Source organism: Anabrus simplex, chromosome 1, assembly GCF_040414725.1.
Source record: "Anabrus simplex isolate iqAnaSimp1 chromosome 1, ASM4041472v1, whole genome shotgun sequence".
Lineage (NCBI taxonomy): Eukaryota > Metazoa > Arthropoda > Insecta > Orthoptera > Tettigoniidae > Anabrus > Anabrus simplex.
The window spans coordinates 253,933,928-254,078,106 of NC_090265.1; the positions used below are offsets into that span (position 1 = coordinate 253,933,928).

Here is a 144,179-nt window from a genome sequence, read left to right on the forward strand (position 1 = left end):
TGCTTATCTCTCGGGAAGCGAAACACTCTAATTCCGTCAGAGGCCTCATTTTGACAATTTAGTGCGGCGCAGTATCCTATTTTCCTTCAAAATACAAGTAATAACACACATCATTACATCGGGCACGCCCACATAACAACGATATTTGAGACCCAATATGGCCGCCACCGCAAAGGATTGTGGTAGCGTGACCAGACCTCCCTAGACAGACCTTGAGTGCGAACAGCGACGGTCGTGACATCTAGCGTATTGGTGTGAACTACATACTCGTCTATGCTGCAGTTGAGAGGAATGCATCTACACTCATCGGAAATATATATATTTTTTAATTGAACAATCATAATAATTAAGGATGAAATTTTAAAATATGAAATGCCTCCTTCATACAGCACCAAACGAGCATTATGTTAGCCGTGCCTTTCGCTATGTCTTAAAAATTAAAACCAGAATTTGTTCGTGAATTCACCCAGTCTCTGGGAGGAATATTTAACAACTACTCTCTTCTTTCAAGCCTTTTCCCAATTAGCCTACGTGGTGCAGGACTTTTTATGAATTTAGCCTAGTTTTGCTGCCGGATGCCTTTCCTAACACTAATCATATGTGAAGGGATATGACACTATTGCGTGTTTCTGTGGTTGTTTTTCGTGTAATGTGTTGTATATAAGTTATTTGAAGATGCATATGAATACGAACACAAACCCGTAACCCCCGATCTACAGGAATTAGCAGACGCGATTAAAATCTACGACTCAGTCGGGAATTGTACTAGGTCCCTCTGAACCGAAGGCCGTACGCTGACCATTCCGTGGTGGTGATTATTGTTCTAAGAGGAAGTAAAACTGGCCAACCATCTTCTATTAACAGTAATCAGAAGGGAAATGGAAGTGGTCCAACACTTCGTAGAATGAAGGTATCATCAAACGAAAGAGATGGACCACGAAGCGCTAACTATTCAGCCAAAGCACCAGATTGGGCAGATAATTTAAACAACATCGATGAGTTATTAAGATTTCTGGGAAGAGAAGCTCTAAGTAAAGAACAGGAGTTTTGGCCCATTATTTTGACTTCTTATTCTTATTCTCCTTCGGTACGGCCGATCTTCCCAAACTCTACAGAGGAACTCACCTCACGCTGCTATCTCGCATTTGCTGCACTTCGAATTTTTTGTTTTACCTCTGAAGACAGAAATGAAATGAAATGAAATGAAATGAAATGAAATGAAATGGCGTACGGCTTTTATTGCCGGGAGTGTCCGAGGACAAGTTCGGCTCGCCAGATGCTGGTCTTTTGATTTGACACCCGTAGGCGACCTGCGCGTCGTGATGAGAAGGCGACCTGCGCGTCGTGATGAGAATGAAGACGACACCCAGTCCCCGTGCCAGCGAAATTAACCAATTATGGTTATAATTCCCGACACTGCCGGGAATCGAACCTGGGACCCCTGGAAGGCCTACACGCTAACCATTTAGCCATGGAGCCGGACTCTGAAGACAGAAATATATATATATATATATATATATATATTTACTGGGGTTACGCGAATGAACTACGATGTTCCTGACAAGGAGGAAGTATTCAGAATTTCTTGAAGTCTCTTTCAGAAATTTATGCATGAAGAAATATCATACATACGTATTGAATTAGTTGGACTGGTGCTCAAGCCTATGCCAATAATACACTGAAATAGTTTTCTCACGCCGGGCTGAGTGGCTCAGACCGTTGAGGCGACGGCCTTCTGATACGAATTTGGCAGGTTCGACCCTGGCTCAGTCCGGTGGTAGTTGAAAGTGCTCAAATACGTCAGTTTCGTGTAGGTAGATTTACTGGCACGTAAAAGAATTCCTGCGGGACTAAATTCCGGCACCTCTGCGTCTCCGGAAACGGTAAAAGTAGTTAGTGGAACGTAAAGAATATTATTATTATTATTATTATTATTATTATTATTATTATTATTATTATTATTATTATTATTATTTTCTTACAGTAAAAAAGCTGACCGGATTCGAAACTCATGATTTTCAATTTCAAGACTACCGCGATAACCATTACGCTACAGCCCACAAGTTTTCAATTGTGAAATTTATGGTGCTATTTAACAACATGGACCCTTAAGTTTGAGTGTACTAGAGTTTCATATTTGTTAATGTTATTAGTTTTACGTCCCACTAACATTTCAGTAGACTATTTGATTGATTTCTTAATATAAGGGGCACAGAATGTAACCTCGCGAGGTCATTACTTTTTTTTAAATACTTGCGGTCCTTATCAGTTCCCATGCCATTATCTTGCTGGGTAACTTGTTCAGCGCATAATGCTTTTCTTGGAATATAACTGCAATCTAAGATTATTTAGTGACAAATACTTATAGAGCCTACATTATAAACAACACGCCAGTGCGCTAAGAATCATACAGATGGCAATATGTTATTGAAGAGTTGGTCACACCAAGTCATGCAGATAGCAGCACTATCGACTTTCTCACTGAAAACCGCGAGCTGTCCGGTATTGGTGTATTTGTCTGTACTCTGGTTAACATTACGGAGAATGTTCATGTTTTAAGGTTTCATTACCTGATCGCCTTCAGTTGTTTTTGTGTTATTTTGGAGTTGTCACAATTGTCTTAAACTTTGATCAACCAATGGAAATTCTGACTGACAACGTAATTTTACACCAAACAGATAGGTGAATTACGTCATTGTTCTAGAACTGTCGGTCAGAGTCCTTATAAACTGTGTGAGTTTTGGACCTGGTGTGACAATCTCTAATACTGTTATTTGCTTTACGTCCCATTAAATACTTGTTTACGGTTTTCGTAAGGTGCCGGAATTTATTCCCGCAGGAGTTCTTTTAAGTGCCAGTAAATCTTCCGGTACGAGGCTGACGTGTTTGAGCACCTTCAAATACCACGGGACTGACCTAGGATCGAACCTGTCAATCTTAATCGGGACTGTAAGAGTGCTACGTTAACAGAGAAGGCCTTCTTCGGGAGCCGTTGCAGAGGCAGAGGTAAATCAGGACTGTAATCTAACGATGTAAACATTATCTACGCGTGTTAAAGGGAAGATCGTCAGCGTTACCCTTTAACATGTTTTGTTCGATTGACCTGCGTTTACTTTAAATCTAACGTAGGCTTTCTTTTCGGTTAAAACTTCAATTATAGGTTTTCTAGACGACCTACAGACTTAGTGTTAATAGCTCTCATGGGGATGTAATGACGCACGAGTGTATGCCCTCGTTTCCCTTATTCACCGTGTTTTCTGGTGACTTCAATTTCTAAATTTTCTCCCTGATTTTACACTTTAAATTCGTTTTCTTAGTCACCACGTAGTGTGGCTTTTCCAGTGTGTCATTGGGTCCTATGCCCTAGCAGGTCTCCAACTAGGAGTGCTTGAGTGGATTCAGACTCCATTACAATTTTCTTCTCGGTCTTTCTACTTAACCTTTGCTTTCTTTTAGGGCCGTATACTAGGGGCTTCGGCTCCTGTAAATTTCAGGCTCCTTTGATACACCTTTCGAATGTTGCTCCCCTGTGATATAAAGGTAGCGACAATAAAAGCTGTTTAAGCCTTTAAAAGCAGAAAGTACATTCTGCTCCTAGTAATTAGAGGTGTTCTGTCACAAAAACATTAATATAAATTTCCTGGCACATAAAGGGCATTTGGCAAGTGTAATATGTAAATTCATTTTAGGGTTCAAGACCCTTTTGATGTAAAGGTAAATTTGGAATTGAGGGGTCGGTTTCCCTCAATATAACTTTGTTCTAGAAGCTACGGCTTCTTCCTTGAACTGCGAAATATTCTATTTTCCATCTGCTACGAGACGTAATTTGTAAAGGCTAGTATATGTCACTCGATGGATGGATGGCTGTCCGTCCGTCATTTAAATTTTCTGAAGGAATTTTCTGCGCATATACCGAGAATTATAATTTATATTCACTCTAGCTGCATACTTGAGCTGTATAAAAACAATTCCCCATGAGTAAAATATTACATAAAATTCTATATTTACCTTCTATTTCGAATTGCGTCTTTCGTAACAATATTGACAAATTATAGACAATATTATTTTTCTATTTTCCACAGTGAATTTAACTTTAAAGTTAAAAATTCTAGTGACCACTTTGAACAATACAAAGTTATTCTAACTTTCTAAATAAAAGTACTTCCACAATATTTTAACGATGCTTACCCCATGGAGATTAGTTTCTAAACAAAATAAGCAACGATTAAATGCATGAATATATCTGTATTATAGGTTAACATAATTATTTATTATATATTAACTACTTACTACTTTTTACTTAACTTCTCTGCAGCACCTCTTAACTCTGTTAATACTATTATTACACAACCAATAATTCACAAATAACAGACTTACTAAAAAAATAAAAATATATCCATTAACTGCACAACTCAGTTACAAGAAAAGACTATTCTTTTATATCCCTTCGCATTTCTGCTTGAATATGAATTTCTTCCTTGAACGTATGAATAATTAGGCTTCATACCTAATTTTTGAGCCAGAATATTCAGGAAGGAAAATTTAGCACAGCAAATAAAATAAAATAAAATAAAATAAAATAAAATAAAATAAAATAAAATAAAATAAAATAAAATAAAATAAAATAAAATAAAGGGATGTTACTGGTAAATAGCAGCATGTAGGAACAGACTTGAAATTCTCTATACTGTCTTAATTTTTTTAAATCGCTCTCAACTCTTTCTCACTTTTTATGTATGAGGGCCAGTCAAATTGGGTCACCTGCAGAAAGGTATACCATAGTAGAGCATTTCTTACCTGCCGTACACGTCGTCATCTGATGCGAACCGATCTTCACAGATGTCTTTCTTCAGCTCGAGCATGGGGCTACAATGAGTACAGTGCTATGAAGACACGTTGCAAAAACTGAGGCATGCCATAAAGTCAAATCACCCAGGTAAGCTATCAAACGGCTTTACACTTTTTCATGACGACGCCCGTCCCTATACTGCCAACTCTGTGAGGAATACCCTTCAGGGATTTGGGCGAGAAACTCTTCAAAGTCTCCTTACAACCAAGATCTCTCCTCAGCGATTGTTACATCTTTGGGGAGCTGAAGAAAGACGTTCTTCGATGTCGGTTTGCATGGATGCGTGTGGCTGGGTACAGATGTGGTTGCATCGGCAGCTCGCCAATTTTGTCAAAAATAGGATTGAATTTTTTCAATCAGTGGGATTAATAGTTCTCGTAATTACTTTTGAGGTATGAAATGTTTTACTATACCTTTTGTCAGGTGGTCCGTTTTCACTGTCCCTCATGTGTATGTTTTGTTGGGTTCCTTTGCTTTTGTTAACATATAGTGTTTGCTTTCCTATAGTTTCTTTATCCTCAGTTTATCTTCCTCTTGGAATCACGATTTTACCACTGAGTGTTTAATTCTAATATTAATCAACTAATCAATTAATCGATCAAAATATTCTCCATTTTCTAGATGTTGCATACTTGATGTTACAACAACTCGTGCAGATTTTCATTATTGATGGCATAGGCTGTGACTCTATTTAAGGATTTAAGTTAATTAATACGATTCCTCTATTCATTTTCCTCTCTCAGGAAACAGAATGTGATACCTACTGCTAACACTTGATACGGACAAACATTTTCTTGCCAAATGTTGAGTATTTCACTTGGACGAAAGAATAATTCAAATGCCTGTCCATTCAGATAGTGCCTTAATAATAGCCTACTATTTACTATGTCAGTACAGTACATATTATCCGCACACTTTATCTTGGTGCATTTACACCCTAGTGCTGAATCGGTCGACCTCGGCGATCTTCGAGATTCGTACTGGCAACCTTTGGAACACAAACTATGAATCGCTTAAGCATCGTTGTGCGACATCTGGCGTACACTTTACGTACTAGTACTGTTGTTGTTTACACAACAAAGCCAAAGTATAGAATTCATGCTAGGAACAAGATTCGCATCGAGAAATGTTTTATAATGTTATATAATGTGTATGTGACATAGTTGTTGGCTTAAGATAACGGTTTAGAAATTTCATATCGATCGATCATATTCTCGATTCAATTCAGATTTCATTTTCATTCAGTTGGCAGCACTATCGGAACCGGGACAGTTCCCTCCTTACTCCTCAGCTCCGTACACAAATGCACCAAGATAAAGTGTGTGGATAATACGTATATTTATACTTTAGACCAAAAACCACATGTAACAATTTAATTTGGTTAATCATTCACGAGGAGAGAAGCATATAGAGAGAAATCACAAGGACTACCATCATAATTTTAAAACAATTCAGTACTGATGTTCTGTGTAATTTTCCTCCTTATCCTGGAAAGAAACTCAGCAACTCATTAGAAGACTTAGAAGACAAAATACTATGTAATCGACATACTTTGTCCTTGTGGCAGCCTCCTCTTGGGGGAAGTTGTAATAATAATAATAATAATAATAATAATAATAATAATAATAATAATAATAATAATAATAATAATAATAATAATAATAATAATAATAATAATAATAATAATAATAATAATAATAATATGTTGAATATCGATAATTATTCCTTACTTATTCTGTGCTTACATTATATTTTCAGGAATAATTTATTTCAAAATGTAATTGGTAAAATATCTGAACGTCTCCTGTTATGGCCTTGGTATAGCTTGGACCCAAAATTCACCAGGAGTTTCGATAAGTCCAGGTATCTGGTTATTTATATCAGGGAGTGCCTTCCCATCAGGCATTTGAAAATTAAAATTCTGCATTATAGCGGCAAAGAAGAGGAATAAGTTATTGCGCGCAAAAGTTTCTCCTGCACAGAGTCGTTTGCCTTAAACAGATACCAAATTGTAGTCAGTAATATTATATTGTAATGATTATACACTGCATACAAATACAAGGAAGCGTATCATGATGCACTCTTCAACAGAAGTTGACCCCAGACAACGATAGCAACAGGAAAAATAGTACCAAGTCATCCATTTATGTCAGAAAGATCAGATTGTAGATGCTGGGTTGTTTTATGGAGTACGAAAGAGCTCTAGCAATGTTGTTTTATGCCTCTTAAGTTACAATTTATTTTAAAATGAATATGGAAGTAGTTTTCTGGCTTGTAGGCTGTGGTCTAAATGGTTTTCTGGCTCCCAACGTTTCACCGGAAACTGTGCCCGGCATTTTCAAGGGGTCGGCTCTCTCCGAAGGTCTGTAGTGGACGGAAGCAGTATTCTCTCAATATACTTCCGTGCTATGAAAATGAAAACCTTCAACCTGTTTTTCAGTCAATGACCAGGTCAGGGATGTAATGAATGAAGCATATATAGGCTGTTAGTACGATGGGGTCGCCACTCCCAAAGTGATGACTGATATATGCAATGAAATGAGAATGGAGAGTGTTGTTGGAATGAATGATGACAGGGAAAACCGGAGTACCCGGTGAAAAACCTGTCCCGCCTCCGCTTTGTCCAGCACAAATCTCACATGGAGTGACCGGGATTTGAACCACGGTATCCAGCGGTGAGAGGCCGACGCGCTGCCGTCTGAGCCACGGAGGCTCTTTCCGTGCTATATGTTATTTATTTTTAAGAGATTATCAGGTTTTGTACCACAGGATCTCTTTAACATGCCAGAAGCCAACTCATTTGAAGGGGCAAAGGCATGAGATTATCAGTTTGAAAGGCTTAATATTAGTACAAAGTCATATTACTTGCTGTATTGAGATATTCAGCAATATATCAGATATTATTGTACAAAACAATGAATACACTCCTCTGGAATATTCTGTAGTTGTCACTCCAGATCTCAAAGATAGCCAAAGCTGTCGTCCCAACTGATTTTACACATAATTAATGACTGATAAAAGTGTCCAGGTCCATGGCTAAATGATTAGCCTGCTGGCCTTTGGTAACAGGGCCCGGGTTCGATTCCCGGCAGGGTCGGTAATTTTAACCATAATTGGTTAATTTCGCTGGCACGGGGACTGGGTGTATGTGTCGTCTTCATCATAATTTCATCCTCATCACGACGCGCAGGTCGCCTACGGGAGTTAAATCAAAAGACCTGCATCTGGCGAGCCGAACTTGTGCTCTGAACACTCCCGGCACTAAAAGCCATACGCCATTTCATTTTTTACTGGTAAGAGTGGTGATTGAGCCGACATGGAAGCATGTTAACAGTAATATGTTGGTTTTTTTTGGAATTTGCTTTACGTCACACCGACACAGATATATCTTTTGGTGACGATGGGATAGGAAAGGACTAGGAGTGGAAAGAAAGCGGCGTAGCCTTAATTAAGATACAGCACCAGCATTTGCCTGGTGTGAAAATAGGAAATCACGGAAAATCATATTCAGGGCTGTCGACAGTGGGGTTCGAATCCACTATCTCCCGGATGCAAGCTCACGGCTGCGCGCCCCTAACCGCACGGCCAACTCGTCCGGTATATGGTAATTCAGGGAAATTCGAGTTGTTAGTGGATGGGGGTTTTCGTGCTTGAAAATTGACCACTGTATCTAGGCCATGACCGTATGCACACAAGGATACAATATGTACATCCTATACTGCATACAATGTTCTCAAGATGACAACCGATGGTGAGTGGAAATCATAGGGAATACCAGTCTCAGATCTGTTATCCGGTGTGTTGTCTAGGGGCCCTCCATAAAAAGATATTACAGTCATCTGTGTCCAAACAAATCATGGATTAATCGCTAAACATCATACATTACCTTTCATCACCTGTTCATGACATCACCACGTGCTACCACTACTACTTACAACAACAACAACTACTACTACTGTTACTCATGGGCGCCCGCAGGATATATTCCAGGGGGCACATTAACAATTTTCTTGAATATAAAAACCAATATAACGTCAGCAACATTAAATTATTTACAGAAATTTCTAGTTATAACAGATGCTAGATAACTGTCAGTAAGTTCAGTTTATGAAATAATCTGGTATGATATTAAACCAATTGAACATCAACCTTTTTAAAATTCCAGGGGGGAGGGGGAAGCGCCCCCCACCCTTGCTCCCCCTTGCGGGCGCCCATGTACTACTACTACTACTACTACTACTACTACTACAACAGAAAATGGCACAAGGAGAATCGTTAATGCAAGTATTACTTGCAAGACTCCTTGCGACTGTGTCTAACGATGCAACTCCATGTCTTTCGATATAGGACAGAAATGCCCTTGGGTTCATCCTTACCCACCGAATGCCGACGTGATTTCATTTGTTAATGATGACGGGCCCCTCAAAGTCTTCCAAGGATATGTAAGTTCCCTTCCACTCCCATTGGATCCAACATCGTTACTATGATATCAGAATAGTGAAGATAGATGTTCAAACTCTCCCAGTTGTTCATAGCTGTGTTGAATGCATTGTCAAAGTACATAGTGAATCACACTGCATTATGTGTCAGGGCCAATATGTAACGCTGAATTAATATTACTTACGGACACCGACGTATCAAAACTCGAAAAGGCCGCGAACGCTCAGGATAGCAGTATGGTTGGCCAGCCACGACGCGCACGGGTGTGGTTTGCGTACTAGAGAGAAACGAGGCTTGTGGCAGAGACAGAGGTTAGAGGAATTACCTAACTCAATCCCGCCAGCGGAAGAGCGAGGGATATTATGAGTGTTTGGATGTGCAGATTAAGCCAGTCAACTGTTGTTTGCGAGTGTAAAACAAAGAAGTGTTGTAATGTTTTCCAAATGTCTTTAGCTGAAAATATCTCATACTGGTGCTCTGACTAATTAATATTTACATTTTTATGGAGCGTGGGAACTGAAGCTTACTTGGCACAAAGGAGAAGGGAATGTTTGTTAGGGATCTCCCTCGTAGCGCGTCCCTCTTGGAACTTATAAAAAGGGTGTGAGTTGTGAAGATGGACACCGTTGAACTCTGAATGTACCGTATTGCTGTGCGTGTCGTCGGAACATATAAGAGAAGTGCCCGTGGACATTCGAGAGAGAATTTATTAGGCTCATCTTGCTTCAAACTAAGAATACGTATGGATGTAATAATGTTAAGTAGGTTATTTTGATCGAATAAATAAAAAGTGAGTGAACGGAATCGATCAGGGAACTGCAGTCGACAGTACCTCGTAATCAGGCCTCGGAGTGACTAAGTGTTTATATAGATGGACTGAGCTTCAACTAGCTTCACTGAAACATACCAGTATTTTCAACTGATATGTTTCAGTATTGGAAGTTATTCATTAAATTATCAACGTGCACTGATTCCAGTAATCGGTAACCCGACTTCACGACGATTAGATCGCCATATTGAAGTTGATCCTCCTACGATAGAAGATTCTCCAACAGAACGAGTCTAGCAAGCAGCGGACAACAACCATGGACCCCCGCCGAGAGTCGACCCGAGGGCCTGTGTCGACGGACGTCGCTAGTGTGGCAATGGCCTGTTAAGCATGCCAGGCGGTCTGGAAGGATGAGCGATGGTTTCATCACGACAGATCAGTTTTGAACACCATTTCTATCATGAATTAGAACAATATAGGATTCGAATTTTTTGAATGTTAGTTTAATCATGCCTTCAGGCAAGTCATTGAATACAGGTAAATAGGCTTAGGGTCATGCATGCATTAGTTCAGGGATATTAGCTTTGTACTAGGTAGGGTAACAGTTTAGCGAGTCGGATGTCTTGTCAGATAAAGTTATTCCTTTCTGTTTTATTTGAGAGAGTCTGAGGTGATATGGTCATCCAGAAAGTAAGGTCAGTTGAGCCTGATATGGTATCGAACTGGGAGGTCAGTACAGTGAGAGACAAACAACCTAAGAATAGGTGTGGATATCGCGATAAAATAAGGCATACAATTTTTCAGTTGCGCAGAATAAACTGTGGACGTTCAGTCCCCACCGTTGAATTAGAAAGGTTCTTCTGGGAAAATCTCGGCAGGTAACGCATGGCAAAAGACATGAATCGAACTTGGGTCTGCAAGGTAAGACATGTGATTTATTGAGTAATAGTTCCGGATAGCCCGAAGACAAGATCCTGCAGATAGTCCTATCCGATATTGAATTACGAGTCTGGGGAGAAATTGTACCAAATCAATGAGAGGTTTTGTTACGAGATATATGAGCGCCGTGGCCATTCGCACTATTGAGATGTTTCCCCGAGTGGGGAGATAAGAATGTAGCCAGCTGAGGGTGTGTTCCCATATGATCGGCTGGGCGAAGGCTCGTTTAAATCATGTGTTACATTACAGCTATGCAGCGACCTTCCCCGAGTAAAGAGGATTCAGCAGCGAAAAGGAATGTTTTGTTTGGGATGTAGAAAGACGGACGACCATGTGAACCGCCCATCTCTGCAGCAGGTTAATGAACATCAGGTAAGCTATTTTTTTTTTGCTAGGGGCTTTACGTCGCACCGACACAGATAGGTCTTATGGCGACGATGGGATAGGAAAGGCCTAGGAGTTGGAAGGAAGCGGTCGTGGCCTTAATTAAGGTACAGCCCCAGCATTTGCCTGGTGTGAAAATGGGAAACCACGGAAAACCATCTTCAGGGCTGCCGATAGTGGGCATCAGGTAAGCAGCCGACTGGAATGACGAGTATGTATTTTATCTCAATAAGACAAATGGTTATTTATATTTTTATTTCAGGTATATGTGTGTGCCATATTGTGTTGCCCATGTATCTTGCATTGTTATTTGTCGTTCGTTGTAATTTTTGCAAGGGGAGAGCTCGGAGGCTTGTTTTGGGATGTGAGGGCTCAGTCCCCATTCTTGATTATGAGAGCGGGCTCATATTTAACTTCAGTGTTTATTTTGGGGGTAGTATAGTGGTCCGAAGCCAGTGTGTGGTGTTTTAGTTTCCCTAACGATTGGGAGTTATATTAGTGAAAATAATGTGCGAATCTTATATTCCTAATCTCATGTAGTTGAACGTTTTAAAATGACGACATCTACAGCGTTCAAACTTATTCGTTCAATAAAATCATGCCATGTTAATTATTCACGGTTCCAAGAATGTTAACGACTTTCACATGATTCGGGCAGAGACCCGCAACTTTAAAGGCTATTTTGTTAAAAATTTGTGTTTCTGATTTTGATTATTGTTTTTGATATTTTTTGGGAAAATTTTACATTTATTTTATGTTTTTGAAAGATTAAACTTTTCCATCCCTCATCTCTGGATTCTCATTCACGTATAGTTGTTAGTATCCGTCCTACTTCAACTTTAGGTATTTGTTAGACCCATTTTACGGACAGATCGTCGCTCTACGTCTACAGACTGACCAGCCAGGCGAAAGAGAGGACGTCAGGTAAGGTACAATAGAGCGCTCAACTGATCTCTACTCCGCAATATTACTTATAAACTGTTATTACTCGGCCATTCTCTTTTCTCGTTTCAAGGCTGTTTGGTCTGGTGGTGTACCTCATGAAGATATCACAGTCCAACATCAATAACTGAGATGTACATTTATGATGATGCGGTATGCGAACAGTGAGAGTGACTACGTAATTCATTGCGGTTGCACAAATATTTATTTTAAAAAGAACTCTTAAGTTGCAGCACATGGAGGAGAAGCATATTTCCGTAATTATCAATAGGTACGATGAGTACAGATTTCCTAAAATTAGGGGGATATTTGTATGGTTGAAAAGTTTTAATGTGGCTATTTAGCTCATGGCTCCAATGGCCAATCCAGTATAAGCATTTCGGGAACTTCAACCAATCAACATCCGTCTTTTGACACTATTTTATCGCACCTACCCACGCTTGTTTTTATATAAATTCATCAAAAACACTGAAACATCTTTGAAACATCTTCAGTAATGTGTCTGACCAATAACCGCTCAATCAGCACGACGTAACTGTATTATTCTGATAGAGCCGGCATGTTGGAAGACTGCGGCCGAAAGTGTATAAATGCAGAAATAAAACATCACATTTCCGTGATGAAAGTTTTTTTCTCTCTATAGGTTAGGAATATTTATGTACTTGATTTGTTTTTATATTTATGCTCCTTCTTTATCATTACTTTTTAAATTTTCTTGTTATTCGCTCGAAATAAATACAGTTCGAACACAAGATTCTCTCTAGGTAACATCTGGAAGTTTCGTTACATTACTACAGAGAAGTTCGGCTCCATGGCTAAATGGTTAGCGTGCTGTCCTTTGGTCACAGGGGTCCCGAGTTCGATTACCGGCAGGGTCGGGAATTTTAACCATAATTGGTTAATTTCTCTGGCACGGGGGCTGGATGTATTGTCTTCATCATCATTTCATCCTCATCACGACACGCAGATCGCCTACGGGCGTCAAATGGAAAGACCCGCACCTGGTGAACCGAACATGTCCTCGGACACTCCCGGCAATAAAAGCCGTACGCCATTTAATTTCACTACAGAGAAGATATTTGGAGATTTGCCAATGTCCTTGTTATTTAAGGCTATGCATTACATTGATAAAATGTGTTATTGTTTAGACTGTTCATGCTTCAAATGACGTTATAAAATGAAAAAAGTTCCTTTAGTGAAGAACTCTATTAAAGACTCATTCAAGACGGTGACTTTAACCTGGTAATAAAGGCAGGGTGAAAGAACTCTTTATACAGTAGAATAATAAATATAAATGCATCGCATACCAGCTCCAAATGGCAGGGTTAAGTCCTTCTTCTTCAGGAAACCATTTTCATCCAGAAACCTTTCCGGACGAAAAGCCTCAGGGTCGCCCCAGAACTCTTTACTCATGTGCATGCTCCATAAGTGTGTTATCATTACGGTATTCTGTCAACAGATAATTGAACATTATTTCCTGTGCTATGCATTATAATATAGGGGAAAATCTGGAATTTTCTTAATTCGAAGGCATCGAAGTTAAGATGGGTCCAAGAGGGTGAGAAATATCTGCGAAAGACAGGCATTCCGGAAGATAAGCTCAATGTCCAGAATAGTTTCAAGAGTGGCTTTATGGTGGAACCAGAATCTAGAAGACGGAGAGGACCTTTACCAGAAAAGCGAAAAAGGCACTGATTGATGGGCTCAAGAGATACTGGCAGGACTTCAAAGCCGGCAAACGAACAATATCTTCTACACACTGCAGATGAGATTGGTTGTTAACACTTAGTCCATAGAAGCTTAATTCGAATGTTATAATAAAATGGTGTTAAACAAGGTAGAGTTATCTTATTCTTAAGGAAATATAACCGACAAAGGTATAACAGAATTTGTAGCACCAAGAAGATAATAATTACTGAGTTTTATTCTATTGTATATAAATTGTGTTCAATGCAAAATAACAAATTCAAATCCTTCTGAGTTTATATTAATAAAAATTAACTAGTACCAAACTTGGAGACATTTCTGAATTCTTTGTGGCATGATGTAAAGTGAGACCTGTGGAATTTCATTTAATGGCGGTATTTCTTCTTCCATCTGGCTCCTTAGATGGATAGTCAGTATATTGGCCTTCCGTTCAGAGGGCCTCGGTTTCGATTCCCGGCCCGATCGGGGACTTTAACTGCGTATGGTTAATTCCCTCATCTCGGAAACTGTGTGTTTGTATTCGTCTTAATACATATCTACCGCAACACACCACATAAATACGCAATAGTGAATACCAGTGGCGGTTTCTGGTATAGCGCAATGGAGCAATGAACCTCCAGTTTATAACAAATTTTATTCAAATACTTAATATTCATAACTCCCTTGTCAATCTCGACACTCTTGCTTAGCCCACCTATCCGTAGTATACTCATACTGGCTTTCAATTCATGTGAACTGCGCACGTTCCGTGGCTGGATACTTGTCTGGAATGAACCCCCTTGGAAGGAAATCTCTCCGTCCCTACCTGGGCGAAGGGAGTAGCGAAGTGCGGGCGGACATCGGTCGGCACATAGACAAGACCAGGATATCGCAGAAACAAATATCCGTGGTTTACGCATGCGCAATATGCCACTCTTAGTCGTGTTGTCGGGGGGGGGGGGGGGGGTGTGTTGGGGCAAGGTCTGTCTAGACTGACCTTGTGTTGGGGTAAGTATGTGCCTGCCATCTGTTGCCCCTACAGGAATTCAACTACGTAGCAGAAAATAGTGCACATAATTAGCGCTAGTGTTGAAGAGCATCATTACTGCCAGCAGTCACATTAAACTGCCAAATTCCAATTGATGTCTTTTCCCAAATACATCAATATTTACTAAACATCTGTTCATTTGCCTTCTTTGGAATAATTACTTTTTTGAGAGAAAATTAACTTAAAAATCACCGAGGCAAAGAGTAGCGGGAATGTAATACCAAAGAAAACGCTAATTGCCTAGCCACAGGAGTTCTTAAAATTAAGGTACCAACATTGCGAACATACATCCCTAAAGTTTACTCTGTTTTTCAAGTGTGATGCTAGTGTTTACAACAGTTGCAATAGTTATCATAATTCGTAATATTATTGTACGCTGTGCAAGCGTGTGAGTGTTTTTCTGCACAGTTGCGCCGTTCAGAAACTTAATTTTTAGGACATAAAGAAGTTACAATATTTTCTCCGTGTGTGTATTTTTGTGCACTGTAGCTACGCCCGTAATTTTTGTTCCCGGGAAAGGTAAGGAGCTACATAATGAGTTTGAACAGTGATATGATACTTAAGAAGACAAACTTTTCTTCTCTCTCTCTCTCTCTCTCTTGAGCGTAAACTTAAGATTAAGATTAAGGATGTCGGACGCCCAATGTCTGATCTTGATATAACGAGGCATCCTAAAAATAAAAGTAATGAAATCGTGCGTAAATTCAGAATGGATTTATACCGTATAAAAGAATCGAGTGGATCTGTGGGTGCGAAATTACTAACATGTTGATTTGTTTTCCTTTTTTATGATTCATGAGTGATGAAAGCAAAGGGACTTGGACCAAAGTCGGAGTGATAGATATAGGATATTTTTTCAAAAAAAAAAAAAAAAAAAAAAAAAAAAAAAAAAAAAAAAAAACAGAAGTTCTAAATCTCTTATGCTTGCCCAGTTACAATTCGATCTCCTGGGAAGACACGATAACCGTCAGTAATTTGACTGTGCTTACAAGCAGTCTGTGGAAAGAGACAACGACCAAATACGGAAAATTCGTTATGTGCTGTGTAAAGATCTGTGGCGCGTTTGGGATGGCATTGCGTGGGCATGACGAAACAAGTGAATAATCGAATCCTGGCATATTTCGAGGCCTCGTCAATTTTAGTTCTGAAATTGACGTTGCATTAAGAGACCATCTGTCCAAATCTACTGTTTTCAAAGGCACCTCGAAAGCCATTCAGAATGATTTGCTTTCGTGCATGTATGAAACCTGTCGTGAGAAAAAAGATCACCACAGCGCACTTCATTTCGGTAATCGCAGATGAGACCACCGATATATCAACTACAGCACAATTTGTTATCATTCTTCCCAACGGTAAGCCAGTTGAAAGATTCTGGGGTTTCCTCTACCCTCTAGTCATGATGCTAAGACAATAGCAGTGTGTTTAAAATTTTCTTTGAGCGAAGTTGTGGATAATAGAGATAAGTTGATTTCACAAGGTTACGATGGAGCAAATGTAATGAGTGGTCACCATTCAGGGTGCAAGTTCTCATCAGGGAAGATTTTAGGCATGCACATTATGTGCACCGTTATGCCCATTCTCTGAACTTAGTCATGGCACAGGTGACAGGGGGGAGGGGAGATATTGAGGGGGGATTTTTCCTTCTGTTGAACCCCCAGTGACGAAAGTCACGCGCCGCCACTGGTGAATACATCTCTTCACGTAGTGTTGTAGTCAGGTAGGGTATCCACCCATAAAACTGGCCAAATCAACTCAAAGTGTTGACCTAAAATAACTGGGAGAAAAGAGAGGCCGAAGAAGAAGGTGATCATTCTTCCTCCGCGTTTCATGAATGCTCAATCAGCCGTTTAGGGATTTTTAGTCTTAAAATAACTCAAGCAATGAATAACAGTTTTTTTTTTAAATTTATAGAATCATGAAAGCCCTGGAAAGAACTGTGTCATAAGGACGGAAATCCTTCTGCTGTATGCATCATCTTCGTCCTTTACATATACTACAAGATGTAGCTTCTATCGGACATTGTACAGGGCATTGTCTCTGCTCAACCTACAGCTATATTAAAAGGCCACAAAGCAGTTACGGAACGTTAATAGTCAGTGAGGTTATAAAAATCAAGCTTTTATACGATATCCGAAATAAAATTGCAGAGGAATTCGAATGATATTGATATTCAGGGGTTGAAACGTATTTGTCCTCACATGTAGACATACAAAATAAACCGACGTTCTGCTTTCTAAAGAAGAAATTAATGGAAATAATAATAATAATAATAATAATAATAATAATAATAATAATAATAATAATAATAATAATAATAATAATAATAATAATAATAATAATAATGTTAACTTTTAAGCAAGTCCCACTAACTACTTTCACAGATTTTAGGAGACCAACGTGCCTGAAATTTGTCCTACGGGAGTTCTTCCACGTACCATGAGGCTGACGTATCTGAGCACCTTCAAATACCACCGGATGAGCCAGGATCGAACTCACCAACTTGAATTCAGAAGGCCAACGCTCTATTGTTTGAGCTATTCAGACCAGCTAATAATAATAATAATAATAATATAATAATAATAATAATAATAATAATAATAATAATAATAATAATAATAACTGCACTATTTCCTCGTTTTAGTTTCATATTTTCAAGTTCATATACCAGACAGACTTTCATTGAGTTCCCTTCAGTTACTGAAGCTGTCAAGCTCCATGGCTAAATGGTTAGCATGCTGGCCTTTGGTTAATGTGTCCTGAGTCGATTCGGCGCCGTCTCGGGGATTTAAACATTCATAGGTTAATTCCTCTAGCTTGGGGTCTGGGTGTTTGTGCCATCTTCAACATAAGATTTCATCTTAGATAGTTCCATTCTCACACAAGCGCAAGTCGCATATAGGACATCAGCTCGAAAGACTTATACCAGACCTCTAAGGAGGACATACATCATCTTCATTATTATTATTATTATTATTATTATTATTATTATTATTATTATTATTATTATTATCATCGAGCAAGTAGCCGCGCGGTTTGAGTCACGTAGCTATCAGCTTGTGTTCGGGCATAGTGGTTCGAATCCCACTGTCGGCAGCTCTGAAGATGGTTTTCCGTGGTTTCTCATTTTCACACCAGGCAAATACTGGGGCTGTACCTTAATTAAGCCCTCGGTCGCTGCCTTCTCACTCTTTAGCCCTTTCCTATCTTATCGTCGCCATAAGATCTATGTGTGTCGGTGCGACGTAAAGCAGATTGTAAAACATATATTCATTTTATTATTATTATTATTATTATTTTTTGCTAGACTCTACTCAGTTGACCTCCCGAGGCTGAGTGGACCCCGTTCCAGCCCTCGTACCACCTTTCAAATTTCGTGGCAGAGCCGGGAATCGAACCCGGGCCTCCGGGGGTGGCAGCTAATCACGCTAACCACTACACCACAGAGGCGGTAGTGTAATAGTATCACATTTAATATATTTAATTAAAAATATTGTCAATGGCTCTGGAGTTACAGCTCTCCATCTTTGAAATCATACATGATATTAGTCAATTAGAACAGAGTTCCGAAGTTGCGTACAGACTTTGACACATTATCATATGTATTCGCATTCCAAGGCATTGAGGATTATCATAGAGCTTGCATTGTGTAGGATTACTTACGTGATCGTCCGACTCGTTGGCTGAATGGTCAGCGTACTGACCTTCGGTTCAGAGGGTCCCGGGTTCGATTCCAGGCCGGGTCGGGAATTTTAACCTTCATTGGTTAATTTCAATGGCCCGGGGATGGGTGTTTTGTGCTGTCCCCAACATCCCTGCAACTCATACACCACACATAACACTATTCTTCACCACATTACCACGCAGTTACCTATACATGGAAGATGCCAACCACCCTCATCGGAGGGTCTGCCTTACAAGGGCTGCACTCGGCTAGAAATAGCCACACGAAATTAAATTAAACTTTTGATTCAAACTTTTGAAAACCATCGTATAAATGTAATCGCATTTCTCACAGAAGACGGTGTAGGAAAATTAGAATATTTTTTCTCAGAACTTGCTATTTTCTTAATAGATTACTCACCTTAGGAACGAAGTAGCCTTTGAGATAGGTATCCTTTATTGCTCTGTGTGGGACAGAGATTGGAGTGAGCGTTGTTCTTCTCATAGCTTCCCTCAGTGTGGCTTCAGTGTAGGGCAAACTACAACGAAACAAATAATGGTAATTTTATTAAACGGAATACAGAAAGAAACAAAGAGGATAATAAAGTACACGATGGCTATGGGAGTAGTGACTCTGTTATACAAGATGCCAGGTAATTGAGTTTAACTCTGTAATGGTGGAAAAAGGGAAGGAAAGTCTGATCAGTGACTCATGATTATGGGTCAGTGATTTTAAGCATTCATTAATAAGGAAGTAAACAAGAAGGATCAGACAGAAGGAAAGAATGGAAGAGAAACAACATAATAGCACAGACCAATACTAGAGTTTCGATAAAGTGCAATATTTAATTTGAAAAAGTGATACCGGGACTTCCGGGAGAATGCATCATTATTGTGTAATAATATGAGGACTGTCCCGGCCCCACCGTATAGAGGTAGCGTGCCTGCCTCTTACGCGCAAGACCCGGGTTCGATCCCCGCCAGGCGAGGGATTTTTACCTGGATCTGAGGGCTGGCTCAAGGTCTACTCAGCCTACGTGATTACAATTGAGGTTCTCTCTGACAGTGAGATAGGTGCCCCGATATAGAAATCCAAGAATAACGGCCGAGAGGCTCGTCGTGTTGACCACGCAACACCTCGTAATCTGCAGGCCTTCGGGTTGAGCAGCGGTCGCTTGGTAGGCTATGGCCCTTCGGGGCTGTTGCACTATTGGAATGGGGCGGGGGTTACATGAGGACTGTCAAGGGAATAATGCGCCTTGTTACTCATCTCACATAAAACCAATTTCATTCAAATTTCGAATATATCACATTATTATCGTACCATATCACTTGAATAACTTACCTAACTTGAACTGGATTCTTATCTAGTCACCCAGGGTCTGAATCTCAACCAATGCATCGGGATTCTTGAAATGAATAGTCACGTCATTGTGTTTCGGTTTCCACGTTAAATTGGAGGTCTGCTGCTATGCTCACGATATCAACAGCCATGTAAAACCAAACACGTGTTTACTTAACTTGAGTTAAATTTTGAAAAACTGTGCTTAATATCTATATTACACGCTCTATGCACAACGTCACCTTTCATAGCCATGTTTCAGTTCAGCTGCAGCTACTTCAGCATTTTGGACATGGGGACCGTTCTGTTCAGTGACCTTATAATACAAAGTGCTTTAATGGAATTCATGTTAATTTCATTTCTTCATAATATATACTGTATTAGCATTTGTTTTAACAGATTATGCGCCCAGAAAGACACAGTATTCAAGCGTCAAATAATTTCCTTTGTATGATAGGAACCGTGAGTCTAACCTCTTTGATTTTACGAATGAATATACTTGCTTTTTAATGCTGGTTCGAACGTGATACTCGATGGTTGACGAACCTACCTTCGAAATAAATTGCAAAATTCATTATATAACACTTCCAACCATGGATATTTCAGACATGTGCTATGTTAAATGTTAATGGAATTTATGATGTGATTACTGCCGTGCGTGTGATACCTGAGGATGCCAATGGCGCATGGGGAAACGATGGGTGAGAGACAATGTTTAAGACATTATTTTGATGTAATCATCTATAAAATATTCACAACTCGAATCTTTCAATACATGCTTAGCAGTAAATATACGGGATTCAGATGAAGTTCATTTCGGTTCACGAACACACGTCAACTAAGAATAAATTGTTATGTAGCGCAGCGCCTGTATAGGAATAGTTCAGGTGTATTGTATATCTTATTTACACAAGAACATCATTTGTCCGGCCCTCATTAATCCGGATCTCCGGTTTATCCGGATCGAAAATAATAAACATTTATTTTTACTTGAACAGTACTTCTTTTACGGCGTCGACTCTTCTTGAATGTCTTTTCCGCCAAGGATAGTTAAGGACAGGAATTGCACGTAATTCGGCCACGGTCTATCAAAGCTACCGTCCCGGTGTTCGCCTGGAACTGAGAATGGGAAACCGTCGAAAACCATTCCCAGGACGGCCGAGGTGGGATTCGAACCCACGCTCTTCTGAATGCAACGCACTATTAATTCACAGCTAATTCGAAAATGAAACCAGCGCTCCATCAGAAGAAACAACGAGTCATGAAGAGGCAACAATGCAGCCAGACAAACTGATAGCCTATTTAGAATCCTTGACTGAAACCACACCGGGAGAACTGTTGTTAGTAAAACGTCTTCGTGATCGTGTTGGGCGCAAACACTATACAAATGTAAAACAGAAGAACTCACATTATTTTAGTGCAGAAAACAGACTCTTAAATGTACAAAGTGTTCTGATATTCTTTTGTAGAATTGAAAACAGGTATTACTGTACAACTTATGTTAATAGATTATATAACATGTACTGTATTTGTTTCTTAGTTTTTTGCAGATTATCCGGATTTTCGAGAATTCCGATCAGTTCCGGTCCCACTTAATCCGGATAAACAAGGTTCTTGTGTACTTCCTGGCCATGTACTTGATACTCGTAAGATCGTGGAGATTCCCACTTAATCAGAGTTGGTTAAGTATTATGTCAACACTTCGCTGTTTTTTCTTCTTTTTTTCTCTCGGGCATTCTGCATTCTCGCCCCAATCAACTGGCTTTATCAACTGTTGTACTTGGTACCCATCACACTATGAACTGGTCTTTGTAACTCGGGTGAAAATGAAGGGATGGTAGTGCGATTGACAATAGGTAATCAATACCGTGTTCTAGGTAGCAGGTACTACTTTCTCCGTTACACACGGTTGGCTATCAAGGGAGAACGGAGCAGCAGACGAGCTTCATATATACACTGACGATACACGGAAATAATGCTAACATAAGAAAATCGTTTGTCCACATTATTATTATTATTATTATTATTATTATTATTATCATTTGAAGTATGGATCAAGCGGAACGAACAAGATAGAGATTATAGAGTATAACACGGCAAGGGAAAAAGGAAAACATAGCATTAGACAATATTTCCTACACACATTTATTTTCAGTATGTTTACAGACAGAGGTTTTGGAACATTTGTCATATTTATGTCAGGACAATACCGTTTATATAACTTGTTTACTTATTCTTCTGAAAGGAAAATACATTTCATACTTTTTTCTTTTGGCGTGCTGAACTACAGTATCTTCCATGGTGAATAAAATCTTGTGTACCGACTGGGCTTGAACGTGGTGTGACGATATCTGTTGTTGACTATGACTGACTGACAAAATCAATTTACTGCAACTTTGACAAGGCCGTCAATGACAATACCCCCTATCCTCCTGCCGTTGCGTAGCAACCCAATAGAACCTTAGCCTACGAAGGCGATTGCTGCCCATCCAGATGTGTGTGGCACCATGCTATACACTTGAGTGATACCGAGGTGTGCTAATTGCCTCGTTGCTCTTCTGGGCATGTAGCTTGCAATATCATGCAGTTTCATTGTTATCTACACAGTTAAGTCTAGATTGGAATACGTCTGAACTCAGTATAGGATAGCTGTGCCCAGTCAAGATAAGTACAGGGCTAATATTTTTAGGATTATTATATTTTTGAGAACAGATGAGATTTCAGTGCGGTATAATCTGATTTCATCCTACCAGATTATATATTATGATCCCCAAAACGTGATAATAAATGCATAGACTAGTATAAAATCTTAGTCACAATCAAAAGTAACATATTCATTTCATTTTTAATGAAAGAAAGGCATCAAATTTCTCTCACACTTTTAACCACGCGTGGTTTTCACTGGTGAGTACAAGTTTTGCACGAATTAAATCGTATTCTTCTAGCGTCTATTTAAATACCTTTGTTATCAGTTTGGAATTCGTAGTCGATATTTTTTGATGCCTGACTCCCTGATTATTAATAGTGCATGTCAGTCTTCTTCCTCATGATAATTTACAACACATCAAATATATTTTCTGACTTTAGTGGAATTAAATGGGAACGTAGAGCAGGAGAAAATGAAATTGAAATTACAGCAAGGTAAAAAAACAAACCTAGGTCTGTCATCCAACGTTGGTAACTTGTTCCTTCCAACAACTGAGTCCAGTTCCATTTGCACCTTTCTACATACCTCAGGATAGTGCATCATGTATATAATTACTTGTGTAATAGTTGTCGAGAGAGCTGTAGCCGCAGGAAAAAAGAAGTCTATTGCTATTAAAAGGAGCTGATCATCTGAAACAATAATAATAAAAATACACAATGCATGACAAACAAAACAGCAATCAAATGGATGACAGTTGAGAGAGAAAGGATTCAGAAAGTGGAGAAATTCAAATATACTATTTGAGGGAGTGGATAGACAATAACATGTCAGAAAGAGAGACACTGTTATCGAGAATTAACAAGATGAACTTGGCATATAAATTAACTATGAACACTTACAACAAGAAGAATACCTCGATCAATGCAAAACTCTGACACTACCAGACAGCGATCCGCCCGAAGGTTTTGTATGCAGCTGAAAGTTTGAACCTGATAAAAAAACAAAAAAAAAAACAAAAACAGGATTGGTCAAGAAGTTGGAACAAGTGGAGAGAAAGATTCTGAGAAAGATATTGGAAACCCAAGGAACAGAGGATGCATCATACGGAAAGAAAGGAAACTAAGAATTATATCTCAAGATGGAAAATATCTCAAGATACTATCCGGAAGAGGAGAGCCATGTTATTCGGACATACCTACAGAATGAACCCGGGAAGGGAGATGAAGAAGGACCTGGAAGAAATGAGAATACAGGGAACGGAAATCAGCAACAGGGATGCTTACAAGTCGAGGATTAAGGCCACGAAAGGGTTTCAAAGAAAGATAAATCCCGTAACCAAGCGCCATGTACAAAAGAAAGGAGGAGATTGCAGAGTGAAAGGATGAAGGATTACTGGACGAGGATTAAAGCCCAGAAATAGATGAAGCTTTAATTCGAATTAACGTGGTCCATAGGCGGCCAAAACGAAAGAATAATAATAATATTGATAATAATAATAATAACACAAGGTACTCTCAAAAGCCCTTCAGACCAGACTTGTGGAGCAAATAAATCACCGACTTGGTGAATACGAAGGTGGTTTCATGAAGGGAAGATCATACACTGAGCAGATATGGAGTTTGAAAAGAGTCATGGACAGGAAAGGCGTCTTCGTAGATTTACAGAAAGCGTATGATTCAGTCGGCCGCCAAGTGTTAATTGACATCTTGAGTGAATTTGGAGTGGATGACTAAATGACAGAAATTATAAAACAGACCTTAACCCAACCCGTTCTAAATCATAATTCATGGGTGAATTCTCCAAGGAGTTTGATATTAAAACACAGGCAAGGCGATGGACTATCACCGACTCTCTTTAATTGTGTGTTGAAGAAGGTTATCTGTGCATGGGAAAAATAACTTAACAAGAAGAGTTTACTGAACCAAGTACACACTGGAGGTTGTCCGCTAAATGGTTGGCGTGCTGGTCTTTGGCCCATGGGGTCCCGGGTTCGATTTCCATTGATCGAACATTCATTGGTTAATACCGATGGCTCGGCGGCTGAATGTGTGTGCCGTCTTTATCATTAGAATTCATCATACATAGGGTCCCATCCTCATAGACGTGCAGGTCATCTATACTGCGTCAACTGCATCAGGTCTTTTCGGAGGCCGCACGCCATTAAAATATAAAATAAAAATGGATGGTCAAAGAACGGTGTCAAGATCAACTGTCTAGATTTTGCTGATGATTTAACGATCCTTTCTAGAATCAACAGATGCAGGTGTAGAAGAGATAAATCGTTTGAAACAAGTAGCAGACTAGACTGGATTTAAGATTTCCTTTGAAAAAAAAAGTACTTGACTAACATCCCCGAAGTTCCACAACAACTAAAGACAAGGTATGGTAAGATTGAAAGAGTTAACAGCTTCGAATATCTCGGTGAGATTTTGCACGTGGGATCCAATGAAAGGAAAGCTAACAACAGTAGGAGAGATAGGATGACCGCAGCGTTCCGCAGTACTCACAACCTGTACAAGAAGAAAGCAATTTCAATGCAAGCTACACTCAGACATTACAATACGGTGATCACACCTGAATGTATCTATAGAAGTGAATGCCTCCGAGTTAATGGAAAGGCTGGTCTGAGAGAAGAAGGAAGATCCTTCGAAAGATAATGGGCCCAAAGATCGTGGCTGGACAATACAGGTTGCGAGGAAGAGAGGAACTCTCAGAAAACTGAACGGCTGATGGAATCCATCAAGAAGCGACGACTCAAGTTGTATGGCCACCTATTTAGAATGGATGACAAGCGGTTGACTAAGAACATTTTTACCACACCCGATAATAGACCTAATACCTGTAATAAGTGGTTCAGGGAGGTCAGGAAGGATCTGGAAAAAAGAGGACTAAATCGTAAAGACATTGCTAACAGAACCAAGTACCGACACCAGATCAATAACTTCGAGGGCTTTCGTAAAGAATACCAGCAGAACAGAGGGTGGGTAGAGGAAAGGAGACAGGCTGCCAGACAAAGACGAAGAATGCAACGATACTGGACTTCAAAGAAGGCTTCTGAAAATATGTATCAGTTGCTTATTGTGGTCTCTAACAGCCGTGAACGTATAAAATACTCGTAATAATAATAATAATAATAATAATAATAATAATAATAAAACAAGGATCTGTATGTAACTTATTGGTGACTAGTAAACCTACATCCGAAACTGTCTAAAATTCATCTTTGTCTGAAATTGTTTATTTCAGAAGTCTGATAAATGCTTACTACTTGACATTACTTAGTTCAAACAGACAAAGTAGAAAGAAGAAATGTTGATTCGAAACATCAACAAATCTGCATTCAACTCTAGAAATTCACGTGCAGACATATTCATTTCTTAACTTTCCATTAAGGTATTTGGAGGGGTTGAAATGAAAAATTTAGAGAACAGAAACGATTATTGCCTCACTGTATTTGAAAACATCATGCAGAATAATATAAACGCATGTACTCGTATATGAAGAGATTGGAAGATCCTCAACTGTAGAAATACGTTAAATAGCATGCTTGTATTATTCTGATATTCACCTCCCGTTATCCTAGTACTGTACTCTTATTTTGTGTTAAGTAATCTCAGCATGGATTCGATAATCGATAACCTGCGTACATTCATTAGCAAATTGGAGACACATAACAGATAATAGCAATTAGTACCGTACTGATAAATGTCTGTTTTTCTTGTGTTTTCTTTTTACTAGCGGTTAAAAATCGTACTCGTATAGGTTTTCGGTGACGGTGGGATAAGAAAGGGCTTGGAAACAGGGAAGCGACCGTCGTCTTAATTAATTTTCATATCTGTTTTATTACATCTTATCTTATAACATTTCTTTGTCAAAGCGATTATTTGTTGCTTCGTTAACTGTTAGCAAGTTCATTTTTAATATTGAACGATGATACAGTAACATGTTTCACGAAACAGAACGGCTATGATCATTTTTCACGAAATGAAACGATGCCACCTACTTAAAAAAAAAAAAAAAAAAAATAGACCGAATGAAGAAGTACACACGTGATGATTTGAAACAACTGATTCGGTTCAACCCCTAGATATTGTCCTTAGTTACAATGTTAAGTTTTCCTTTGTCTTCTTTCCCGTGTTATCTCAGTTTAAGGGTCGGCAACAGCGATGTGTCCTCTCCTTCTGCCTGTCCTTTGAATTCTCCTCCCGTAGTCTCTTCACCTTCAGATCATCAGAGATTCTGTCACTCTATTTCAGCTTGTCTTCCTCTTGATCCTTGATGATTTTCATTCCCTCTCACAAAGGAACAGTTTTTACTGAAAAATCAACCTAGCGAAAACGAAAATGAGTCTGGATGGCTCCAGTGGCCACAGAAATACCCGGGATAAGCTGAGGAATGTTAGTTTTATTTGACGTACAAAGGGATCTCCGGAATTACCCCACAAGGGGACTTAAAATTTAGGTCCAAAATAGTACCTATATATTCGGGACCCGACTGTGCATTTTGAAGGCAACTTGACCCAATCGAAGGAAAACGACTACGACTGGGAGACCGTAACCAGCTGACGGTGCACAATTGTAGCCAGAAATTATATTCATACTCTAGTGTAGAACGGTTTGAGTTGACGGCTGGCGCTCGTGAAACAATTTGACGTTTCTTCGTGACCATGTGCTTGCAATCATTCGTATGGTAATTCAACGTAGCCTTTGATTAAGAGCTGTTTTTTACAACTTCATGTCTACGTCTCAATTCTTCTGAGATATCATTTTTTCGAAACATATCACTGTCTGTCTTACTGTATTTTATAAACACTTTCTCACTTTTTGTTTTTACTCTAGTTCAGCTCTATATATTTACTGAGAAAACCAACTACTTTCCAGACATTCTGGATTGCCACAAGGACAAACTTTAACTACGTCAAAAAATTACATTAAATTTTAATAATTAATAACACAATATACAATCTATAGCATTAAATATTGGGAAATACAAAACAAAATTAAAGAACATTACGTTTAGGGCATTAAAGAGAATTACTGTGAATGAAAATGAGAATCCACGGTCTGTTTCCAGCCATTCGACCGGGTCAGGAATGGAATGATTGAAGCCCCATCTAGCGGCGAGGATAGGAAATGTGCCGACTGCCGAAGCCTGTCGCACTCCTCTGGGGCAATGATAAATGACTGACAGATGGCACGAAATGTTAACGGAGAATATTTCTGGAATGAAAGATGACAGGGAAAACCGGGGTACCCGGAGAAAACCTGTCCCGCCTCCGCTTTGTCCAGCACAAACCTCACATGGAATGACCAGGATTTGAACCACGGTATCCAGCGGTGAGAGGTCGGCGCGTTGCCGCCTGAGCCACGGAGGCTTCTAACTACTGTGAATACAGATGTGATTTTAAAATTGATAAAAATCCTCGTAACGTGGCGATTACCGAGAGATTGATTCTGGACTTCTGTAAGTCGAATCTGTTCCAGAAATTCATACAATTCCTACTTATAGCGCCATGTGCCCCTACCATTAAACCCAGCACTTCGACTGAACATCGGTACGAGAGTACTCCGAATAAGGAGATAAAGGTTAAGTTAAGAAAAAATTCGGTATATGAATCTATACGTGTAAATCTCTTCTAGTGCTGGGGTCATATGAAGTGAATGGAGGAGGACAGGTCACTTCTGAGAACACTAGACTGGGCCGTGGAGGACAAATGAAGTAGAGGGAGACCACGGCGACTCAGCGTATAATGATTTAATGATAAGAGGTGTGGAACTAAACGAGGACACAGAGCTAGTAGCAATTTATGGAGGATTATTGAGGCGTGTAGTTACTTCACAAAGGATTGCAGACTGAACGTAAAAAAGTTTAGCAGTCAATAATGAAGATGTATGTATGTAAAATGAAGAAAGAAAATACAGTCTAACTTCTACAGCTGGAACGTATATAACTCGAATTTTCGATATCCCGAAGGAACTGTCGTTTCCCAACGGAATCTTGTACCAGTTGGCCCTCCAGTCCAGTACTTTCTACTTACAAATTTCCTGCGTGCAATAATGATGCATGAGATGTCTAATCACTTGGTTTCAAAGAATCGCTACAACGTACTCTTATTTCGGATGTTATGAAACAAATAACAGTCATCTTACTACACAATTTCTGTAATGTCCGGCTCCATGGCTAAGTGGTTAGCGTGTTGGCCTTTGGATACGGGGGTCCCGGGTTCGATTCCCGGCAGGGTCGGAAATTTTAACCATAATTGGTTAATTTCGCTGGCACGGGGGCTGGGTGCATGTGTCGTCTTCATCATCATTTCATCCTCATCATGACGCGCAGGTCGCCTACGGGAGTCAAATCAAAAGACCTGCACCTGGCGAGCCGAACATGTCCTCGGACACTCCCGGCACTAAAAGCCATACGCCATTTTCATTTCATTTCTGTAATAGGGGCGTTTTTAAATACACCAAAGGTGCAAAAAAGAAAATGTAATAACGTATCAATTTATGCACGTACAAACATTCCTCTCTATAAAAGAGCTGTTTGTATGAAACAAAAACTAATACATATTATTATAGCTTTAAAGTTCAGGAAATTAAATTGTCACATTTGGATCTACTAGAACGTTTCCTTCTGCAACTACTCATAATAGATATGCTTAAAAATATGTCCCTGATGGTGCAGGCAGTATCTACAATTACACGTCTCAACATTTCAAGTGTCACTGCGGCACAGGCCTCACGAATTCGTTGTTGTAATTGCTCAGCAGTTTCTGGCTGTTGTACCTTATTGGCTTATACCAGCCCAGTACTATGCGGTCGAAAACGAGGCTTACTAGTGCAAGGGGGCGCATTAGACGGGTAGCGCTGAGGAACATGCATCGAGCGGCCGTCCGGTTGTCATTTGTTCGTGACGTAACCTACATCCTGGCCGTAGTGCCCCTGTAAAAATCAGTTAGTAGACATCCCATTCATCATTGTGCATGCGGGACACTTATAAGTAGAAAGTTGAGCGCTGGTGGGCCACCTGCTATGTTTTACATGTTATGCATTATATACATCGAACGTCTATAACTTGAATTATTCGATATCTTGAAGGATATTCCAAGCCCAGGTAGAAGATATTTTTGTCCATCATTCGAAGTTATACAGAAAACTACGCTGATACGTACTTGATTATCCCCTCATAAGACTAATTCCTTTAGAATAATCTGAATTTAAATCGTGTCCTTGTAGAAGAATAAGCATTCTCTGAATTTTAGAGTGTGCTGTTTGGCTGCTAGGCGGATGCCATACCAGCTTAAAAGTCTAGGCTACTACACGACTCTTAGCACAGTGTTACAAAGAGAATGGGCATACGAAAAGAACGAACTTAAGGTATGGTTTTGTTAGTATCCTAAAATGAGAATGTTCCCTATTAAGGCATAATAAAGCTGATTTTAAAAACACTGACTGTTAATACGACAGGCCTATCTAAAAATATTAAAATTGTAGATGTAGAGAAATACAATAGCATTAGTGGCAATAATTTAGGAAATAAATTACGGTAAAGCTGAAATTTTTGGTGGGTGGAGAGCTGAAGTAGTATACACGTTTTCTGTACCTCAAATTTTCGATAAATCGAAGTATTTTCAGCTTCAGTAAGCACTTCGAGATATTGAAGTTCAACTGTAAATAAAATGTTCGTGAACATAAAATGAACAAGTACCGGTATATACGAATTCTTCTGCTACGTAAGTTCTTTCTTACACAACTGCCAGTAATTAATTACCTAGACAATACATAACAAATAATAAGATAGAACTAATTTCTTACCAGAGAAATTGGTTTGTCCCCCAGAGGCCTGTCGAAGTTTTAGTTCTCTTATAAACGTGTCACAGAAGTCTCTCATGTATTCTTCTGTGTAAGAAGACTTGTGCTCTTCAATAAGTTCCTGAAAAGAAGCAGAATTGTGATTTGAATGTACTGTATACCCAGGTGGAAGCCAACCTTGTAGGATATATTGTGGTGTATCACTCTCATTCTGTTTTAGGCTAACATGAAGAGTGTCGAAGTGATGAAAGAATGTAAGAATGAGGTAAAGTCCTATTAATATCGTAGTTATTCTATCCACAGCAGATTCTACTACAATGCTCATCTAACCATACAACTTCTTAATGTACCTTGGATCAAAGAAAAAAAGTCTATGATATTAAAATACAAGGTTGAACTACAGAAGCCAGTTCTTCCTTGCGCGTTCCATAGCGTATACTAGTGATGAGTGCGAGTGATGTCTGGAATCGAGAGCATCAACTCCTTCGATTCTGGACCCGGATTCACTTACGCGTGACGTCACACTCTCATGTGTTACAACAAGCCGAGTGGTAGCTCTTACTGGCGACGATGGGATAGGAAAGGGCTAGACGTCGGCGGATGAAGAGTGGGCTTCGGCCTACGGGTGGCCATGGCTGGCCCGTGGTTAGACGGCTCTGCACTCCGACCGACCAACCGAGCAGAGGAGGGGTGGCCGCGGCACTGCCGTGGCTCTACGCCTCTGCATTCGGGAGACGGTAAGGGGCTGGTCCTCACCGTTGGCTGTAATGATAATGGTTTTCCGTGGTTTTCCACTCTCCTGCACTAAGGCGAATGTCGGACAGTTCCTAGTATAGGCCACGGCTGCCAACCCCGTCACCTTCTCCGAACATCTCACTGGCCTGAGAGACGGCGTTATCGTCCGGTAGGTCCGCCTTCCCCTTTAGGGAAGCAATGAAACACGACCATCAACAGGTTTACTATTATAATAAAAGGAAGTCGAACTGCGGTGATGAGATGAATTAATGAGGTACTCCCAGGCACTCTAGAAACTTAAAACTAGGTGCCAGAGAACCTAACATCTGATACCCCCAAAACCTTTAGAAATGCCAACAATTCGAAACTTTATTGAAGAGAGCCAGAGGGTGCGATGGGCCTCCTAGATGTTTAGAATAGGCCAGCAGCAAAATGTCATTAATCTTGATTTGGGGGTCATTGCGGTCCGGATCAATAAATGCCAGGATTAGCTAAAACAACATAGGTGCATGGTGCAAAGTACATTGAAAGGAATATATATTGACATTTAAAGTAATATGAATGTTAAATAACTTCAAAGGAAGGAAGTAGATAGCTAGCCTTCAACATCTTACAGAGTTTATCTGCTAGTCTTTCTTAACCCTCATATGCGTAATTGTCTTCCTTTCATTCCAAACTTACTGAATTATAAAGTAGTTGTTTACTGAAAGTCAAAATATGAGTTTCGAATAGTTTGTATAGTTTATACTCTATATGTAAAGATGTGTATTTAGCTTCAAGAGCTACTACCACACTTCTTTCATAGGGAATGTTCACAATAGTACATGTTCTGAGGTTTTACGTCATACTAAGTACTTTTGCGGTTTTCGGAAATGCCAAAGTGGCGAAATTTAGTCCCAAGGAGATCTTTTACGTGCCAGTAAATCTCAGTGGCGGCTCGTGGGTTGTAAGTTTGGTGCAGCACAGCACTCGCATCTGCAGTAAACGTGTACATTTTGAATAGGTGTGTTGGATAATCTAGCTAGGAGGAAATAAAGGATCGGGGTGATCTTTTGGTAAGGTCTACAAATATCCGCTGTATAATTTTCATGCAATTACTTTAAAAAGCACAATGTAACTATAACATTAACTAAATATAAATATTACATTCGGTAACGTCTATTGCTTGTACGTAAAATCTATTCTTCGGTCCTTTGAAGCAGCGAACTTGTCAATGATGTCATCGTAAAAGGGCATTGTATCCATCAAGTCACTGGGCAGTTACTTCTCCAGGAATATGGTTGCCAGCGCAGTCAACCTCTCCTGCGATGTTTAATTCCTTAAGTAGGTTTTTATCCGCTTAAGGCACGAAAAGCTTCTTTCTACTGAGGAGCTGGTAGACGGTATGGTAAGTATTAAACAAAATCATTTATACGCTTCTTTCAAAACGTCCGTGAGTTCATTTTTATTGAGCGACAGAATTATTTCCTCCAAACTGGTATTTTTGATGGTGGAATCAGAATAGATAAACTGAAGTTCATTTTTTTAACCTATGTGTGTCAAATGTCGTGGGATAAGAGATTTTTAAGTTCTCTAGTGCATCAAGAGGGAGGATTTTAGAAAATTCTTCAAACTTAGAGCTATCCCCTAAGCAAAGAAATTGGAGCTTCTGCATATCTTGAAATCTTGTATCAGTCTCTGCGGAGACTAAATCCAGTATCTGAAAACAAAGCATTACACTTTCTGTTTTTAAACCAGAATGTCTTTTTAGTTCAATTTTGGTTTTCTTCTCAGCCGTACGAAAATAGGTTTTAAATGTTTCTTCATTCCTTTTACCTAGTATCAGTTGCCGTGTGGTGCTTATTTTTGAGAGGCAGAAGTAAACATCCAGAGACTTCTTTTGGAGCACATTAAATAACATATTAGCATGCTCAAAAATGTCATTGAATACTATTGACAAAAATGTGAACTGGAAGCTACAACCCCTCTGATTGGCGAATGGTTTTTTCGTCTGACTGAGGATCGTACACGAGTCTTTCAAAAATTTATTTCAATACCTCCCACTCCTCGATAACCACGCTCAAAAGTTTCCCATGTGACGACCAACGTGTATCCACTCCAGATGGTATTCGCTTCGCAATTACTGAATCAGCGACGAAAGTTCTTTTGGCTGATGAATGAATAAATGAAGGAATACCACCAAGACTCGCAAAAAATACGGCACTCTGATATGTTGGTAATACTTTGCTTTACCACTAGATTTAATCGGTGTGCCAAACAATGTACAAATAATGCTTGAGGGGCATCTTCCTTTACCTTAGTTTGAAGACCATTTAGATGACCTGCCATGACACTAGCTCCGCCATAACACTGGGCAATCAATTTAGTTTTGTAGGAAATTTCACTCAATACAGTCTGCAGCAAGCTGAATAAAGTAATCGCCGTACGGTCCGAACTAACGTCATAAAAACCAAGAAAGCGTTCAACTAGCGCACCTTTGTGGGTAATATACCGAAGTATCACCGAACACTGCGATTTCTTTGTGATATCAGTTCTCAGTTGTATCGTCGACCTGAACTGAAAAGAAAGAGGTTTCTAAAATCCCTAATGAAGGTATAGATGCAGTGTATTAACTCACATTTTATAGTTTTATATTCTGCGCTAAAAACTTTCTTTATAGAAGCATAATGCTGCTGCATTTCTAATGAGCTGTTGGAAACTAGAAGTTTCAACAGTTCTTTGAAATTCCCTCTATTTAAGGAGGAGTCGCTCTCATCATGGCCTCTAAATGCCATTTCCTGCTTAGAAAGAAGTAAAACTGCATCGATTGGTAATCGCATGAAAAGTCTGTTAAGCCTCACATTCTCATTAATTTTTGTGATGTATAGACGAGCATTTTCTCTTAAAGCGTCAGCAATTTGATTCTGATTCTTCTTAAGTCCTTTAAATCCCACTGCATTTTTATATGTTCCGAGGAACCTTCGTGCTTTTGGAAAGACCTAGTAGCACAGAACATATTTTCAAATGATGTGTGATTCCAGACTCCCTGTTTCATTCCAACAATAAGACAAGGCCAACAAGAGTGTTTCTGCAAATAATGACTACCGCATAACCACGGATAACTACTATACCAAGATACTTGGAAAGTTCGTGTGTGCATCTTTCCGGAGGCAGTACCTCTTATTTTCTGATAAGTCAAAACTGGCTGGGGACGATCGATTGATAAAATTTCTCTTTTATCCTCCTCCTTCCATTTCGAAAACGGAGTTTCCTTTAAAATACAAAGTAAATCCACGGAGGGTTCCATGTTAAAGCACGCTTTGGAGGGAACACTATTATTTCACACTATAAGAAAAGATTTAAATACTATAATACTACATATTTATATCCCTAATGAATTTCAAACACTTCCTCTCCAAACATCCATACGACAATAATTATTCTATGCTTCACATAGTAACTATGAAAACGCCAAAAGCTCACCGTGTGAGCTGTGCTACTAAATGCTCTTCAAATGCGCTTATGTTATTTACAATTCACTCACAATTAATCCGCCACACGGCCACGATTCACATTATAATAACGGTTATTTATTTTCACTATGAAAGAATACTCCGTGCACCACACGTTCAAATTTATAAGAAGCTTCTTGTTACAGCTGTTGTAACAGTAGCCACAACTCTCGCGACAAAATATACTAGTAAATGTGTCTTTGTTTGCTTGTGTTTCAGCGTGAGATTGAGATGCTAATATTGGCAGCAATGATGTAGGAGCCCGCATGTGTTCAACCTAAGCAGAGAGGGCGGGTTACACGTTCGGGTGGGTTCGGATAATATCGTCCCAGCTCGAGCCAAGCAGCCGAATATCCCAGAGACTCGCTGGGCTGCACCACGCCAAATACAACTGTATGCGTACTCAAGACAGTCTTGAGCGTTGTCATGGCAACCGTTGTGTTACACGTCACAAGTCAGCCCGCACTGCTGTGAGCATTGAGAGGGCTGCACTCAGTCCGCAGCACTCGTAAAGGAAGCGAACAGCGGTGCTTACTTAACTATGAGCGCTACGCATGTTGAGAAATCACAACATATAGAGCGCACTCTTCGGATTTTTCAACGAATATGTTTTAAACAGAAAATGTAAGGATGCAGAAAATGATAGACAATTGTTTTGAGAAATGTTAGTGCAGCCGGACTGTACCTGATGCACCTGAAAAGCCGCTACTGGTAAATCTACCGACAAGAAGCCGACGTGTTTCAGGAAGGACATTCCAGGGATCATTAATGGACAAGGTGAGTGTATATGTGAGGATTTACAAAAGGCAGAAATATTCTGTCAGAATATGTAAACATAGCTGGGTATAAGGATAACATCCAGGTTGAGCAGCTGGGATTAATAAGAGTTTTGGGGATATACTAAAGGCAATGGGTTGGGATATAGTGTCATATATCGTAAATGTAAGTACTTTTGCGGTTTTCGGAAATGCCAAAGTGGCGAAATTTAGTCCCACAGGAGATCTTTTACGTGCCAGTAAATCTACCGACAAGAAGCCGACGTGTTTCAGGAAGGACATTCCAGGGATCATTCATGGACAAGGCGAGTGTATATGTGAGGATTTACAAAAGGCAGAAATATTCTGTCAGAATATGTAAACATAGCTGGGTATAAGGATAACATCCAGGTTGAGCAGCTGGGATTAATAAGAGTTTTGGGGATATACTAAAGGCAATGGGTTGGGATATAGTGTCATATATCGTAAATATTTATTTGATCACTGTTTGCGTGAAGTAGCAATGCCAAATGAATGGAGAGTTGCAATAGTAGTCTCTATGTACAAAGGAAAGAATGATGAACACAACGCCGATAATTACAGGTCAGTCAGGTTGATACGTGTTGTTTCTAAGCTCTGGGAAATAAATATTCCTTATTATATCAGACACGTTTGCGAAATTACTATCTAGTTTGATATAAGACAGTTCCGGTTTAGTAAACGTTATGCCAATCAGGCTGAACTTGTAGGATTCCAGCCAGGTCCAAGGCTTTTGACAGGGTAGATCATGGGTGACTGCTGATGAAAATGAGGGTTATTGGACTAGACCAGAAAGTGGTTGAAAGGTTGGCTAAATGTCTAGAAAATAGAACTCAGAGAATTAGAGTAGGTGAAGTGTTATGTGATCCCGTAATGATTAAGTTGGGGGGAGGGGGGGGGGGGCGTTCCTGCTAGACGGTACTATTGGTGGACCTTTATTTTTTCTTGTACATATAGATGATATGAGTAAAGGACTGGAATTACAAGTAAGGCCGTTTGCGGATAATGTTATTCTGTATAGAGTAATAAGTAAGTTACAGAATTCTGAGCGACTACAAAAAGACCTCGACATTGTTGTGAGATGGGCAGTACACAATGCTATGATGGTAATCAATATGATCAAGTCAGGTTGTAAGTTGCACCAAGAAGACAAGTTATCACTACTACGTTGTTGGAGAGGAACTCTCTCACGGGGACTACTGTTAAGTACTTAGGTGTTAAGGAGATGATTTCGTTAGAGTAATTGCATTAACGAGGTTTTGAATACAGGTAAGGGGAACATGGCTCAAGGACAGTGGCTGTTTGCTCAGACGCGTGACGTGTGAGGAGGAAGTGAATAGACGAGTTTTGCTGACACAAAAGGATGGGGGTAAGTCATGTACCTCCACATAGTGCCGGTGTGTTTCATTTATTTCATTGTCTTGTATGGCCGAAGGCATTTATTTCTCTTATACAGTGTTGCAGCTTTGTCAAGGTTTCCAAATAGGAGCTTAAATTTTGTCTTGTTTCATTAATTTTATTTAAATTTGCTCACTTCAAACATTGATCTCGGAATTAGAAAGATGTTTTTGAAGACTTTCGTGTGGAGCGTGGCATTGTATGGAAGTGAAACATGGACGATAACTGGCTCAGAAAGAAAGAGAATAGAAGCTTTTGAAATGTGGTGTTACAGAAGAATGCTGAAGGTGAGATGGATAGATCGAATCACGAATGAAGAGATACTGAATCGAATTGGTGAGAGGAGATCGATTTGGCTAAATTTGACGAGAAGAAGAGATAGAATGATAGGACACATCTTAAGACACCCAGGACTTGTTCAGTTGGTTTTTGAAGGAAGTGTAGGAGGTAAGAACGGTAGGGGTAGACCAAGATATGAATATGACAAGCAGATTAGAGCAGATGTAGGATGCAGTAGTTACGTAGAAATGAAAAGGTTAGCACAGGATAGGGTGGCATGGAGAGCTGCATCAACCAGTCTATGGACTGATGACTCAAACAACAACAACAACAACAACATATTGCTTGGGGTACTATGTAAGAGATGTACGGATCTATGGGTTTAATTACTGTAAGATCTGGGAAATAAATAAATAAATAAATAAATAAATAAATAAATAAATAAATAAATAAATAAATAAATAAATAAATAAATGTAAACAGATCTCTTTATATGATTATAAATTAGGGGTTGGAGTATGTAAAGGAGAGGGCGTGTAAGTTTCTGGTAAGGCCCCAATTAGAATATGGTTCCACCGCATGGGGCCCACACCAGGATTATTTAATACGTGAACTGAAAAATATCCAAAGGAAATCAGCACGACGTTTTGCTGGGTGATTTCCGACAAAAGAATAATGTACGAAAATGATGCAAACTTTGTGCTGGGAAGACTCGGGAGTAAGGAGACGAGCTGCTCTACTAGGCGGTATGTTTCAGTGAAAAGATAGTGTGAAATGACAGTATTAGAGGAATAAGCTTGAATGGAGCTTTTAAAGGTAGGAATAACACTAACCGTTACTCTACAGAGGCGAACAACCCTGCAGATGAATTCTGTTAAATGCCGATTATGAAGTCATCTGGAGTGCTTTAAAATTGTACATGGTAAAATATACACTTTGGTTTTGATTAAAGCACCTTCAAATACCATAAGACTAAGCCAGGATCGAACCCGCAAACTTGAACTCAAAAGACCAGCCCTCTACCATCTGAGCCACTCAGCAAGGCCGCTCTCAGATAATCAGCATTTTAATGCTAATCTTTTAAACTTCACTGCCTAAGTACATTAATACACAGTTTTGTCAACGCAGAAGTTTTAAATATCGAATAAATCTTATTCCTTAAACATAAGCATATATTTGACCATGTAGGCTACAATTTTAGAGCACTCCAGATAACTTCATTATCCGTATCTAGCAGAATTCATCTTCGGGGTTGTCCGCCTCTGTGGAGTAACGGTTAGCGTTATTAGCTGACGTCCTTGGGAGCCCGGGTTTGATTCCCGAAACTGATACCAACTTTAGAATGGGAGGAGTGTTTGTATGTGGTTGATATGGTACGTGCGGCTCACCTCCACTGGGGGTGTGCCTGAAAAAGTCTGTATCACCATGGGATTAGGACACGAGTTCGTCCACCTCTGCAGCGTAACGATTAGCATTATTAGCTGCCGTCATCAGAGCCCTGGGTTCGTTTTTCGGTACTAACAGAGATTTAAGATTGGCAGGAGGGCTGGCATGTGGTTAGAAAATGGCACACGCAACTCATCTCCATTGGGGTTATGACTCAAAATAAACTGCACCATGTCGGAAAGAGGACACGAATTTACTTATTTACAGGGTAAAAGTAAATGGAAGCCTCCGTGGCTCAGGCGGCAGCGCGCCGGCCTCTCACCGCTGGGTTCCGTGGTACAAATCCCAGGTCACTCCATGTGATATTTGTGCTGGACAAAGCGGAGGCGGGACAGGTTTTTCTCCGGGTACTCCGATTTTCCGTGTCACTTTTCATTCCAGCAACACTCTCCATTATCAATTCATTTCATCTGTCAGTCATTAATCATTGCCCCAGAGGAGTGCGACAGGCCTCGGAAGCCGGCACATTCCCAACCTCGCCGCAAGATCCCTGACACGGTCAATGACTGAAAAAAGGGTTGTAGGTTTTCATTCACAGGGTAAAAGTAAATGCACATTATTTCATACTTGTAAAGTAGAAATAAGACTATTCAGCCTTAATTAAGTTACAGCCCAAGTATTTGCCTGGTGTAAAACTGGGAAACTAGGGCTGCCGACGGTGGGATTCGAGCCCACCATCTCCTGAATGCAAGCTCAGAGCTACGCGACACCAACCGCACGGTCAACTCACTCGGTAGAAACATACTTCGTAAAGAACATATTATAACCTTCCAATGAATGTTGGATCAGAGTCAAAGGAAGCATTGGAAGTTTATGGTAACATAAGAATTAATGCAATCGTACGCCCAGTTATTATACGTCCAAGTACGACAGTAATTCAAATAAATCGCTTAACCAAACAAATAGCAGACAACGGATTGAAGGTACCGGCAAAATAATAAGCTCAGAACCCCGTGGTATCACATTAAATTACGGTTGACGATAGGATGTCGTAGCACGAGATACAGAATTAAATAAACATCGCAGTTTCTTCAGGCAGAAGATAAATACATGTAAAGAAATGGCGAGGAACATCAACGGCAGAAATGTGTATCGGAGGCTATGGAATGAGTTGGATCAAATGGGCCAAGTTCAGTCTACATACGTTATCTATCTAGTCCGATATAATTCGAGAATCGAGACTCGTGATGAAATAGTCGACTGGCACACCAAATATCAGGTGACAGATTGTTAAATGAATTACTTTGCCGATGTCAATGATTTCTAGGAGCACTCTGTATCAAAGAGGTTACGTTTTTAACGTCAAAAACATGTGGAAAGCTACGGAACTTGGAAGTCTTCAAATGCAAACCAACTTTTATTATTGCTGTCTAGCCTTATTTTGTTAAATAAAAGAACAATACTGTTTTGTTGAAAGGATTCTGTAAGCATTAGAAGGGTTGCACACGATCTAGAAGGAAATCGTATAGAAGCTGAATTTAATTGCGAGATTGTCATTAGTAATAAGAATAATTCATTGTAAAGAGGAAAGATAAAAGTCAGTCATCTCCGTTCAGGCCATGAAGGCCCTTGGAGGGGTGGAAGGTAAAGGCTTCCACTATCCGTAACCTCGGCACTTGATGGGGTAGAGTGGTTAGCTCTACGCTCGGCCGCCTTTGCTCCCAGGAATTAAGCTGGTACTCATTTTTGGTGTAGGCTGAGTGAACCTCAGGGCCATGTGCACCTCCGGAAGTGAAAAAAGAGGAAAGATATATATTTAATTCTCTCTAAAATACTAAGGCAAGTGTTGGCTGATAATATTGTAAATGAATTCATGTGTGTAGCATTATACTAATAGTATGTTACAAGTTTCAAGTATCACGATGTCGAATAACACTGAGGAAATTCATGATGTGTTCGTAAATCCCAACATGTGGAGCTAAATCAGAATGTGGTCTTGAAAGATTTAAGGAGTGTTGGGATGGATACCAATAAATAAAAACCAAGACCGGAGAATGAGAGGTGTCTTCTTCCTGAGGTCAACGGCCGATAAGTACTCAAATTAAATGTCTTATTTATCCTGCTATATAGTTGCTTAAAGTAGAGTAGTATAATTTCATGATGTCAAAAATGTGACATCCCTAGATATACAACTTGAATGCAACCGTTTAGTCGTCAATCATTACCTTACGATGGATAGGAATATCGTGAGTTTTAATGTGAATGATCCTGAAATTTACGATCTGCTGTACGCTGTATTATGAGAATTTGAGCTGCCACTAGTAAGTTTTATGCAGGTGAAATTTAGGCATGGATGATGCATGTGTTAAGGTAGTGTCATTATGAGTGCATTTCAGTTTAATTTATGGTTCGGATATGTGTTTTAAAGGAATCGTGAAGTGATTATATGTGCGTGATTAAGAGTCATCTAAATCATATTTTATATTAGGCGTAGTATTCGCGAATGTGATAGTGATGTTATTGCGATGATATTAAGTTGATAGTTGTGGATGAATAGTTTTCGTAAGATAATGTGCTTGAGTATGTTTAAAATGAAATGAAAATTCGTTGAGCATGACATGTGTATAAAATGATAAGAGGTTTATTGTGATAGGGTCGTCGAATAATGATGATTAATGTTGTGTGTTTCGTTTAAAATGTTTTCATTGGGGTTAAGAATTTAATGGAGTAATGCAATGTTAGAAGTCCCGATGATATTTGTTGTAGTGAAGATTAATTTCGTCTTGCATATGGATTTGATTGCAGTAATGAGTAATGGCTACTTTAGGCATAAATGTGACATTTGCGATAATGTTTTCGAGGTGTGTTGAAGACGCTTATGTGACGATCGTCAATGATACCTTAATTTAAGATACAATATAAGTAATTGCGCACAATATCGGAGGATGATATAAGATCTTCATTAGTTGATGACACCATGCAGATGCGAGCCATGTCACAGATGGAACGGGTAACCTTTACTTATGAGTAGTGTGTAGATTGGTTTTCTTGCTAGTTAATGTCTTCTTAAAGATTATAAAGTTGGTGCTTAGAGCTGAAGTAGATTTTTCAGGTTTCTCTCACGGAGGATACCAAGGCTGCAGAGTCATCGTAAATCTTTAGTCATTATTGTTGGTGATGATTTTATTTTCAGATACTTGTTATTTAGGCGCAGCTGCTGATGGAGCTCAGAGGAGATTGATTTCATTTTTATTGCCCAACTTTAATGTTTTGAAAGATCATAACCTTGTCTTATGTTTCTTTGATCATTGATTGACTTGAACGATAATGATATGAATAGGTCATTGGTGCGTTCAAGTTGTTTAGCTAGATTTTCAATGAATTAAAATGACAATTTCAAAGTAATAACGGGATATTAAGACATGCATTTTGAAGTCAGTGAATAGGTGTGCCAAGCAAACAAGATTCCATAATTTTAACTATTAACCAGAAGACAGATGTGATGAATGATGGACTTATCTGTTAAATTAAGCCTTCAGCAATGCGAATGTTGGTTTTTCTTTTGGTTTTTGTGAATTTTAAAGATTATTATTATTGCGACCAACATGTTGTTATAGGAACATGATGACGTAAAACAGCATACCAACAAGAGTCAGCGATTAGAATTGTTTCTATTAATTAATTTAATGTTCAGTCACTGTTAACGTCCATTGGTGTTGCTTTTCTTTCATTAATATTGTAATTTTTATCCCAAATAAGATAATTATTAAACGGTAAATCTTCCCACGAAAAGAAATATTTTCGGATTTCTCGTTTGATAGAATAAGGTAATATTATAATGGTTTAGGCTAAGTTATTAATTCACCTACGTCTCCATACGTCAGTCAGATCTGAATAAAGTAAACGGCGCGATACTCTGACCCGACTCAATGAACCTTCACGTCCTTTGATTGGAATCTTTTGCATCTCCGCGTGACACCAGCCGAGGCAAAACCAGAACACAGAATTCAGGGATGCGCGAAAGGTCACAATATGTAATTACTGAAAGGTACATTCAGGGAAGATTTACGTGATACGTACTAGTTGCTGGTCATTGGTGACTGAGAGTATATTTCATTCATTCATTCATATAGACCGTACAAGTTGTTACTGAAAGAATTGTTCATGAAATTCTGTAGATGATAACTGCTAATCTGGTTAGAATAATGACCGGACAGCTTAGGAGCAAGAAATCTTATCCATGGTATTATATTAAGAAATCCGCCAGTGGTATCACCTGATCGTTGGAACAGCATAATTTTGTTTCCTAAAATACGCAGCTTCTCATCTTGGTCTCGGGAAAACCTCATACCCATGAGCACAGCCAATATAGTGTTCATGAAACCAGGGTACAGAATATCAGGAAGATACGTCAATCCATTCTTGTGGACTTTCTGAGAAAGAATATAGAATAAAATTATGACCCTAGGGGTTAAATCAATATAAACATATAATATGTTAATAATTTGATCCAAAATTTAGTACATTACTACTTAAATAATTTATTGAATGTTTTGTCAGTTAAACTTATGTAATCGCTGTTTGGCTTTTACTGATAACATTAAACTTGAACATCTTGAACATTAAACTTGAACATCTTGAACATCGTTTACTTGAATACAGAGTAGGCTAGTTACGTTGGATTTTTAAAAGTAATTCACTAATTAAAGAAATTTTAGGTAGAAAGTCTCAAGGTAAGTAACATTTTAATACTCTTGACCATATGACAAGTCTCGTGTCATTCTTGGAACAACAAATACAGGACGCCAGTAGATCGATAGAGATACATATCTTAAGAACGTTAATATTAAAGACCAGTACACAAGAAGAAAATATTGTACTATGAGTTTATTGCCGATAAAACACCACCTCGTTGGAATACGTACAAAACTAAGCGAAGAAGATTGTAGCCAGGACAAAATCCTCACGATTTTCAGATATCTACACAAACTTAACATCCGTGAAGGAGAGCTAGACAATCTACCGACTCTCTAAATAAAAACATCGCGAAACGGAAGACATCCATCGATTCTACAGGACAGTGATTAAAATGGTAACTTGCTGGTTGATTAGAGAAAAGCGAGAGAAGGCTGGCGAAACTACTTCCAGAAGATACCAACTGAAGAATTTCCCCATCCATCAATCCCAACCGCTTCCACTGTCTAAGGGCCTGAGATAGAAATTGAGATTGAAGAGATCAGGGCTGCTCTGAAAAAAAAAAAAAAAAAAAGAAGCCAGGAAAGGACACCGGTCCAGATGATCCAGCAGCGCGATGTGTGAGATACGCATGCAGTTTAAGAAAATATGATCATTTGTCGACATCTTTCCTAGATTTAGAGTGGTCGAGACTCCATCTTCGTCGAAACCAACATACATCGTCTCTCCTCCACCGAGTTCTTACTACATCTTCCCTGCATTAACTTTCTTCGCGTTTCCATTAATTTTCGAATGACAGTGATACAAGGGCTCAGAGATTAACATCTGCTCGCCATTCCTCACCATCGAACTGCTACATGTAACAACCTCATTTTCTGTGTCTGCAGCGCGAGAATGGAATCGCTTGTCAGACGTCAGAGGAATGCCAGCCGCAGTGTCGTTTAAAAGAGCGTTAAGAGGTACAGCAGAACGCGAATGAACTGTATAGTTTTAATTTTTCATTGATCGTGTTATTACAGTATTATTATTATTATTATTATTATTATTATTATTATTATTATTATTATTAATTTTATCGTCATGTAAACTATATATACCTCACTGGGTTGGAATTATATTACATTTTCATATTTTATTTATATGGATATTCATTAATAGAAACCCGGACATTTTGTGCCACAAGAGTTCATGGCCCACCCAGTAGATAGATATATTTATATAAATAAAGTTGTAGGGGGTCTACTGTCTATAATTTCGTATGTTTTGCCAATTTTTCAGATATTTATCCGTTTTAGGTCAACTCAAGTCCGGATCAGTTTTAGACTTCGTGCCTGTTTGTTTGTTTGTTTGTTTGTTTGTTTGTTTGTTTGTTTGTTCCACCAACACGGCGAAACTGTTGGATAGATCTCAACCCAACTTTATATTTAGATTTAAAAAAAAAAGACTGCGGTTTATAGGAAGATCAAGCGAATTATTTGATATTTTCTCATACACTATTGATTTTCTGTAAAATCTGTAGACTATGTCTGAAACGTCCGTTCATTTACTACGGATTTCATGAAGAGCCTCCGTGGCTCAGGCGGCAGCGGACCGGCCTCTCAAACCCCGGTCACTCCATGTGAGATTTGTGCTGGGCAAAGCGGAGGCAGTCAGGTTTTTCTCCGGGTACTCCGGTTTTCCCTGTCATATTTCATACCAGCAACACTCTTCAATATCATTTCATTTCTTCTGTCATTCATTAATCATTGCCCCAGAGGAGTGCGATAGACTTCGGCAGCCGGCAAAATTCCTATCCTCGCCGCCAAATTGGGGCTTCATTCATTCCATTTCTGACCCGGTCGAATGACTGGAAACGGGCTGTGGATTTTTATTTACGGATTTCATGCTCTACGTCGAGTAACAGGCACCCTCACAGACAGACAACGAATCTACCAGTTACCATTGCAACATGTCTGGCTGCTTTCCAGCAGAGATGTAAAAGTAACGTAATGCCATTTTCGTCATCATTCCTGTAAATCGTGGTTGTTCGATGGGTAGGAGGTGAGAGAGACGTCAAGCCGCCATTCTGCGGGATATTTTCGGAATACTGTTGGAGATTACAGTCGTCTTCGAATACTACTGAGGGTGGCTGTTAATATTTCAACAGCACCGTGGAGCGTAACTCATTTTTTTTCACACCGTAATGTGTTTTCTGGAATTTGTTATTATAATTCTCTTCTACTTCCGTTTTCTGCTTTAATTTCTTGCCTCTGCCTTGCCTCTAAAGGCTTAAGTAATAACACTATAAGTCGTCATATTATCTGATTACCTAAGAATCCCTGCTCCTAAATTTCTCCTTCTTTACCACTTTCTTAAATCCGTAACACATATCATCACAATTTAGTGAGGGAGATTTCATTTTTCCAATACATCCACATGGTATTTACATATTTGTCCTATCCAGCTGTCCTCAGTTATTATCCTATCTTCAATTAATGTCAACTTTTAAAATTGTATTACTTTATTCCTTAATTTCTCCTTATGTATGCAAGTGTTAATTCCGCAAACTGGACTCTCTTCCCTTTGAGTGATACAATGCACTATTTCTCTCGTGCATTTTTTCCTTTGCAGTCTATGATTTCGCCGATTAAGTCGCATAAGTACCGTTAACTGAAACTTATTTAGTCAGTAGGTAGCTTGAGGCACTTTTCAGAGTTGGTGCCTCTGTCTATGGCAACTGAACTCCCCTCATCGACAGTGACTGCTAGTAGGAAATTTGGCTTGCCAACATATCGGAAACTCCCCGTCTCCACTGCAACTGATATTAGTAAATGGAACCTGCCAATGTAATGAAAACTTCCCTTCTCGATTTGACTGGCAATAGGCAAGAGAGCTTGCATTTTTGCTCAAAGCTCCCCTACCCGATTGTATCCATGAATAGGCAAGGGTGCCTGCCATTATGAGCTAAATTCCCCAAGTAGATTGTGACGGTAGTAGGTAAAGTGGCCTGCAATTATAATCGAAACTCCACTACTCGACTGTGACTGGCAGTAGGAAAGATGACTTGCCATTATAATGAATACTTCCCACTTCGACTGTGACTAGCAATAGAAAAGTGTGCCTCTCATTATAATGAATACACCCCAATTATATTGTAACTGGTAGTACGCAAGGGTGACTGCTATTATAATGAAGGCACCCCAACTCGATTATAACTGGCAGTATGCAAGGAGGCTTGCAATTATAATCAAAACTCCCAATCTCGATTTTGAGCGGCCGTAGGCAAGTATGCCTGCCATTATAATCGAAACCCTCCAAATCGATTTGACTGGCATTAGGAAAAGGGGCCTGTCAGTATAATGAAAACTCCCCAAATCGTTTAATGTCAGTAGGCAAGTAAGCCTGCCTTTACGGTAGGAACTCCCGAACTCGATTGTGAATGTAAGTAGGGAACGTGGACTGCCATTATCATCAAAATATCCCAACGCGCACCTTATATAGGGAACAACTTACGGGGATCTCCCCGTGGCTTTCCTAGGCTGCTCTAACAGATATCTTACTGCGTGTACAGTAATTATGTAGAAAACCGTATACAATATAGAATACAGTAGCAAAGTATGGGTACATTTGCTAGTCATTAATAATCATTCTAAAGTACAACAATTGATTTAGTTAAAGAGAAGGCCTAATGACCTTAACTACGCCAATAAAGACGTAATTATATATATCTGCGATTTTCTATGTAGCATAGCTACAGTATTCTCATTGTTGGGTTACACCAGGATTGTTAGCACAACTCTTCAACCAGGTACTCAGAGACGGTCCTACCCCGACAGATTGGCAATGGAGCATCATAATATCTATGCATAATACTGACATTCTACGAGTCGGAGTGTGGAATGTTATACGTTTGAATCGTTGTGGTACGTTAGAGAATCTGAAAAGGGAAATGGATAGACTACACTTAGATGTAGTTTGTATAAATGAAGTACGTTGGGAGGAAGAGCAGGATTTTTGGTGAGATGACTACAGAATTATCAACATAAAATGCAGGGGAATGCAAGAGTTGGTTTAATAATGAATAAGGAAAAAAGGCAGCGGGTAAGCTACTACGACCAGCATACTGAAAGGATTACTGTTATCAAGAAAGACATCATGTCAATGCCATAATAGTACAGGTCTATATGTCTACTAGTACAGCGGATGATGAAGAGATTGAACGAGTGCATGAAGAGTTAATACAATATGTAAAAGGTGACGAGAATTTAATTGTGATGGCAGACTAGAATGCAGTGGTAGGGCAAGGATGAGAGGGTAATGCAATAGGAGAATTCGGATTGGGCCAAAGCAATGAAAGAGGAGGTCGGCTGATCGAATTCTGCACCGATCATAATTTAGTCTTAGCTAATACTTTGTTCAAACACCTCAAACTACAGCCTTATACGAGAACGAGACCTGGAGATACTGGAAGGAAACAAAAGACTGCATTATGATTAGGCAGAGTTTCAGAAACCAGGTGTTGGTTTTTGCAAGACTTTTCCAGGAGCAGACGTGAATTCTGACCACAACTTGTTGGTCATAAAATGCCATCTGAAGCTGAATAACTTGAAGGAAGGAAGGAAGGAAGGAAGGAAGGAAGGAAGGAAGGAAGGAAGGAAGGAAGGAAGGAAGGAGTGCAAGGAGATGTATATAAGTAAAAAAAAATAGTAGCACGAGGACTAAATGAAAAGACTGAAGGAAACACTATAGAGGAAGAGTGGAGAGTCATCAAAAATGAAGTCAGTAGGCTTGCTGAAGGAATGTTAGGAAGGAAGAAAAGATCAACTAAGAATCAGTGGATAACTCAGGAGATACTGAACCTGATTGATGAACGACGAAAATACAAGAATGCTAGAAATGAAGAGGGCAGAAAAGAATACAGGCGATTAAAAAATCAAGTGGATAGAAAGTGCAAGGTAGCTAAGGAAGAATGGCTGAAGGAGAAGTGCAAGGATGTCGAAGGCTGTATGGTCCTAGGGAAGGTAGATGTTGTATACAGTAAAATCAAGGAAACCTTTGGAGAAATGAAAAGTAGGTTATGAATATTAAGAGTTCAGATGGAAAACCACTTCTAGGGAAAGAAGACAAGGCAGAAAGATGAAAGGAATATATCAACAGTTGTATAAAGGTAAAGAAGTAGATAATGTGATTCTGGAACAAGAAGAGGCTGTTGATGCTAATGAAATTGGAGACCCAATTTTGAGCTCAAAATTTAACAGATCATTGAAAGGCGTAAATAGGAACAAGGCACCTGGAGTTGATGACATACCCTCAGAATTACTGACTGCCTTAGAAGAAACCAGCATGGTGAGGTTATTCTATTTAGTATGTAAGATGTATGATACAAGAGAAATGCCATCCAATTCAAGGCAAAATGTTGTTATAACTATTGCCAAGAAGGGAGGTGAAAAGTGTGAAAACTAGAGCACCACTAGTTTTATCTTACGCAGGCAAAATTTTAGCATGTATTATTAACAGAAGAGTGGAAAGACAAGTTGTAACTGAGTTAGGATAAGATCAATTTGGGTTTAGAATAAATGTAGGCACGTGAGGCTATTCTGACTTTACGTCTGATCTTCGAGGACCGAATTAAGAAGGACCGGCCTACCCACGTACATGGCGTTCGTAGATCTAAAAAGGGCATTCGGTGAAGTTGATAGGACCAAGCTATTTGAGTTTTTGAAGGCGATATGGATCAGATACTAAGAAAGAAGAATTAGAAGAATTATTAGAAAAATCAGTCTGCAGTAATAAGAATCGAGGGCTTTGAAAAAGAAGCAGCAATTCAGGAAGGAGTTAGGGAAAGCTGCAGTTTGATCCCCTCCTTTTCAGAGCATATATAGAAAAGGTGGTGAAGGAAATCAAAGAGAAATTTGGAAAGAGAATCACAATCCAAGGAAAGGAAATCAAACCACTGAGATATGCCGATGATATTGTTATTTTATCTGAGTCTGCAGAAGATCTGGATAAATTGCTGAATAGTATGGACATCGTATTGGTGAAGGACTACAAGATGAAATTAATAAGTCCAAAGCAAAAGTAATGTAGTGCTGTCGAACAAAGTGAGGTGTTGCAGGAAATTTTAGATCAGGAAATGAAGTCGTAAAGGAAGTAGATGAATACTGATGCTTGGGTAGTAAAATAACTAACGATGGCAGAAGTAAGGATGGAATGAAAACAAACTATCACACGCAAGGAAGGCCTTTCTTAAGAAAAGAAATCTGCTCACTTCGAACATTGATATAGGAATTAGAAAGATATTTTTTGAAGACTTGCGTCTGGAGCGTAGCATTGTATGGAAGTGAAACATGGACGATAACGAACTCAGCAAGAAAGAGAATAGAAGCTTTTGAATAGGGTGTTAGAGAAGAATGCTAAAGGTGGGATTGGTAGATCGAATTACGAATAAAGGGATACTGAACCGAACTGGCGAGAGGAGGAGGAGATCGATTTGGCTAAATTCGACGAGAAGAAGATATAGAATGATAGGACACATGTTAAGATATCCAGGTTTTGTTTCAGTTGGTTTTTGAGGAAACTTTAGGCGGTGAGAATGATAGGGTAGACTAAGGTATGAATATGGCAAGCAGATGAAGGATGTAGTATTTACGTAGAAATGGAAACCTTCGCACAGGAGAGGGTGGCATGGAGACCAGCGACAAACCATTCTATTGACTGATGATTCAGACAAGTCTCGCCAAATACAGTATGCTAATTATCACCCAATCCGACTGCTTGTTGTATCACGCTATAAAGGTATTTGAAGGTGATCTACATTAGGTAAAACTATTCATGAGACCATTAAGCTTACCAGTGACCAAAATGGATTTGTGAAAATCTCAGTACGACTGATGCATTGTATATTGCACTGTGTTAAAGACAAGATGTCTCGTCTCGAATTATTGTACCCCGAGAAGGCCCTTGATTGGGTACCACACAATCTCTTCTCCCTAGCTCTTTGAAAACATGGCGTGCCAAGATACAGTATATCAACTACATGCAGCTGCTTTATGCAGAACCGAGAAGCTATGTCCAAATTACTGCATGACCATTCAAATACTTTCCCATCATATTCAGCGTACACCTAGGTTCCGTTCTATCACCGCTCCTATTCAACTTAACGTGGCAACTGACCTTCGCTGGCCATTGCCATGGAACCTTCTCTATGCTGATGTCATGTTTGCTGTAGAAACTAGCTGGATCTACAACGCCAGACTAAATAATGGAGGGACTGACTAGCGCAATACGTCCGGCGCCTCAACAAGAAGAAATATGAGTACATGACGTCAGAAGCACAAGAAATGAGAACTACGAAAGGAGAAAGCGACGACCTGTTGCGAGTGAGAAAGTTTAAATATCTTGATTGCACGTTAGCTGACAACGGGCGACTCGTTGAAGAGGTCAACACGAGAATTAATGCAGCCTGAATGTAGTGGCAAACAACAATCGGAATCTCTCGAGACTGCAGAACGAAAGATCGGAAAAAAAAATTGGCGTATTGTCATCCGTTTATCATATTCTATAGCTTCGAATGTTGGCCGACTACATCTGAGACAGAACGCCGTCTTAGCGTAATGAAGACATAGATGCTGAGGTGTACAACGAGCATCAGTAAATTAGATCGCGTTTCCCACAACAGCATCAGGAAACGATTTGGCGCTGCACTAAACCACGAGAAAATGCAGGAGAGCTATCTCCAATGGTTTGGACAAGTTTTACGAACAGGATAAGACGCTATTACCAAAATGGGTTACATCCTAGCCTCTTCAGTCACCATGTGTCATATATGATACATAAGGTTAGATTTTTTTCTCGCTGCCCTGGCTCTGTAACTCCAAGCAGCCTGTTGTGTCATGTTCGAAAAGAGTACCGCTATGTGATGCGCGTTTGTTTTCGTTTCTCGGAACGTCCAGTAGGGCTCAGCATTGATTTGAAAACCGCCGTTTGTGTATGTTTACATCAGGGCACATCGAAGTACAGGTAAGTAAGCTGCATTTTAATATTTATTGTTTTATCTGTTGTTTTAACACATCACTGTGTATTTAGATCATGTCAAATTCATAAACAGAATAAATATGTTGATCGCAGAGGGCAGATTTATAACATGTATCGTATATGATACAATCGGCATTTACCACTCTACTTTGTGATAACCCTTCAAATCTATGTGACTGGTTTTATGATTCCAATACTGGAACTATACAACGTGTGACTATTTGGATTATTTGACAATAGCTAAATGGTCATTTCAAAATAGCCTAACTCCTGATGGGGATTGTTTTAAAATCCAAATCAAATTTTAGGGTTAGGTGACGCTGAAATTCAAGATATCCTCATAGACCCTGATGTATAAGATCTTGAAATGGAATTCGAGGATGAGGAAGATGACCTAGCAGTTCCTGATGACATAGGTTCAACATCTGCCCGTATCATCACCCAGAGGATCACGACCACTTTGGCGGCACATAAATGAGTAAGTATGCTGTTGGAAGCCAAACAATACGAATGTTAGAATTAATTAGCGGAAGAAAACTTCACGCATTCCTGGGTTTTGTAGAGAATTATCTACTTACACAAAATTCATTTCTCTTCAGGTTTCATCCACTAAATCAGGTAGCCAATCAACCCAGTCAACCTGTGACAGATTTCATGGAGGTGAAAAATCCTTTGTATGCTTCACCAGATATCTAGACTCCACATTATTTGAAGAGATGGCCTTGTACACAAATAGGAAATCTGTGTTAGACACAGGGAAATCATCAGACACTAATGCTGAGGAAATAGCCACGTTTTGGGGCTGTAGCATTGTAGCTGGATTGCTTTCATTGCTTATGCATGTGTTGGGAATCAAGAACCCGTTTTCCACTAATAGCAGATAACATCTCTCGTGATAGATTTTATCTCATACGCAAGTCTCTAAAAGTTGTTGATGACAACGTGGTAACAAATGAAATGAATGAACACAGTTCCTTCTGGAAAGTTCAAGTGCCTTGAAATCCCTCGTCCTAATGCTATATCGGTGGATGAACAAATGATCCCTTTCCATGGACATGTTAGGATGAAGCAGTAAGTGAAAGGAAAGCCGCATCCTGTTGGCCTGAAGAATTTTGTTTCAACCAGTACATTTGGCTTACCACTTGATTGATTATTTCGGAAAAAGTGCCTCTACCTGAAAAACTGGATATTGGAGGGAGAGTAGTCCTTAAACTTTCAGATACGTTGCCTGCTGGTTGTTGTATGTTTATGGACAGATATTTTACATCAGTCGCCCTTCTTTAACTACTTTCACATAGATCTATATTAGCTAGTGGTACCATTATGTCAAGTCGACTGCCAAAGTGTGTAAGATTCAAGAGTGACAACGAGATGAAAAAGCAAAGAGGCTCATTTGACCAGATTGTTAGACGTGATGATAAACTAGGATTAGTCAAGTGGTATGACAACAGGCTGATTTTCTTGGCTTCCACAGAATATGGTGTTGAAACCTGTGGAAGACTGCAGGAGGTGGTCTAAAACAGATCACGCCCGCATACAAATACATAGACCAAACCTTGTCAAACAGTACAACTCGAAGATGGGAGGAGTTGATCTGCTAAACAAAATTACAGGTAAATATCCAATGAGAGGTCGAACTAAGAAGTGGACCATAAGGGTTATGCATCATCTTTTTTTTGTTTTGTTACTGCAGCATGCTGGATTGAGTATCGTACAGCAGCGAAAGAACGAAGAATGAAGAAGAAAGATATCGTGCCATAATTTCAGTTCAAGATGGATGTGGCAGAGAATCTGATATATCCCAAGTTTTTCGGAAGAGATGATGATGATCTGGAGGAAGATGAAAACATTGATGAAGAACCTCGTTCTTCAACGCCAAAGAGACATGCACCTACACCTCTTCCACCTGTGGCAAATAGAAGTAGACATGCCATGCATCTTCCACAGATGATGACCAAATGCCTGACTTCTCGTTCAAGATGCAGAGCCAGTGGATGTTTTAAACTGACCTTTGTGCGTTGTTCAGATTGTAGTTCCAATGTTTCCATGTGGAAAGGAACTGCTTTATGGAATTCCACCAAACCTAAGGACAGTAATGAAGAAAATTCACAAAAACTGCAATTTTTCAATATTATTATTGACATTTTTGAAAATGGCAGGAATACATTTAATTTAGAGTTTTGTGATTTATATCCTTATATACATTTGTAATATGTAAATAAAGTGTCTGTGGATTATTTGTATGCTTAATATTTACAGTGGGATGGGAAGCAATTTTTTTCATGAGCGTATGGTTTTACTATGTTCAGTCCCAATGTATCATATATGATACATGCTGTATCCGGTTTCGATTTTGAGAATTTTTTTTACTGAAACGGCGTTTCTTTCAGTCTAAGTTGTCTTTACCATAAAAAATATCTATGCTCAGGACTTACAAGGCTAGAAGTAGTCGGTAGAAGGACAAAGGAACGACCTAAGCAACATTGGGCCGACACTATAAGTAAGGACGTCAAGAGAGTGAATATCCATCCAGATGCTGCCCGAGAGAGAGCTATTTGGAAACAGGAGATCTATGTAGCCAACCCCGCAACCAGATGGGATAAGCGCCATAGAAAAAGAACAAGATGAATGCAATGTTTGAAAATGAAACTTTAATAACTTTATCATATGATTATGTCAGATATTAATGTTTCATGACACATTAAACTAAATTAACATGTCTATATTTGACTGGAAAATCTGTCGCAACATTCTGTGTCGAAAACTTACAATTACTTGTCCGCGTACAGCTCTTTACATCAATACCACGATGAAACACAGTGCCCCTTTTCACTGGCTAACTCGCTTATTATTACTCTGGAGAAGAGCGCAAAAATAAAATCAACATATGTCAAACATCAGTTTTGTAAACAATGGAGATAATTTCCTTACCTATGTACAATTTTCGTTATCCTTATATCCAGCACATTTCGAAAGTTGGATTGACTGTATAATACGTATATTAAAACGTGGTCGTATTAAAGTGTGATTCCCCCAAAATTCGTTTTCAGCTTGCATACAGCTGTCATTTGGCAAAATTGATAAAAATCATCATTATGTTTCACTATCTATATATCTATGCCTAAAGACTTCTATATGATTGTGATCTACAGAGTTAAGATTAAAGGTAGTTGTTGAACTACATGTATCTAGTTTGGAGGGAATATGAAATTTATTTGACACACGTCAGCAGAGGTCTGTGACCCGGAGATAAAGGACTCTATGTCATAAATATATCGATTTACAGATAAAAATAAAATTTCACCCACAGGCGTTCCAGAAAACTCCTGGAGGCAATGAAACAATGGCTAAATGAAGGAAAGAACTTTAATGGAGAATATATTTTTAAAAATTTCGGCATAAACCATGCAGTAAATGTTACGAAATAAAACTGCGATTTCACTTGAATAGCTTCTTTCCTAGACCTCGAGTTCTTGTAATGATAGAATCTGATCTCCCTTGAAAGTCTGGTCCCAGAGAATAAGAGAATTTCCATTTTGAATAAAAAGGAAATGAGCAATCTAAGTGACTTTCCCCAAACCTGATGTGCGAATATTATGAAGTACCAATAATCACTCATATTAAAAAAATAATTTCTACTTTCCCCAACTGGAGATTGCCCCTGAGTACAAATTAATACAGAAAGACAATATGAATATTAAAAGTAATTGGGAGTTGGTTAGCACATTTGACATGTTCGACATATTGCATGTTGTTGCATTAACAAGTTTGTGAGATATGGTTCTTATGATTTGGACGGAATATTTCAAGGCAGTCACTGCAATTTCTTTATTAATGACTGATTGAGGTTAAATTATTTGCAGAACTGGATAAAAATGTTATAACTACACTCTTTAAACACTCACAGAAAACTTGGCATTGTAGCGACTCGTTGTATAAAACAATGGATGTACTGAAACATTGACATAGGTGTAAACACTTACTTCAGCCCTTCGTGATCCTTCCATGACGTCAATCAAGTCACGAATTTCTCTCTCAATTTGTGATTCTAAGGTTTTAGAACGTCTTCCAAACCCGAAATCTCTCATATGTCTAAGCGCAAAGCGACGTTGCTCTTCCCAGAATGGGCCATCAACAAAGAAAACTCCTGGAAGCAGTGAACAAATGGGCAGAGGGAAATCAGTGTTAATGGAGTCCAGTAAGAGAATATGTTCAATGAAAATTACGGCTTTAACTATGCAGTAAATGTTATGAAATAAAACTGTGATTTCACTTGCCTAGCTTCTTTCCCAGAGCTCGAGTTCTGGTAATGATGGAGTCTATTCTCCCCTGAAACTCTGGTCTTAGCAAAATTTCCTTTATGCTTTCATAGTCACAAGCTACAATTGTTGGTAAGGATCCTATGTAGAATCCTAGGATTTTACTTTTGTATTTCAAGGTCATTTTGTCGAGAATCCTGTAATGATACGCGTAGTTGCCAATTAACAACTGGAGGTAGCTGCCAAACACAGGCAACCTAATAGGACCTGAAAATAAAAAAAAGAGAGCAATATTTTCAATGAAATATATTTAGAGTCAACTGACACTTGTAAAAATTGAGAAATTATATTCATGCTATTAAATTATGTAATTTGAAACATGTTTTCATCAGTCAAAATTCTTCATCTTATTCTTATTCGTATTCTTATCACTAACAAATCCATTGAAATTGGGAGATATGCCTATAGCGAGGTTTACTTACAGCAGTATGACAAAAAAGTAAAATTACAGCATAAGTGACATAAAACAACAACAAAAATACAACAACACAATTCCATGGAAAACTAATATAGAAAATTAGAACTATCTATATATTTTTTAAAAATGAAAACTGAAGGCAGTCAGTCCGGCTATTCTATCCGGTCGATTTCCATAATTTCTTTTTAACTGAAAGGTATTCATGCACATATTTGTCATCAGGTACTATAAATCATTTAACTTCCGCCTTATTCAAATTACTTGATTTTTCCATTTTTGTCTCTTTGAAGCTATCATATCTTTAGTTCTAATTGAGCTAAGGAGTTCGTTTTGGCCTAAGAACACTCAGTGGATTAAGATATTTCATTTCAGCTCTTAACTATTCAAATGGGTTGATTCCGAGGAAAGTTATGAGTGCACATTCAATTGGACGTCTCATTTCTTCAACATTCTTTCTCATTGAAGCAATCATATCTTTGGTTCTAATTGAGGTACGCAGTTTTGGTCTAAAACACTCAGTGGATCAAGCGCTTTCTTTTGAGGTAATAACTACTTAAATTGGTAGATTCTGAGAAAAGTACATTTGTCTCCATGACGAAGATCTTTGAAGGACTTTTAACAGTTAGGCGCGTAGTGTTGTTCCAAGGAACGTTTAATTCAATTTCTTTGTGTGATGTATTTTCAAGTGTTTTGTCGACATAATATTACATTCTATTACCACAGCAGATCTTTACTTTATTTCATTAACTTTGCAAATACATCCATGAGGATAGTAATGAATAACGCCATACTTTGTACATTGCGGGCGGAGCCAGCGGGAAACTGCTAGTATTGAACAACAAATTTCTTGGTAGCAAGAGAAGAATAAAAAGGGACCATCTACATTTAAAGAATAAACCAAAAACCTGACAATTAAAAATGACATACGAGTAGTGTAACGTAATTGAAAGTAATCGCAAAAATATTAATACGAAATTTGTGGAAAATAACTCAAAAAATACTCCCCTCCATGTAGCCTAACATAATTCCAATGCAGTCACTTAGAAATTCACCCAGAATATTTCGGTGTGTGTGGATCAGTTACTATGGAGTCATATGACACCGTGAATACCCTTCCGGAACTTGCGGTAGTATGAAGTCCCTACATCAAACTGGTTCTTCGTATCTTAAGAGCCTGGACATCTTGATAGATCATATTAAATTCTTTGAATCTCTTGGACATCCTGGAGATACACCGCGATGTTTTATGGTAAACTGTTTGTTGCTGAATCTGCAAGACCAGCACGGTAATCTAAAATATCATGTAAAGGAGGATTAACAAGGTCCGACAATAAAGGAAGACTTGGTTAGGCCAATTATTTTACAGTTGGATATATCGGACACGACGACGGCATGATTCTTTGGAGACAGTACAATAAGAACTTTAAGACTGGTACAGGGGATGCGTTCAATTTTAATATACACTAGTGGAATTACCCGTTCTTTTTCGGGTATTTCAATCAATAAAAACTTTGTTTATCTTTTGTTTATAAGGAAAAATATAGTAAAACATTTTCCTTTGCTATTAGGAAGTTCGAAGAAACACTACGGGGGGATGCCCAAGATTTATTTCTGTTTTAATTTTGCTACCAAGTGGCATAATAAGGCATCTCGTGTCCTATCGATCAGAAACATTCTCTGTTCCTGTTTATTTTACTCCTATATCTTTACCTCTTACATGTTGAATTGTTCAAAGAGTATAAGTATTGAAACATTGAATAACAAGGCTAATTTTAGATTTGTTACGTGCAGTCCGCTAGTTTTTAGTTTTGCATGACTGTTCATGGTGTTATCATACACATGGTATATCTAGTTTTACGTGGGATTCGAATGCACTTAGATGACGTTTTTCTCAAACATTTTCCCATACATTAAAGTTTAACTACATATAATCCATATATAATAGTACATTATGTAATGAGCCTATAATGGCGCTTATTAAGACGCGAGTGTGTTTATGAAACGAGCGTAAGCAAGTTTCATAATATTCATACGAGCGTCTTCATTACCACTGTATGCAAGTTACTTAACTTTTAGATATGGGAAAATTTGTTTGCGGAGAGTTGTACTTTCCTTTTCATTTTATTTGGGGCTACATTTCTGTGTAGCTGTTTTGAATATAATGGTTAGTTTGTTAGTTTGGGGATGGATTGTGAAAGAGGGGCTGGTATTCAACCGGCGGACCTATCATGCATGCCGAGCAATATTAGTGTATATTAAGCTGTGTAAAAGAAGAAATGTACCTGTGAAATCACCCAGGGAGCCGATACATGACCTCCAATGAAATGTTTAGCTAGGCCCCATATTAATTTTTTCTAATGTGTTCGTTTTTAACGCCTGTTTCGAGATCTGTAGGACTCTAATTACACTTTGAATCGTGTGAAATTATTATTGTGCTTGTTTTTAATTTACGTGTGTGTTTCTGTTGTCATGACGTAAGGGTAAAGTTACGGATTAATGACCATGTAAGTCACGTAGGCCCATCAAGTAGAGATTAGGTCAATTTTAAAGGATCCATGATAATAATAATAATAATAATAATAATAATAATAATAATAATAATAATAATAATAATAATAATAATAATAACAACAACAATAGAAGCCGGTGTTTTGGTATTCAGATGTCTGTGTTTAGTGGATTACTATCGGACCAGCTGTGTGACAGATTGTGTGCGTAGATAAGGAAATAGTTTGCTGACAAATGCGCCAGGCGACGAAGTTAGGATGGATTTGAAGTCAGGGTTTACGATGTGATATATTTGAAGTCTGATAGTGTTTGTAAATATGTGGAGGCATATGCATTGAGAGATGAATTATGAAACACCTCACTGTAATGAGGGAGTTATTTCATGTTACGATTTGATGTGAAAGTGATATTTTTAAGGGACGAAATTGTTCTCCCTTGATAACGGTAGGTTGTCCATCTGTCACGCTCCTCCCCCCCCCCCCCACCCGAGTGGGTGGAAAACCGGGGAACCCGTATTTACGAGCGAGTATCCTTCTATTTTTTTTTTTTTTTGTGCCTTTGAGCACGCACCGTGAAATTGTAATCGTGTATTTGTCCCTGCGGGGAGTCCTATTGATTTATTTCCTCAGCTGATTTAGATAGACTTCGGAAATCAGTGTCCCGGTTCTCTTTTCCTTTATTGTTTTCTTGTATATAAAATCATTAGTAGGGCTTTCAGGTTCTCTGCAGACGTCGTGGACCCAGGTTTGGCTCTAGGCGTGTGAACAACAGTCACACAATGTTGGACAGATGACTTGTGTTTCACCTGTATTGTGTATATACATTTCGTATTTCTCGTGTTTATGTGTTTATTGTGTTGTGATGTCATTCAACGTCGACAATGGTGTCTCCCATTGGTGCAGCGAGTTTGTGTATACGGGTGGGGGTTCGATCCGAACTCAAGACCTCTAAAGCTTGTGTTGTTTGTATTTTATTATTTAAGTTTATTCCAACGGCAAATCTATTAGTGTTAGATTAGGTGTAACTCAGATTTGTTTATTTGAATATTATGATTTTGTTTGTCCACTTAAATTGGGAATAGCTTCACTGATTAATTCTCAATGCTCTGTACACGTGAAGTCATGATATAGTTCCTTATTGAGTGGTAGTACTCGGTCTTATCCCTCAAATATAATATTGATCAACAATCTGAAACTATGTGAAAATCGATTCATGTACTCGCCTTGTATACTTGCATCATTCTTCATCATCATTAGGATTCAATAAACCCCTTTGATTTGTTTAAAATTTTAAAATGTCATACGTTAGCTATTTTTATCTTAATTTCACATTGTTGTGTTATCTTATGTATGCCTTGACCTGTTACATAACTGTTTTATTGTTTTTTCCTCTCTCTCTCCCTTGGCGTGACAAAACTGTGTCGTTGTTGCCTTATCTTGTAATTTCTTCTTGTTCTTGCGTTGCGTCGCTAATGATAATTATTTGTGTTGGTCTTGACGAGAGATCGCGTTTTGCTCTTTGTGTACGTTGACGCATCGGGTTACCTGACCTGAATTGTTCTATATCTAAATACAATATGACAGCTCTAGAATCATCTGAAATTAAAAATCAGTACCACGAGAGGATACCACAGATTCTTGAAAACGCTGAATAGTGCAACGACATAGAATATCAGTGGGAAATTATAAAAAATGAAATCGAGACGTCAGCAAATGAAACGCTGGGTGTTGAAGCAAGATAAACAGGATGTTCGTGGTTTTACATTGAGTGTGGAATAGCAACAAAATAAAATAAAAAGGCATACAGAAGGACGTTACAATCAAATTGTACAAGAAGAATTATGGAAGTCTATAAAAGTGGAGGATTGAAAATAAGATGATCCATCAAACAAGAATGAGAGACTGGATGAAGACAAATATCAAAGAAATGGAGCTTCTGAGGAATCAGAATGAGGCTAGAAAATTCTATATAGAGATAAATGCCGCTCCGAAACCCTTCTGTGATAAAACTAGCCTGATAAAGGATGAAGAGATTTATGTGAAAGATGGCGGTGACATTTTGATAATTTCAGAATGATGCCAAGCGATGGAATAGATGTGCAAGAATAAAATGATCACGATGAAAATATAAGCCCCCAAACTCTAGAAGAAGTGAGAACTGCTACGAAGAAATTGAAGAACAACAAGGCAACATGAACAGATTACATTCCAGCGGAACTGCTCAAACAAGGTGGCAAAGAATTGGAACGGACTTTCCTAAAAATAGTTACTTAAGTATGGGATAAGGTGAAAATGCCCTAGCAATTGGAAGAAGGAATTATATGTCCTATATGTAAGAAAGTAGATCAGCTTGAGTGTGGTAGCTATAGGGGGAGTTACATTACTTAACTTGGGATACAAAGTATTCTCCAACTTACTATTTGACCGTCTTCTCAAAATTGTTCAGAGAGAGATTGGGACACAACAAATGCGGATTTATCCCAGGAAAGTCAACTATAGATCAGATCTTCACCTTAAGGCAAATTTTAAAGAGGACAATCGAACTTGTAATTGGCACGAATCACCTCTTCATTGATTAAAAAGCAGCATATGATAGTATTAGACAAACAACAATATTATATCATGCTATGATTGAACTGGGAATTCCTGGAAAATTGGTAAGGCTGGTGATAATGACAATGAGTGAGACACAAATCACTATAAGAATGGAAGCAATGATGTCTGAGACATTAGATATTCAAAATGGGGTACGACAGGGAGACGTATTGGCATGCCTCCTTTTTAATGTTGCCTTGGAGAAGGTGATGAGAGATGCAAACCTCCTGAATAGGGGAACATTTTGAATAGATAAGTGGGGATACTTGCCTATGCTGATGTTATAGTGGCAAGAACTCGAAAGGTAATCTAAGAGGCATCCATCGCCTTTGAACAGGACAGTCGGAAGATGGTACTGAACATCAACCAGCAGAAAACTAAATGTATAGCTGCCGGGAAAGCTTGTAAGGAGAACATGCCAGTCTCCGTAACTGTGTGCAGTTACACCTTTGAGAGAGCTGAGCAGTTTAAATATCTGGAATCGACAGGCACCTACTCAAATGATTCATCATATGAAATTAAACAGAGATTAATAGCAACCAACAGAGCCTATTTTGTTCTAACAAGGCTTCTCTCCTCAAATCCTTTCCAGGGCGAATTTTTTCACAAGTGGTAGCTGCCCTAGTCCGCCTCTGTGGTATAGTGGTTACCGTGATTAGCTGCCACCCTCGTAGGCCCGGGTTCGATTCCCGGCTCTGCCACGAAATTTGGAAAGTGGTCCGGGGTCCACTCAGCCTCGGGAGGTCAACTGAGCAGAAGTGGGTTCGATTCCCACCTCAGCCATCCTCGAAGTGGTTTTCCGTGGTTTCCCACTTCTCTTCCAGGCAAATGCGGGGATGGTACTCAACTTAAGGCCACGGTCGCTTCCTTCCCTCTTCCTTGTCTATCCCTTCCAATCTTCTCATCTCCCGCAAGGCCCCTGTTCAGCACAGCAGATGAGGTCGCCTGGGCGAGGTATTGGTCATCCTCCCCAGTTGTATCTCAAGACCCAGAGTTTGAAGCTCCAGGACACTGCCCTTGAGGCGGTAGAGATAGGATCCCTCGCTGAGTCCGAGGGGAAAACTGACCCTGGAGAGTAAACAGATAAAGAAAAAAAAAGGAGACATTCCGCTGATGTACAGCTGTCCCCGATCAGTGTCAACGGAAAACGTCGGTATATCTCTCACTGCAAACGAAATGTTCTTTAAAGTGTCATTTTATGTACGTAATCGATAGAGCGGCCTCATATTAGTTAAATGCAACATTCCGTTTAAGGATATTATTATTGGCGGTGACAGTACAAGAAGTTAGTGTTTCCACTAGCGGCTGACTGAGGCTCTGTATGACAGTGTTCAAGCAGCATGCAGCGCGGTCAGGCATGGTCCTCTCAACTCGGAGGTTCGTGTTCAAATCCTTTCCAAGGCGAATTTTTTATTCGACTGGTGCTCTCAAGCCGTTCTGAGGCCAGTGCAGATTTAGCAACATCGCCAAGCAAAGCCAATTTGAATTCGCCCGCGATGCGATCCAACTTCAACAGCTAATAACCCTTAAATGCACCGCATTGCATATGTGCAAAGGAGAATTTACTTCCTAGTTATATCTCTTTTACGAGATTAAAAGTGTGCATTTACTTCTGCCTTGCGGACGAACTCGCTAGGTGTCGCTAATGTTGCAAAATTTAACCATCTATATATTAAAAAAATTTATGAAAACTAAAGTCAGTCAGTCTGGACATTCGATCCGGTCGATTTCCTTCATTCTTTCTTTAACTGAAAGGTATTCATACACAGATTTATCATCAGGTACTACAAATCACTTAACTTCCGCCTTCCTCAAATTATTTTAATTTTTTTTTTTGTCTCTTTGAAGCAATCATATCTTTGGTTCTAATTGAGGTACGCGGTTTGTTTTGGTCTAAAAACACTCAGTGGATCAAGCGCTTTTTTTTAAAGTAATAACTACTTAAATTGGTAGATTATGAGAAAAGTTATGAGTACATTTGTCTCCATGACGAAGATCTTGAAAGGACTTTTCAATAGTTCGGCGCGTAGTGTTGTTCCAAGGCACGTTTAATTCAATTTCTTTGTGTGATGTATTTTCAAGTGTTTTGTTGACATTATATTACATTCTATAATAATAATTTCGTGTGGCTATGTCCAGCCGAGTGCAGCCCTTGTAAGGCAGACCCTCCGATGAGGGTGGGCGGCATCTGCCATATCTAGGTAACTGCGTGTTATTGTGGTGGAGGATAGTGTTATGTGTGCTGTGTGAGTTGCAGGGATGTTGGGGACAGCACAAACACCCAGCCCCCGGGCCATTGGAATTAACCAATGGAGGTTAAAATCCCCGACCCGGCCGGGAATCGAACCCGGGACCCTCTGAACCGAAGGTCAGTACGCTGACCATTCAGCCAACGAGTCGGACAAAGGGAATTGAGCCAACGGCACGTGGTGTTCCCAAGCGGTCACCCATCCAAGTACTGACTACGCCCAATGTTGCTTAACTGCGGTGATCGGACGAGAACCGGTCTATTCAACATGGTATGGCCGTTGGCATTACATTCTATTACCACAGCAGATCATGCGCTTTATTTCATTAACTCGAAACTTTGCAAATACATCCGTGAGGATCGTAACGAACAACACCATACTTTGTACATTGCGGACGGAGCCAGCGGGAAACTGCTAGTTTTTAATGATTTTTCTTGCTGATCTACTGGAGTGGTGTAAAAGTTAAGCAGCTAAGGTAAAACAATAAAAATGTTGACTATCTCAGAGAATTCGTGAGTTTAAGGACATCCATAAGACTTAAATGTGGCAGTACCTACAGTAATCGTACAGCTTTGCGTATATCGGTACGTAAAACATGCAAAGCCGCCTCTGTGGTGTAGTGGTTAGCGTGATTAGCTGCCACCCCCGGAGGTCCGGGTTCGATTCCCGGCTCTGCCACGAAATTTGAAAAGTGGTACGAGGGCTGGAACGGGGTCCACTCAGCCTCGGGAGGTCAACTGAGTAGAGGTAGGTTCGATTCCCACCTCAGCCATCCTGGAAGTGGTTTTCCGTGGTTTCCCACTTCTCCTCCAGGCGAATGCCGGGATGGTACCTAACTCAAGGCCACGGCCGCTTCCTTCCCTCTTCCTTGCCTATCCCATCCAATCTTTCCATCCCTCCCCAAGGCCCCTGTTCAGCATAGCAGGTGAGGCCGCCTGGGCGAGGTACTGGTCATACTCCCCAGTTGTATCCCCCGACCAAGAGTCTGAAGCTCCAGGACACTGCCCTTGAGGCGGTAGAGGTGGGATCCCTCGCTAAGTCCGAGGGAAAAACCGAACCTGGAGGGTAAACAGATGATGATGATGATGATGAAAACATGCAAAACTCTTAACACTTTCACTGATTCAAATACATAAAAAAACATATTTTGACAGAAATACATTTTTAATTTTTTTCTGATAATCGATATAAGAACCTCCGTGGCTCAGACGGCAGCGTGTCGGCCTCTCACCGCTGGATACCGTGGTTCAAATCCCGGTCATTCCATGTGAGATTTGTGCTGGACAAAGCGGAGGCGGGACAGGTTTTTCTACGGGTACTCCAGTTTTCCCTGTCATCTTTCATTCCAGCAACACTCTCCATTATCATTTCATAGCATTTATCACTCATTAATAAATCACCTTGGGAGTGGCGATCCCATTGTAATAACAGCCTATGTATCTTTCATTCATTACATCCCTGACCCGGTCAAATGACTGGAAAACAGGTTGTAGGTTTTTTCAATCGATATAAATTAAAAGAATTTACTAAAACAGCCTTGGAAAATCCATGCGTCCGTTCTACTGGACCGATATGCTTCATTTTTGTTGTATTCTCTCCGAAATTACCTGCCAGTGAATCATGAGACATTTGATAGGTCTCTTAAGTCCAGTAATCAGAAAATCGAATGATTAAATTATCACTCCAGTAATTGCAGGCGAAGGCTTACCGTAACCCGCAATACATTCTGTACTTATCAAGTTGCTAAGCGACTAACACTTTCTTTAATAATATACGAGGTGACCCGTGCTCACCGCGACGAAGCCTCTCAGCCGATCTTCTTGACTTTCCAGATCGAGGCCGCTATCTCACTGTCAGATAGCTTCTGACTTGTTTTCACGTAGGCTGAGTGGACCACGAACCAGAGCACAGATACAGCTGAAAATCCCTCATCTATCTCGGAATCGAACTCGGGGCCTCGGGGTAAGAGGCAGGCTCTCTACACCTAGACCGCGGTGCCGGTGCCTTAATGTCCACCCTACCCAATATGTTCAATTTGCATTAATTACTCTGTGAAGAGTAGTTGTAAGCAGGAATCTCTTGTTATCTTTGGAAGGAAGCATTTTAGTTGTTGATGCGCCATTTCAGCACTAAATACTGTACTGTTAAGTGTATCATAATGTCCTTTTCAATACAAAACGTACGAAATCAGCACTATAGCTCATTCCATGTTAAGAAAACAGTATTGCTCTTATGAAAACAGGGTTGCCATATCGAACGGCTCCGCTCAACACCATCACGGGAAAACGGCGGCACATAAATTAGTGAAATTCAGTATTTAAGTTCAAGACAAAAAGCGGAAGAAATTAAGCAACAAATTAATTTTATGAACTAAAGGGGCGGGGTTTTACAGGGGCTATTTTTGGTTTGTACAGAATCAGAGGTAAACTGCGGCACATAAAAAACCTGAGCATTGAAGTGTAAGGCAAACTGGGGGAGAAAATAGACAAATAAGTTTCTTGGGCTCGAGGGGTGAGAGATCCATTTAATTGCATTTAATAAATTTCTCCAGGCCATAAAGGCTAGAAAACAGACGCAATATATACATACTGTAGATGACTCTGCAGAAGATCACAGTATTAACGTTAAAGAAAGAAATCACACACGTAGGTTTATCGCATAACTCTCACTCAACACAAGACAATTACGTACTGATTCAGGGCCTAAAAGCACACACGCAATAAATAAATATTGTAGATGACTTCTCTACAGAAGTGAGCTGCCGGCGGTTCACAGAGTCAGGGACTAGACGAGGCTTGTACCAGAGCGGTAGAATAACACCCACGGTATCCCCTGCCTGTCGTAAGAGGCGACTAAAAGGAGCTCCAGGGCTATGAACTTTGGATCGTGGTTTGGTGACCACGGGGCCCTCAGCTGAGTCCTGGCATTTCTTCCAGTTACTTGTGCCAGGCTCCTCACTTTCATCTCTCCTATCCGACCTCCCTTGGTCAACTCTTGTTCTTTTCCGACCCCGACGCTATTAGGTTTGCGAGGGCTAGGGAGTCTTTCATTTTCACGCCCTTCGTGGCCCTTGTCTTCCTTTGGCCGATACCTTCATTTTTCGAAGTGTCGGACCCCTTCCATTTTTTCTCTCTCATTAGTGTTATATAGAGGATGGTTGCCTAGTTGTACTTCCTCTTAAGTAACACTGAAGCAGGAAAGCAACGAAGCGATGGCTGTTCCCGCCATTGTTCTCCTTCCGTACAAATGTATTTATGAAAAAGAAAATGTTATGTAGTTATTTTAATAACTCGCGAGAAAAAATGCTTCATCCTTTTAATCTATCTTTCATAATACATTACAAAGAGCAGTATAATATCCCTTAATCACGAGGAATTATGTGTTGTCATAGGGGGGGTGTTCGTTCACCCCTTGTAAGTCCGTAAGAGCAATACTGTTTTCTTAACGTGGAATGAGCTATAGGTCATATTATTTTTTAAGTGTTGCTGAAGCTAAAACTGAAAGAGATCATCAATAGCAGACCTATTGAGTGAATCCACACACAAGAGAACTGTGATATTTTGGTTTGAGAAATCCAAGCCACGCTCTTGATCTAGTGGAAGTCCTAGCGATTCGAACTAGGGACATTCGGTTTGGGATTCGAGTAGCCATACTTCTGCACCACTACGCATCCATCATTATTTGTTTTATACAGATATTATTTTCCTATAGTAACACAGGGTAAACATATATATCTCACCAAGCAATATGAAAGGACTATATGAAGAATCTGAAAAAAACATTGGATTAATGAACGTAATAGACTATTACATGTGCCGTGTCGTTTTAAGACTACAAACTGTTAATAAGCTGTCTAACCGGCCCTTGGGAGATACGAAGCACTTTAAAACGTGGATTTATCATGCGTGAGATGATCCCAATCAGATAAACAGTACTTACGGAAGCAGTCGGCCATGTAAAAACTTACCAACCTCCCAGTACAGAGTTCACGAGACGACAATCCATGTAGAATGATTATGAGCTACCGCACATGAACGATTTTAACATACATTGTTTTGGTTGCTGCTTTAAACACGGCAACTTGTAACAGGCTAGCCTCTACAAACAAACAAATAAACAATGCAGAAAATACTCACCAAATTTGGCAGACAAATGTGAAAGTGACTGCCCAATTAAGTATTGCGTTACAAAAATAGTGACTCATACGATTAAGATACACATCACATACCGTGGGTCTATTCGAGCCGACAAGCACAGACATTCATTTTTTAATATCTTCATTTTTGAGAGAACACAGAGAAAGCATTGATTTGAGAACTAGTAACATGCTTCTATTTCGACAGTTTAGGTTCAAGGCCTGAAGATAAGACGAAAATATGGATCTACTCGTAAGCTAGTTAAAAAAATACCTTTTATTTGGCAGAGCGAGCTAATGATAAAATGTATAAGTCACTGTTGAATAGATGGATCTCAAGAAGGCGGCAACCGTCAATGGTATCCAGTGTGATCTCAAAGTCTGCACCGAATAGCCCCAATCGTAGTCCCAAATAATCACAGCCGCTACAGTTACCGTAGTAATACACAGACACAAGTGACCTAAAATAAAAAATGCATATGTGCGCCATTGTGTTCTACCTCCATCACAACTTCTCACCTGATTGGGCCAGGCTAGATTCTTGTTTCAGCCACGAATTTAAGACTGCTCTCTTCAGGTACCACAATCGCACAAACGGCCATCCTTAAACTTCTTTCCCATATATTTCTTCTTCTTCTTCAACTTGAAGCGAATGTCGGCATAGTACCAGATACAGCTCTCCAGTCGCTTCCTTTCCCTAGAATATAGTCTTAACACAATACTGCAAACAAGTTTCCTTTAATATGTTCAAACGTAAAAATAAGGGATATAATCGCATTGTTGTCTAGCAACTCATGTCCCGAATGTCCTGGGTTCGAATCTCGACGATTGTCAGAAGGAAAGGTATCCCACGTTAATCCCAAGCCAAGTTTCAAACTGAGCTAGAGTGCCCCCAACCCTCTACAAAAATGGGAAAGTGGCATTGTCCGCCACACGCATGAGACTAGGCTTGCCGTATTCAGGAGAAACATGGTTCCCATGGATTCTCATTTTCAACTCAACATGAATGGGGAGAAGATAAAATTCTTTAAGGCTATGGACACTTTCTTCCCGATTCCTTGCCTTGCCCAATATGACTTCCATCCCATCCTAAGACTCAGTTCGCGGTCGCATGTGTGTTGGAGATTATCTCAATTTGCACTCCGATTCAAAATAGCCACAAACTTAAATACGCTGCTCGTTACGGCGGTGAGAGAAGATAGGTTGTTAATCCGAGAGTGAAGCTGTGTTGGACCATGAACCTACAACCTGTTTTCCAGCCAATGGCCGGGTCAGGGATGGGATGAATGAAGCCCCAACTTGCGGCGAGGATAGGAATTGTGCCGGCTGCCGAGACCTGTCGCACTCCCCTGGGGCAATGATTAATGACTGACAGATGAAATGAAATGATAGTGGAGAGTGTTGCTGGAATGAAAGATAACAGGGAAAACCGGAGTACCCGGAGAAAAATCTGTCCCACCTCCGCTTTGTCCAGCACAAATCTCACATGGAGGGACCGGGATTTGAACCACGGTATCCAGCTGTAAGAGGCCGGCGCGCTGCCACCTGAGCCACGGAGGCTGTGTTGGACCATAATCCAACAAAAATATTACATTGTTAAAAAAAATCAGTCACATTTTTTACCGAGCTTGATAGCTGCAGTCGCTTAAGTGCGGCCAGTATCCGGTATTCGGGAGATAGTAGGTTCGAACCCCACTGTCGGCAGCCCTGAAGATGGTTTTCCGTGGTTTCCCCATTTTCACACCAGGCAAATGCTGGGACTGTACCTTAATTAAGGCCACGGCCGCTTCCTTCCCACTCCCAGCCATTTCTTCTCCCATCGTTGCCATAAGACCTATCTGTGTCAGTGCGACGTTAAGCAACTAGAAAAAAAAAAGGAGGTCACATTTTATATACTCATGACAGCATTGTATTTTTTAATATTGGGTTGGGGATCACAATAACGATAAAATAACGTTCGTTGTTCATATAAAAGGTGGAACCACTGTCACTGGTTTGTTTGTAGGGTTTCGGTACCAATTAAAAGTTTCAAGTAACACAAATCAAAGTAAATGGCGTATGACTTTTAGTGCCGGGAGTGTCCGAGGACATGTTCGGCTCGCCAGGTGCAGGTCCTTCGAATTGACTCCCTTAGGCCACCTGCGCGTCATGATGAGGATGAAATGATGATGAAGACGACACATACACCCAGCCCCCGTGCCAGAGAAATTAACCAATGATGGTTAAAATTCCTGACCCTGCCGGGAATCGAACCCGGGACCCCTGTGACCAAAGGCCAGCACGCTAACCATTTAGCCATGGAGCCGGACACACGAATCAAATTGTGTGCGAATGATGGCCTGAGTGCATGAGTTCGTTTATGAGTCATGGCAGATCGTTAAGATCGTGGCAGGGAAAGAGGGAACTAGCTCTCATCAAATGAAACAACTCGCGCCGTTGCATTGCTTCAAGAAAGCTATTCTCAGAGGCAAGTGGCCAAGGAACCTTTTGAAAACGTTTCCAAGAGAATTGAAGTGGTGCTAAGCGCCCTAACACAGGTCGGCAAAAGAAAACAATCCTAGCCCAGGACCATTTTATGCGGCTACAAGCTTTGAAAAACCGCCAAGCGACTGCATGAGCACTAGAAAGTGATCCAACCATCAGAAATGGATTCTGAGTTGCTGGTTTATGGTTGGAATGGCCTGTCAAGACTTCTGTACTGAAAAAAAAAATTACATAATCGAACGAGACTGCAGTTTGTAAGAAACCATATAAACCATATTAAATGGCAGCTAAGACACTGGCGCCCAATGATTTTTACTGATGAGTCACGATTCTGTTTATACGGTTCAAGTGGTCGTCTACGAGTTTGGAGAAGACGTGGAGAGTTATTCCAAAAACAGTTCGATCCACTGTTACTTTTGGAGGTTGGTCTGTAATGTTTTGAGGAGGTATAAGACTTGGCACAAAAACTGATTCGAAATCGATCCTCAATCACTCGCCGGTATATTGATACGATCTTAGTATCTCGCTTTATTCCGCAAAATGAGAAAAATTGGGGTTAAATTCATACACAATAACTTCATGATGCCAATGCCATCCGCCGATTCCCACAGAAGCACTGTTTGCCAAGAATCGAGTGACCATTCCGAGGTCCAGTTATGAATCCAATCAAGCGAGTCTGGGACCAAATGGAACAACGCATTTGACGGCAAGCGCACTCTCCTCACACGTTAGAAGCCTCCGAAGAAACCCTTTGTGGAGGAGGAAAGAAATGTGCCATCAGTGAACTTGCCGGTCTTGCCAGAAGCATGAAAATGCGTTCTGAGGCTGCAGTTCACACCAGGGGAGGCAATACATCGTACTAAACTGTGTCCATTAAAAGCTTTCATAAGAATATAGGGCAAGTAACCACCTTAATTTACGACACTTCGTTTTACCACCTTAATTTACGACACTTCGTTTAAAAACATGCCATATATTGAGTGTCCTAATAATGTTTTCAAATTAATTTCTTTATTGCTCAAACACAAAAACAGTGTTTAACATTGATACTGTTCTCATCTCAGTATGAAATAGTATAATAGAATTATGAGCAAATAAAGAAGTGACTAAATTAACTTTTTAGAAGATTTTTTAAAGAAATTTTACAGTTCAGATTGAGAGGACCAACAACTTTATGAAGAATGCAAACACAAGAATTTAACTTCCCATTTTCGAAAAATTCATGCGCCTAGGTCGGGATTTGACCACAACGCTTGGTAACGAACTGCACGACTAAGTTTCTTAAATATCACTCGCGCAAAGAAGTGATAATACGTCCAGTTTTAACATTGTACTGAATACACATACTTAATAATCTGAGAAGCTACAGTGTACAGGTCTAGAATAATTTTATCATTAGGTCGTCCGGAGTACCCCCAGGGGTTGGGAAAATAGGTTGATAATTACTCTAGCTGAGTATGGAACTTCTACTTACTCGTGCCAGTTTCCTCACTACTTCTTTCCTATCTGCCCACCACTGGTCAACTCTTGTTCTCTTGACCCTTATAGTATTAGGTTTGCGAGGTCTAGGGAGTCTTATTTTCACGCCCTTCGTGACTCGTCCATTTCTTTTACCGATACCTTAATGTTTCGAAGGGCTAAACCTATTCCATTTTTTCTTCCCTATTTACTGTTCACAGAGGATGGTTGTCCAGTTATACTTCCTTTTGGAACAATGTTTTCATATTAGTGCCATCAGTATTATTTTTAACAATGTTCTAGGTTAAGACTGGTTAAGTGTAAGAAAGGGAGTACATCCCTAACTTTGCTAGAATAAATGAAACAGATTATTATTATTATTATTATTATTATTATTATTATTATTATTATTATTATTATTATTATTATCATCTGTTTACCCTCCAGGGTCGGCTTTTCCCTCGGACACTGCGAGGGATCCCACCTCTACCGCCTCAAGGGCAGTGTCCTGGAGCTTCAGACTCTTGGTCGGGGATACAACTGGGGAGAATGACCAGTACCTCGCCCAGGCGGCCTCACCTGCTATGCTGAACAGGGGCCTTGTGGAGGGATGGGAAGATTGGAAGGGATAGGCAAGGAAGAAGGAAGGAAGGAAGGAAGGAAGGAAGGAAGGAAGGAAGGAAGGAAGCGGCCGTGGCCTTATGTTAGGTACCATCCCGGCATTCGCCTGGAGGAGAAGTGGGAAACCACGGAAAACCACTTCCAGGATGGCTGAGGTGGGAATCGAACCCACCTCTACTCAGTTGACCTCCCGAGGCTGAGTGGACCCCGTTCCAGCCGTCGTACCACTTTTCAAATTTCGTGGCAGAGCCGGGAATCGAACCCGGACCTCCGGGGGTGGCAGCTAATCACGCTAACCACTACACCACAGAGGCGGACATTATTATTATTATTATTATTATTATTATTATTATTATTATTATTATTATTATTATTATTATTATTATTATTATTATTATTATTATTATTATTATTATTATGTGCCCGCGGTTTTGCCCACATTTATTAATTCAACGTTAGATGTTTTAAACTCTTTATTTAAAAGCAAATTTAAACATATTTATTAACTCACATCTTTTTGACGTAAATTGCATGAAATACATTATTTTATTTTTGTTATATTGTTACTTTCAATGCTTAAGATACCGGGTTGATGCATGGTACAAATAATATTAAAACCGTGTAAAAGACCATGTTATATAATACAAAATATATTGTTTCCTTAGAGCTTCGGAATATACTATATTAATGTCCTTCCATTTGGAGGTAAGATGTATACTGTATTGTGTTTACCTTTCGAACCCTTGAACAATCCACGTACAGCTGACAATGGCAAAAGCACCGTTTTCGAAGATGGAGTCCTACAACTTTAAGCGATTGTCCTATGTCAAAATTTCAGATCTCTGTGTGTCGTAGATTTGACTGGGCTTCGTATACATACACACAAACACTTCCGAATATTACGGGCTGATTCAAGGTAGATAGAGTATTTATTAGGTAGGCCATTCCCGCCCACAGCGCTCTCATTGGTTGATCGCGCGTGACGTAGCCGGGAGGGCTAGAAGCGCGCGCCTGTATTGCCTGCATGCAGCATAAACCTCGATAAGTAGGTAAAATAAGTTCAATTTCTTATAATAATTAAAAGGTTGGCATTATTATAATAAAGTGGTACTTTACATATCACCTGCAATCAGTGATATAATACTGTTGATAGAAAAATAGAAGAAACTCTGAGTATTTACATCTTAAAAGCCGGCTGTAAGAGAAATACATACACAGAAACACTGGAATAGTTATTGGTTTAATTGTATTTAAAACTCACGTTTTGATGACTTAGGAAGTTGTTGAAGAAACTGAAGCTGTCCACAGTCTACTCTTTCGCTTAATACTTCTTCATAGCATCTATATGATGTTTTTTTTGTTGAGGTGACGTATTCTAATAAAAGTCATAGTTCTGACGTACAGTGATATAATATTCTCGTCAAGTTCTGGAAATTTTGATTTAATTATAGAAATCAAAGTCTGCATTACTCTTTCACATTTAGAAATATAAATCCCGTGAAAACTGCTAAACAGTACCTCAAACTGCGTAACTTTTGATACCATTCTTCGGTTGGACGAGTAAGGCCTCCTTTTGAAATGATTGATAACCAGTCGTGAGGCACTTCCTGTGGCAAGGCAAACATTTCACCTTTATCATCCAAGCTGTCATCAACAGAGGGACATTTGAATGCCAAGTAGCCTGCAATGTATTTAATTGCATTCTGGTTTACGTCTTCAGTTTCGAAGTCCTGGCTCAAGTCTTCCATCCTTAACAACTCCAACGTTTCTTCCGGTTCATCTACGGGTACAGGTGTATAACGGCCCCTCACAAACATCTATACATAGTTCATTGCTTACGAAGCTCAAGAAATCTTCCTCATTATCAGCATCAGGATGAAAAATACCCGTATCACTCGGCGCTGAATTATTTTCAGTTTCCACTGACACACTACAGGAGAGAGGAATTTCATTACTCCCTGTGAGTAATAGAAGTCGAATTCTGTTACGAACTTCAAAAGGAGACGGATTGCTATAAAAAACTCCTAGGCCACGTACACGTGAAAAAAATTATCCAAGCCGTCTTGGTTTAATCTGGCAGTTGAAATATAAGACATATTTGCATGTTTCATGTCTTCAAAAAGTCCTAAGAGAGAGTTTATAGATATTATGAACCCCTTCTGAAACGGAAGTAAAGTTTTCCGTTTACCAAATCTCACTTGTGTAATCACCTCCAGAAAGCGCTTCAGAGTATTTTCCTGGCTCCTTAAGTTTAAGCCGTATCCACTCCTAAGGGGAGTCTTTTCATCTTTAGGCGCCCTGGAGTTCAACACGTCGAAGGTGTCATTGACTAGCTCGACGAAGTTGCTTTCAGCGTCCTTGTTTAAAGTATACTGCACTGCCAGAGCTGTGCGCCTGGAAAATAACTGCGCAGCCATTCTCACATTCTGACGGGATCTGCCTGTTACACTCAGATGAGCCTCATTAATATGATGTGTAGCTGATAGGTCCCCTGTTTGAGTTTGTAATAGGTGTTCTATTGCCTTCTTCTGAAATTCTGAACCATTAGCTAACGTCAAACCTTCATCTAAAAAGTGGTTTCTCAATCATTTCAAGAGGTGGGATACATCACAGAACACCCATACCTTCCTTTTATCATCCACTAGATTGATAAAAAAGCTCTTGTTCTTGTGTACGTTTAGTTCTTTCCACACTTTGGCATTTTTGCCCCCTATGTCACAAGTTACTGCGACAATATGAATGTCACATGCCTCAAGTTTACTAATCATGTTTCTTAACAACTCTGACGTCATTGTCACGTCAAAATCACAAAAAATGGGTTGCTTCCATGCAGCAACGAGCCCTCAAACCGTCGCTACCTGGACGTTGCTGTGAAGCCCTAGTATACGGTCATCAGATGAATCGTATGAAATACGTCCGTCTATATTCATTTCATCAAATGTCAAAACCTCGATCTTTTCAGACTCCTTGTAATTTACTGCGCTGGCTTTCAACAGATATAGCACCTCTGTTAAAATTCCGGGCCTACATTTAAAGCGCCGAATCCATTTTTGTAAGGTTTACCGACATGGTAAAGGAATGTTCCGGTTCCTCCAATAATCATATGCTTTTCTGGAAAGCGATCTCAATGACAAAGCATTTGCTATGTCCTCCGAGGACCATTTCACTCGTTTATTGCCTCCCAAGAGACATCGAATCTGCCCTGGCGTAAAACATTTGGACATTATCTTAACTACTTCCTCTCTGTGTGCACTCTTCTTCACTTTCGGCGGAGACGGTTGTTGTCTTTCTGAGACTAGATACCTAGGTCCCTTGAGCTTCTTTAGAGCAGTCTCCCTTCGTTCTAAAATCGCCTTTTCCTTTTCAAAAATCTCCACCCGCTTACGGAGTTTTAAGATCTCCTCATTTTGAAGCGATTCAGTGCTAGTCGCCTGGTCAACTTTCCTTTTCTTTGGTGACAAAGTCTCTAATGTTGACCGCGCCCGCTTCTTTACGCTCCTAACTTCATGACGCAAATCTCTACCACTGGAAATCTGTAAAATGAAGATAAACCTTTATGAGCGATCACGTTTTAAACATATATAACATCGAAATTGCGATCGTTAAGTAAAATAAGCCTAACTACTTAACGTTCGAAGTATATGAATAGTTGTAAGTTAATATACTGTCGTAATTCGGTGTTCTCACAAAAAAACGTTCTGCTGGCAAAGAACAGAACAAAGTAAAAAGATTCAAAAATTTGTTCCAGTACCAGGAATCGAACCCAAGTCTTCTAAACGAAAGTCAGCTACCGTAGCCAGTATACAATACCGTAGCACGACAGAATCAGTACTCGTACTTCCACGTAGCTGGTCAAATTTATTACGATTTATTAAATATTGTATTTATTAAATATTAAATATTAAATATTGCATGAAAAGTAGTAGACAGCTAGGCCTACCTGCTCTGCTGTTTGGCTGGGAACGGTGTTAGTGGTTGAACACGAAGCTTTATCACCATGCCAATTTGCAATGGACAGAGACGGAACAGCATCTGCCCGCAAGATTTTTCTCTGCGGTAATCGCAGTAGTTCATTTCTCAAATCTCGTTCATAATCCTCTTGACGAAAATGTATGGAACATACTCTGACATTATCAGGATTAAATTTGTCACTTCGCTTACAGCGCAACACCCACACTCGCCTAATCTCCTTACGTTTTTGAAATCTGTGGTATAAGACACCAGTTGATTTCGATCCCCAATTAGTAGCCTACATTGTGCCATAGCACAATTAACTTTATATTTAGAAACCTAACTCATCTTTAACACAACAATCAACACAATACGAAAAATGTTACAAGACTGCGTATTGCAAAATAGACCTATACTGAAAGCGAGTTTCTTATCGTTTACCGCAACAGCTGCCGACAGGAGACCTCCACGTGACGTCAGCATGAGGCGATGCTACGCTGGAAGCAAAGCGCGGGAGTCGGGAATGTGCCCCCCTGGGGCTGATTGGCTTCTCGTGTCGCGGACCGAAAATGGCTTCCTACTGAATGGACTTACAGTCCGAGGAATACTACTTCGCAGTGGCGGCCGGTCAGTACGTGCTACCGGGCTCCAGCACGTAGCTTGGGACTGTAAGGAATATTATTTATGTACAGTAAAATTATCCCGGTGCCTTTTCGTTGTTTTGAGTACGATATGAATTTGTGTTTTGTGAAAATCAGGACGAGATCTGTCGAACACCTAGCGCCGTTCTCCCGGGGAACAAGGCTCGTGCTCATGTGAAGTGAGCCCTTGCCTGTAGCCTGAAGGAAGCAATACGCAGGCGCAGCCAAGCTTGCAACACTCCCCCTAGCCGGCGGAGTATACCATAAACCGGGATCAACTTTCACTGATCCCGTCTATAGTTACTTCCTCTCCCGCAAGGGGGTAGAATTACTCGATGTCTCCTGCTACCCGGAGCGCAGCGAGGGATCCAGTCGGCCGTGCTTATGTTGAACGTGGTAAGCGAATCTGCCACTAGAGAGTAGCATCGTCTGGGTTCGAAAGTAAAGCGTAGGTGGAGGCAATCTATCTCAAACATGCTTATTAAAATATCCATCTTCCTTTTGTGTCAAAAATAATGAATTCGTAGGTGAGTCAAAGAATCTTTGACTGACCCTAAATGTTATCCCGCATTACAATGTAATTTACTCTGGTGAAATGAAATAGCGTATGGCTTTTAGTGCCGGAAGTATCCGAGGACATGTTCGACTCGCCATATGCAGATCTTTTGATTTGACTCCCGTAGGCGACCTGCGAGTCGTGATGAGGATGAAATGATGATGACGACAACACGTACACACAATGATGGTTAAAATTTCAGACCCTGCCGGGAATCGAACCCGGGATCCCTGTGACCAAAAAGGCCAGCGCGCTAACCATTTAGCCATGGAGCCGGACATTTACGCTGGTAACCTAATAGGGGAGGTCTCAATGAATCAGTTGGCAGCTCTTTCAGTTGCTTTGTGCAGTTTTTAATCTCGCGGTTATATTACTGGTGCGTGTTTTTCCTGTCATTGTGTTAGTGCTAAAGTTTATACGAAGATTTATCAAATTATTTATCCACCGCAGTGTATATAAAGTGAAATTAAATTAGTGTTCTTAGTGGGGATCTATATTCCCACGATTCTATTTGCACTGATGTAAGTTGCGCCATTAGGTTAGTAAAAAAATATTTCTTCAATGAATTATTTATCTCGTAGACAGTTGTCGAAGAATTCATCTGCTTCCAAATTAATGTTGTTTTTGTTTGTTCTGAGTAATAAATTGCGAGAAAAGTTGTATTATTATTATTATTATTATTATTATTATTATTATTATTATTATTATTATTATTATTATTATTATTATTATTATTTCTATTATGATTATTAGTAGTAGTAGTAGTAGTAGTATTACCAAGTTTGAAGTATGCGTTGTTCATCATGGCAATATGCAGATTTAAAACAGCGTATTTAGCTTGTTTTTTGTAGCACGTAGGACGATTTTTTCACGAGCCGCCACTGCTACTTCGCCCGCGGCATGCTCAGTCATGATGGTGGCTTCAATAATATTCGTCATCAGTTTTAGAGCTGTGGTCATTGCAGAGGGAAGGATTCATATTCCTGAGAAGGATAATTGGTGCCACAATCGTCCACCCTAAGATGTTCGATGGTACTCCAGGTGACTCCAAATTGTTCAAAATCTTTGTCGTGCAGTTGGCAGCCTCATCTGTATGACACGTCGTGTCAATAGACTTTTCAATTTATAGAAAACCGGATAATACTTGTGAGTGCTGCTTGTTGATGACGTTGACAGCTTCATGTCTTGGTGCAAGAATTGTTCTTGGACACAACCATGCGTCTTAGGTGAAAACCTGTGCCCACCTATGACGAACATTTTGGATCTTTATTTGCCGTGGATTTGGCTGGGCATCGCACACATGAACACAGACAGACAGACAGACAGACAGACAGACAGACAGACAGACAGACAGACAGACAGACAGACAGACAGACAGACAGACAGACAGACAGACAGACAGACAGACAGACAGACAGACAGACAGACAGACAGACAGACAGACAGACAGACAGACAGACAGAATCATGAACTGAAGGAAAATGGCTTCCTATTCCACGGACTTAAAATGGCATCTTGACTGATACCGGTATATGTATTATTCCTTGTTTATTATTATCGTCTATCCTGTACCATTTATGTTTCCTCTAAATGTATACGTGTCCAACCCTTGTCCCCTTTCTCTACGGGGTTTGGGTATGAAATGAGGTGAATCTTCGTAGCGAGTTTTTACGACCGGATGACTTTCATGACGTCAACCTAATCAGATGAGGTAATGAGATGAAATGAATGACATATATGATAGTAAGAATGAAAAGGATGAAACCCGGCGCCAGCACATAGCCCACTCCTCTCGAATAGCTCAAGACTTTACGTCCACATCCGATGGACGAATCACCAACAACACCGTCATATGCCCTCACACCATATAAGATCAAAACGGCTTCCTACGTCCTGGACTTAAAATGGCTCCTTGAATATTGTGTTCTCTACCTCTTACGTACGTTGCCTAGCGACAGCGACTCTATGCATTTAATCTTGGTGACAGCACGTTGGATTGTCATATCCCAATGCATGTTTTCCGATGGTTTTTCGTTCATAACTCACCAACGAAAGCGAAAATAAAAGTTCCGGCTCGAGGTGCATTCGGACCCCTTTCAATCTACCTATGTTCAAAATTTCAGATCTCTGCGTGCTGTAGATTTTGCTGGGCATCGCGCACAGACAGACACAAAGACAGACAAACACTTCCTATTATAATTATAGATTCTGATGCATGTGAACTTCATCCTTAATAACGCCATTGCATGCAGCCATGTTTGATTACTGCCTGTCAAGCCAAAGAGTATACACTTTCTCTGATCACGGAAGAATATCAGGGGCGGCCGTACTTAATGTGCTGAATTACTTTAACAATATTATCTACAATCGAATACAGTGCATTGAAAAAGACGTCAGGCAAAGAATAGGAAATTATTCAACTCCCCTCACAACCAGGTAACTAGTCATGTGCTCCACGCTGGGTGGCTGTGTGATCACCACAGCTCACCGTGCTCGATAGCTGCAGTTAAGTGAGGCCAGTATTCAGTAATCGGGAGATAGTGGGTTCGAACCCCACTGTCGGCAGCCCTGAAGATGGTTTTCCGTGGTTTCCCGTTTTCACAACAGGCAAATGCCGGGGCTGTACCTTAATTAAGGCCAGGGCCGCTTCCTTATACTTCCTAGGCCTCTCCTATCCCATCGTCGCCATAAGACATATCTATGTCGGTGCGACGTAAAGCAAAATAGCAAAACAAAACAAAAATGATCACAACTCAGCGAGAATTTCTAAGCTTTTAGCCAGAAACTAGGAACTCTGACTTTTGCTCACGCGTGCTCAACTCCGATAGGCTGAAGAAACAACAGCCAAGACATCACTTCACAGCGATTGTTCGTTCGACCACCGAGAGGCAGCACTATTGTCGCGGCCACGAAATTAGGCGGGTCAGAAAAATTACGCTGTTGCCAAGGTTATGTAGCAACTGGCGAAGAAACGTCTAACTGAACACATCATTTCGGAGCGCGAGGCAGGTTGTTCTCTCTCAAGCTCCTGATGTTACTTCATACAATGTTTCGAGACAAATTATACTACAAGCTTCAGAAAAGATTGCGGATTCCAGTGGTGTAACTATTTTCCATATAAATCACTTTAAATAATTATGAAAAATAAAATCTTGAACGAGTAAGTTTAGATCCGTAGAATCATGTATTGAAAATTTCAGTAAGCGGCCAAGTTTTTATTTCTTCAGCCAATTCAATTTTGTCTGCGGGTAACATGTAAAAAATCGCCTGACTTATATTTTTTATTTGAAACATATTTCCGTAAGTCTTGTAATTTTCCTGGAAAATGACCCGGAAAGCGATCATGTAAATGTCGCAAGCTGAGGCAGTTCGGGGCGCGCGCACCACCACAGGCTGCAGGACCCCGTCAATACTTTCGGATTACATATTAATCCGTATCAGTTTTATTACATTATAACTTTAAATATTTGAATATTGTATATTGTACCGAGTAACATAGAAAAAGAACTACTTTAAAGAATAGGTTTACATTAATTTACAATGAAGTAAGAATCGGTTTCTGGCTTCAAGGCAGTCTTAGTCACTGTCATCACTCATCTCACTATCTATCGAGTCGTCTTTTACACTGATGATGAATGGCTCCATTCTTTCGTCCCTTATTATTTCCTTGGCCCAATCGTCTGTTTGAACATTTTCCGCGCGATTGAAGCATTTTTCCCAATCTGCAGCAGCCACACGGTCGATGGCTTCTGACTTCTTTATTTTGAATGTCTTGTTCCTCTCTGCCACTTCTCTCTTGACTTGAGCCCAAATCAATTCACGTTCACTATTCATCTTTAACTGCACTTACGATGCGAGCTTAACAGCTGCTTGACAGGGAATGACTCGGGTAGGGTGACCTGGAGCGGATGGGCTTCAGTTTGACAGCACTGCACGATCAGCGTTGCCAATCCGTGCCCCGGGGGTAAGCGACTCTCGACCGTCTGTCGCTTCGCCGTTCCCATATCTGACGACAGCGCAGTTTTCCTCACCCGCCTAATTTGGTGGCCGCGACAATAGTCACACTTGCATTACGATCGATATGAGAACGTGGCAGGTGGCACCCTCTTGACTCAGCGGTAGTATTTAAGAGGGGATCGCTCAAAGCAAACGGGAAAACAAAATACTGTAGAGCTGTCCCCGCCAGGTCTTTTAATACCAAAGAGGATAGAATACTACCAACTTGCCTATCCCATAGCCACATTTTTGTAAATCGATGAACTATAAAAATTGTACTTTTTATGTTGTCAATATGAGGACATGATATTGTGATTTTCTTTCTTTAAAAATGTCTGGTTTATAAATGTCACGATAAAAACATAACATTTCATTTTTAATTACGCGTTGCTGGTTTTATTTCAGTGATTTTGCTAACATAGGGAAGTTCTGCTTTTGCGCGCTCACACCAAGTGTTTAAGTTCATGAATATTTTGCCATTGCAGGTGTTATTGTGTGTTTATTATATAGTTTTATAGTTTTTTTATGAGGAATGTGTATATGTGTTGGGGTTGTTTGCGTGTTTGTTCAGTATGGAAAACACAGTGGAGACCCTCTTGAAAACCACATGTTTCTAAATATTTTTATTTTTTGGAGGGGGGGGGGATGGGTTACAGCACACAACTGATTTTATGCACCAGCCGCCACTGAAATACTATTCTCAGCTGGATACTCTTTGATTTTCTAACTTTTCTCAGCTTCCAAATGTGTTCAACAGATGGCAAAGCGTTTCTAATAACATAGATGCTGCTAAGAGAGAAAAGTGTACGTACAAACAGATCCCATCATCACATACGTCTTGGACATTATCTGGGAACACCTATAGGATAACCTAGCTACACTTAATAATGTTCTCTGCCTGAAAAAGAAAAAGAAAAAAAGGAAAACCGTTCCTTCGAGACTAATCTGTGAGCTCACAAGAGAACCGTTCTATATAGAAGAACTGCGATTTAAAAAACATACTGTGGCCTTCTACGAAACAATACCAAGCTTTACATCAACAACTGCAGGATAAAAAAGCGAATTCGCTTAAGTGCGGCCAGTATCCAGTATTCGGGAGATAGTAGGTTCGAACCCCACTATCAGCAGCCCTGAAAACAGTTTTCCGTGGTTTCCCATTTTCACACCAGGCAAATGCTGGGGCTGTACCTTAATTAAGGCCACGGCCGCTTCCTTCCCACTCCTAAGCCTTCCTTGTCCCATCGTCGCCATAAGACCTACGAACTGCGGCGTAGCATAATGCGCTTTTCATTAAATGTTCATAAAACCCACGGCCGACTGGATCTCTCGCTGCGTTCCTTATACCGGCCTTGACAATCGCTTGTGAAGCCCAGCATAAAGCTGTAATTGGAAAGTTTCACCGTAATGCCGCTGGAGCGCTGGCCTACTACCCACCGATAGGAAGCTGTACACCGCAAATTGCCGCATTCCCAGTTTTATTTATATGGTTTTGCTGTAGTAAATGTTGGCAACGTGTTCGCAATGAGGTGCTTGTTGGCTTGATATTGTGATCTGATAGTTATGCGCTAGTGAGTTTATTTTTTATTGTGTAGTGTGGTAATTATATTTTTTAAATTGTGTTTACAAATCTTGGAATTTGTGACATTCTTGTGCACCTTCTCGTACTTCGAGCAGAAATTTTATGGAAACAAGAACAAAGTGATTTCTCGCTGTAATTTCGTCCTGAACAAGGATTTTAAATTTATGAGCTAATTCGTTTTTAATGGTGTGGTGATTTGCTTTTCTTTAACTGTGTCAGGAAATATTCGAATATATATTGCTGTGTGCCTTTTTTGTATTCCGAACAGGAAAAAAAGAGCAAAGGGACACTATCATTTCACGAATTCTCTGTAAACCAGGACAAAACTACGGAGTGGCTAAAAACAGGTAGCACTCTCATCTTAGTTTTCCGTTTCTATTTCGGGTATTTGCTTCTTTCTTTCTTTCTTTCTTTCTTTCTTTCTTTCTTTCTTACTCTGTTTACCCCTCCAGGGTTGGCTTTTCTCTCGGACTCAGTGAGAGATACCAACTCAAGGGTAGTGTCTTGGAGCGTGAGATTGCGGGTAGGGGGATACAACTGGGAAGGATGACTAGTACCTCGCCCAGGAGACCGCAATTTCTATGCTGAACAGTGGCCTTGTGTTGAGGATGGGAAGATTGGAAGGCATATAAAAGGAAGAGGGAAGGAAGCAGCCGTGGCCTTGAGTTAGTTACCATCCCGGCAGTTGCTTGGAGGAGAAGTGGGAAACTATGGAAAACCATTTCGAGGATGTCTGAGGTGGGAATCGATACCCCCTCTACACAGTTGACCTCCCAAGGCTGAGTGGACCCCGTTCCAGCCTTCGTACTACCTTTGAAATTTCGTGGCAAGGCCAGGAATCGAACCCGAGCCTCCGGGGGTGGCAGCAAATCACGCTAATCAGGTATTTTTACCCATGCATTTTCTTTCATAGCATAATCCTTTAGGCGGTGTCGTATTTGCCATATGACAGCAACACAACACATTTTAATCCAAGATAATCTGAACTTTATCATTTAAACATTGACAAGTAAGAATCACTACTGCTATGACGGTAAGGCCAACGTATGAAGTGTTGTTACCTGAGCAATGGGGCCGATGACCTAGATGTTAGGCCTCTTTAGACAACAAGCATCATCATCATCATCATCGAGCAGAGAACAGCTTACCATTTATTTACTCAAAATACTTTTCTCTCACTGAATTTTTATTTACAATTCTTCTTCTTCTTTTTCGCTATTTGTTTTACGTCGCACCGACACAGATAGGTCTTATGACGCCGGTGGAATAAGAAAGGGCTAGCATTGGGAAGGAACCGGCCGTGGCCTTAATTAAGGTACAGCCTGATGTGAAAATGGGAAACCACAGAAAACCATCTCCAGGGCTGCCGACAGTGGGGTTCGAACCCACTATCTCCCGGATGAAAGCTCACAGCTCCACGCCGCGCGGCCAACTTATTCCAACCTACTGCATTTCAAGTAAAATTATTGTCTGAATTTAGCACGGCCAACTTGTCCGGTATTTAATATTCTAGTGAAAGGTATGATTAAAATTTAAACATGTTTGAGTCAAAATATTTATGTTATGCATACAACGAATATGGAAAAAGTAAGACTTTCATGTTTTGTCAAGTCCCCTTCCTGAGAGTAGGCTTGAAGAATTTTAAAACTCTAATTGAACAATGACTCTTAATCTCAATATTAACACCAGAAGACAAAGTATTGTGGTAAGTTCTGCTATGTATCTAAATGCCATGATAATAAAAACAATTACTATTATTCCTCACAATTAAGGAACGTCAGTTGGACTACTCCATCCTCCGCAGTTTCATTTCACGACGTTATTTTGGCACATATCAATGAAGGTAGCGTTTAGGATTAATCATTTTAACAATATTAGTCAATTGAACACACTATTTTTTTTCCCTAAATTAAGATACATCGGCAATCAGAGTCAATAAGAAAACGTCAGGTGGTCTAAGTCATCTCCCCGCAGTTTCATTTCACGACATCATTTTGGCAAATATCAACGAAAGTAACCTTTAGGATTAATCATTTCAACAGTGATAACCTATGTAACATTCTCTATAAATCTAAATTACGATAAATCGACAATCAAAGTCAATATATTTTCCATAAAGAAGTATGAATTTCTACCGCCAATAGGTCGGCCGCCAGCGCCACGTGCCGAGCTGTGTAACTACTCCGATTACAGTGCGTGGACCCGATTGTCAAGGCCGGTAAGGAGCTAGCTAGAGCGACGCATCAAGTCGGCCGTGATAAAACCATTCAAAAGGGGAGGCAAAACAATATGACTACGACAGTTATATCAAGACGAGTTATCTGATCTTTTATTTGCTATTTGCTGTATGTCGCACCGACACAGGTAGATCTTATTGCGACGATGGGATAAGAAAGGCCTAGGAATGGGAAGGAAGCGGCCGTGGCCTTAATTAAGGTGTGAAAATAGGAAACCATGGAAAACCATCTTCAGGGCTGCCGACAGTGGGGTTCGAACCCACTATCTCCCGCATGCAAGCTCACAGCTGTGCGCCCCTTACCGCACGGCCAACTCGCCCGGGTCCTCTAGTAATATATTTGGAGTGAAGAGGAATTAAAATCCTCAGCGAGGTCCGGAATTGAACCCGGGACCCTGTGAATTGAAAGGCAAGAAACCGGACACATGAAGAGATATGTCCAAATCACACAGAGAGAGAGAGAAAGAGAGAGAGAATCCGCAATACATAACTGCCCTAGAACAAGGGGTACCGTACGGTAACAGCATCAAATAGATAGTAATTTTCACACCGTTTATCTTAGGATAAAATGAGCTTACATATGTTTTTAAAAATTTTGAAATTCCCCTGTTTTACAGTTCTCCCCGATCAGGAAACACAGTATAACTGGTAACAAAGTGTCGTTTATATTTATTGACCGATGTTTGCTTTACGTGAAGTGTGAGGTCATCATAGTCAACAACTAAGCGTGTCATGTGTGTGAAGTCCATCTGATAATTTGTGTATATCTTGTGTCTAAACTTGCATTTAGAATTCATGGGGCTAGGTTTGGGAAGGAAGCGAGTTTGGCCCAAATGTTAGGTTCACCGTGATGGAGGTTATTCCTGTTTTAACCCTTAAATGCACAGCATTGCACATGTGCAAAGGAGAATTCACTTGTTTGATATATCTATTCTACGATTTTACAAGTGTGTATTTACTTCTACCTTGCAGCCGAACTCACTGTATTAAAAAATTAAATCTTTTATTTTATGATTTTCCTTTCAAATCGTCTGGAGTGAAGTATGAACTTTACACAGTTAAGGTAAAGCAACTAAGTTGTTATTTAGCTCAGAGAATTCTTGAGCAAGGACATCCAAAGATAATGTGAGGTTAGTTACAGTAATAGTACAGCTTTGCATACACCGGTACGTAAAATATTCAGCACTCTTGACATTTTGACTGAACCAATACATTTAAATCTATTTTGTCAAATAATTGTTTAAATATTTTTATTTCTTAATTTGTTTACCCTCCAGTGTTGGTTTTTCCCTCGGACTCAGCAAGGGATCCCACCTCTACCACCTCAAGGGCAGTGTTCTGGAGCGTCAGACATCGGGTTGTGGATACAACTGTGGAGGAGGACCAGTACCTCGCCCAGGTGGCCTCACCTGTTATGCTGAAGAGAGGCCGTATAGGGGGATGGGAATATCGGAAGGAATAGACAAGGAAGAGGGAAAGAGGCGGCCATGGCCTTAAGTTAGGTACCATCCCGGCATTTGCCTGGAGGAGAAGTGGGGAAACCACGGAAAACCACTTCGAGGATGGCTGAGGTGGGAATCGAACCCACCTCTGAGTGGACCCCATTCCAGCCCTCGTACCACTTTTCAAATTTCGTGGCAGAGCCGGGAATCGAACCCGAGCCTCCCGGGGTGGCAGCTAATCACGCTAATTACTACACCACAGAGGCGGACGTTTAACTATTTTTTCTGGTGATAATGAATTAATTTAGAATGAAAAAATCATTATTTAAATTATCAATTGCGTATTTAAGGTTTAAGGAAAAAAAGAAACGCGATTATCAGCTTCTCTTTGTAACTCAAATTAAAACAAAGAATGTCAAATAGAAGTTCAACGAAGGAACTGGGAAAAACGAAAGGCAATTAATTAATTTTAAATTCTAAGAAGAAATCAGCACATCAAAAATGAGTAAATATTTCTATAAGAAGCATATTATTCAAAATTTAGGAATTAGACCATACTTAGTCATAAACCGAGGGAAGGGATCAGCAGTAGTCACGCCATATGCTGGTATGATAATACTGTCATTAGTTTAACGTCTCACTAATGACTTTTACGATTTTCGGAGACGACGAGGTTCCAGAATTATGTCCCTCAGGAGTTATTTTACATGCCAGTATATATATATATATATTTTTTTGCAAGTTGCTTTACGTCGCACCGACACAGATAGGTCTTATGGCGACGATGGGACAGGAAAGGACTAGGAGTTGGAAGGAAGCGGCCGTGGACTTAATTAAGGTACAGCCCCCCCCCCAGCATTTGCCTTGTGTGAAAGTGGGAAACCACGGAAAACCATCTTCAGGGCTGCCGACAGTGGGGTTCAAACCCACTATCTCCCGAATACTGGATACTGGCTGCACTTAAGCGACTGCAGCTATCGAGCTCGGTAGCCAGTAAATCTACCCACTGAGTCTAGAGTATATAAGCCCCTTCAAACAACACCGTATTACTGGGAGCGATGCCGCCAGCTTGAGCACAGAAAGCTAGCACTCTACTGTCTGAGCGACTCAGTCCTTAGAAGGTAAGATGGCGTGGATCCCCTGTCTAGTTCCGAAGTGGGGAACCACAGAGAACCATTTCTAGGATAGCCGAAAGTAGGATTTAACCCGGTCTTGAAATTCCAAACTAGATTAATTCGTGACAGTGGGGGGAATCGAATCTGGATCAACTCAAAGCAATGGCGGCGTCATATTTCTGTACTGACATAGTGGCGCCATGGGCATACCAAGGCAACCCATTCACTGAGCATTGTTTGGAACTGCCTATTTACACCCTGCAGGAGGGGGCGGTAGAATACATCCACAGAATCCTCTGGTATCGTGATAGCTCCACTCATTGAAATATCCGTTCACACGTTGTCCTGAAAGTTCTACTCAGCAAAATTTCATCTCAGTAAAATATCCGCTCACAAGTTGTCCCGAAAGTTTCACTCAGCAAAATTTCAGCTCAGTAAAATATCCGCTCACAAGTTGTCCCGAAAGTTCCACTCAGCAAAATATCAGCTCAGTGAAATATCCGCGTAAAATCCCGTCATTTATGAAATTTATGAAGTTAAGGGGCTCTGACCCGGTCGATTGACGGGAAAATAGGCTGTGGATTTTCATTTATTATTTCATTTATTCTGATTACCATCACACTTTTAATAAATGAAATAATTATGTTTCAAATATTTAGGTGTGTTTAAAATAAGTTTATAAAAACTTCGTCGTTATTTTCATACTAGGAGGAGCTTTCTCAAAGTCAGTTACATTTTATTTACAAAATTTACAGTACATTCAGACCAAAGATCACGCCATACGTCATGGGATGGGACTACGTTTCATTGAGTTTATTCCATTTTTTGTAAGAATGAGATCACTCTGAGACACGCTCTAACGTTGGCTGTATCTTCGTACCTCTTTACTGTGATCTCGATTATTTCATACAACCTTCAGTATGCAGTTTTCCTTCTGTTTCCATAAAAATTTCTATGAGATCTCCTGTACGCGGGGGCTGAATTTATCGCTTCTTTCTTCAAGCGAAGCCCCGTCTCTAATTCTGGGATTTGGCCATTCTAGTAGGTTGTTTAGGCGATTTTGCGCGTCGTGATGAGGATAAAATGCTACGAGGTGCAAATGAAATGAAACGATAATTAAAACTTCAAAATGTACTCACTGACTAACATCTAGAACGAACGATGATGAAAAAAATGACCATGAATCCAAAATAATCTGCGAATCCAATTCACAATACCTCATATTCTGAGATGATGCTTGTCGTCCAAAGGGGATGCAAAATCCAAGTCACCAGTCCCTCGTAATTTTATTAATCTTTGGTAAAGCAGAACCATGATGTTCCTACTATAGTGGTAGTAATCACAGGTAACGTAAACTCATGGTGTTCCTACTATAATGGTAGTGATCACTGGTAACGTAAATTCATGGTGTTCCTCGTATGGCGGTATTAATCACAGGAAACGTAGACTCATGGTGTTCCTCGCATGGTGGTATTAATCACAGGTAACGTAGACTCGTGGTGTTCCTCGCATGGCGGTATTAATCACAGGTAACGTAGACTCATGGTGTTCCTCGCATGGCGGTATTAATCACAGGTAACGTAGACTCATGGTGTTCCTCGCATGGCGGTATAAATCACAGGAAACGTAGACTCATGGTGTTCCTCGCATGGCGGTATTAATCACAGGTAACGCTGACTTATGGTGTTCCTCGCATGGCGGATTAATCACAGGTAACGTAGACTTATGGTGTTCCTCGCATGGCGCTATTAATCACAGGTAACGTAAACTCATGGTGTTCCTCGCATGGCGGTATTAATCACAGGTAACGTAGACTCATGGTGTTCCTCGCATGGCGGTATTAATCATAGGTAACGTAGACTTATGGTGTTCCTCGCATGGCGGTATTAATCACGGGTAACGTAGACTTATGGTGTTCCTCGCATGGTGAGACTAATCACAGGTAATGTAGAGCCATGGTATATGACACATAATGGAACCACTCACAGGTAACACAGACCCATCTTGTTCCACACATAAAGGTACTACTTATAAGCAACGCAGATCCATGGTGTTCATCACTTAATGGGACTAGTCAAACGCCCCGGTATTCCCGTGGTGTTCCTCACGTAGTGGAACTAATCACAAGCAATGTAGACCCGCGGTGTATCACACAATATGGTGCCACCCACAGGTAACAGAGACCCATGGTCTTCCTCACACAAAATCACTATTGACAGGCAACGCAGACCCGTGGTGGTCCTCTTATAGATGATTCCAATTCCATCATTCCTTGTTCGCCCCTTTTAGTCACCTCTTAAGACAGGCAGGAGATACCGTGGGTGTATTCTTCGTCTGTGTCTCCCACCCACAGGGGGTAGTCGGGTTTTTGAAGGGCACAAGAAAGTTAAAGATATATTGCATCTCGTACGTTGTCGGCATGTAAAAGATCTCTGGTGACACATCTGATGTTAACCAGACATAAATAATTTAAACTCAACCATAGATAACAAGACAGGGACCCATTTCTCTGACATCTCTTTAAAGGAAACCGAAACATTAACATTAAAAGCACCGGATGAGTTGGCCGTGCGGTTAGGGGCGCGCAGCTGTGAGCTTGCATCTGGGAGATAGCGGGTTCGAACCCCACTGTTGGCAGCCCTGAATATGGTTTTCCGTGGTTTCCCATTTCCAGACCAGGCAAATGATGGGGCTGTACCTTAATTAAGGCCACGGCCACTTTCTTCCCACTCCTAGGCCTTTCCTATCCCATCGTCGCCGTAAGACCTATCTGTGTCGGTGTAACGTAAAGGTAGTTGAAAAAAAAAATATTTAAAAAATTAGCAAGTTGAAATCCAAATGCCTGCACACGGTACCTAAAGCCAAAGGATTATTATAAATCCGAGGTTACTAAGTAGTGGAAACATTTACATTCCTCTCATTTATGGCTCGTTGCAAGATCTCGATTTTGGGAAGTAGGGGCCAAGACTCATGGAAGTTAGCTATGATGTTTCTACTTGGAATGAGGCAAAAGAGTGAAAACACTTACCTGGTGGAAAGTTTGGTGGTCTGGAGACAGCATGGCGGTACAAGAGTACACCGAGGAGCACTATGACAGCTAATAGTAACACAGGCGACATGGCACCGTACAGTGTTCTCTTCGCTAATGTCAAGTGCGAATTATGTGCCGTCGTGTCATTTTACAACTCCTTATCAAGAGGTCGGAGTTCACTATCCCCTCTGGTTCCTTTCTATGCCATGGTGTCATGTCAAGACTTAATTTGTTTTATTACTAACGCTCCTGTTGTACCACACTTTGTAAATATTTTTGTAACAGTAGTATGTGTGTGTGTGTGTGTGTGTGTGTGTGTGTGTCCGAACTTTGTCCCGTTTCTCTACGGGGTCGGGTATTAAGTGAAATGAATCTTCGCAGTGAGTTATTACGACCGGATGCCCTTCCTGTCGTCTACCTCATTACAGGAGTTCGTGGGATGAAATGAATGACGTGATGTATGATAGTAGGAAAGGAGAGGGTGAAACCCGTTGCCGGCACATAGCCTGCTCCTGTCGAATAGCACCAAGGGGTCTGTTCAAGGCTTAACATCTCCATCCGACGGACAAATTATAGGCTAATCAGTGGCGTCTTAAGCCCTCGTTCCATATGAACATTGTGAAGAGGTTTGGAGACGAGCCCAGGCTATTGGCACGCAATCTAATGATTAAAAATTGTAGACACCACCTTCCCCACCCTGCCGGTCAACATACTGACGATGAAAATATTTTCGACCGACGGGACTCGATCCACCAGTTAACCATGGTGTCAGACCACACCGATCATGGCCACCAGGCGGGATATGTAATAATAATAATAATAATAATAATAATAATAATAATAATAATAATAATAATAATAATAATAATAATAATAAACAAGAAGAAGAAGAGAAGAAGTCCGCCTCTGTGGTGTAGAGGTTAATGTGATTAGCTGCCAACCGCGGAAGCCCGGGTTCGATTACCACGAAATTTGAAAAGTGGTACGAGGACTGGAACGGGGTCCACTCAACCTCGGGAAGTCAATTGAGTAGAGGGGGTTCGATTCCCACCTCAGCCATCCTCATGGTTTTCCAATTTTTCTCCAGGCAAATGCCGGGATGGTAACTAACTTAAGACCACGGACGCTTCCTTCACTTTTTCTTGCATATCCCTTCCTATCTTCCCATACTCCACAAAGTCCCTGTTCAACATAGTAGGTGAGGCCACCTGAGCGAGGTACTGGTCGTCCTCCCAGTTGTATCCCCGTCCAAATATCTCCCGCTCCAGGACACTGCCCTTGAGGCGGTAGAGGTGGAATGTCTCGCTGAATGCGAGGGGGAAAACCAACCCTGGATGTAAACAGATTAAATAAATAAATAAATAAATAAATAAATAAATAAATAAATAAATAAATAAATAAATAAATAAATAAATAAATAAATAAACAAATAAATAAATAAATAATAAATAAATAAATAAATAAATAAATAAATAAATAAATAATAATATAATAATAATAATAATGATAATAATAATAATAATAATAATAATAATGTCAGCCTCTGTGGTGTAGTGTTTAGTGTGATTAGCTGCCACTCCCGGTGGCCCGGGTTCGATTCCCGGTTCTGCCACGAAATTTGAAAAGTGGTACAAGGGCTGGAACGGGGTCCACTCAGCCTCGGGAGTTCAACTGAGTAAAAGTGGGTTCGATTCCCACCTCAACCATCCTGGAAGTGGTTTTCCATGGTTACCCCACTTCTCCTCCAGGCCACAACCCTCTTCCTTCCATCTTCCATATCTATCCCTTCCAATCTTCCCATCCCCCCGCAAGGCCCCTGTTCAGCATACCAGGTGAGGCCGCCTGGGCGAGGTACTGGTCATTCTCCCCAGTTCATCCCCCGGCCCGAAGTCTCACGCTCCAGGACACTGCCCTTGAGGCGGTAGAGGTGGGATCTCGCTGAGTCCGAGGAAAAAACCAACCCTGGAGGGTAAACAGATTAACAAAGAAAGAAGAATAATAATGATAATTGTTACGGAGATATCCGTGGTAGTTAGAGGTGAAAGAAGGTGCGGGCTGGAATAGGTCTCAACTACAGAATTAAAGTTAATTTAAAACTTTAACAAAGGTTATATTTTCTTTTCAAAATCAACAAATAACAGAGTATAGCAGGTACCAAGTAGCAGATCAACGAATTAACAAATTACAGTTCGTTACAAGATTTGGGCTTCGAGCCCCAAGATTAATTTATGAGCTCTCAGCTCACAACCACAATTGCTAAAGAGCAGAAAACCCCTAAGTACAAGGAGCACTTGCTCCTAATTACAATGTTAAGGAAAAGAGCAGACCCGCTCTCAATTTTACAAGCCTATCAAAGGCTGCAACAAACTTCACTTCTATCTGCCCTTAAGGCACACAAGGAAACAGGGGTAATTAATACCCAACCTACGGGACCTTCGCATGAAGAAAACAAAACATCAGGTTAAGTTACTGGCCCAAAGTACAGAAGGGATTGGAGGCGTGACTTGCACTCCTAAAAATACAATATTAAAACCTAAGTGGCTCGAGGCCGATATACAGGGGCTAGTCCCAAGCTAAGGAGGTGACTCGTCTGAAAGATTTAAACACTTTAAGGAAGAGTAGAAACGGTTAGAAAAGCGTAGTCACCTCAACTTCAAAATGAAGGGGAGTTCGAGAGGGTGAAGCACTCTCTATCCCCGAATTACATTTCAAGAAATAGTAGTTTTTACATAGACAGAGAAAGGGATTTACATTTTAAAAGATGGGTTACATATTAAAGGATTCGAACCATCTCCGAGAGTTAAACTGCTGAGTTAGCAAGAAATAAAGATGTTAACAGGCCATTACCTTGTTGGAGATCTGTTGCCCGAAGAAAGAGGCGCGTCCCGTCCCCTGCTACATATCCACACACTAAGAAAGATGTTACTGAAGTGGCCCTGAGACAAGAAAATCAGCAGTTTTTATACCCTCGTGGAAAGTTCGAGGCCTTTCATGAATGATAACAACCCGCCCACAAACTTTTATTGGATAACAGCAAAAACTAATACACAAGACGAGGAAGAAACACCTTATTGGTGGAAAATTAATTACATAAATTTATGATTGGTTACATTGAAAACAGGCGGAAAGAAAGGATTTATATTGCCAACCCACAAACCACAGAACAACATTTAGTAAAAACAAAACTTAGGAATACAATATTTCTTCAAGAAAGTTCATTCCATTGCACCAGAGTGTATTACCATAGTTTTGGGTAGAGACATATGTTAGAGATTGTCCACACTTCTTGTATGTGTATGTTGGGTAATCAGCCCGAAGGCTGGTTTGATCCTCTGCAGCTTCGCCAACAGCTGTCATAAATAGCCTAGGCGTCACTGAAGAGGCGTACTAGGGAAACGAGGAGTGAGGTAGTTTCCCGTTGCTTTCCTCACCGAGCCAGCAGTTGCTCTTACATATCAGTCTGCCAAGCCCACTGAAATGTATGCACCAACTGACCCTATGAGCGATATTTTCACACCATTCATAACAGGGACTGGCTGCATAAGGAATGGTATTACTAGCATCACTCATACCTCAGTCACTTTCATATTGTCAAAGCCAAGGATGAGACTGTGACAGGTCAATGAAAGTAACAAATTTGATATAGCCCATACCAGAAGACATAGTGCACTGTAATCGTTGAAAAACAAAGACAAATAAAACACACTCAGTGACATCTTCTGAATAATCGTGGAATTAGTTCAGTAGTTAAAGTTCCAAGTTTCTCCAGTAGCGAAGTTTCAATTGGCGCAATATTTGAATTAGCGGCGTGGAGGTGTACCGCCCGGTACAGACCCCCCCCCCCAAAAGGCCTTCCAAGGGGTGACACAGAAGAAAACAATATTTTTTTAAAGTCCAATTTTTTGCTGATGAGTTGAAGAATTTAGAAGAGAAAAATATAACTTTTCAGTAGTCAGAGGTCTCAGAAGTTGTTTGATATAGGTGGGATCCATTTTTAGAATTTCTTTGTAGTAGCTTTTGATGAAGGGTTTCTATGTGTTGTAGTAGTTGAATTCAGAAGAAAAACTTTAATTCTTGAAAGAAAACTAATTTTTGTAAGTCCACCAAAGGTTGATTTGAAGCAAAGCTGTATTAATTGCAGAAATAGAGTGTCCATGTAGCTGAAGAAGAACATTATCTGTCGCTTAATTTTGACGACAAGACCTGCCGCCGCTGCCTGTGTCCAGAGGAGGCCGCTCGGACCCCTTAAGTACCCTGAGATACCGCTCTCCCGCACTATGAGAGGGGTAGTCATATAGCACGCCGCAGATGCGACGTTTGTTTACAGTCCACAAGTAGCTTGCGGGTGGTGCGCCGCACATCAGCCTTGGCCGGAAGGAGGGCTCCGGCGCGCAGTACACAGTTTGACCTCGCTGGAGTGGAGTGGGCCCGTACCCCACCTCACTGGCGGTACGGCGCCGCACGGCTGCTGGGGCACTGAAACAGTAAGATCTCGGCGGCAGAATTATGTTGGACAGTAATGTTTGTAGGGTACAGTCTTTGTGGTTGGGGCTGAGGGGCCAGCGGCGTGGAAACTTTTATTTCATTACTTTTATTTTAATGCCACTGGTGTGGTTTACCAGGAGACGGGAGCTTGGTAATGGCCTTACGGAGAGGACAGCAAAGTAACCTCAGGGAAGGTTTCACAAGATTTATACAGAACAAAATGTAAAACTATAAGCGGCAGAAGGCCTAGGATTTAGAGAAAAATATAACCTTTTGGGGTTCTTACAAGATGTAAAAGATCCAATGAGCAATTAATTTACACCGGTTTCACCTGAGACAGGTGAACCCTAAATATCCTCTCGGTGGCTGGATTGCTTAGTAACAATGTCACCGGCGTAAAAAATCCAAGATGGTACACGGCCCATGAAATCTGGGGGAAAGTTTGCCCGCGGGAAAAAAATTATTGACCATAACTTGGTCTCCTACCTTTAAGTTGGTGGGCCTCCGTCCACTATCATATCTTTCCCTAACCTTTTCATGAGAAATTTTCAGATTGGCCTTGGCCTTCTTCCAAAGATCTCTAATATTATCTGGATCTGTTGCCTCTGGTAGAATATCACTAAGAGACCAAAGGTTAGCGAGCGGCGTGTTGGGTACGAACATGAACATCAAAGAAGCTGGAGTAAACTTATGAGATTCATGAACCGCGGAATTCAAAGCGAAGGCTAACCAATGAAGGGATGTGTCCCACCTAGAAGGATCGTCGTGATGATAGGCAATTAGCGCCGATCGGAGATTGCGATTGACCCGTTCAGCCAAAGATGGTTGAGGATAATAAGCAGAAGTAGTCACATGAGAGATGGACAAATCAAAACAGAATACTAAAGAGATTGGATGTGAAAGCTTTAGCATTATCAGACACAATATATTGACACGGACCAAAAGAAGCAAAAATAGAATTTAAACAAGAAATAGTGGACTGAGCGGTAGCCAGCTTAGTCGGAAATAACCAAGAAAATCTTGTAAAGCCATCTACACACACAAGGATGAACTTGTTGGCATTCCCCTTTGACTGGGGGAAGGGTCCTACATAGTCGATGTAAAGACGTTCCATGGGGCGCGACGCTTGATGAGAAGACAAAGGCCCTTGCTTAGTGGACATGGTGGGTTTACTAAGCCAACAAGATTTACAAGATTTTACCAATTCACGGATTTCTCCGTCCATACCCTTCCAGATGAACATTTCACGGATCTTTTCACGGGTTTTGAAGATGCCTAAATGCCCCCCTAGTGGGGTTTCATGGTAGTACTTGAAGATCATAGGTACAAGAACCGCTGGAAATGCAACTTTCATCGTCTTATCATGCCTCGAAGGGCAACATAAAACACCATTCCTCAGTACATAAGGGACGACGTGTTCCCCAGAAGAAAGGGTTTCCATTATCGGAGCCAGCGTCGGATCTTCACGTTGATATTTTTAAATATCCCTAAAGAGCATGGGATCATCTGTTAGAATGACATTAACCTCATGTAGTATGGACTCGGGAGGTGAAGAACGATCAACCTGTTCAGGGGTCTCTACCTCATTAGAAAACATACGGCTTAGTCCGTCTGCCACAACATTTTCAGTACCTCTTATATGCCTAACATCAAATTGGAAGGCAGAAATTCGGATGGCCCACCGGGCTATACGACCAGTACGACGCGGCCTACCTAAGACCCAACTTAAGGCTTGGTTGTCTGTCTCCAAGTCGAACTTGACATGTTCCAGATAAAGGCGGAACTTTTCTAGAGCAAACAAAACTGCTAAACCTTCAAGTTCATAGACGGAATACTTGGATTCTTGGGCCGATAATGTCCTAGAGGCATAGGCAATGGGTCGCCTCCCTAGTTCAGTTCTTGAGGAAGGACTGCAGCTACCGCCGACGATGACGCGTCGGTTTGGACGATGAATTTCTTAGATAAATCAGGCATGGCAAGAACAGGGGCATTACACAGAGATAATTTGTGATCTTCAAAAGCGGCTTGTTGAGAAGGTCCCCACTCAAATTTGACGCCTTTCCTACGAAGTAAGTTCAAGGGCGCCGCTCTATTGGCGAAATTTGGAATAAATTTCCTGAAGAAATTCACCTTACCAATGAACCTAGCAATCCCCTTGATGTCCTTGGGAGGTTTGAAATCACGGATGGCCTGTGTTCTAGAATGATCTACAGTGACACCATCGGGCGACACAATATGCCCTAGAAATGACATAGAAGGCTTAGCAAAAGCGACTTTGGACAACTTAACTGTTAACCCTGCCTTACGAAGACGATTAAGTACCTCTTTCAGATGATCATTGTGTTCTTCAAAGGTCTCAGAAAATACGACGACATCATCCAGGTAATGATACAAGTACTCAAATTTGATGTCGGAGAAGACCCTATCTAGCAGTCTCGTAAGCACGGCTGCCCCCGTGGGGAGCACGAAAGGCACGCGGTTGTACTCATACAAATTCCAGTCTGTGGCGAAAGCTGTCAGGTGAGTAGATTCCTCTGCTAACGGTATCTGATTATAAGCCTGATTAAGATCTAAGATGGTGAAGAATTTAGCCTTTCGAAACCATGAAAAACAAGAATGAAGGTCTGGAAGGGGCACGGATTGTAATACCACCTTCCGATTGAGAGCCCTATAATCAATCACAGGCCTGAAGCCACCTTGGGGTTTCGGAACTAGAAAAATCGGCGAATATGCCGACTTAGAGGGGCGAATAATACCATATTTTAGTATCTGATTTATGATTTCTTTCAATGCCTTCATTTTAGGTGGAGATAGCCTATATGGTGGAAAACGGACAGGAATCGAATCCGTAACCTCAATCTTGTATTCGATAAGGTCAGTAACACCAAGAGTATCAGAGAAAACCTCTGGAAACGACTGACACAACTTACGAATACTCTCTGCCTGCTCCTCAGGTAGATGTCTAAGGTCTAATAACATCTCATCCTGGGTAGGCGAAATAGATGAACATGACACAGAACTACATTTTAGCAAAGGGATTTTAGAATTACTATCAAATTTGAAAGTGCACGACTTGCTCTGAAGGTCGAGCACTAGACCGGTGTGAGACATAAAATCAGCTCCCAATATAATGGGGCAAGACAAGTGCTTGGCCAAAAAACAGTTTAAATTTCCAAGTAAATTTAGATATACGAATTTTGGCATACAGAAAACCTAAAATATCTAATGGGGATGAGTTTGCCGAAACAGAATGAACCGAAGTCGAACAAAAATCAGGAAGTTTACAAACAGTTTTCAATTTGGAGTACCATTCAGCCGAAATAATGGAACAAACACTGCCTGAATATAAAAGAGCAGTTACGGGCTCATTATTCAGTTCAATTTTGAGGAAGGGAACGTGTGCGGGTGTGTCCGCCGCAATCCTAAGACATTCTTTGGGACATTCAGATGGTAATGTCGAATAGTTCTTACTTTTTCCTGATTTTTCGTCAGGTTTAACCGGGGCTGAGCCTTGTGAAGAGGGGTTAGCCGACTCAGCCGAAGCCACTAGTCACTTATGATTGTTGGTGGAAGTTGCACCCGAAGTTGAGCAGGAGGGGGTGCTGTTAGCATTAGGGCAGTTCTTGGCAATATGTGAAAACGCGCCGCATTTAAAACAGCCTTGGGATGACCCTGCTCCATTCCTTATCCCACTAGATTTAATTAATGGACACTTGTTCCGAAGATGGTCAGGAGACCCACAAGCATAACATTTACGGGCAGTGAAGGTTCGGCGAGGTGGGTGCCAAAAATTACTAGAGGTTGGAGGGGGTTCTTTCGCGACACGCAAGGTATCGGCCTATCTAACTCCTTCCGCTGAGACAGCCATAGCCTCTAACTCGGCAAAAGTTTGCGGACGCGACGCAAAGCACAAGTATGACCTGTACGATGGAGAAATGCCTTCCACAATGGCCTGTACAATCTGATCTTCAGGGAAGTGAAGGGCAAACACCCTGGTATAGAATTTAATATCTTAGATGAAGTCTGCCAAGTTTTCATCCAACCGTTGTACTCGGTGGTAGTACTTTTGAATGAGCGATGACCTAGCTCGAGCGGGGATAAAATTTGCCAACAGATGGGCATGGAAGTCTTCTATGGAGGATTGTTCAGCAATTGCCCTAACTATCTTGTCTGAGAGAACACCAACGGAATAGGGATAAATAATTTGCAGAATTTGACACGGCGAAAGAGAAAAAACAAGAGCATGATCCTGAAACTCAACAAAAAACCTTAAGAATGAAATAACATCGCTGGTAGAGTTAACAGAAAACTTAGAAATCCCTTTGAGCAACATAGCTAAAGGGTGGGGCAAACTGCCAAAACCAGGTGACGTGGTAGGAACGGACCTAAGTGGGGGAGAAGCAGCTTCAGAAGGTGCATTATTCAACACAAAGGGTGGAATGGATGTGCGACGAACGGACTCAGTTTCTAATGGAACAGAAGTTTGTCGGGCTTCTACAGATTTTGTACTTTCTTCCCTCGCGGGAGAATGCTCCTCGCAGACAACGCTTACCAGAGTGGGTTGGTCGGTTTTCGGGAGGGGGCTGCTCCAGTTAACAATCGGCTAACCTTACTGGACAAATCAGTTTTCAAGAACAACACTAGCATTTTTCCTTTGAATGTCATTCAACTTAAGAGACAGTAGATCAGTGACCCTATTGTAAAAATGAAACAATCTAGCTTGCACCCATTTAAGTTGATTAGGTGATGGATCATTTTCTTCAAAAAAACTAACTACAGATGCTAGCTCAGTAGTATTGTCAGTAATCGTGGAGAGAGCATCGTCAATCTCTTTCTCTCCCAAAGTGGGAATGGAAATAGGCAAATCAAGGGACTCTTTAAGCTTGTTAGTATCTACTGAAACCGTGCCTCCAGATTGCACATTTCTAATTGTTAATTCATAGATCAATTCCTCATTGCGCAAATAGCCGGGATTGAGGACATCGCGAGGGCCGGACATGTCGACAGAAAAATTTTAGAAAAATAAAAAAAGTTCCAGCAACTGAGAAAATTGTTAGCGTTCGAATCGGAAACAATGTTCAGCCATCAAAAGGGGCTAAACTGAGATCCATTCAACCACGCTCTGCTACCACTTGTTACGGAGATATCCGTGGTAGTTAGAGGTGAAAGAAGGTGCGGGCTGGAATAGGTCTCAACTACAGAATTAAAGTTAATTTAAAACTTTAACAAAGGTTATATTTTCTTTTCAAAATCAACAAATAACAGAGTATAACAGGTACCAAGTAGCAGATCAACGAATTAACAAATTACAGTTCGTTACAAGATTTGGGCTTCGAGCCCCAAGATTAATTTCTGAGCTCTCAGCTCACAACCACAATTGCTAAAGAGCAGAAAACCCCTAAGTACAAGGAGCACTTGCTCCTAATTACAATGTTAAGGAAAAGAGCAGACCCGCTCTCAATTTTACAAGCCTATCAAAAGCTACAACAAACTTCACTTCTATCTGCCCTTAAGGCACACAAGGAAACAGGGGTAATTAATACCCAACCTACGGGGCCTTCGCATGAAGAAAACAAAACATCAGGTTAAGTTACTGGCCCAAAGTACAGAAGGGATTGGAGGCGTGACTTGCACTCCTAAAAATACAATATTAAAACCTAAGTGGCTCGAGGCCGATATACAGGGGCTAGTCCCAAGCTAAGGAGGTGACTCGTCTGAAAGATTTAAACACTTTAAGGAAGAGTAGAAACGGTTAGAAAAGCGTAGTCACCTCAACTTCAAAATGAAGGGGAGTTCGAGAGGGTGAAGCACTCTCTATCCCCGAATTACATTTCAAGAAATAGTAGTTTTTACATAGACAGAGAAAGGGATTTACATTTTAAAAGATGGGTTACATATTAAAGGATTCGAACCATCTCCGAGAGTTAAACTGCTGAGTTAGCAAGAAATAAAGATGTTAACAGGCCATTACCTTGTTGGAGATCTGTTGCCCGAAGAAAGAGGCGCATCCCGCCCCCTGCTACATATCCACACACTAAGAAAAATGTTACTGAAGTGGCCCTGAGACAAGAAAATCAGCAGTTTTTATAAACTCGTGGAAAGTTCGAGGCCTTTCATGAATGATAACAACCCGCCCACAAACTTTTATTGGATAACAGCAAAAACTAATACACAAGACGAGGAAGAAACACCTTATTGGTGGAAAATTAATTACATAAATTTATGATTGGTTACATTGAAAACAGGCGGAAAGAAAGGATTTATATTGCCAACCCACAAACCACAGAACAAAATTTAGTAAAAACAAAACTTAGGAATACAATATTTCTTCAAGAAAGTTCATTCCATTGCACCAGAGTGTATTACCATAGTTTTGGGTAGAGACATCTGTTAGAGATTGTCCACACTTCTTAATCGTTGAAAAACAAAGGCAAATAAAAAACACTCAGTGACATCTTCTGAATAACCTTGGAATTAGTTCAGTAGTTAAAGTTCCAAGTTTCTCTAGTAGCGAAGTTTCAATTGGCGCAATATTTGAATTAGCGGCGTGGAGGTGTACCACCCGGTACAATAATGATTACTGTTTTCTAAGTTGCAATATGGAATGTTATTCAGAGGTTATGAGATCACAGTAAAATGTATGTTTTAATAAGCTTAATTTACTCAAAACTTAAGTTACCTGTCCACTGGACGATGGTCATCACGTAACTACAGGGGCAGATTTGCATGAATACAAGGGTATAGGTGTCAAGTGTGGTTCTTCGGAAATTTAGCAACGCCTGGTTAATTCCTCTGACCCGGGGACTGAATGTTTGTGTTCGTCGTAAAATATTCATGCATCGTGTCAAATCAAAATTAACCATCAGATATCATTGTAAATAACATCTAACCTAACCTAACTCCAATGCACTACAGCTCCTGAAGGGCCTTGGCCTATCAAGCGACCACTGCTCAGCCCGAAGGCTTGCAGATTACGAGGTGTCGTGTGGTCACCACGATGAATCCACTCGGCCGTTATTCTTGGCTTTCTAGACCTTCAGATAGCTCCGCAATTCTAATCGCGTAGGCTGAGTGGACCTCGAACCAGCCCTCAGATCCATGTAAAAATCCCTGACCTGGCTGGGAATCGAACCCGGGGCCTCCGGGTAAGAGGCAGGCGCGCTACCCCTACACCACGGGGGATAAATAATATCTACGTCAATAAAATTATATATTTGCATGTACCGGTATATTTCAAAATTTTGTCTCATATATCTCAGATTGGGTTCAGTTCCATTTTTGTCCAATCGTATGTTTGCTTGCTTGTTTGTTTATTTGTTTGTTTGTTTGTTTGCTTGTGTCGACAACATCAGAAGGCTTAACAGAATTTCTCGGAACTCCGTTTTTAGGTCCAGGGATGACCGGGAAGTGCACTAGGCATTATATTATTTGATTGGTGTACAGTCGCATATCAATATAAGGGAGCCAAAATCAGAAAATGCCAAGTTTCTCCGTTAATATCAGCTGCATCGTAAAACTGAACATAATAAAAGATGTGACAAATACTGTGCACCTTTTATGCTATTCTATGTTATTTTATTTATGTAGAACTATGTTGTAGGTCAATTAAGTTGGTACTGAACTTCTATGTGAATTTGAAAAGTACCTTCATTAATGTTTTGCTATTATTATTATTATTATTATTGTTATTATTATTATTATTATTATTATTATTATTATTATTATTATTATTATTATTTCCACCTTTGTAGCGTAAGGGTTAGTGTTATTAGCTGCCGTCCTCGGGGGCCTGGGTTCGATTCCCGGTACTGCCAGAAATTTAAGGTTGAGAGGAGGGCTGGTATGTGGATGAAACGGTACATGTACCTCATCTCCATTGGGGGTGTGCCTGAAAAGAGCTGCGCCACCTCGGGATGAGGACACTACTTTTTATTATTATTATTATTATTATTATTATTACTATTATTATTATTATTATTATTATTATTATTATTATTATTATTATTATTATTATTAACCAGATAATCTAGAAAATTAGTAAGATGTATAATAACTAATTGACAGTACTAGTGGCAAATACGTCTCTAGCAAATGTACCCGTGCTTCGCTGCGGCATTCTACACTGTACTGTATACACCTGCACATTTCTATGTAAATGACTGTACACGCAGAGAGTAAGATTTAAGTAAATTGAGTATCTCTTAGTTGTCATAATAATACTTTATATTAAAAAAAACCTTCAAACGGAAGTAAAATGTAAACACGCACAGTCAAAATAGCTTACAGAGAGTCGTGTATCTTTCATTTTCTTGAAGCTGACGCTGTCCCATTCTTGTGTCATCAGCCGTCCTATGTAAATCACTACACACAAAGAGAGTAAGATTTTAGTAAATTGTGTATCTCTTAGCGTTATCCGAAAACCACCACAGGGAGGTCCCTATACCTTCTTTCCGATGTAAGGTGCGCGTTGGTGAGTTTTGATAATTAGACTCCATTTTTTGACGGTCTGCATGGTTGATCCTGTGATATTTTCTCGTATCTCCTGTATTCATACGTTTAACTGAGTTATAAACTATGGATAGGATGAAATCTGGGTACAGTTGTCACACATTGCTTTATGTTTTGCATACTCATGTGGCAGCTGGAATCATAAACTTTGGCTCGCATATGGCCACTGTTTATGTCAATGGGCTACACTCTGCGGTACTGTTGAAAAATTGACAGCCACCCTCAGTGTTATTCGAGGACGATTGTAACCGCCAACGGTATTCCGCAAATATCCTACAGAATGGCAGCTTGACGTCTCTCTCGCCTTCTACCCAACGAACAACCACGAGTTTACAGGAATGGTTACGAAAAAGGCATTACGTTAGTTCCCTGCTGTCAAGCGGCCAGAAACGTTGCCATGGTAACCGATAGGTTCGTTGTCGAACTGCGACAGAGCACGAAACCCACAGAAAATAGTAATTTTCTCCGTCATTTGAAGAGTAAGCGAAATTATGGACATACGTTGCACATGTAATCTACAGATTTTACAGAAAATTAATAGTGTATGAGAAAATATCAAGTAACTCGTTGATCTCCCTATAAACCCCCCAGTCTGTTCTGAGGATGGTTGCATAGTTGTACTTCCTCTTAAAACAATAATCACCACCACCAGTCTGTTCTGTGATTTTTAAATCATATGCATGTCAAAACCAGCTCCTGGATGAGTATACTCCAAATATGAAGTTTGGTCGATATCTACCCAGCTGTTTTGCCGTGTTGGTGGAACAGACAAATAGACAGACACGAAAGCTAATAACGACTGATATGGCCTTACGTTGACCTAAGGCGGATAAATATGTGAAAAATTTGCAAAATAATCTAAATTAAAGACATCGGACACTCTAGAATCTTATTTATATAGATAAACGATATTTTTCAATCGAAAGGCTTCGAGTCAGGGGTTTACCCAAGTCATGAGAATCAGGATATTCCAGGTCTCATTTTGCGGATGACATCCTTCTGCTCACATTGCCTCCCAATTAAGTGGAAATGGAAAATAGTCAGTACAAATAAAAAGGACTACACTAAAGGGTATAAGTTCACTGACAGTTATTAACATTTCGGATAAAAAAGTTGCCCAACACTGATTACAGAGTGTATGAAAATGTTTTTATTGCATTAGTTAAATTTAGGGTGTTATACGGAGCAGAGATATGCTGAGTTGGAGGAAGAGTATATACGCTTGATGCAATTACGAGTACATTTGCTAAAATAATTATGGGACTACCCAGTTGTACAGCTAACTGTGGAGTGAAAATGATGTACAATGATACAAGTCTGCAGGCGTACATTGTTAAAAAGATAATTGGCTGAAGTTGGGATCAGGTGGCAAAGTGTTACAGAGAGCCTACCAACACCAAATAAAATATCAGAACCAAAGATACTGGGTGGATGGAGTACGGAACATTTTGGATACGATATGAATGTGATACTACTGGGAAAGGTATTGCACAGAGCAACTAATAATATTTTAAAAAAATAAAGAGCTAATGATATTGATATTGAAGGGGGAAGAGTCTTTTTGACTCTGGCAAATGGGAGTGAGATGCGTCGTTGCAATCCATCTAGCAACAATAACATAAGGACTCGGCAAGTTTGAGTTCTCTAGCCTCTCTCACTTCAACTCCAAGCACATAACCTACAAGAGGTGCCCCTATTAAGCCGAGCAACCCAGTGGAAGGTTAGGATACCCAACCCCAGCGGGAAACTGGGTCGGCAAGCCGATCAGTGCGGGAGGATCACCAATCCGTCATTGAAGCAGGCGTGGTGATTAAGCTTCACACCCTTTAATTCAAATGATGAATGGCATTAAGGTTAATAAATTATCCGTAGGTAAAATATTCCCACAATCGGATCTCCGGGTGGGAGCAGCTTTGATGTCTCAGAAACAAAGACCTATTACAAAGAAACCGCAAATATTCAATGTCTGTACCTATAACTGTCGCTCATTGCTAGGTAGTGACAGACTAGGAGAGATTGAAGAACTTGGGAATATCAACTGGAGTGTTGTTGGTCTAAGTGAAATACGTCGGAAAGGAGAAGACTGTCTCCTCTTAAAATCTGGAGATTTGTTTTATTTCTGTGGCGAGCCAGAAGAAAAACTGAATGGAGTTGGGTTTCTAGCAAACAGGAACACCACTGACAAGATATCGGTACTAGAAGGAGTATCCAGCAGAACAGCTCGACTGGTTCTGAATGTGTCAAAAAGGTACAAAGTGCAGATTGTACAAGTTTATGTTCCCACTTCAAGCCATTCAGATGAAGAAGTTGAGTCCTTTTATGCGAGCCTTGAAGAAATCTGTGAAAAAGGAAGAGATTGTCATTTCCAACTGATCATTGGTTATTTTAATGCAAAAGTCGGCACCCTTAAACTTGGCGACTCAGTGGTGGGCAACTACGGGAGTGATGACAGGAACGACCGAGGGGAGAGACTAGTCCAATTTGCAGAATATACCAACATGCCAATAATGAACACGTTCTTCAAAAGGCATCCTAACCGAAAATGGACATGGAGAAGCCCAACTTCAGTGTTACAAACGAGATAGACTTTATTCTATCAAATACGCCTCATACTGTGAAAGACGTCTCGGTTTTAAACAAATTCAATACTGGCAGTGATCACCGACTTGTAAGAGCAAGAATTAAAATCAATGTAAGAGATGAAAGAAAAAACTTTTAAAAAGGAAGAGAAACGTAATCAATCTCAAAAATTTTGAACAAAACAAAGAAGAATTCCAAAAAGTCACCCAAAGAAAGTTTCAGGTAACAAAGGAAGAAGACCTAGCACAAATGTTAGTTGTAAGTGCACAAGAAGTAGGTGGCTTATGCAAACATAACGACCAACCAAATAAATTCAGTGACAAAACCAAAGAGGAGAAGAGAAATGAAAATTCGAACTGATCGGGATACAATAGAATATTCTGAGCTACGTAAGACCTTAAGAAGAGAAATGAAAGCTGATATACAGAAGTTCAATGAAGAAACCTTAAGAACAAGTGTAGAGAACAAGACAAGTTTAAAGGCTGCTAAACGTAAGCTCACAATTGGTAAAAAAAATTGACGGAGACAATGGTCGAATTACTGAAAAGGAGGAGATTTTTAATTTTATCAGAGACTTTTATAGCAGTCTGTATAGCAAAACAAAGGAAATTTCGATAGCACCTGACCTAAAATGTGTAACTAAAGTTCCAGATATACTTCCTTCGGAAGTCAGATATGCTATGGACAGCACGAAGAAAGGAACTGTTGCCGGTGATGATGATCTTTCTGTTGATATTCTGAAGCTTACAGGTGATGAAACAGTAAACCACTTGGCTAAAATCTTCACTTCATGTTTACACAACGCTTCAATCCCAGCATCATGGAATAAAACAAATATAGTATTATTTCATAAAAAAGGAAGTATTCACAATATCCAAAACTATCGCCCTATAAGCTTGCTCTCTGTTTTGTACAAACATTTTATGAAGATCTTGTTACACAGAATCAGTTCTACCCTTGACTCAGCCCAGCCAGTTGAACAAGCAGGATTCCGCAGCAGCTTTAGCACAATGGACCTCATTCTGGCTCTGCGTGAAGTGATTAGCAGAGCAAATTAATACCAGTTGCCTCTGTGCATAGCCTTTGTTGATTTTGAAAAGGCATTTGATACAATCAGCCATTCAGCTATCTTACAAGCCTTAGATGAGCAGAGAGTTGAGGTGGATTATATCAGAGTTCTCAACAACATCTACAAAACTTCTTCAGCCTTCGTTAATGTCGGTGAAGCAACTCCAGAATTCCCTATTGGAAGAGGTGTTAAACAAGGTGATCCAATCTCTCCAAAGCTATTCTCAGCTGTTTTGGAGATGGCAATGTCGAAGTTAAATTGGGAAGGAAAGGGTATAAGGATCACTAGCAGAAGATTTGCTATGACATTGCATTATTGGCAAACGACAAATGACGAACTCCACACATTAGTTACTGATCTTGCCATGGTATGTGAGTCAGTCGGCTTGAAGATGAAACTTTCCAAAACAAAAGTCATGCCCAACAAGTGGGCCACAGCAGGAATTGTGAACATTAACAACATGCTGTTAGAGAAGGTCAATGAATATATTTATCTGGGCCAGTTGATGAATATGAAAGGTGATATAAGACCAGAAATTTTCCGACGCATTAAGCTAAAATGGCAGGCGTATATCAGACACTCAACTGTCTTCAGATCAAATATGCCAGTAAATCTGAAGAAAATAGTTTATGATCAGTGCATTCTACCTGTGCTGACTTAAGGCAGTGAGACCTGGACACTGAACGAATTTACGAAAGGGAAACTTAGGACAGCGCAGAGAGGCATGGAAAGGTCAATGCTGGGTTTTACAAGGAAAGATAAGAGAACAGATGACATCAGATCAATCACTAAAGTTAATGACATTCTTGAGAGAATCGCCACCTTAACATGGCAATGGGCTGGACATATTGCTCGAAAGGAAGATGACAGATGGACGAAGCTAGTGTTAGAATGGAGTCCAAGAGATCATCAGAGGCCTAGAGGACAGACAGATGGGACAAAGACATCAAGAGAATAGCTGGTGCTACCTGGCAGAGAACTGCTCGAGACCGTTCTACCTGGAGAGTTCTGCTAAAGACCTACCTGAGTTCCCGACTTAAAGAGGCCACAACATGTAATGATAGAATTGGCTGATGATAATGAATGATATTGAAAAGCAACAAATTGCTTCACAGTGTAAAAATAAGAAGTCACTAGAGGAACTTTTAATGTAATTAGAAGAATGAGGTTAAATATAGATAATATAACAAATAAGAAAATGAGGGTCATAATATGGTGGTTAATGGGGGTAAACAAAAATATAGCATAAAGACAAAATAGAGATGAAAATAAATATTTACTATGTTAGGAAGAAATGGGATGGACACAACTTACAAAAGATTTCTTAGAGATAAAGGAAATAAGAGTGAAATTTACAGATGTGGGAGATATGAGAAAAATTGGTAATGAAAATGAGCTATGTACGATTTTAAAGTGGATGCATCCAGGAAGAATTGCAAAATTATTGACCATTATTAGGGAGATGGGGAGTAGTAAATTGGTGGAAGGAAAAGAAGTGATACGTGCTAGTTAGTAACAGAATTGTGTCTAAGGCAACCTAGAACATATAACTCCATTGAAGTTTACAGTAGTTAGATACGTATACAATATATATGATAATGTTAAATTAATTATTAATTTATCATCGCAGTTCTATTAGTCTGCATGCGTTTTGGTTTTCTTTCGTTAGTCAATATTAATATTCAATTCAGAAGTCGAACATGATATGGAGGGACTGAGGATGACTATTGTGGGGACCTCTTTGGGGGGTCATATTTCCGGGGTATCTGATGAACCTCCATAATACTGTATGTCCGAGAAGTTTCATTTTTAACAATAATGTTTCTAACACACTTTTCATGCCATTCTTTCTCTGTTCAATTTCTAAATCACTTACAAATGTTAAATTTCATGATATTTTCCGGACACCTTAGTCTTTGTGTTTTTACTGAATGTTTTTTTTTTTTTCAGTTATGCTATATTCAGTTTTGTAAACTGCATGTATCGAAAATTAAGATTAAAATAATCAATACCCTCTCCCGGATCTACGGTTTCCGAGATTATCGGAGATAGGTATTATCTTATCTTAAATCTCCTGCCAACCCCATGGTTGCGAGTTTTTCCATAACTCATCAGCTACGGGCAGTACAGATAGTGTAAATATATTTAGCCTTCTATATTTATTTTATTTTTTATTTATTTGTTCTGTCCGCCTCTGTGGTGTAGTGGTTAGCGTGATTAGCTGCCACCCCCGGAGGCCCGGGTTCGATTCCCGGCTCTGTCACGAAATTTGACAAGTGGTACGAGGGCTGGAACGGGGTCCACTCAGCCTCGGGAGGTCAACTGAGTAGAGGTGGGTTCGATTCCCACCTCAGCCATCCTAGAAGTGGTTTTCCGTGGTTTCCCCACTTCTCCTCCAGGCGAATGCCGGGATGGTACCTAACTTAAGGCCACGGCCGCTTCCTTCCCTCTTCCTTGCCTATCCCTTCCAATCTTCCCATCCCTCCACAAGGCCCCTGTTCAGCATAGCAGGTGAGGCCGCCTGGGCGAGGTACTGGTCATTCTCCTCAGTTGTATATCCGACCAAGAGTCTGAAGCTCCAGGACACTGCCCTTGAGGTGGTAGAGGTGGGATCCCTCGCTGAGTCCGAGGGAAAAGCCGAACCTGGAGGGTAAACAGATGATGATGATGATGATGATGATTTATTTGTTCTGACACCAATACATGGTTGCCAAAGGACACAGACCAGCTCACCAGTTCTTTGAAAATATGATTGAATTGATGGTTTCGTAAAAGAAACATCAATGTACTCAAGAATATAAACCTCTTTTTATGATACCGGGAGGAAATTAAATACTATGTTTTCCGTACAAATGGTTCCGCATTATTGCCACGGAGGATTTTATAATCGTGGTAACAATTTTGTTTTGAAAATTTCTGTCCAGTATGTACGATTGCCGCCATTGGACAAAATTTCTGGGGATGGTCCCTCTAGTACCCAGAAGCAGTTCTCTTACTCGTGTGTTCCTGACGCTGTAGGCTCTCTGGAAGTAGTGTATTGGTTGAGCATATACTATATCCTGTTTTTCTCTATGTACGTCTGCAGTTAAGAACAGTGACGTTGAATTTTATTTAGCGAATATCATAGGGATAGACAAAATTGTCCATACATGACCAGCCATTGATACCAACATTTACAATTGAAGCTCTTCACAGCAACTGAACATGCGTCATTTTGTCGATTCACCGCAGGTTTCTTCAGTGGGTAGAACTTCTCCTAGGTCCAGCTGTCTTATCTGTCTTATGTGATAAATCCACGAAGAGCAACGGCAACAACAATTAGAGCATAGAGAAGCATTGAAGAAACACTTTACACAATGCCTTAGAGCAGATCGACCTGAAAGCTATCAAAGAAAGGTACCATACTCTGATATCTGACTTCATTGTGAAGGTGATCCACACCCTTACCCGTGGAGATGATCTAGAGATTCAGAGCTGCTGCTTTTCTTTTTTAGAATGTTTTCGAACGCCAATTTGGAAGTTAGGAGTAAGCTGGAAGACACCAGCGGTCTCGCAGGCAAAGGAAGTAGGTTATTAGGACACAACCAACCAACCAACCAACCAACCAACCAACCAACCAACCAACCAACCAACCAACCAACCAACCAACCAACCAACCAACCAACCAACCAACCAACCAACCAACCAACCAACCAACCAACCAACCAACCAACCAACCAACCAACCAACCAACCAACCAACCAACCAACCAACCAACCAACCAACCAACCAACCAACCAACCAACCAACCAACCAACCAACCAACCAACCAACCAACCAACCAACCAACCAACCAACCAACCAACCAACCAACCAACCAACCAACCAACCAACCAACCAACCAACCAACCAACCAACCAACCAACCAACCAACCAACCAACCAACCAACCAACCAACCAACCAACCAACCAACCAACCAACCAACCAACCAACCAACCAACCAACCAACCAACCAACCAACCAACCAACCAACCAACCAACCAACCAACCAACCAACCAACCAACCAACCAACCAACCAACCAACCAACCAACCAACCAACCAACCAACCAACCAACCAACCAACCAACCAACCAACCAACCAACCAACCAACCAACCAACCAACCAACCAACCAACCAACCAACCAACCAACCAACCAACCAACCAACCAACCAACCAACCAACCAACCAACCAACCAACCAACCAACCAACCAACCAACCAACCAACCAACCAACCAACCAACCAACCAACCAACCAACCAACCAACCAACCAACCAACCAACCAACCAACCAACCAACCAACCAACCAACCAACCAACCAACCAACCAACCAACCAACCAACCAACCAACCAACCAACCAACCAACCAACCAACCAACCAACCAACCAACCAACCAACCAACCAACCAACCAACCAACCAACCAACCAACCAACCAACCAACCAACCAACCAACCAACCAACCAACCAACCAACCAACCAACCAACCAACCAACCAACCAACCAACCAACCAACCAACCAACCAACCAACCAACCAACCAACCAACCAACCAACCAACCAACCAACCAACCAACCAACCAACCAACCAACCAACCAACCAACCAACCAACCAACCAACCAACCAACCAACCAACCAACCAACCAACCAACCAACCAACCAACCAACCAAGGATTCGTTCAGTTTTGACCAAACTGACTAATAGAGCGAGTTGGGGGTTGCGCTTTGTCTCCTTTCGGACGCACACTGTACCCAAGATGTCTCCGAGGCTTCAATCGTTCCCGCAACACTCGGTCGCAGACTGATCCTCAAAACAGATCAACGGTCCTTGACCTCGTCTGGTTTCGGCTGTCAACCTAAGGACACCACCAAATGCGATGAGGTGTCTTGCTTCCTTGACCTAACGCAGGAAGCTTTCGTAGAGGTGATGGCCCCTCCCCGCCATCATCCGTGGCGACCATTGAGTAAGTCGATGCGCTTGTCGCCCCCGAAATCCTTTCGGACGCGCACCTCATCCCGCGTATTTGCTAATTTCCGACACTCGGGCCTGAATCCCCATACAGAGAAAAACCCTGTTCTGAGGAGCAGTGACCTGGTGTCGAGTTCGGCTGTAACCCCGCCTCCCCGCCATCACCCGTGGCAACCATCCAGAGAGTCAGCACGCTTGATCGCCCCCAGGAATCCTTACGGACGCGTGCTGGGTGAACGGGGAATAGCGGAAATCTTTCTTACCCCTTCTTATATTAGCTGAATGCGGACTGCACAGTAAGCGACAATAGTATGTTTCTGTCGTGTCTTGGTGTTGACTGTTCACCGAATGTGTTGTGTGACTATAGAGCAGAATGAAGGCTTCCAAATCCCATTATTTCCTACCACATTTTAAAATTATGTTACACTAAGGAATAATGTCGTAAGAAAACAGAAGTAAGTTTCTCTCGTATATTATATTGTTTCCTACCGGAGGATTGTTGAGTTGGGCTGTGAAACTCCTGCTCTCGCATTCTATTCTGGACACATATTCCTTTAAGGATATCCGATACTATAGTAGTGTTACTACGTCAATCCTGTAGATGGTGCATCACGCTCAATGAACAGTAATTACTATGCATCGCTTGTATTCCAAGCTACCATTTCCTCATACACTGATACGTTTTTGTCGCAATAATAAGTTTGTACGTTTCCTTAGAAACAAGTCCGACATATCAAGCTTCCAAAAACTTAACTGTAATATTATTTCCAATTATTCAGAACACTTCCTTCGTGATATACAGGCCGTACCGAGGCTTTCATCGACCCGAGAGTCCGCATGTATGTCCCATGAAATCTAAATACTCCCTTAAATAGCCAAATAAAATGTTCCCCTCTTACCTTATATCAGAAGCAATCATAAATAACATGTTCAGTTTAACCTAATTTTAACGTAATATATACAGGCTTGAGGTCCCGCTTATTACGTTTAATTTCAATAATCATTCAGTAGCCGTAAATTAATCCATTCTTTTAGGTAAAAACCTGCAAATCTTGTTATACACGAACATGAAAGCCCCAGTTGCTCTTAACTCGGGAGCTTGGGTTGGCAACCACGGGGCCATTTTGTGTCCTGGCATTGTTTCCACTTACTTGTGCCAGGCTCCTCACTTTCATCTGTCCTATCTGACCTCCATTGGTCAACTCTTGGTCACTTTCCACCGCAACGGTATTAGGTTCCCAAGGCCTAAGGCGTCTTTCATTCTCACACCCTTCGTGGCCTTTGTCTTTCTTTGGCAGGTAACTTCATATTTCGACGTGACGGATACCTTCCACTTTTTCTCTCGGATTAGTGTTATATAGAGGATGGTTGCCTAGTTGTACTTCCTCTTAACGCATTAATCATCACCACAAGAACATGAAAGTAATTACCATCGTCACTTTTTTGTTCAATTCTTTCGCTACTATTCAAGATTTTCAGGAAATATTATATGTAGAGTTGGTAATATTTTTGCGTTTTGAAGTCTTAAATTCAGCATTTTTAGCGTGTATACATTTTTGAATGACCTTTTTTATGGTGTTCTGAAGAAAAACAGACAATATAAGTTCATTCATCAAAAGATATGGCGGTAATGTCAACGTGAAACTAAAATCGCATTTGCATAGAGCTAACAGTAAAATAAGAATGAATGAATGTAGTAGAATTGTACATTCATTTTAAATTGATATAGACTAAAGCATAACACAGAAAAAATAGTACAATTGACTATCAAATGTACCCGTGCTTCGCGACGGTATTCTGTACTATATACGGATTTCTCCGTAAATTACTGTACACGCAGTGACAAAGATTATATTAAATTGCAGGTCTCTTAGCGCTATCCGAGAAAAACCACGCGAACGACCGCATACGTTGCTTCCGAAGTACGGTGCGCGTTGGGAAGTTTGATGATAATGGCAGGCCACGTTTCCTACTTCTATTCACAATCGAGTTCGGGAATTTCTACTTTAACGGCAGGCTCACTTGCCTAATGCCATTCACAATGGAGATGGAGAGTTTTCATTATAAAGAGAGAAATACACCGCAGAATGGCAGCCTGGCGTCTCTCTTGCCTTCTACCCAACGAACAACCATGAGTTTATAGGAATGATGACGAAAACGGCATTACATTACTTCCCTGCTGGCAAGCAGCCGGAGACGTTGCCATGGTAACCGGTAGGTTCGTTGTCAGTCACACAATGCACAGCATGAAACCTGCAGAAAATAGTAATTTTCTCCGTCATTTGAAGAGTAATTGAAATTGATTGATTGATTGATTGATTGATTGATTGATTGATTGATTGATTGATTGATTGATTGATTGATTGATTGATTGATTGATTGATTGATTGATTGATTGATTGATTGATTGATTGATTGATTGAAAGAGTAAGTATCCAGTGGATATAAATACAGAGAAGAAAGTGAGGTTGTCTGAGTTCAGTTTGACCCCAAGATTCAGAGAAAATGTGCAGTCTTAAACAGACTCATCTGGCACATAAATGAGGATTTTATGAATTTGTTCAATAGTACAATGTTGTTGAATGTATGTTGGCATAATTTTTTGCAGTGTTAAATATTATGTGTGTTTATCCAACTTACCAAATCATGCTACTTATGATGCATCATGGCAGTATCCTCATTTAGCGAAGGCGCCATGAATTGAAAGAGTTTGTGAACCACTTACTTATATTATGACTTATTGTAATATATAGTAACTTACCTTCATAGCCAAGACCAGTGGTTAAAGTTATATGGTAGGACTAGGAAATTTCATCCTTCATAGAATCAAAAGGAAATATTTATTTTTCTAGGAATGCTTTAGTCCGCCTCTGTGGTGTAGTGGTTAGTGTGATTAGCTGCCACCCCCGGAGGCCCGAGTTCGATTCCCGGCTCTGCCACAAAATTTGAAAAGTGGTATGAGGGCTGGAACGGGGTCCACTCAGCCTAGGGAGGTCAACTGAGTAGAGGTGTGTTCGATTACCACCTCAACCATCCTGGAAGTGGTTTTCTGTGGTTTCCCACTTCTCCTCCAGGCAAATGCCGGAATGGTACCTAACTTAAGGCCACGGCCGCTTCCTTTCCTCTTTCTTGTCTGTCCCTGTTCAGCATAGCAGGTGAAGCCGCCTGGGCGAGGTACTGGTCATCCTCCCCAGTTATATCCACCGACCCAGTATCTGAAGCTCCAGGACACTGCCCTTGAGGCGGTAGAGGTGGGATCACTCGCTGAGTCTGAGGGAAAAACCGACCCTGGAGTGTAAACAAGAAGAAGAAGAAGAAGAAGAAGAAGAAGAAGAAGAAGAAGAAGAAGAAGAAGAAGAAGAAGAAGAAGAAGAAGGAATGCTTTAATATTCTTTTATGTATATACAGTATGAAAACTTTCTTCAGTATATTCCAGGCATTTATGGGGTCGCTGGAACCAACCGGACACATTTGGGTTTTCCTGACGCCACGTGATTCTTAAGATGAAAATTTCTACCCAGGATCGACCAGGATCCGAATCTCAGCCTTCCAGGTGGGAGTCAGCAGCTAAGCTACTAAATTAATCACGCCCTTTTTTAAAAATGTATATACAGTACTTTATTTCTTTTTGAATATACAAGTAAAATGCATGTCAGCTGTTGTGATGGCAGCCTTTAGAACTTTCTGTCAAGATGTTAGTCATTACTATCATCAGAAAAAGGCAAACAAACAAACAAACAAACAAACAAACAAACAAACAAACAAACAAACAAACAAACAAACAAACAAACAAACAAACAAACAAACAAACAAACAAACAAACAAACAAACACAGGCACATGTCTTGCTAAGAGCAATAGTATTGGTACTCATTTCCACAGATTAGCTAACCCCCTCCCCCCATGGCAATACAGCCCTTGAAGGACCTTGGCCTACCAAGCGACCGCTGCTCAGCCCGAACGCCTGCAGATTACGATGTGTCGTGTGGTCATCACGACGAATCCTCTCGGCCGTTATTCTTGGCTCTCTAGACCGGGGCCGCTATCTCACCGTCAGATAGCTCCTCAATTCTAATCACGTAGGTTGAGTTGACCTCGAACCAGCCCTCAGATCCAGCTAAAATTCCCTGACCTGACCGGGAATCAAACCCGGGACCTCCGGGTAAGAGGCAGTCAAGCTACCCCTACAACACGGGGCCGGCTCATTTCCATAATCTGCTTTCCATAATCTTGAGAATCCTTTATATTATGAATTAATGAACCAGCACATATAAACAACAAAGCCTTAGATAACGCATCATTTACACAGAATTGGTAGCATGCGGACAGCGTGCAATGTAGAGAGAAAATAAAATACCATAATTAATATCTTAGAGTAGCATTTTCCGCGTCTTTCTGAATGAGTATTACGTTCTTCATTCCGAGTAGACTGTGTACTGTACATTACTTGTCGACGTTCAGATACGAGTAATCAAGTCGTCCCTATTTCTTCGAATTATGCAACCAGCAGTTTGCACCTAGAGTGAAAACATCGCCCATGCCGCCCAATAAGTACTTGTGCAGGTAGGCCCTACATGGTTTGAAGTACATGAATTTGTTGCTGACAGGTGGTGGTGGTGTTTATTGTTTTAAGAGGACGTACAACTAGACAATCATCCTCTATATAACACTAATTGGAGAGAAAAATGGAAGGGATCCGACACTTCGAAAAATGAAGGTATCGGCCAAAGAAAGAGAAGTGCCACAAACGGCGTGAAAATAAAAGACTCCCTAGGCCTCGAGTACTCTAATAATACCGTCGGGGTCGGAAAAGAACAAGAATTGACCAGGGGAGGTCGGATAGGATAGATGAAAGTGAGGAGCCTGGCACAAGTAAATGGAAGAAATACCGCGGCTCAGCTAAGGGCCCCGTGGTTGCCAAACCATGCTCCCAATTTGAGAGCGCCTGGGGCCTCTTTTAGTCGCTACTTACGACAGGCAGGGCAGGGATACCGTGGGTGTTATTGTACCGTCCTGATATATTAGCAATAAGGCAGTAATAATGAAACAACGGATAGAACCGTACTACGCGTCTGATGTTTTTTTAAAATTGGCTTTACGTCACATGGACACAGATAGGTGTTATGGTGGCAATGGGAGAGGTAGAGGCTAGGAGTGGGAAGGAAGCAACCGTGGTCTTAGTTAAGGCACAGGCCCAGCATTTGCTTGGTGTGAAAAAGGGAAACCACGGTAAGCCATCTTCATGGCTGCGGACAGTGGGTTTCGAACCTACTACCATCCCAATGCAAGCTCACAGCTGCGCGTCCCTAACCGCACGGCCAACTCGCTCGGTATACGCGTCTGAAAGAAACGCTCTGTGTTGGTGAGAAACTGGATTGACCCTGAAATGTTCCGGTATAATTGGCCGCGGCTGTTATCGACCAACGGGATATTTTGTGCTCCGGGGTTGAAACCCGATTATGGGAGATTACTTTTATTTATTTATATCAATCCCATGGGAGCCACAAATAATGGGTAGTGGTGATTATGATCACATATCAGACTTGACGTTCTCTACTTTGCAAGTTAGGTAGCAATAATGATGATGATGATAATAATAATAATAATAATAATAATAATAATAATAATAATAATAATAATAATAATAATAATAATAATAATAATAATAATAATAATAATAATGTTATTGGCTCTACGTCCCACTAACTACTTTTTCGGTTTTCGGAGACGCCGAGGTGCCGTAATTTTGTCCCTCGGGAGGTCTTTTACGTGCCAGTAAATCTACCGACAGCAGGCTGACGTATTTGAGCACCTTCAAATAGCACCGGACTGAGCCAGATTTGAACCTGTCAAGGCCAGCGCCTCAACCGTCTTAGCCACTCAGCCCGGCAAGTTAGGTAGCCCTTAAAATGGCTGTTTCTAGTGGAATAAGCGATTACAGCTGGATATGTAATGGTGTTGTAAATAAACTTCCGATTCCTTGTTGTTGTGGTGGTGATGCTGTTGGTGGTGGTGATTATTGCTTCAAGAGAAACTGAATGAAACAGTCTGCTTTACGTCGCACCCATACAGGTAGGTCTAATGGCGATGATGGGATAAGAAGGAGCGAGGAGGGAAAAAAATGACCGTGGCCTTAATTATGGTGCAGCCCCATTTGCCTCGTCTGAAAAGGGAGAAAGCATGGAAAACCAACTTCAGGGCTGGCGACAGTGGGGTTCGAATTCACTATCTCACGAATGCAAGCTCACAGCTGTGCGCACCTAACCGCACGGCCAACTCGCTCGGTTCAAGAGGAACTACAACTGGGCGACATATAGTATTTCTCCAGTAACGCTTGAAAATTACGTTTAAGGGGTGATTAATTCATGAGAGTTCCGGGCCTTGGAAGAATGAAGTTATCGGAATAAGAAAGGGAAGGGCCACGGAGGACGTCATCGCAAACCTTATACAGTCGGGATCGGAAGAAAACAAGATATGACCAAAGCAGGTCAGATAGGAAATATGTAGGTAAGTAGACTGGCGCAAGTAAGTGGAACCAGGCCCGTGGTCACTAAACCACGTTCCCAGTTTGAGAGTCCCTGAGCTACGCCTCTTGAGACAGGCAGGGAATACCGTGTGTGCGTTTTACCGCATTCACTCACAGGGGTATTCCGATTCTTTAACTTACAGTGAGCTGAATTCCTAGTGGTTACCTGTATACGAGCTATGACTCGAATATGTAGACAGATTTACTTTGCTGCAAAGACGACAGAGTTTAATCAGGTCTCTCTTAAGCCCAGGTAGTCGAGCTCGATAGCTGCAGTCGCTTAAGTGCGTCCAGTATCCAGTAATCGGGAGATATTGGGTTCGAGCTCCACTGTCGGCAGCCCTGAAGATGGTTTTCCGTGGTTTCCCATTTTCACACCAGGCAAATGCCGGGGCTGTACCTTAATTAAGGCCACGGCCGCTTCCTTCCACTTCCTAGGCCTTTCCTATCCCATCGTCGCTATAAGACATATCTGTGTCGGTGCGACGTAAAGCAAAGAAAACAAAAACAAAAAAACAAAGCCCAGGTAGTTGCAGTGGGGGGTCTGCTGACAATATACGAAGGCAGTGCTCTCCAGAATAGGCATGAATTAATCACTCCTTAAAAGTAATTTTCAAGCGTTACTGGAGAAATAGTGTATGTTACTGTTAAAACCCGAAATCCGTCATCACCACTTTCAATTAGTAAATTTAATTATATCAAATGTTGCTAAATCATACCACCTTTTACCTAAAACTGGATTTAAAGAAACACACATGTAGTAGTTGAAATAAGTTTTAACTTACATTATTGTCTGTTAACAGTTGAATCAACTTTTAATATGATCTTTGGGATTCTGGGTAGCCGTAGTCTCACTGTAATGTTATTACAGGATTATATTCATGTTCTAGAACATACTTTTAGCACTAACACGTATATTTCTGTATTTTCTGAATAATTTTACATTGTTATGAATGGGTACATACGTTTTTACAGGTCTATTGGACATGTAGTACTGGGCTCATCAATAAATAAACATTCATGCAATTGAAATACTATTTAATTTTTCAGTCAATTTATAGTTCAAAATTTAGGTAGAGATGAGGAAGAAATATATCGTCCATTCACAGAGTTTAATAATAATAATAATAATAATAATAATAATAATAATAATAATAATAATAATAATAATAATAATAATCCCGTGGGGGTTTTGCCTGTTCCCCTATCGGGCGCGTCCCAGGTGGCGGATCGGGGGGCTCGCCGGACTTGTCCGGAGGGCTTGAGGGAAATAAAATACCTCTCGCGGACCAAAAACAGGCACAGCCAGAAAACATCTTGAGGCAACCTCTGAGGCTCAATACCTTAGTTGTAACTATGAGATTGACAAAGATCAATCTCCCCATTATCTTCAACTTACTAGCATGATGGCAACGTCAGTTAATGATACTACTACCCCAGGCCCTAGTATTCATACTAGGTTTTCTCGGTCATCGGATTCTGGGGGACCGAGAACATCATGCGGGAATGTATCGGAGCTTCCCAAATCTCTTCGCCCAAAGGAAAAACATTTTATTGGCACTTTAAACATCAACACGCTTCGCAAAATTGGAAAGTTGAAGCACTTAACAGACACATTAGACCAACTCAACATCCAAATTCTGGCCCTCCAAGAAACTAGGTACAGTGACGAAAATCATTTTGAATCAGGAAACTATAGAATTTATAAAGGTAAACCAGCTACCCTCCTCCCTAACAAAATATTACAATTTGGCACTGGTTTTGCAGTGAGAAAAAATATCACAAATTCGGTATTATACTTTACATCTCCTTCTGAAAGAATTTCGCTAATGACAATCAAATCAGGAAACAAAGCTTATACACTTATCAATGCACATGCACCTACAAACAATTACAATCAAAAAGACCCACAGAAGGTAGATGACTTCTGGGAATTACTAGAAGAAACTACAGCCAAAGTTCCAAAACATCATGTCAAAATTCTGCTGGGGAACTTCAATGCACAAATTGGCAAAGAGAAGAAATTTAGGACCACTGTAGGACTTTACCCTGCTCACAAAAGAACCAATAAAAATGGAGAACGTTTAATTGGCTTCTGCGAGAATTTCGATCTAAAATTGATGTCAACCCATTTTCTGGCACTTCCACAAAAGAAAATGACATGGAGATCCCCGAACATGCATTTAGGAGAATTTCAACTAGACCATGTGGCTATTTCCAAGAAAAACCTAAAAGAAATTATGAACGTTAAAGTCAAAAAGGGAATTATTGACTCCGACCACCACCTATCTCTTGTTAAAGTAAAGTTTCAACCCAACAGGAAGAAAACCAAAACAATCAGAAACCCAAGAATCGACCCTGAATTTCTGAGACAGAACTCAGACAACTTCCTTGCGAATATCTCCAACGATGCTCCTTCAAACTGGCTAGAACTCAAGGACACACTCTTGAAAGCTTCACAAAACATCAGCAATCCCCCAAGGAAACGCAAACACAGGTGGTGGAATGACACCTGTGACAAGGCCATAGAAGTCAGAATTAGGTCCTGGCTAAACTGGAGTTCCCATAAAACTGATCAAAATCGTGATGAATTCTTCAAAACACAGAAACAAACCTCAAAAATCATCAGATCTGAAAAACGAAAATATGATCAAAACAGACTGGTAGAAATAGAAGAAGATTTCAAGAAAAACAATACACGGAACTTCTACAGAACATTCAGAGAAGAATTATCCAATTACCAGGCACCTAGTCTCTGTTTAAAACTTACAGATGGGACTTTGGAAACAAGTAATAAGGGAAATTGTGAACTCCTAGCAAACCATTTCATGGACCTTTTAGACTGTGAATCTCCAAAGGAACAATTCACCTATGAAAAACCAACACCTAATCCAGATTCAGAACCCCCCACATTACAAGAAGTCAAACAAATAATCAGAGATTTAAAAGACAACAAAGCACCAGGAGAAGATGGAATAATCGCTGAAATGTTGAAAATTGGTGGTGACAAACTGGCCCAGAGTATTCAAAAAATCTTACAGGACATTTGGTTTTCTGAAGAAATTCCGGAGGATTGGAAATGTGCATTGATTCACCCACTTCACAAAAAAGGAGACAAATCAGATATTAATAACTACAGAGGAATTTCTCTCCTCTCACTCGTATATAAAATCTTCTCTAAAGCTCTACTTAATAGATTAGAGAAACAAACAGACCACCTGATCGGAGATTATCAGGCTGGATTCCGAAAAGGGAGATCCTGCGCAGAACAAATCCTAAACCTAAAAACCATACTACAGATTCGCAAAACCAAACAAACAGTAATCACCTTTGTTGACTTCAAAAAAGCGTATGATTCCATAGATCGGCAGACCCTGTTCAACATACTAGAGGAATTTCAAGTCGACAGGAAAACGAAGGAATTGATTAAACAAACTCTGACCAACACAATATCAAAAGTTAAGTTCTTGGGAGAAATTTCTGAACCGTTCGAAATCAGAACTGGCGTCCGACAGGGAGATGGACTATCCCCACTACTATTCAATTTAGTTTTGGAAAAAGTGATTCGTGAATGGAGAAAAGAAACTAAAGGTATAAACATTGGCAGACTTCTTAAAGACAAAATTCACCTTGACTGCTTAGCTTTCGCAGATGACCTTGCGATCCTTTCGAACAACAGACAAGAAGCAATCCAATCCATAGAAAAATTGAATGAAATAGCCGCAAAAACCGGACTTCAAATTTCATTTGAAAAGACGCAGTTTATGGAAGGAACTAAATCAAGATTCGACAATCAACCATTAATCACCAATTGTGGAATAATTTCCCAAGTAGACAAATTCAAGTATCTAGGTGAAATTATTCAGCCAGCAGGGTTAAATCAGGAAGCTAACAAAGAAAGAACTGCTAAACTGCAAAGGGCTTACAAAATCACATGGAACAGATACAACAAAAGATGTATATCAAAAAAATGCAAAATTACGACACTACAATACAGTCATCAAACCAGAGGCACTTTATGCATCTGAAACACTGATCATTGGCGGCAGGTCACAAATGAAAAGCATTGAGAAACAAGAGAGGAAAATTCTCAGAAAAATCCTAGGACCAAAGTTCGAAAATGGAATTTGGATGAAAAAGAAACCACACGAAATTTTTCAATTCACAGAAAAAATCACAGATACCATCAGAAAGAGACGACTAAAATTCTACGGACACCTACACAGAATGGATAACAACAGGCTGACAAAGAAAATTCTAAATCTAGCTCTAACCCTGAAAATCCGCAACAATTGGTTAGCAGAAATTCATGAAGATCTACAAGAAATGGGTATTGAGGACGAAACCATTCAAGATAGAATGAAATTTAGAAGCTTAGTAAACAAACATAAATTTGCAGAGAAACCAACAAGAAAAAATACAGGCTGGACAGAAACACGCAGAAAGGAACACAGTGAAAAAATGAAGAGATATTGGGAAGAAAAGAAGAAGAAACATTGTGCAAAATAAGTTCAAACGCGCTCCACAGCTGGGCACAATGAATTAAAATAATAATAATAATAATAATAATAATAATAATAATAATAATAATAATAGTAATAATAATAATAATTTCGTATGACTATTTTAAGGCTAGTTCAGCGCTTGCAAGGCTGACCCTCCGACGAGGGTGGGCAGCTTAGAAGGTATATATTACAGCATGGTCACAAAACTGATAATCTGTATGCAGAATATCAGGAAACATAAAGTGACACAACAGTCAATGAACTTAAAATTTGGCCTATAGTCCATTTGAATTGTACTAAAGCGCGCTGTCTTGAATTCCTTAATCTGTCCCATCCTAATACAGTATATCCATTCCTGACATACAGTTACAACGAAATCTCACAGAAATTCTTAGTCGGCAGCGATAACATTATTAAAACTGCAACAAAGGAGCTGCCCATGGATACTCCAAATAGCATGGTGTACTCGGAAAAGAAATACAAAGAGGGGGGAGGGGTGGCCTGCTGAGAATACTGATAAAACTTTGTGAGAAGTCTACCTACAATGAAATTAATCCCTGCAACATCTTACATAAGACTAACAATCCATTCGTTGCTGCTTTGAGGGATTCCCATGCGGAGAGTCGGGAATGTATAGAACCTCTCAAATTAACAGATGCCGATACTCATAAAATCACCGCCCAGAACGGCCTGCACGACACTAAGAACTACGGGAACGTGAATTTAGAACCCCAACATCCCTTACAACACATATAAATACCACCTTCGGGAAATTGAATTAATAGCGTTAATGGCCGGAGCTTGTAGTACAGTACGTCGTTACTTTGCCGCCACGTGGAAGCGCTTCAGACTTCCAATGGAGCGCATCACTGAAATCACGACTCTCATTCTCCGTGGCTCCAGCAAGATCCGGAGACATCACTTCTACACAACCAAAGCATCGCTCTAAATATAACGCACACTCGTGTTCACAAAAACAGAACACCTCGAAAGAGTAGAGATAGGAAGTTCATATCCACAGGACATGTTCATCAGTATGTTCTGCAGAAACGATTAGCATTTCAGTCACCAAGGTTCAGCATGTGTCCTGTTGCCTGGTAGGCACTGGGTCATCCATTGGCACTGATAACTTGTTCCATGCGTGATGGCATTGGCGCGTATAAGGCGCGAATGGCGTCCTGGGGTATAGCCATTCATGCTGCACTCACCTGGTCCCACAGTTCATCTTTGGTGGTTGGTATTGGGTCACAGCGCCGCACCCGTCGTTTCATCATATCCCACACATTTTCAATTGGTGACAAGTCCGTTGAGCGGGCGGGCCAGGGCAACAGTCTGACATCCTGTGACAACAAGAAGGCATCTGTTCCTGCAAGAACATGTGGTCGCGCATTGTCCTGCTCAAATACGGCGTCTGGTGTGTCGTGCAGAAAGTGTATGGCCACGGGTCGCAAGATGTCATTCACGTAGGTCAAACTGGTCACAATGCCCTGGACATACACCAACTGAGATTTGAGGTTGTACTCAAGAGCACTCCACACCATAACGCCTTGAGTTGGCGCTGTGTGTCTTGTGCGAATGCATTCAGTGTGATGCCTCTCCTCCTGTCTGCGGCGAACCAAAATGCGGCCATCATTTTCAAACAAACAGAACCTGGATTCATCCTAAAACACTATCTGCTGCCATTCCTGTTCCCAGTGACGTCGTTCCATACACCATTGCAGTCTAGCATGTATATGCACATTAGTCAAAGTTAGGCGGAGAAGTGGACGTAATAAACGGCGACCGACTGTCACTCTTGATAGTGTACGATGTGTCATACTGTTCCACTGTTGCGTCAAAGCCGAGGAGAACGCAGATCTGTCCTGCAATGCCATTCGGATGAGGTATCGATCTTCTCGGGGTTTGGTCTGGGTGGTGCGACCAGACCCATCTCGACGTGTTCTACGGCCTTCTGTGAACCATTCTGTACACACCCGTTACACTGCCGACACACTTCGCCCCACACGAGCAGCAATTTCCCGGATGGATGCATCACGTTCTCTCATGCCAATAATGCGCCCTCTTTCAAACTCATTTGACGGTATGGTTCTAGCATACGTCTGCAAGGTATCCTGCACATCTGCTCAAGTCACACTTATCAATTACCTTCGGTTTATAGCGACAACGAGAGCCGCAGGCACATTTTACCAGTCGGTGGTGGTGTGCCGACATATCGATGTGGACCTTGAACCTGAGGGCCGACATGGTTCAAATGCTAATCATTTCTTCAGAACACACTAATGCATATGTCCTGTGAAGATGAACTTCCTGTTTCTAGTCTTTCAAGCTGTTCAGGTTTTTATGAACATGAATGTATTTCCATATTCCCTTATTTACATTACATTTTAGTGATTTTCTTAATAGAACTTTATATATACAATTTAATATGCATTATCTTGTTTTAAAGGCAGCCTGTAAATACAGGAAGTTGGTTCTTTAATAAATAAATACATATTTATTATTAACTAGCTGATGTATCCGTGCTTCGCTGCAGAATTCTACATTGTATACTGACTTCCAGGTTAGGAAGTGTACACGTTGTGAGTGAGATTGTATTAAATTGCGTAGCCTTTAACGTTACCCCAGAAACGCGATGGGCAAGTCGCCTACCATCGGTCACAATCAAGTTGGTGAGTTTTCATTATAATGGCAGACACTCACTCTCCACCTGCATTTTTACATCCTCAGAAAGACTGGCTCAGTGGTTTTCCCAACTGAAATCAGCATAGGTTATTACAGTGATATCGGTAGGAATGTCGCGATTAAAAGCAATGTCATCATGTGAAATACTCGATTGAATAAAGAACCTCACATTTTCGCTCCTTTAACGAATAGCACTATGCTGCCGATCTAACAGTCTAAAGTTCCAGAGCTGGATAACCAGGCCACATGCAGCCGTGAACAATCCTCTACTACTACTACTACTACTACTACTACTACTACTACTACTACTACTACTACTACTAAATGTTTTCAATCCTCCACGCCATCATTTCATTAATTGTGCACACTGCTCATTCCAATCAGCGCCTCAGAGTATGGATCGAACAGCTGGAGTATATGTATGATGAACCAGTGTGTTACATAACAGCAATATCAGAAAATGTATGAACCAGAGATATGGGGTGCTAAAGAAGAAAATTATCTAATTCCCCAGCTATTTCCCGCCGATATTTAGGTAGGTTGTTATACTCGGTACGTAACAGTAATCTCATCTATCGGAGATGAGTGGCACCATAAGACACAAAGAACATCAAAACAAAACATTGTCAATATAATGTTACTGTTGATCAATTGTATGGGCTTTCGATATTGTAGGCCTTCACATTTAGTTTTATTCCAGCTCTGAAATACCATTCTTATTATAGTCGGTACGGTTAAACTGAATAAAACATAAATGATCGGAAACTGTATTCTCTATAACTGTAGGCGGAGCTTAGATGCAGGGCAATCCATTAAATGTAAGGGAGCAAGAAACGCATTAGTGCATGTTTCTTTCATAGTAAAAGTGTCAAATTCATTTAAGGTTGTTATAGTAATTGATTCCCCTTCTTGAATTATGTAACTTTCACGCCAGCGCAAATATGGGTTTATCAGATGAATAAACGTGTCCTTTATCAAATGATCTCAAGACATGGACACCGGTAATATCTAGTGTGAAGTGATGAAATTCAGCGATGCAAGTAATACAAATCCGTTTCGGGAGCTGGCAATATTTGCACTGCCGCGGTTAGCATTGCCAAGGTCAAGTGAGGAATTGGAGATTATTTTTGGTCCTTATTAAAACTAAAGGCAAAAATTAAATGATACCCGAAAGATAAATTTGCTTTTATCGATTCGTGCAGGTCAGAGAAGAAACAAACAATGCTGTCTTATGAGCTGCCAAACGAAGTATTACAAAGTTAGATACTGTAAAAACATAGCAGACATCTTTTTCTTCTATGCCTTGTATAGAAGTGTTAGGAAAAGACATCAGTGATCACCGATTTTATTAGTTCACCTTGAAATATATTTCGAATACTTTAACATTTGAACTGAAAGGATATACTTAATTTTCATTTTGGTGTATTTTCGTAACTCAACAAAGCTTAACAAGGGTATTTTGAAGGTGGGAGGAGGGGCTATGATAGTGGTTTCTGGTGGTTTTCAAGCAGCCGTTTAGTGGGTAATCCTATTCCACTGTCGGCAGCACTGCTCACAAGGTATGACCGCAGTGTACTCCTTTTCGATATGGCGCACGAGTTAAGAGCGAAATTTCCTTTCTTTACACTTCCTATTCTCTGGTAAGGAGAGACAGTATTCTATCTTGAAAAAAAACAACACCGATATCCGGTTTTTGTCACTGCAATTAATTGTCGATAAATCGAGACTCGCTTATCAGAATTTATCGTATCGTAAACTGGGATTACTTTGGAACTGCAGGGTAAGTTTGGGACAGCGACTCCTTTCAGCGGCCATGGGAGAATTTTGGGACAAAGAAAATATTGAATTCCATGCGTGATCTTCGTAGTGCCGTACAATTAAAATACCATTATAACTGAGAAGGTGAAAATGAAATCTGTGAAAAATAACCAATTTTTCAAAATCTGGGATTGAAAACAACGTCAAAGAATGCGAAAAATAAAAGTTGTACCAAAGTAAGCCCAGTTTACAGTACATTTAGTATATCGTAATAGTGTGTTGTATTTGATATGAAAATGTCGTACAATACGATATGTTATAGTGTTACCTGCATATAATCAATACGACACTTCCGAGGAGGGTAATATTCATTAGTTAGAGATAACTTACTGGAATACTTAGTTGTATTCCATACGGTACTTCGTTACGTGCACTGAAATCCTGACTGTTAGCTTATCGGCTAACTGTTCAACAGTGTATGGTAAAAGTTACCACTATTGGCAACCTCGGTACTATGAGAGATAGAGTGGGCTCAACTATAAATCAATCGACAGTACTGTATATCAACAGAAAAAAAAAAAAAAGCTTCAGGACATCCGTGAAGGACTGCAATGATATCCAACAAAATCTTTATCAGGACACTTGTGCAAATAGATATTTCAAACAATTTTATACAGAAGCAGTCATTAATAACGAAATGTAAGCCTTTCAGAATAATTGAAGTGGTGGTGATTATTGTTTTAAGAGGAATTACAACTAGGCGCCTACCCTCTATATAATACTAATCAGAGAAAGAAATGGAAGGGATCCGCTACTTCGAAAAAATGAAGATATCGGCCAAAGAAAGACAAGGGCCACGAAGGGTGTGAACATTAAAGACTCCCTAGCCCTCGATACCTAATAACGTCGGGATCGGAAAAGAAGAAAAGTTTACCAAGGGAGCTCAGAGAGGATAGGTATGTACAGTATGTTAAGCCCTAAAGATCCAGCCATGAGTGTATGCTCTTGGTCCCGTCAGACCGTAGCGAACAGCGATTCAAAACCTACATAGGGACGGTTATTATAAAGAGCATCGGAAGCAGTGCGCTTTTTCATCTGGTATTCATTGATTGCGTTAGGCCCCCGGAAAGACCTGCTGCAGGTCTTTCTATTTGACGACTACGGGTGACATGCGCGTCTGGGTGTGTGGTGGTTGTGATGACAAGGAAGTGAGAAGGTGAAACCCGACATCGGCACATAGCCTACTCCTGTCGAATAACATCAAGAAGTCTGCTCAAGGCTTGATGTCCCGATCCGAAGGACGAATCACTATCAACAACGTCATATTCCCTTAATAGATATGAAAACTGCAGGGATGTTTGGAAATGAACCCAGGATTCCGGCACGCAATCTAGGGTTTATAAATGGCATACCGTCACCTTTCCTACCCCACTAGCCAACATTCTGATGGTGAACATTTTTTCCTCCATCGGGACTTGAACAGGCAAACCACGGCAACAGACCATAGAGAATTGACGCCTTACCTATCATGGTCACCAGGGGGCTCATACTGGTATGTCACCAAATGAATCAAAACAGACTCTACGGATCTTGGTGGCTGGTATGTCAGCAAGTGAAGCGACTCACACTCTACGGATCTTCATGAAGAACTATGTACTACGTAAGGAACTCCCCATAGTGTTCATCTACCTGGAGAAAGCCTTTGACTGGGTTCCCAGGGAGATTGTCTGCGAGGCGTTCCGACACCAGAAAGCCCCTAAGGAATGATTGAAGCTGATTTAGGATATGTATGCACGTCCCTCTACCAAAGTGAAAGCTAGTTTAGGTGTATCTACAGTAAGTAAGTGGTGGTGGTGATTATTGTTTTAAGAGGAAGTACAACTAGGCAACCATCCTCTATATAACACTAATGAGAGAGAAATGAATGGAAGGGATCCGACACTCCGAAAAACGAAGGTATCGGCCAATGAAAAGCAAGGGCCACCAAGGGCATGAAAATGAAAGATTCCCTAGGCCTCGAGTGCTCTAATATCGTCGGGGTCGGAAAAGGACAAGAGTTGACCAAAGGAGGTCGGATAGGATAGACGAAAGTGAGGAGCATGGAACAAGTAAGAGGAAGCAATGCCAGCACTCAGCTGAGGGCCCCGTGTCGCCAACTCACGCTCCGAAGTTAGGAGCCCCTGGGGCCCATTTCAGTCGCCACAGGGGGTTAGGTGTATCAAAACGTTTCCTGTTGAGGTCGTTGTGCATCAGGCATCGGCACTGACTCCACAGTTCTGTTCAACATTGTCATTAACTACTTAAGAAGCTAATGACGAAACTACCAAGGGTCTTGCTATACTCGGATTATATCGCTCTGGTCGGTGAAAATGCGTGAAGAAGTCACGCGAGTCTTAGGACAATGGGAAGCATCGCTGGAAAGAAACGGACTTAGAATCAGCCGGAAGAAGATAGAATACATGTTCTGCAACTCCGGAGAGCCAGAGTTGCTTGGCCCACACAACACTCTCTTGCTAAGCGGTGAATCACCGATGATGACCGTCAGGTTCAGTTATCTTGGCTCTCTCTTTACCACCGATGCCGCAATCGGCTACGAAGTCAGGTATCGCATCATTGTTGGCTGGATGAAATGGCGATCACCGACAGGTGTCTTGTGTGACAGACGGATGCCCGGCAAGGCCGAAGAAGCACAATCAGAAAATGCACATCACAGAGAAGCGAATACTGTGGCTGTCTGCGGGTGTTACTCGAATCGACCAAGTGCGTAATCAGCACGTGCGAGGATCCTTTGGGGTTACCGCTGTTAGTGAGAAGCTGGAGGAGAGACAACTCTCCTGGTAGGGGTAGCTCAAGTGGCGTGATGAAGATCATACTGTGCTGAAAACTGATGCCATCGCAGAACCAAGGTGAGGCAAAGGATTCACAAGAGCAACATGGTGGCGAACAACTGGAACTACGGCTACCTTAAAGAGGAAGGACATCTCTGTTGCCCAGATAAAGAAGCGGAGGGAACATTATCTACGGATCTGAAGAGCCGACCCTGATTGATAGTCGGGAATGTGCATATAAACTGCCAGGGAAAGAGGATAAAGAAGAAGGATGATTATCTAGCTGTACTTCCTAAAACAAGTGATGGTGAATAGTTTTTAAGAGGAAGTACAACTTGGCAACCATCCTCCATTAACACTAATTGGAGAGAAAATGGAAGTGATCCGACACTTCGAAAAATGAAGGTATCGGTCAAAGAAAGACACGTGCCACGAAGTACGTGAAAATAAAAGACTCCCTAGGCCTCGATTGCTCTAATATCGTCCGGGTCGGAAAAGAACAATAGTTGACCAAGGGAGGTGATTAGGATAGATGAAAGTGAGGAGCTTGGCACAAGTAAGTCGAAGCAATGACAGAACTCAGCTAAGGGCCCTATGGTCGCTAACCCACGCTCCCAAGTTGAACGCCCTTGGGGCCCCTTTCAGTTGCCTCTTACGACAGGCAGGAAATACCGTGGGTGTTATTATAACGCCCCCACTGACAGGGGGACCTAAAACAATAATCACCACCAATATTAAAACCTGCATTAGCGCTATATTTATACCGACTCAAAACAAACGATACTGGTCACGTAAAACCTAAAAATAATTAACGAAACTCTACTCCGCTACCCACAAATGGGTGCTTGGAACGCTATTTTTTTTCAACAAGAATGATACGGTCTACTCGTTTCAATATATCATTAATTCCAACCGCATTATTGAATTAATTTTCATGTATTCTTGTTACTGCCCGAAGACGAAATTATACTTGGATATTTCCAATGAGAGGCAATGCAGGACATATCAGATGTAAATCGATGAACACAGTACGCAATGTTGTAGAACGTGGTTAGTGTGATTAGCTGCCACCCCCGGAGGTCCGGGTTCGATTCCCGGCTCTGCCACGAAATTTGAAAAGTGGTACGAGGGCTGGAACGGGGTCCACTCAGCCTCGGGAGGTCAGCTGAGTAGAGGCGGGTTTGACTCACACCTCACCCATCCTGGAAGTGGTTTTCCGTGGTTTCCCACTTCTCCTCCAGGCAAATGCCGGGATGGTACCTAACTTAAGGCCACGGCCGCTTTCTTCCCTCTTCCTTGTTTATCCCTTCCAATCTTCCCATCCCCCCCGTGAGGCCCCTATTCAGCATAGCAGGTGAGGCAGCCTGAGCGAGGTACTGGTCATCCGCCCCAGTTGTATCCCCCGACCCAGAGTCTGAAGCTCCAGGACACTGCCCTTGAGGTGGCTGAGGTGGGATCCCTCGCTGAGTTCGAGGGAAAAACCAACCCTGGAGGGTATACAGATTAAGAAAGAAAGAAATATTGTAGAACAGGGATGTGCAAAGTATCATCTAATTGTACGCTCGGAGCCTCCTCAAGTCATGGCGCTCGGTGGGAAACTGCTGTCTTATCTGCAAAGTTGTCGGTCTTAACATAGCCAAGACTACTCCTCAAGTCATGGCGCTCGGTGAGGAACTGCTGTCTTATCTGCAAAGTTGTCGGTCTTAACATAGCCAAGACTACTGTAGTACAAGAAACTGTAGCAGTATGCGGCGTTTCAAAGAAACAGGCGCGGTGCTCAGGTTTTGAAACGATAGTAAACTCGTGCCCTCGCCCCGAGGTGGCGCAGCTCTTTTCAGGCACACCCACAATGGAGGTGAGCTGCATGTACCATTTTAACCACATACCAGCCTTCCTGCCATTCTTAAATTTCTGGCAGTTCCTAGAATCGAATCGAACTCGGGCCCCGAGGACGAAAACTATTAATGCTATTCGTTACGCTACGGAGGTGGAGTTTCGAAACGGTGAAGAAGGTATTTGTACGTTGACGTTCATCCACGGCCAACTCGAAGTTCCCGCCTGCTACACATGACAGTTCCATAGTGATGACGTCAGTCTTTTAGTGCAGCGATATGGAGGCACGAGTCTTGTTTACATGGTGGTTTCGTAGCAGGTTGTTGTTATTTCAACGTTATTAGAGGTGTTCGTTCGTGTTTAAAAGTGATAACTGTAAGAAAACGCATCAGTAAAGGATGTATTTTCAGCAGTAGTATGTGTTAAATATTATAGCATTCTAATTTGAGCAGCCTGATGTTAGGAAGTATTGCTAGGTTATGTGACAGGTTAGGTGAACCCCACTGAGCTATTATGAATTGTCTAAAGTACTCTAAAGTTTATCACTATGATTATTATTATCATGTGTTAGTGTAATGTATGCTCCTCTTTGCAAAATGGAGCGAACGTGTAGTGTGCCTGGATGCTCATCTAATTACCGTTCAAATAAGGAGGTGGCTATCTCAACATTTGCGTTTCCTAGCGATAAGGAGAAGCGAGCTAAATGGATTCATTGTATACACCGATCTTATTTTGAACCCAGTAAATATGCCTGTGTCTGTATTAAACATTTTTTCCGAAAATAACATAATTTGAGTTGATACTGCAAAACGACCAGATGGTTCCGTTTTAAGTGTGCCCAGGGTAAAGCCAATATTAACTAGATTTCCTGGGCAGCCGCCAAATATGTCTCAACCGTCACCTGTCAAACGAAGAAAGAAGATAGGATATTTTTAATGATGAACTAGACTTCAAGACATGGTGTGAAGGAGACAAGATATCAAATTGTGAGAACTTGTTGGGTAAGTTAACAACCCTAAATGTACTTGAATTTTCTACCAAAATTGATGTCGATGAAGTTTTGTTTTTCAAGCTTGTCATTCCGACGGTCGAGATGTCTATTACAATTTTCAAAGACTTAAGTCTGCAAGTTTGCTTAAATGGTCGCAAGATACCTTCTAAAATATAGCTGGATTTTAGGAGATAGTCTGCTGTGTACTACATGTTCATCACTTGAGTGTTTACTGAGTCATTTGAATGCCATTAGTAACTGGTCTACATCAGGGGATACAGTTAACAAGTTAAAAATATGTGTTTAACTCTAGATGACTGTATTAATGAGCTATTGAATTGAATTTGGCTATCACTAAATCAAGGGACTTAGAACTTGATTTCAATACTGCATCAGTATTGTTTTACATAGCAGGGTAAATTTCACACTGTGTATCAAGAAATGTCAAAGGATGTGCTGATTCTAAAACACTTATTACTTTGGACAAAGAATTGCCAACAGTAGGACTGAATGATGAAACAAATTCATACATGCTAAAGCTGTGCAGAGGGGGCTTGAAACAGCCTACAGATTTCATTTTTCAAATTGCTGTGGAGAGCTACACTTTATTTCAGACCTTGATATCTTATTTTGAAGATGCCTTTTTGAACACCGGAAGTTACAGAGATGTTTTTAAAAACCTTTTGAAAATGAAAGTTGAAGAAACTGGCAATTACAGTGATCAGTGTGTGTGTGTGTGTGTGTGTGTGTGTGTGTGTGTGTGTGTGTGTGTGTGTGTGTGTGTGTGTGTGTGTGGTGTAGAGTTCATTAGTATTGTGTCCAAGATCTGCCACTTTTTTAAGTAACAATTACTCAAAAATAATAAACAACAACACTGAGCGCACAAACAAGCATAAAATAATGACATTTTAGAGACAACAGTTCACCTATTGAGCATCAAATGATTTCTTATGGAGGGCTACATGTTAATTCAGGTCTTGATATCTGATTCAATTATGTATTTTTAAACAGTGGAAATAGTAAGGATGTTTCTTTCAATGTTTTGAAAATTGAAGTTGAAAAACCTCGTAATTTCTGTGACAAATGTGGATGTATGCAGAGGTAATGAGTGTTGTGTCCAAGGTCTACCATATCATGGCAAACATGACATTGATAAATAATTAATAATATTATGTGCTCAAATAAGTGTAATATAAGGGAATTTTAGACACAGCTACAGTTTGCCGAGTGACCATCATACTACTTTTCAAATTGTGGAAAGCTACACGTTAAATCAGACCTTGATATCTCATTCAGTAGTAATTGTAGGGATATTTCTTGCAATGTTTTGATAATGAAAGTTGAAAAACCTGGTAATTTCTGTGACAAGTGTGGATGTATGCTGCAGTGTTAATGAGTGTTGTGTCCAAGATCTGTCATATTTTGGAAAATATGTTTTTTAACTTATTCATATGCTCAGACAAGCATAAATGAATTGCATTGTTTTGAGAGAAAACAATTCGCCTAGTCACCGTCATTGTACAGTCCAGGTGAGTAGCCTTCAGTCGAACATTTTACAATATGTAATATAGTACCTTGAGTGCATATATTTGTGTATTCGTATGTATTCTTTTGATAGTGTTTCCTCGATGTTATGTTTTAAGGGCTTATTATTGCATTTTCTTTGGCACATTATGATAAAAAGTATCGTATCAGCAATATAGGAAATACACGCGACGACGGAGAGTAAGCACTATACGCGTGACGTCACAACTGTAGGCAGCAGGCCTCTATATTTCAAGATGGCCGTGGTTCATCTAATTTATATTATGTGCTCAATATTGTAGACAACATACTGTATATTATATGTGAGTTGGCCGTGTTGTTAGGATCGCGCAGCTGTGAGATTGTATTCGGGAGATAATGGATTCGAACCCCATTGTGGACAATAATGAAATGGTTTTCCGTTGTTTCCTATTTTCACACCAGGGAAATGCTGGGGTTGTACCTTAATTAAGACCACGGCCGCTTTCTTTCCATTCCCAGCATTTTCCAATCCAATCGTCGCCGTAAGACCTATCTGTGTCGGTGCAACGTAAAGCAAATTGCTGTAAGCTCGCCGGACAAAAGTAGTAGTCACCCCTGGAGAAATCATTAGAAGCATCATTTAACACCGTGAGACTCCACCTCTGGATTTGATAACTGACTGGATTCGGTTAGGAAGTGACTCTACAAGGTTGTGCAGGTATGTCGCATCCAGGTTAAGCCACTCGTTGAGGATTTCATTGCACAGTTCAACCTAATTGCGGGGATGCTGATGTCGGCGTTTTATCCGCTGTTCCAACATGTCTAACAGATTTTCAGCGGGATTCAAGTCAGGTGATTTTGCAGGCCAATCGAGATGTAATAGGGTGGGGGACTGTTCATAAAACCAGTCACATATGCGTCGAGCCCGATGAAATTTGCTGTTGTCATCTTGAAAAAGCGGGTTATCAAAAGTATACTCATCATGCAGATGTTGTCTGGCTCCATGGCTAAATGGTTAGCGTGCTGGCCTTTGGTCACAGGGGCCCCGGGTTCGATTCTCGGCAGGGAAGGTAATTTTAACCATAGTTGATTAATTCCCTTGGCAGGGGACTGGGTGTATGTGTCGTCTTCATCATCATTTCATCCTCATCACGACGCACAGATCGCCTACGGGCGTCATATCAAAAGACCTGCACCAGGCCCCTCCGGAGGCCATTATTATGCAAATATTGACTGAAACGCAACAGCTGATCATCCACAATGTTTAAATAAACATGCTGGTTTATGTTAGAGGTCACGTCAGTGAGCGGATCCAATCTATGATACGAAAAACACCCCCACAACATCACAGCTACTTCTCAGGCTTGAACTTGACCTTGCACAAATCCGGGTTGAAATGCTTCATTTGGCCTTCGGTGCGTCATTGCAATACTGGCAAAAACATGATTACGTTCCGCCAGCCAGTTACTGCCCACGTTTGATGGTTTCTAGCCCATTGAAGACGCCCAGTTTTACATGCCTGTGTGTGCAACGGCCTCTTGCGAGGTGACCGACTCCAAATGTTCATTGCATGCTGTTCCCGTCGCAATGTTCTCTCGCTAACAGATTGGGATAGACATTCATTCACTGGCTGCAGCAATTCCTGTTGGGTTTGGAAGCGATTTGATTTACAAGCCACGGAACGCGTCTCCGGTCCCTCTCAGTCAGGATCGTTTCGTCATGTTTCGTAGCCGCGTGTAATGAAGCACCACTGCTTATAGACACGTTGAACAGTCCACTGCGAAACACCAACAAATCCAGGAACTTCACGCACCGGTTGGCCATGGACACGGCCAAACACGTTTGCCCCTTTTTGCCAGTCTATCACATCCTTACATCTACCCACATTGACGTACTCTGTCCGCTTGAAACATCAATGTCTCACTGAACACTACTCACTTATGCTCATACAGAGACAGTGCGCGTGCGGTTGAGCACGGGACTCGTTCGCTGCGCCATCTGTGCGTGCGTACTAGGATGACTAGTTTACTACTACTACTGAAAGTTTTCGTTCTTCCCCTGAAGAGGGAGGCGGGCTTCTTAGACGGTGACGCCGTCTCTCAGGCCGGGGGAATTGTTACGGTGAAGGAGATGTGCGGAGAAGTTGAGGGGGTTGGCGGCCGTGGCCTACACTACGAACTGTCCCGGCATTCGCCTTAGTGCAGGAGAATGGAAAACCGCGGAAAACCATTCTCAGGACAGCAGACGGGTGGGACCAGGCGTGAATCCAGCACTGTGCCCCAGACCCGTCTCCCGAATGCAGAGGCGTAAAGCCACGGTAGAGCCGTGGCCACCTTTTCTCTGCTCGGTTGGCCGGTCAGAGTACAGAGCTGTTGGACCACGGACAAGTCGTGGCCTCTTAAGGGACGAAACCCAAGGGCCGAAACCCACTCTGCGTCTACCGACCTAACTAGTTTCTTATCCGGCAAGCTTCTAATGTACTTCAATGTGAAATTTAGAAAGAAAATAAGCTAGAAAAATATCATTGCGTTCAGAACATGCATTGTAGCTACGTCTTATCAGCTGACTTCCTAATGCCAAATTGTACACAGTTATTTATCGTTAAAGTAATCAAAGCGGAAAAAAGAAAGCAGCAGAGCGACGAATATAAGACAACACGACAGTTGAAAGCCATGAACGAGTTGAGAGGTGCAGATCTGAGTCAGAGCCTATGAGCTGACTCATACTTAGAAAATAAATAAATAGTCATATATAATAATAAACCGGGCGAGTTGGCCGAGCGGTTAGAGGCACACGGCTGTGAGCTTGCATCCGAGAGATAGTGGGTTCGAATACCACTGTCGGCAGCCCTGAAGATGGTTTTCCGTGACTTCCCAATTTCACACCAAGCAAATTCTTGGGCTGTACCTTAATTAAGGCCACGGCCGCTTCCTTCCAACTCTTAGGGATTTCTTATCCCATCGTCGTCGCCATGATAATAATAATACTAATTAACTGTAACTGTAATACAACTTTTCTACATTACAAAACACAAGATAAAAAGCAAGATAAAAGTCAATAGGAAAATAAAGATTGCTTATACAAAGTTCAAAAATTACAGTACAATAAGCACTTACAGAGATTGTACAGTATAAGCGATCCGTAAATTAATACAACGAGCAATTGAATATACCGTTGCTCAAGGAACTTGCCATTCTTCCATTTGGGCCATGAAATGCATAATTAATTCTATGAAAATAAGTGGACAAGGTATGATTAAAGTTTATGTGTCCGAGTAGAATATAGAAGTTCATTTTAGTTGTAGATGTATTTTTTTAAATGTTTGATGAATTAGGAATTACGGGCATTTAAATAAAGAGTGGGGCAGTTTAAAAATGAAAATTCTATCAAAAGGTTTCGCGATGTTGTGACAGACTATGTATATTTAATTATACTGCCCAACAATGAAAATTTTCGGGCTGAAAAATAGCCTATTCTTACGTATTTCCACCTGGTGAATTAAAAAATTACCATGAAATTGACCGATTAGCTCTTGCTTAGGAGGTACAGTGACATATTGCTTTTTTTACAGTTTACATTTTCAGTTTCGGGGAAAATATGTTTTTGAAGGTTGGCGCTCCTGTCAACTGACAAAACAAAACGTTATACAGCCTAAATCTAAATACTGTTGCCGTGACTGTGAGTTTCTCTTATAATTAGTGCAAAATGTCTGCTTTCGGAGTGCTTTTAAAGTGTAAAATTTGTTAAATGAACATGCCACGAAAATGTGTAAATTCCATGAATAATGTTACATTGTGGTGAAATAACATTTTCGTAACAGAAACGCAATCTGACGCCTCTTGTGAAGACTGCCTATCGTCATTATTTTGGTATCAAGGATAACTCGTGTTCATTTATACTACGAGAATGGATTAACAAATAAATACGATCTATGGGTTTTGCTGCGCCAATGGTTTGGCTGGAGTCTATAAACAATACTGATGACTGCTATTGCTGCTTGACTTCACCAACAAAGGCAGGATTGTCAGTGAAGAAAATAGGAATCGTTGAATCTCCGATCTGCTATTCGACCTATTCCACATTCAGATAGTTCACCAGTTTCTACTCCACCTCAAAATTATCAGTTGGAAATAGACCATGAAGCCAACGTAGAAGAATAACTCAACAAGCCTTACACATCCCATGACCCTGATTTTGAGGAAATAGATGAGAAACCACACAGACTGAGTCAAGCGGAATTGAGTGATCTCATTTGAGACCTTCACTTGTCCCTGCAGAAGGCAGAACTTAAAGGGTTAAGACTACAGCAACGGAATCTTCTCCAACGTGATGTCAGGGTCTCACAGTACAGAGAACGTCAGAGGGAACTGCTCCCTTTTTTCTTCAGGGGAAAAGCAATTTTCTTTTTACTGCGACGTTAATTGTTTGATCAAAAGTTTGAATTTAAACCATGATCTAACTGAACTGAGGCTATTCATAGACGCCTCCAAGCTTAGTTTGAAAGCTGTCTTACAGCTGTACTTCACAACAGTAACTGCCTTCCATCTGTTCCTGTTCGTCGTGCTGTTCACATGAAGGAGACTTACACAAACATGACAGCCCTCCTTGACGCAATCAAATACGCTGAACACAAGTGGAAAAATTCGTGGGGATCTAAAAGTCATAGCTGTACTCTTAGGAATGACACTGGGGTACACTAACTACTGCTGCTTTTTATGTATGTAGGACAGTAGGGATAGAATATCACATTATATTAAACCAGACTGGCCTGAAAGAAATCTTAACTCTAGCGAGAAAAATGCCGTTGCCGAGCCTCTCGTGGACCCAAAAGATGTCTTTGTTTCACCTCTACATATAAAGCTCGGTTTGATGAAATTTTTTGTCAAAGGTATGAACCAAGAAGAACAGGCTTTTAAGTACTTCATTTCCTATATTAAGTGATGCAAGAGTTAAGGAAGGTATTTTTGTTTGGCCACAAATTCGTCAACTTGTCAGGGATCTAGCGTTTGAACGAGCTTTGAAGGGGAAAGAAAAGGAAGCTTGGGATGCCTTCAAGAGAGTTATTCATGGATTTTTGGGCAACTTAAGAGATGATTTTTTTTGATAGGGGCTTTACGTCGCACCGACACAGATAGGTCTTATGGTGACGATGGGATAGGAAAGGCCTAGGAGTTGGAAGGAAGCGGCCGTGGCCTTAATTAAGGTACAGCCCCAGCATTTGCCTGGTGTGAAAATGGGAAACCACGGAAAACCATCTTCAGGGCTGCCGATAGTGGGATTCGAACCTACTATCTCCCGGATGCAAGCTCACAGCCGCGCGCCTCTACGCGCACGGCAAACTCGCCCGGTAAGAGATGAAATGGCGTACGGCTTTTAGTGCCGGGAGTGTCCGAGGACAAGTTCGGCTCGCCATATGCAGGTCTTTTGATTTGACCCCCGTAGGCGACCTGCGCGTCGTGATGAAGATGAAATGAGATGGAGACGACACATACACCCACCCCCCGTGCCAGCGAAATTAACCAATTATTGTTCAAATTCCCGACCCTGCCGGGAATCCAACCCGGGACCCATGTGACGAAAGGCCACCACACTAACCATTTAGCCATGGAGCCGGAGAACTTAAGAGATGTTAACTACATTCAGTTGGTGACAGTACTTATGCAAAAATACCATCAACTCCGATGCAACATGTCTCTTAAAATCAATTTTCTCCACTCCCACCTTTTCCCATCCTAGTTGTGAAGCTGTCAGTGATGATCACGAAGAAAGGTTCCATTACGATATTTCTGTAATGGAACAAAGAAATGAAGGCCACTGGGATGAAGCAATGCTTGCGGATTACTGGTAGCGATTTCAACTCACACACCACACATAACACTACCCTCCACCACAGTAACACGCAGTTACCTACACATGGGCAGATGCTGCCCATCCTCATCGGAGGGTCTGCCTTACAAGGGCTGCACTCGGCTAGAAGTAGCCACACGAAATTAAGTAGTATAGTTCCAAAACCTGCCTTCTCCATTTTCACAAATTTTTCAGGAGAGAGGAAAAACTGTTTCAATATGATGCTGACATATTAATGATACATGTCTTATACCACCGATACCGATATGAATTGTAGAACCAGGAAATGTTAAATCTATTTACTTTAGAGAAACCTGTTATTAAATATGTAAAGTTTAAATATGGATAAGGCACCTTTTGGAATTGTACATGGTGGATGACTGTTTTTGGAACAAACATGGTTGGATAAGGCAGTTTATGGAACAAAAACGTCAAATATGCAAAAGCATGTTTTGGAACTAACAAGGAAAAATGGCATTTTCTGGAATAAACTTTGGTGGTGTAGACTGGTTTTGGAAACTACATAGTGAAGGTTACATTGAGTTAAAAGATTAAATTTTCAAGGTTAATTTATAATGTTAAAAAGATTAAATTGCCAAGGTTAATTTATTAGGTACATGTTAAACGTATTACCCTTTATTACATAAAAACTTGAAAGTTAATGTAAATTACAAATATAAAGCAGTATCAAGAGGTACTGAGAATAGAGTACAGATTGGATGAACCTAGACTCTCAGTTCATTGTTCTCAAAACAGTCTTCTTGATGTTCGCACTGTTGGTCAGCTTCAATATCATCTTCGAGGGAGTTATTCAAAACTTCTACATACAAAGACAGTTCATTCAAGTTCTTCCAATCTACACCGTAATGACTTTTCAACAAATTGTCAACATCTCTAAGTTTGGCCGGTTTTAGAGCATTTCCTTTATGTATTGGAAGTGGATGGATGTCACTAATTACTTTGTTCTTCTGAGTTACGGATTGTGGTTTGTTAAGGTCACTCCGATAAAAAAACTTCTCCTCTTACCAAAGTATTTGTTCTCCTTTTGTTTCTACTAATGATGAACCTTTTTGAAGCATTAAACTGAAAATGCCATTTTCCCGGTGGCTTAAGGACCTCTCGGACAGCTTCTTTCCAATTAAAGTTTGGGCACTCAGATCCAAGTTTAAACACAGTACAGTAATTAGAGTAAATGTCCCTATACTCCTGGGGTGAAATAACTGTGTCCTTCTTGCGGATTTCGTTTTCAAAAAATGTGAACACTCTATCAAAGGGCATAAAGGAGTGGCCAAGAACAGGAAAGATAAGCTTCACTTGACCGACATTTGCTGGTGCATGATCAAGTAACCACTTTGATACCATTCCGATGATAATGCTGTTTTTATTCTGGCCCCCACAGCCATCTGCAAAGAGGCGCACTCTTAATACTCGGACTTATAGCTCTAGTATTAAGGGAATGGAAAACAGCACTCGCAATTTCGTTGGAGCCTTTTGGGTGTTCATGTTCACACCAAATGAACGAAAAGACGTTGTCCTTACCAAGCCTTTCTTGTGACGAACCTTCGACAACTGTAAAATTGTACATATAAAGTTGTCTGGAATAGTATGCTCTCTGATCAGGCACTTTAGGTAGTACCTGATTCTTTTGGCAATCATACGAGAGGACTAAGGCGTCTTCAGTTGTCTTTTTCCCAAGCATTTGAAAAAATGCTTTAGCTTGAAGGCTATGAACACGTTTTTGAGTCATAAGGTTTTGTTATTCAATTGCACTTGTTGCACGTTGCAATTGTTCCTTAAATCTTAAGCAGCGTGAGCATGCATCCACTGCTGGAGCTCCGAACCCAATATTTTAATTCATATTAATATGATTCCTGAAAAAGGATTTTGTGACTTTTAAGGTTACATCTCCATCATTTTCACACCTGGAGTTGTAAAGTCTCCACAACTTATTTATATTTAAGTCGCTAACCAAGTATTGTCTTTGTGACTTACCCCGGCAATAGTGCTTTTCTATTACTTGAATCTGGCCCATAAATTTCCCAATTGCCTCTCTTTTACTGGTATACTTTTTAGTGATCTCTATATAAACTCTCAGAGCTCAATTACTGCCAAACTATACGTTGAAAATGTAAAATCAGTAAAGTGGATAAGGCACCACTTGGAACAAACTATCAAATGGTATAATGGATGGCAATGTTAGTAGACTGCTTTTGGAATGAAATGGAGAAGGCATCTTTTGGAAGTAACTTTTGGTGGAGAAGACTGCTTCTGGAACAAACTTTCATTTCCTTATTAGTTTTTGAATAGGAGAAGATTTTTTGGAACCCATTCCTGGTTTTAAACGACGCAGTTTAGAATGTACAACAAAATGGCGCTATTAACTAAATTTCCGATTTTTGTGGAGAAGGCAGGTTTTGGAACTATACTACTCAATTATTATTACTGGTAGGGATGCTCCGGAACTCGCTTGTAAGAGGCAAACAAAAAGACAACGATCTCTTCTTCCGCCGATTACAACTCTTAGGATGTTACTCTAATATGCCAACAACATTGAAAGTCTAATTAAAATGTATCGTTTTCTCCCAAACCGTTAAAATAAAATTGAATAGCACACAAACTGGAGCTAATACACTTTTTCTTTGTGATATTCATATTTGAAATTGAAAACCTACAACCTATTTTCCAGTCATTGACCGGGTCAGGGATGGAATGAATGAAGCCCCCAACTTGCGGCGAGGATAGGAATTGTGCCGGCTACCGAAGCCTGTTGCACTCCTCTGGGGCAATGATTAATGACTAACAGTTGAAATGAAATTAAGTGTTACTGAAGTGAAAGATGACAGGGAAAACCGGAGTACCCGGAGAAAAACCTGTCCCGGCTCTACTTTGTCCAGCACAAATCTCACATGGAGTGACCACGATTTGAACCACGGAACCCAGCGGTGAGAGGCCGACGCGCTGCCGCCTGAGCCATGGAGGCTTTGATATTCATATTTGTCAACCCTAAATTAGTACCGATAATAATTGACTCACTAAGTGAAGGAAACATTTGTTGTTGTTATTTTTGTTGTTGTTGTTGTTGTTGTTGTTGTTGTTGGTGGTGGTGGTGGTGTTCATTGTTATACTTCTAAGGCTGTGTAGACAACGTTATCATCGGAGAGGCCTGCGTTAAACGAATAAAAATAAATGTTTTTGTACTAAATCTAATCCATGGGTAGTCGTCTGATAAGAAGGATTTCAGGCGCATCATGATACAAACACCTGGGTTAAAAATGCAAAGTACGTATGAGATCTTACTCGCAAATGATACTAGTCGGTGCGGTATGAAAATACGACACACAATGCAAAAATACACATAATCTTTTAAATCTCTTGAAACATTCATCACCTGAAATTCTGAGACACATCTATCATGATTATCGTGGATTATTTCT

The 144,179-nt window shown here is 40.6% G+C and overlaps 1 protein-coding gene and 1 non-coding gene across 2 annotated transcripts; both read right to left on the minus strand.

Annotated features, from left to right (window-relative positions):
- Positions 1-3,974: 3,974 nt before the first annotated feature.
- Positions 3,975-90,737, minus strand: LOC136864627 (probable cytochrome P450 304a1). The gene is made up of 8 exons (XM_068226082.1): positions 90,636-90,737; positions 55,583-55,831; positions 55,289-55,452; positions 42,874-43,030; positions 23,215-23,395; positions 19,139-19,256; positions 13,631-13,772; positions 3,975-6,841 (listed from the first exon to the last, which is right to left on the minus strand). The coding sequence occupies exons 1-8, from the start codon at positions 90,724-90,726 to the stop codon at positions 6,657-6,659; spliced, it is 1,287 nt and encodes a 428-aa protein (XP_068082183.1). The 5' UTR covers positions 90,727-90,737; the 3' UTR covers positions 3,975-6,656.
- On the minus strand, positions 63,559-63,677 carry LOC137497213 (5S ribosomal RNA). The gene has a single exon (XR_011017734.1). It is a non-coding gene; the product is annotated as a 5S ribosomal RNA (ribosomal RNA).
- Positions 90,738-144,179: the final 53,442 nt, after the last annotated feature.

Bases quoted from the DNA above. Each gene is read 5' to 3' on its own strand.
- LOC136864627 (XM_068226082.1), bottom strand. From the start codon at position 90,726: ATGTCGCCTGTGTTACTATTAGCTGTCATAGTGCTCCTCGGTGTACTC. The intron at 19,257-23,214 runs GTTTGTTTTTTT...GTTTCGTTGTAG, and splicing joins ACGTTGGATGACAGACCTAG to TTTGCCCTACACTGAAGCCA. The intron at 13,773-19,138 runs GTGAGTAATCTA...ATCTGTTGACAG, and splicing joins AAGGCTACTTCGTTCCTAAG to AATACCGTAATGATAACACA.